Source organism: Ictalurus furcatus, chromosome 16 (assembly GCF_023375685.1).
Source record: "Ictalurus furcatus strain D&B chromosome 16, Billie_1.0, whole genome shotgun sequence".
Lineage (NCBI taxonomy): Eukaryota > Metazoa > Chordata > Actinopteri > Siluriformes > Ictaluridae > Ictalurus > Ictalurus furcatus.
Genome location: NC_071270.1, coordinates 20,954,947 through 21,099,125, shown reverse-complemented (window position 1 = coordinate 21,099,125; position 144,179 = coordinate 20,954,947). Strand labels below are relative to the sequence as shown.

Genomic DNA, 144,179 nt, shown 5'->3' with positions numbered 1-144,179 from the left:
ACATTCTTACACCTGCTTATTCATGCAGTTATGCAATCAGCTTATCATGTGGCAGCAGCACAATGCATAAAATCATGCAGATACAGGTCAAGAACTTCAGGTAATTCATATTCAGGAAGGTAACTCAAATAACAATTCTTTACAACCATGGTGCGCATTGCTTGCTCATTTTCCGATGTTCAGCTGTCCAGTTTTTCTGTGTCTGTGCCCACTGTAGCCTCAGATTCCTCCTTTTGGCAGACACTTGTCTGGACATTCTCTTCTGACCTCTCTCATCAACAATGCAGAACTGATGCTTTTCTTGAGTATTGTGTGTGAAAATCCCAGGATTTTCTGAAATACTCAAACCAGCTCATCTGGCACCAACAACCATGCCACATTAACTGAAGCTCTTGACCTGCATCTGCATGATTTTATGCTTTGTGCTGCTGCCACATGATTGTCTGACTGGATAATTGCATGAATTCAATTCAATTCAATTCAGTTTTATTTGTATAGCACTTTTTACAATGGACATTGTCCCGAAGCAGCTTTACAGCAATATATACATTTCAGATCTAAATTTTAAATGGATGAATTTGTCCCTAATGAGCAAGCCAGAGGCGACGGTGGCAAGGAAAAAGTCCCTGAGATGATATGAGGAAGAAACCTTGAGAGACCAGACTCAAAAAGGGAACCCATCCTCATCTGGGTGACACCGGATAGTGTAATTAAAAATAAATCTCTTCCATATCTGTACGCTATACGATAAAATAGAGTGCAACTGTGAAATCAGGAGCTTCACCACCGATGGAGACCCGGGCGCAAAGTCTGTTTGTGCAAATGTAGTCTAAAACTGCAACCGTAGTCTCAAGACATCACACCAAAACTGCCCGCATCAATTGCAGTCCAGTGGCATCTCCAAGGCTTCCAACTGTCCCCAGGCTGTCCTTGAGGATGGGGTCATCCTCAGCAAAAGTGACTTACCTCCAAGCGACGAGAACTCCAGAAGCAGGGCACCAGGGCAGTCCTGGCTGGCCTGGAGAGCAGAATGGGTCGGGCCCACTGCTACCCCCGGAGAAACACGTATAGAGCTTATAAGTGTGATGATTAGATATTGGTATCATCCAGTGTTCGCAGGTGATGGCATCATCTGGAATCTTCGTAGAGGCTGGTTCTGAGCTGGAACTGGCACATTCACTGATCAGAAACAAATGGAGGAAGGGAAACAAATGGAGAAGGAGTAGTGTAGCTGCAGTTCATTGAATATCAGGCAGAGATGACCATGTGCATTTGTTAGTGTTTTATCATAGATGAGTGGAGTACCATTTTATGAGGTGCGTTATGTGAATTCTTGGTTAAAGAAATGTGTATGTAATCTGGATTTAAAGGGTGTGTCTGAACCCCGGACATGATCAGGAAGGCTATTCCAGAGTTTAGGAGCTAAACGTGAAAAAGCTCTACCTCCTTTAGTAGACTTTGATATCCTCTGTATTATCAAAACTCCAGAGTTTTTCGAACTTAAAGAGCGTGAAGGATTGTAGCGTGATAGAAGATTGGTTAAATACAAAGGAGCCTGGCCGTTTACAGGTGAATAGCAGTATTTTATAATCAATACGGAACTTAACAGGTAACCAGTGTAGAGATGATAACACTGGGTTAATATGTTCATATTTTGGTAATCTGGTAATCACTCCGTCAGCTGCATTTTGGACTAACTGTAGCTTATTTACTGAGGATGCAGGACAAATACCTAACAGTGCATTACAAGAATCTAGTCTTGAGGTCATGAATGCATGAACTAGTTTTTCTGCATCAGAAACAGATAACATGTTACATAGCTTGGCAATATTTCTAAGGTGTAAGAAGGCTGTTTTTGTTACCTGGGAAATACGATTTTCAACTGACAGGTTGCGCTCTAATATAACACCCAGGTCTTTAACTGTAGTGGTTGGAGTAACAGTACATCCTTCTAAATGCGCTTGTACTCTAAGAGCTTTTGTGTACAGATTTTTGGTCCAGTTAGCAGTATCTCTGTTTTATCAGAATTTAGTAAAAAAAAAAAAAAAAAAAAAAAGATCAATCATCCAGTTTTTAATGTCTTCTGCTAACACATTCTGTTAACGTGGATGAATGAGTAGGTGCAGGTGTTCTAATAAAGTGGCCAGTGAGTGTATATAGCCATAAAAACCAATTAATTAAATTAGGTTAATATTGGACAAACACCTTTCCATTGCAAATTCCATCCACTTATTATAGACCTAAATTTGTTTCTATTTCGATGCAAATAATTGAAATGTAAATGCATTTTGTCATTATTGGAAACAAAAGCTTTAATTTTATTTATATGTATCCATCCAATATTCATTTAAGATGAGTCATTTTTCACACTCTGGGTGGAAATGTGCTGACGTCGTATCTCCTCCGTGGAAATCAATATTCATCAGCTCTGCTGTCCTATGAGCTCTTTAAAAAAAAATACAACAGTTTTTTTTTTTCTCAGCAGATGTGCGTGAAAGTGACAGGTAATTTCAGACATGCTTGTGGTGCATTTGAAAACAGTAAACCTGTGGAGAGATGTCCTTTCTCTAAGTCTGATGTGTGCGTAGGCTGCGGCGTGTACAGAGATCTATCTATAAAGCTTGATCTAAATGACTAAAATAGTGAGTACCATATGAATGTGTCCGTCCTTTCAGTTTCTGTCTCACCTTTTCACTCAGATTTCTCCATCTTCTCTCCTCCACCTGGTGTAACATATCATGTGGGCTATCATCAGGAATAAAAGCACCTCAGAAATGTTATACAGTATATTCCGCCTCTGCTCAAAAACCTCTTGGGAACGATAGAGACATCAGTTTAAAGGCCAAGACTTCCATCTGCTGGCACAAACAGGATATTAAACATTTTCAAAGCAGTGTCTATTTCCACCAAGTAAAAAAAAACAAAAAACAAAACGATAGGAAATGATATGAAACGCGTGTTTTGCGTTCAGAGGCTTGTAAAATATTAGCCTATAATATTATATAAAATGTTAAGTCTGTACTTATTATTTTTCTGTTTTTTAAAAATCATTTTTTAGACATTTTTTGAGACACAAATATGGCCATGCACATTTGTTTTCTATGAATAAAACTTCATATCTTAATCTTCATATCTTAATCTAGGCTATGTTAAGCTGATGGAAAATATTGGATATTCACTCTCACTCATTTTCAGTAACCACTTCATCCTCGTCATGGTTGGAACCTAACCTGGGAATACCGGGTGCAAGGCGAGAATACACCCTGGATGGAACATCACTCCATTGCAGAGCATCATGCACACACACATTCACACACTTGTTCACACCTAGAAGCAATTTATCTTAGCCAATCCACCTAATCGCATAGCATAACTACCTACTTGCATGTTTTGGGAGGCAGGAGGAAATCGGTGAACCCGGGGGAAACTCCACACAGACAGTAACCCTGGTGCTGTGAGGTTCAGCGATACCTGTGAAGGGGCGGCTGTGGCTCAGGTGGTAGAGCGGGTTGTCCACTGATTGTAGGGTTGGTGGTTCGATTCACATGACTCCACATACCGAAGTGTCCTTGGGCAAGACATTGAACTCCAAGTTGCTCCTGATGTCAAGTTAGCACCTTGCATGGCAGCTCTGCTACCATTGGTGTGTGAATGGGTGAATGAGACACAGTGTAAAGCGCTTTGGATAAAAGTGCTATATAAGTGCAGACCGTTTACCATTTACATACAAATGCAAATTAATTCTCAGATAAATTGGTGCAGTCATTTGCATTGATTACATCTGGATTGCAAGCTAATTTAGGTGTTGGCCTGTTCACCTTGAATGTAAGGAAATTCCAGTTGCTGTATGTTTGTAACTGTGGTTTTATGAACACTAGCTGAAGGGTCAAACCCAGAGATGCAGATAATCTGACTACGGGTGCCCAAACTTTCCATCCATTTGGTATAACAGCTTCAAAGGGGAAGTTGGCAAGCCGCCACTGGTGAGAGCAGCAATGGAATGCACGGCTGTGCAGACTTCTTTGACCTGAATTTGCACTCTCTGGTCTGACTGCTGAATTCTGTGCACTGTGGGCTGAATCAGTGGTAGAGGCAGAAAGCGTACGGTAGATAGTCAGGCAATCTGTGAACAGTTATCTATTTGGGTTTGGGCACTCTGCCAGCGAAGCTTGGCAAGATGATATTAACTTTGTCATCTTTTCTGGTTTACATCTTCATGGAATTTTATCATACAAATAAAAACAATATAAGCTTTTTAAAATGGTGTAATGAGACAGCTTGCCTCTTACTGATACACCATTCAATGGTGAGTCCTCCAATCCTTCAGATGCATCAAATGATGTAAAACACCACTTTTTTGTAGTGTATCCACTTCTAACTTAATTACTCCTGTTTAATTGGAGTTCAAGTGAATGTATGAAGTGGAGGGGCCACTGGGATGTTCAATCACATCATAAGTGATTATAAGCTCACCCATTAAAAGTGTTCCTGCTTATACATCAGTCCTGTATGCTGAGTTTTTCACTATTCTATTGTTATTAGCCTAGAAACATAAAATGTTTTTTTAAGTTGCCATTATTTGCTGATGATCACATTACTTCACTAACAGCAAACTCCAAAACTTAAGAGATTACAAAGACGTCCTAGCCAGCATGTATAAACAATATTTTGGAATGCAAAAATCTGCAGAACTGCCACAGAGCTACAAACTAATGTAACTAACGTGTAATAAAGACTGGGCATGTATAAGTACCGAATATGCTACAATAGAAGTAAAAAGACAGTGTAGTAGGTTCGCATCAAACAGTATGCTTTTCCAAGCTCTTGTAAAGTCTCTGAAACAGACGTTTTATGGGCTTCGCTATTCTCACAGGAAATGGAAAAAAAGCATGTTAGAAAGCCCTTCCATGACTGCCTCTTAAAATAGTCAGTACTTGAAACAAGTATAGCATCAAATAAAAGATACAATCCTATTAAAAAGCCAAAGAAGGCCGGAAGATTCCTATATTTAAACCGTAATAGCTTAAGTTTTGTTTTACAACAGAGAGACCACAGCAAAAAGCATTGAAGGATTTCCTCTATAGTCAGTGTATGTAAATGACTGTCTCTCATATACATGCAAGCATAATTTTAAGAGTTCTCCTACACATGTAACAATCATTTAAATAGTTTGTGTTTAAAGAATAGGAATGTCTGTTAAACATGTTGCTGAAATGTAAGCAGAGTGTAATGTCTGGGAAACCAAGCAAAATGTATACAATTAAACAAAAATACAAATTATAATGTAAAAACAAATGATATTAAAATGTGAGACTCCAGATAAAGTGACACCTTTCACACATGTTATTTGTCCTGAATCATTATCAAAACCCCAAGCCTACAATATTTCACCATAATATAATCCCACATACATACTTCTGCATTTGTGACTCTCTGCTGCTGTAGATGGTCTCACATGGACACAATTAGGTTTTGAACTTCCCAAAAATGATTAATGTCCCGGACTCACCTTTGCTTCTATGGATAAAAACACCTGGATGCTATAGACTATGTAGAACTGGAGAACTGCTGCTATAATCATAAAGACTATACAGCTCATCTTGCACATCCTTTAGTACTTTGAGTACACAATTAGTGTAAAAGAGTAATGCTGAATCTCATGTGCAAAAGTAACTTCAGATCAAAACCAACATGGTGTATGGCAGTTCACAGGTTGAACATTTTTAATATTTATGAGTGGCCTGTGAATAGATCAAGGGGTTAAGATTAGATTTTACACACCACACAACACAGGATAACCTGTGAAGATATTTATTTAGATTCAACCTAAATTTGTTCAACCCAGGTTGAAGAGAGTGTCCCTCCTGCAGAGCGGAGTTTGGTTTCACTCATAAGCTTTAGTCCTAATCAAATTCTGCATCTGTGAAAATGACAGTTTTAAGGAAGGAGTCTATAGAGAATTTAATACTGGGAGTTTCCCCATCATGGAAAATTTCCATATTTACAACATAACATGTTTTCCTCGTTGCCTATTTGCCAATTTCTATGGAAACAAAAATCTGAGAACAAGGAAAATAATAAAATGTGCGTTTTAAGGGGAATCCTGCTTTGTAAAACACTGTGTTGGAGAGCGAAAGAAACAAAATACCAAACTGTGGGTTTCAGGGCCCAGTACTTTCAGAACACTGAATTCGAGAACATTGCCTTAGCACCAGGGTTTTATAATGACTATTTAATGTGGTTTCGATAATTGAAAAGGGCGTTTGGATAGACTCAACTTTAGAGCGTCAACAGTTCTTGAATGAAATGACTTTATTACATAATTAGATGGTCTGTCTGAAAAACAAGTTCTTGGTGTTATGATTCCTGTAAACATTATGCCTGTCCAATGTTTACAAAATGTTGGCTTGGCATTTGAAATGTTGGTCAACTGGAACCAAAAAGAGCTCTTGAACACCATATTTAAGTGCTCAACAGCTCTTCAATTTAGGAGTGGTTGTAAAGAACATGGGCAAATGCTGCCTGTTTTTCCAGCCCATTGAGAACATGGATTATGTAAGTGAAAGTGCGTTGCATATTTCCAAATAGGCGTTAGTGAATAAATAATGAGTGACATTCAAAAGCCTTGACAGAATGAGGGAGTCCTTGGACTTGATAGTGATAGTCCTTCCTACCCAGGTCTGGACAGGTCATGCACTGTGGGCATCAACCTGATCACGACCATGTAAGACTACTTCCTTCTTCCTGCTGTGCCTTCCTTCTCAGAGGGAAGGCACAACAGCTGTCAGTCATTCTGCTTTTTCCACTGCACTGTAATTATCTCTGCGGGGGAAGAGTCGCAAAACCAGCACTAGCGGTAACAAACCAACATCGAATCTAGGTCTCAGGAACTTCCTGTGACAGTTTAACCCACTCTAAGTGTAGTTAGACAAGTGCGTGGTCCACCATTTGTGGATAGTATATGACTCAGGAAACTGGGAAGACACTGTCATGTTTGTGAACCTATAGAAAGTATTTATCCTGCCCACATTTTGGTTTTCATATGACTTTCAGTCTGTGAATGAATACTCCAGTCTGACTAGCTGCATGTCTAAAACCTGTAAGGATAATGGAATATGCAACATTCTCCTGATATCCCATAATGCTCTACAAAAGGTTAGTATCCAAATGACGCAGACTAGGGGATGCAGAACACCCATAATGCACTCTATATTTTGTAGGAAATAGGCAAATCCGTTAGGACTCCATATGATTCATATTCCTGGTACATCATGTAGACATAATATGAACAAAACACTGCAGTAAAACAACAATTAAAAAAAAAAAGAAAGACCACATCCTGTGCTATGATTTAACAAACCTCCAACCATAATTTTTGCATTTCCGTGGTCAAGTGCTGTCTGGAGGGAAAATGTAATTTAATCAATACAAGGCCAAAAATAACTTTTCTGTGTTACCCAAAGTTTTCTTTTACATTACTATTACCAGCTTTAAATAACTGCATTATTTGTTACCAGAATTATTGCATGTGGTCATTCTTTATATGTTCTTTTGTAAAAATAAATAAATAAATAAATAAAAAAAAATTCTGGGCTAATTTAATAAACTGCAAATTTGACAAGCTGAAGGAGTAAAAAATGAATAAAATTAGATGATGAATGTTATCATCTATTGGACTTTAACAACAAAATACTAGGTATCTCATTTTACCTATGATCAACGAAGGGACAGAAATTATATTATCTCATACAAATTTAGGCTATTAAAAAAAAACAACAAAACGTTTAATTTAATTTCAAGACATATTCTATCTCAGCTATGATACCGGACATGAGAAAACAACTCAAAGCTGAAAACATGGTAAATGACGGCTGTTTTTCTGTCCATATCTTTGGTGCAACATGCAGACAATCCAAGTTTGCAGGTTTATGTACAAAGTGAAGTTCATAAACCAAACACTGTTCAAATTTCTGTAAGTGGTATAATTTTGTCTCCCTGTGGCGCTTTAAACAGACATAAACATGCTCTACACAGTGAAATCACTACTGTTAACTCTTCAAGTGCTGATTTAACTTTCACTGGAGTCAAAAGAACACTACATGAGTTCTTTCTACCCTGTGAGCAATGATTCAAGCTGTGCCACACGATGTCCATGAGAAATACAGTTTTCCACAGTTGCCCGGTGAGTGTGATTGTTAAACAGTGAGTTAATCACTTTGTCTGACACATAAAGTGCTAAAATACACAGAAGGTTAGATATAAGCCTTTCAGATGGAGCTAATGTGTGTGTGTGTGTGTGTGTGTGTGTGTGTGTGTGTGTGTGTTGTGGGATTAATACTGAGTTTTATTGGCTTTTTCTGTAGACTGAAGAAGCCTTCTCCAACACACTACAACCTAGACCACCATGATCCTTACACGCCATGATCCTTACACCTTACAGGGTTCAATTCCTGCCTCCGGCCTGTGTGCATGGAGTTTGCATAATTTGGAGGTTTCTTCCAGGTACTCTGAGCAGTGCCTGTAGGTCACTTCTGAATGTCTTTAATTTAATAGTGAAGATTAATTTATGGGGATATCAGTTGTAGTGATAACGTCATGATCCCAAATGGGCATCTTGAATACAAACAAAAAACACCACCATCTGCGGACTTGCTCTTTTCATGGTGGCTTTGTGGTTAGCGTGTTTGCCTCGCACCTCCAGTGTTGGAGGTTCAAATTTCGCCTCTGCCCTGTGGGCGTGGAGTTGGAATGTTCTCCCTGTGCTTCAGGGTTTTGCTCCCACCAGTCCAAAAAACATGCATTGTAGGCGGATAGGCATTTTCCAAATTGTCTGTAGTGTGTGAATGGGTGTGTGAATGTGGGTGTGATTGTACCCTGCAATGGGTTGACACCTCGTCCAGGGTGTCCCCTGTCTTGTGCACTGAATTCCCTGGCTCCCCTGCAACCCTCTGTAGGATAAACAATACAGCAAATAGATGGATGGATGGATGGATAGATGGATGTTTTCCGAGTAAAGCACACTCTGAGAGTGCGGGGCCAATTAGCATATTAACGACCAATTTATTTCAACATTTAAGATTTTTATTTAAGATTTAGATCTCAACATATAACATTCGTATTTACGATTTAGATTTACACTTTAGATTTAACATTTAGATTTATTTTTATTATTTACACTGAAACCTAAAACTGCTATTTGACATAAGTCACTATTGTTGTGACCTTGAAGAAATAACATTATTAATCTCATTGTAATATTATTATTTTATTTCTTTTTTTCACAAAGTCATCTCAGTCTGCAAACTCCACGTCCCAGCAAACACTGCGGCCTACAGACATGGCCGCCGCAGACTACACTCCCCAGAACACACATTCACTGCTCCGCTCACAATCACCAAGCTTCCGATTGAACACATCTGTGTTCAATCAACCACACACACTCACTGACCCTTTAAAAGAGACTCTCATTCACAACATGAACGCAAAGCATATGCGCAAAGTATTGTCTTTGTGTGTCTGATGTTACCAAGTCTTATACCTCTGTTTGTTTATCTAGTTATGCTCCTGCTCTAGTTTATTCGTTCACATTTCTGCTTAGCCTGATTTAGTCTCTTTGTCAATTGCCTGACTATTGTCTGTTTATTGACACTGAACTTGACTCTCATTTTGGATTTGTTTACCTGTGTCTCAATAAAACTGGTTTACCTGCAACTGCATCTGTCTCCATTCCCCTGTACATGACACTATTATGTAAAGGGGAGGGATAATAAGCAAATAGCCAATGAAAAAAGAGAGAGGATGTGTACTCTGCATTTGCACTGTAAAAAAAAAGATTTGTTGTTCAAGTTTAGCCTCAAATTTGTTACAGAAAGCAAAGGAAACTGGGGAAAATAGACAGACAAAAACTCAAATGGTTGTCATCGTCCTGATACTTTCAGAGTGTGCAACACTATCTAAATGTAACAGAATGGCCTCAAATGTTCCAGAAAGGCCAGAGAGAACAGAGTATTCTCTATGTTTTACGTTGTGTGTGTGTGTGTGTGTGTGCGTGTGTGTGTGTGTGTATATATATATATATATATATATATATATATATATATATATATATATATATATATATATATATATAATGCAGTATTTCAGATATTTCAGAGCAAATATTCTCTTCTTTCATAACATTTTCATATATCAAGCATCGTGAAACAAACAAACAAACAAAAAAAAACAGCTTTGTTACATCCTTCAATGAATTACATGGAAAACATAAAATGGACATATATTGCTTTCAAGGGCACATTCTCTAATTTGTTTTGCAACAACCTGTGAGGTTCAGCAACAGAAAAATTTAGCTTGAAGATACATTTTTACAAGAGTATAAGGTTCCATGCATCTCTGTTTACAAGTATCTAAAATATCTTTTGGAAATAAGGAGCCCTGCACAGCTTCTGAAACAAAGCATTGTTAAATAATAATTTCACGGATGTTTTTGCTTGTGGCACGATTTCATGTCACTTCTGGAAGGAGCATACCCCACACATCTGTTTTCTCTGTTAGAAAGTGTGTTAATGAGTGACATGAAAAGAGCAAGTTAAGTTTACTTGCAGCAGTTGGATGGTGACCTTTAAGCGTGCCCACACATTGAAATTAGAACAGCGTGCACATCTGCAGAAGCTGACTGAATCTGCAGGATGGCTTCTTTCCATCATCAGTGTGCCGGGAAACAGTTGACGAAGAAAGTGCAGGTACTCAGTGGTTTTATTAATCGTGGCAAACAGGAAAAAGACGGAATGCAGAAACATGGTTAAAAAAGAAGCAAGGGTCCGGCGATGTGCAAACAACATAAACAAGGGCAGGCAAGAGCAAAACAGAAATAACAAGATCAAACCAGGTAAGCAAACAATGAATCAGGGGTTGGTATCGACTGGCACAATGACACAGAGTGTATACTTCGCAATGATGAGTCTATTTGTACTGTGAAAATGGTAGTGATTGTGATTGAGTCCAAGTGTGTGTACTGTATTTAGTAATCTGTATTTAGTAATCTGCATGTTGTAGTTCACAGCAGCCATGTTTGTAGTTCTGGAAAAGTGTAGTTGGGTGCCAATTCAACATGATAGAACCCCCAGCCCGGAGCACTACCTCGGGGAGTGATTCTTCTCCTAGGCATCCCCCTAGGATGTGGACCTGGATGATTGGAGTGGTGTGCATGAAGGTCCCAACACAGTAGGGGGTTGAGTATATCATGGGCTGGCACCCAGGACTTTTCTTTGGGGCCATAGCCCTCCCAGTCAATCAGATACTGCAATTAACCATCTCAATGTCATTAATCCAGTATCTCTTTTATGGAGCAGGTTGGATCGCCTTCAATGTCCAGGGGTGCTGGGGGTGGAGGGGGATTGCCCTCTCCAAGGGGACCCGGAGTGACTGATTTGAGGGGGGAAACATGGAAGGATGGGGCTAGGCAACTGAGGCATGGTAATTCCATCTTGAAGATGAGGTTGTTTATTCTCTGTAGGACAGTACAGAGAATAAACAACAAATTCTCTGTAGACGAAGCCAGTGTATCGGTCTGTATCGGTTTTTGGCTTCCCACTGTGAGCCATAGGTCTCTGGATGAAAGCCAAACCTGGTCACCTGGTTCATAGCTGGATGTCTCTCCATACTGTCTATCTGCAAAGTTCTTGTTTGCTTGGGCCGCATGCTCTAGATGTTAGTGTGCCTGTTCTCACACCTGCTCACTCTGCTGGAACCAGCTGTCCGTGGTTGCTGGATCCGCAATGCTGCTGAAGCCCCTTCGAAGTTAGCAAATCCCAAGAATCTCTGTAGTTCCTTGATGTTGGTGGGGACAGACCAATTGCTTATAGCTGAAACCTTGTCCTGGTCCATAAGAACCCCTCTGGTCCTATGAAATAGCCTAGGAAGTGCACATGTGCATATGGAATTTACATTCCTTGAGTGTTTGAGTAACTGCGACAGGACTCTTTTGATGTGCTGGATGTGGGTGGTCTCATCAGGGGAATAGATCAGAATATCATCAATGTAGCATACTTCCCCAACTTTTGTCTCAGCATGTCATTAATGAGACACTGAAACACTGCTGGTGTCAAAATTATGGCATTACTCAGTACTAAAAATGACCAGAGGTGGTGCTAAAGGCCGTTTTCCACTCATCTCCCAGCCTGCTGCGCACAAGATTGTAGGTTATCCCACATGCCCATGTACATGTCCTCATGTGCCTCTGGGTTCTCCGATTTCCTCCCACATCCCAAAAACATGTCAATAGGTGGATTGGCTGTGATAAATTGCCCCTAGTTGTAACTGTGTGTGTGTGTGTGTGTGTGTGTGTGTGTGTGTGTGTGTGTGTGTCTGTGTGTGTGTGTATGCACGTGCACACATTCACACACTCAGGCTAAATCTGGAATGGGATGGTCAAAAAGCACATATGAGTGTGATGGTCAGGTGTCCACAAACCTTTGGCCATATAGTATATATTAATCAATGAACATACACAGTTTTCCATGAATACAAAGCATCTTTGTATATAACTAATACTTTATTAGTTATAATATGCAAAACTAATAAAACACCAGGCTTTGCTGCCATAGGAAAATTATTATTGACAGGGGTGTGTGATGCAACCCAACACAAAGCAGAATTACTGATACCACCCCAAAGTTTATTAAAGCATGTCCTGAAGTGTTTTATTTCTCTTAGACAACAGCAATTTGGCAACAATTACTATACAATTTCTATTTATTTAAGCAACATAGCAACAAAGCAACATAATTAAGAGACATATCACACTTTTTATTCATAAATAGTTTAGTATAACATTGTAGAACATCCATGAAAGAAGTTAGTTCTTGTTATCACATGTTTAGCAGCTACAAATAGTCGTTCTCTTTCCAGCTTCTCTTTTTTCTCTTACATGAAGTTAATAGGATAAAAAAAGCCCTTGTCATGTTACTGAGAAATCACAAACTCCACTTTCCTGTGGTGGAAAACCTAAAGAAAGCATTAGCCCTGATTGTTACAAAGGTCTGACACTGGAAACTCTGTCTGAAAGTGTTAAATAAACATATCCTCACAGAAAACTTCACCATATCAATGATTATAAATGTTTTCAATCTGTTTATGTGGATCATCCACCATATAACACATCAGAATGAGTACATTAACATAAACCTGAGATTTGAATTAAAGCTGCCAATATTGGTGGTATAGAAAAGAAACCAAAATGTTCTGACCAATCAGAATTGAACATACAGCAGAGCAGAGCTGTGGTATAAATTCTGATAAATAACAGATTGCAAATTAGGAAAGACTAAGAAGAATATTATTGTATGACAGGAAACCATTACCAGCTATAAATCAATCAAATTTGCTTATCCCTAAATCTACGCTTAACATTACTCAGTAATGCTAACGTACATTTTATATCAACTTTAATACAACATTTACATAACTTACAGTATGATTTTAGTCAGAAAACTTCGCTCCTAATATATCCCTTACTAAAGATTTTCCTACTTATATTTTCTGTGTGTTAATCAGCTGACCATAACTGTTTCATAAAATTTTCCTTTTATAATTTCTCTATTGTTCCATTGGCTGCTGATAGCCACCATATTATGACTTCTATTCCCAGTATTTTGCTTGGTGGTAAATTCATTACCCGGTATTTTCAATGATAATCATTTAACCTCAGTGAAAACCAACATGTTGTAGTTATGTTTAATTGGACTTTTACTGCCCAGCCTGATATGAACCGCATCCACTAAAACATTTATGTACAGTCATTTACAGTACAATATTATATAAAAAGTAGCCTAAAATGAGCATTGTCATGCATTTAAATTGGGAGTGCAAGCATTTATTGGCTGATATAAAAGGACTTAAATTTGAACACACTCAAAGCGTTGACCTCCCATGCTACCACAAATTTCCTGAATGGAAAATGTATGAATATGCACAGTCTGTGAATAGTTTTCTGGTAAGACCAGTGTGTCTGATGGCTTCCGAGCATCTGAGTAGCCCTGATATGGCCACAGCTGTGGAATTTCCCTCACACACTCCAGAACACAAAGTTAAGATTAGTCAGTTTCTTTGAAACATTGTAGTTGCATTGTCCATGAAACATTTAAACATTTCTTTATTCATGCTTTTGAGTATCACTGTGTGCAACCAGGTGTCACAATTTTTTTTACACACCTGTATTTAGCACTTTGTGCAACCTCCTTTTGCCAATATAACAGCACTGAGTCTTCTATAATGTGTGATTAGTTTGGGGAATTCAGAGAAAGGGTTCTGGGTCCCTTCTTGTCGACCCTCCTTTTGCTATTGTTCTTGCATTTGTTCCTTTGGCTGAGACTTTTATACAAAACAACAACTGAGACAGGATACAACTGAGCAGTTATGGGTTAAGGTTCTTGCTCAAGGAACCTACAGTGTCAGCTTGGCAGTATTGTGATTTAAACTCAAAACCACTTCCTCTTCATCTCACCGCAATGTTTTCATTGGGGGTTTAGGTCATGTCTGGAATGACCATGTCAAAATTTTGATGGAACCTTTTTTTTGTGTTGATTTGGATGTATGTCTTGGATCATTGTCCTCCTGAAAGATCCTGAAAGATCCAATCATAATCCAGTTGCAGAGGTAGCCAGATTTTCATTAAAAATCTCCTGATACTTCATGATGCCATGTATCTTAAAGGAAATCTTGGCATTATCTTCGAGGACAAACAGCCCCACAACATCACAGATCTGCCACCATACTTAACAGCGGGTCTTAGGTTAATTTTTTTTGTATAACCATCCTTCTTTTCATGCTAAATCCACCTTGAATATGTGTTGACAAAAAGCTTTGTTGTCTCATCTAACCATACAATCCTGTTCCAACTAAGTTAAGTTACAGTTAGTGAAATCCGAGTGCTTGTGTTTGTATTTAGATGAAAAAGAAAGGCTTTCTTGACTAGGCGGTGGTGTCTAATTGTTGATTTAGTGACTTGGTAACCCCAAAATGCAATGATCTTTTGTGAAATTTTTGCCTCTCTAACATACTTTCCCAATGTACATGGAGGGAAAGTGCACTTGTGTTCTTTTCCAGACTTTCATTACAGCTCTCACTTATTGCCCTAACAGTGAATGTGGGTGTTTCACACTACTTTTATAGCCATTGTATGATTTTAGACAACACTCTTTGGTCTTATTTGCTTTGTGTATTCTGTAATCTTCCTGATGTTAATGAAAGACTAAGGGAATTTGGCCTTTGTGTCACCTCATATTTATACCCCAGTGAAACATGAAGTCATGGTTGACCAGCATAGAGTTCACAAACACTCAGGTGAATTTAAATATCTATTCAAAAAAGTAAATATAATTGAGAACATTTAGTTACATTAGAGTTCCCATATTTGCTGTGTGTTTCTATCTGTTTCGATAGTTAGATTTACTTTTTGAAATGTGATCACACTTCTCCATAATCCTTTAATTTGGCTGCATTTCCTGAGCTGCGTCTGAGCAATTACTGTTTTAGGAAACAGCAGCTTTGCACTGTTTAAATAGTTAAGCCCATGCCTATTTTTGCTACCTGGTTACTGTTACACCCTTTCCATAGGCTCTTCCAGTAAACCTGAAGTAATCCTTATAATCAGATTTAATCTGGCAGTGGAGTCAGCAACATGATAAATTGTAAATCATGGTGGCTCTGTTTCGCTATATATCTATATCTAGCTTTAGATATTCAGGTGCTTACTGGTTTACACACTGTGTCGCCTATGGCAAATTTTTATGAGGCATCATAAGAGTTGTGCTGAAATGTATATGCTTGAATTCCTAAGGTTATACCTATAGTATCATTGCAGTTAATGGACAATTCATGAGAGAGGTAAAGTAGTAATTATTTGAATGTGTTGGGAATGTATAGCTGCAAGCTGTCTGGGGAAAACCTGGCATGGAGCTCTGGTGCGGCATCACTCTGACGCTTGAAGCTACATCTCTCTAATTGGGCTGAGACAAAGAAGAGGATAGTTGTGCAGAGCAAACAGTACATATGGGTTGAGGCTAAGATCTGTTTATATGTGCTAAGGTGTTGTCTAAAGGGAGTAAACTCCTGCTTTTTATAAAGACATCATGTTTTGCATGTATAAATCAACTATTTATATTGTATAAGACAATGCTAAACCATGATTTTGCTGGAACTTAAATAATTTTTAACTTCATATGTCTGGGCTTATAGGAAATAGGTGTAACAAGACTAATACAGTCATATTCATACCCTACTAATATCTAGTGTCTGGTGTTCCCTTTGTTATTGAGGTGTGTGGTGTCATTATGCCAAGATCCAAAGAGTTCTGTAAGGTCTTCAGAAAAAAATGGCTATGGATGTCTAGGAGTCTGGCAAGGGATTTAAAAAGATCTCCAAATTATTTGAAATACATCATTCCACTGTAAGGAAAGTAATCCACAAATAGCACAGATTTCAATTGACTGCCAATTTGAAAGGACTAGACGTCCCAGCAAATTCAGCACAACAGCAGACCATCTGATGCAAAAAGAAGTCTCCAAGAACCCCAAAATTTCATCACAGGATTTGCTAGTAAGTCTTGCAATTGTAGGTGTCAAAGTGCACGCGTCTACAATCAGAAAGAGATTGCACAAATTTGACCTGCATGGGAGGAGTGACAGGAAAAAGCCTTTGCAAGACTACAGTTTGCCAATGAGCATATAGGCAAAGACCAGGCCTTTTGTAGTAATACACTCTGGACAGACGAATCAAAGATAGAGTGTTTGGCCACAGTAACAGCAGACATGTTTGGCTCTGACCAAAGACAGCTTTTCAGGAGAAGCACCTCATACCAACTGTGAAGCACGGTGGTGGAAATGTTATGGTTTGGGGTTGCTTCACTGCCTCAGGGAATGGACAGCTTGCATTCATTGATTCAAATATGAATTCTGCATCATATCAAAGAATTCTTGAATATAATGTGAGGCCATCTGTCCGAAGTTTTAAGTGAAACCAAAAGTGGACCTTTCAACTAGATAATGATCCTAAGCACTCTAGCAAATCCACCAAGGAATGGCTCAGAAAGAAGAAAATGGAGGGTTATGGAATGGCCTAGTCAAAGCCTGGATTTGAATCCCATTGAAATGTTATGGGGGGATTTGAAACGTGTAGTACATGCAAGAAAACCCTCAAATATCTTCCAACTGAAAGAATATTGCATGGAAGAGTGGCCAAAAATTCCAGCAAGCCTGGTGGAGAATTATGCAAAACGCCTACAAGAAGTTATTTCTGCTAAAGGGGGCAATACTAGCTTCTGAGGCCAATGGAGTACTTACTTTTTCCACAGAAGAATGTCACATCTATTGATATTTCCGTTGAATATATGATTGAAAAAGCTCGTTTTCCTTGTGGTTTTGTTCAAGTATATCAACTTTATTAGCAGGCACTGTTTCAAAGATCAAATGTTTGCTTGTCCAAATATGTCAAAAAAGCCAACAATTTCCATGGGGTGTACTTATTTTTTCACATGCATTTTATATGAAATATAAAACTTAAAATAAATACACCCCAAAATAAATACATTTATTTATAAAATAATGAGTGCATATTTTTTTACACACGTCAAAACCAGAATTTTAACACTACCTTTAAACTCCAAGCCTCAATTTACAGTCTTACCTCAACAGAAAAATGTCAGAGGGAATTTAACGGCATCTTTTAACAGAAAGCTTGTTAAGGCTTAATATTTTGTAGGCCCTCCATATTACACCCACTAATCCCAAATCCAAAAACGTCTTTCTGCTGTCATCCACAGCTTCTAACAGGGGAAACTGTTAAATTTCATGTTGCATTTTATCTACATTCACACACAAATATGCACATAAAGCACAGCACAATTATGGACACAGCCAGTAATTTATAAAACTTACAATGGAGTCAATTAAGTTAACATTTTTGAAATGTATTTTGCCCAAGAAGAATTTTACACTGATTTGCAATGATGGACTAGTGATCTTCTGTATTAGGACAAGTCTTCAAGGCTGTATATTCCTTACAAACGTCTAATTTAACACCTTATTTAGACATTCATCACTTTCATGATTCTTTCAAGCTTTTGGCTTGGAGTGTACACATGAATTACGAAAAGAACTTCTAAATGTCCAAAATGTTATTTGGTCATCACAAACTAACCTTTTATGCATTAAAAAAACAAAGACTTCTATCTAAGTTTGGTCAGGAACACAGACAAAAAGAAGCACTCGTAGTAAGTAGTCATGAAATAGACATGAAGGAAACAGTTATTTACAGATGAAATAACTTGCTTTTATTACAATTAAATATATACAAGAGGAGAGTTTGGTCAGTGATTGGTCATTGGGAACAGTAGTAATAAGTGATTGGTTATTGGGAATGATAGTGGTCAGTGATTGGTCATTGGAATGATGGCGATTAGTGATTGCATGTTGGGAACGATGGTGATCAGTGATTGGCCATTGGGAACGATGATGATCAGTGATTTGTCACTGGGAATGATGGTGATTAGTAACTGCTAGTTGGGAACAATGGTGATCAGTGATATGTCAATCGGAATGATGGTGATCAGTGATTGGTCAATGGTAACAGTGGTGATCAGTGATTGACCATTGAGAATGATGGTGATCAGTGATTGGCCATTGGGAATGATGATGATCAGTGATTTGTCACTGGGAATGATGGTGATTAGTGATTGCTTTTTGGGAACAATGGTGATCAGTGATTGGCCATTGAAAACAATGGTGAAAAGTGATATGTCAATGGGAATGACGGTGATCAGTGATTGGTCATTGGGAACAATGGTGATCGGTGATTGGTTGATGGGAGCTGGTGGTGAGTCAAGCAAACCTGCTCTCTTAAATTGAATACAAGTCTCTAAATAAGTCTCTAGAGCTGCTGCTGATTTCTTTTTGGAATAAAGCTGCTAAAGAGATCTAAAATTGTAGTGAAAAGTCTCTAAGATGGCAACACTGACTGCTGCTCTTAATTGCTTTGAATGTGTTCATAGTCTGCCTTGACTCCCCTTTCTATGAAACTGTCTGCTGATCTCTACCACCACACACACACACACACACACACACACACACACACACACACACACAGAGACACAATTGAAGAACAACCTGCTAGCTGTAATCTTTGATGAAATATGGAAAATCTGATGGCAGACACCATTGGCGGCTGGCTCATAGTTTCCTCTACGGTATTTGTTTTTAAATGATGACACTATGGCTGACCACAAAATCCTGCTTCCTCTTCTGATGTGTGCAGAATGATGTGTTATGGCCTATGCCATACAACACTCAATCAAGCATTTGTTTCAGTGTCAGTGTTTATGCCATCCTGCTTCAAGGTTGACTGATTTTTTGTTGACTTCATCTTTGCCTAAATATTTCACTATACACCTCACTTCCCAGGCAATGAAAGAAAATGAGGTAACAAATGCTATACATGCTATACTTCAAGACCATTATACTGGTAACATGAAATCGCTAATCGCTAAACTTTACCTGAAGTGTTCAATGTAGTCTCAACTTCAGATACCCACAGGATACAGAGTGTCTGATATTTTGTGTACATGTTGTTGAAGGTTGGATTCTGATTGTGTTGTGTTGTATCGTATTTTATTCTAATGCATTGTATTCTATTCTTTTGGCTTTTTATATTCCCGTGTATATGCTTTTTTTTCTTTTGTACAACATGGCACAATGACAGCCACTGGATTAAAGGAATCCAGTCTTTAGAAATGATTCAAGGGTTTTTGATGAAATGAACAAATTACTCTTGTGTGTTTGGTTTGTGCTTGGGCATCAAATTTTTTCTTTCTTTGAATCACTAAGATGTGGAATATGTTTTACTTTCTTTTAAAATATTGCTAGAGTTGAGTAGGCAGTATTTTCTGTTGCCTTAGCACACGGTACTGTGAAAGTTTTACAAATTTGTTTGATAAAGTTTTTACATTAAGTAATGGGATATTTGGGACAGCAGCAGAGATTCAAGGCCATCTGGGACAGCTGCAGAGACTTGAACAACTGTAGCAAGTTCTTAAAGAAGCCTGGAACAACTTGCCAGCCCTTAGAAAACTACACAACAGTGTCCCTAACATAATACGTGCAGTTTGAAAGGCAAATTCTGGTTTGCTTTACAGGTTGCTTTTTAAACAGTACCTTACCCAGCCATCACCCAACCTTACCCAGCATTATAACAGATGAGCCTAGAAGATCAGTACAGCAGCACAATCATCAGTCAATTAGTCTAAATATAATTCAAGAAGATCTTTAAAGTCTGTTTAAAGGCCCCTATTTCCTCCAGTTTGTGAGCCAAACCATGACATAATCAGACGTGGGAGTCTACTAATGAACGGCATAAAATAATAACCGTGAAGGTTTTTTACAAGTTTTGCCTCCGGCTTTGAGAACCATCCAAAGGCAAATCCATCACTGTCTATACACGGTACAAAATATATCATTAATTAAATGCAATGCAACTAGAAAATTGTATTGCTTTTAGCTCTTATTCGGTTGGTTTAGCAGCTGAAAGAACATTGTGTTAGCATTAGCATGAGTAATGTAGCTCATACTCATTTTTTATTTGCAATTGATAGTTAAAGGCTTGTTTTCTATCCTTTAATTCAGTAATTTCTTCAGTAATAATCTTTCCAGCACTGTGTCTTATTGTAATGACAAACAAACTAATAATTTCAGTTGCTCACATTGTAGCAAGTAAATACCTTCATGGTCCTGATCTGTTCTTGGTTTCTGTCCAGTATTTCAGTGCTGGAATGGAATGGTATTGTCCTTCTGGTGACCACAGCTGACTTCCCTGATAGCATGTCTATAAAAGGACCTGTCTAAGTTTCATTGTTAAGCTCTTTAGGTTATTCAGCTAATATTTATTACAGGGATTGCTTCACAATTCGATGGTTATTATTGAATAACTTAGTTTTATAGCATGCTAGTAGTTAGGTACCGGGTTAGCTAGCTTTTTAGGTATTTATACTGCTGGCCCAAATTTAGCCTATTACCCAAAGACACTTAAAATTCAACATAGAAGCAAATACTCACATCTGTAAACCCAGTTGGAGTTAGAAAAAAGACACCAGCCGTGAGTGAGAAGAAGCAAAGGTCCAGATTTTATTTCCACCTCACGAGATCCACACCAATGAGAATTCTCAGAAGTGATCTGACACCTGGAGCTCAAGCTCCAGTATTTATACTGTATTTACACAGTAGATAACCAATATATTTTAGAAAGACTATGATTTCAATACCAATAGGGTTAAAAAGAGCTCATCTCAATTACCATGATGTTTAAAAAAAGGTTTATCAAATTTACCATGATGTTTTGAAAGAGGCTTATCAAATTTAGCATGATGTTTTGAAAGAGGACTTTCTGACTACCATTAGGATTGAAAGTGAGAGAGAGAGAAAACAATTATAGAGAGACCTTAGTGTCATGTTGTTATCTCATAATGTTATGTGTGTGCGTTGGGCCTTTGTGTGTGTTATGTCTGCACGCCTGCCCTTGACTGTACGAGAGTGTGTGTGTTTCTCAGCCTGCCCTCCTCAGCTCTTATATTTCTCTGTGACTAATAAACCATAGTGTGTTACTCTTAAAGATCTTAAAGTGTGAATCCAACCAGTCCTGTGAATTTTCAATAAAATTACATATTACTCATACTAGGTCTCCCTCCTGTTTATTTCATGTCATTTTTATCCACAACAATACCCAATTAATAAGACAACCTTTTACTGTAATTCTAGCTAGCTATACTTAGTCATTTTATGGTGCTAATCAGCAGTGAGCCCCTCACTGCAATGTTAGGTAGCTAATGTAACATTAAGACACTGCTAGTTTGTTACATTTACTAGGCAGTTACAAATTATTTATTATTAAAAAGCATATGTTCAATTATTTTAATCTGTCCTTCTTGGGTATTTTTAGCCAACAAACCTTGAACCATGAACCATCACAGTCACTAACCTACATTTTTTATAATATAAAAGCATGGTTCAAAATGAACTACTGCCATCTTGTTAATGAAAAAAAAAACAACAACAACAAAAAAAACACTGTCCTTTTACAACTCACCCTGAATCTGTTTGGTTCCATGAACAAATTACTGTTGGCCTGGATACAGGAACCAGCTGACTGAGGGCTTGCCAAGACAACATCAACACTTTAAATGTGGCCTATCAACTACCTTGATGTCTCTCTGTCTTGGCTTGAGGCAGTTTTCAAAGGCAGCATACCAATTCCAAAAAAGTTGGGACGCTGTGTAAAATGTAAATAAAAACAGAATGCAGATTGCAAATCTCAAAACCCATATGTTATTCACAACAGAACATAGAAAACACATCAAATGTTTAAACTGAGTAAATGTACAATTTTAAGAAAAAAATAAGGTAATTTTCAATTTGATGGCCGCAACACGTCTAAAAAAAAGTTGGGACGGGGCAACAAAAGGCTGGAAACGTAAGTGTTACTAAAAAGAAACAGCTGGAGGTTAATTTCCAACAGGTCAGTAACATGATTGGGGATAAAAAGAGTATCGTAGAGAGGCAGAGTCTCTCAGAAGTAAAGATGGACAGAGGTTCACCAATCTGTGAAAAACTGCATCTACAATTTGTGGAACAATTTCAGAATAATGTTCCTCAATGTAAAATTATGAATACTATGAATGTCTCATCATCTACAGTACATAATATCATTAGAAGATTCAGAGACTCTGGAGAAATCTCTGTGCGCAAGGGACAAGGGTGAAAATCAATATTGCGTGCCCGTGATCAGCGGGCTCTCAGGTGGCACTGCATTAAAAACAGGCATGACTCTGTAATGGAAATCACTGCATGGGCTCAGAAACACCTCCGGAACTCATTGTCTATGAACACAGTTCACTGTGCCATCCACAAATGCTAGTTAAAGCTCTATCATGCAAAGAAGAAGCCGTATGTGAACATGATCCAGAAACGCTGCCATCTTCTCTGGGCCAAAGCTCATTTAAAATGGACTGAGGCAAAGTGGAAAACTGTTCTGTGGTCAGACGATTCAAAATTCTTTTTGGAAACCATGGACACCGCATCCTCTAAACTAAAGAGGAGAGGGACCATCCGGCTTTTTTTTTTTTTTTTTTATCAGCGCTCAGTTCAAAAGACTGCATCTCTGATGGTATGGAGGTGCAGTAGTGCCCTATGGAATGGGCAGCTTGCACATCTGGAAAGGCACCATCAATGCTGAAAGGTATATACAGGTTTTAGAGCAACATATGCTTCCATCCAGATTCCATCCCATCTTTACTTCTGAGAGTCTCTGCATCTCTAGGATACTATTTCTATATCATGTTACTGACCTGCTGCCAATTAACCTAATTATATATATATATTTATACTATATTTAATCTAAAAAAAAGTTCATGGTTAGAAATGATTAAGTTTTGGGTTTGTCAGTGTAATGTAGTGTAGCAGTATAACAATCATATGACATTATTCCCTCAAAATCTCTGCTCTAAATACCAGAGACAACCTGCACACTATCATTCCTAGCAATTCTAAATCAGATAAAGTTGATATCTTTGTAGACAAGGTTATGAACAAACTTCTCTTTAAACATGTGTTGTAAGCCTTACAGTTACCCTTACATCCTTACACGTAACCCTCTGATGAGGAACACAAGGTTTGTTCAGCACAGTGACTCAGAGGACAGTGAAGACAGGTCTGAGAGACAGGAAGCATGGTGGTCCAGTCATTGAGGAAAGCGGGGGTGGAAGCCAAAAATACATCAGACTGCATCATAACAGTGAACACACACATATAAACAGCGATTTTAGAAGTTTCTTGTGAAGTCTTTCTCCAGTGCAAAATGAACCGCACTGTACATGGTTTATTTTCTGAAGGTTTTTAGGCTGAAATTATGTTACAGTAAACAATGCAACACTGACACACCTTTCAGTATCTACCTTTTAGGTTGTCCATCAGTAAAAGCATTAAAAAAAAATTAACCAAATAAAAAATGCTGCAATTGTAAGGCCTAATTTCACTACTTCAACAACAGAGACTAGATCAATTTAATAGTCACTTGGTTAGGAAAGTCAGACAGCCATGGCACCATTTTTGCTTCTCTTGACTGGAGCTTTAATACATTAATACACCAAAAAAGAGCAGATCATTGGCCACGTTGTCAACACAAAAGTTGGTGGTTGTGCAACATGGCTTGAAAAGGTCATAAATATTTGTGGCTATTCTCTAAACCAAACACAACCATGTCACAATAAAGTATTAATATCTTTTAAATGGACACATTTTCCAAACAAACAGCATTCATTTAGAAAGTGTCTCATTAATTCTTGAACTGTTGTTCAAACATCTGCTTAAGCTTTTTGTAGTCAAAACGGGGCAAAAATTGTTTTCTCGAAGGCTGAGATGTCCCGTTTTGTTTTAAGAGTTTTTCCACAAGATTAACTTTATTGTTCTTATTTGGGCTGCTGTTGGACTTGAACAGTGTTTTGTTCAAAATACAAGTGAAGACAGAACATTCAACTTTGTAAAACAACAAATAAATCATAACATTTCCTTTGTGTGTACCAAATGCATTTCTTGCATCTGGTTACTTAAATAAACAGAGCGATCTGTATGAAGTGTTACACATATGGATTCCCACACACAGCCATGCACGTGGAAGTGTTGCTTTTTCCAGACCTACTGGAAAATATGAACAAATGTCATACACGAAAAACATGCAATGCTGGACTAAATATATCAAGCAAATGAAATGTGGCATTATAAGGGCTTTTGCACTTACCTATCCCATCATGCACCACAGAACAAAAGGCTTGTTCCAGATAATAGACAGAACCAACATGGCAGGCAGTTGAATACTGTATACATCTGAGGCACTGTCTTAAAAAGGTGACTATTAATAACCCTTGCATCAAAATGAAAAATACATGCTGTACAGCAAACATTGTTGCTTAATCCAATGCGCAAACATGACATAGCACTGAACACACACTGGCACTTACATTTTTTCTACATTAACCACAAAATCATTTCTGTTTGTATTTATACCACACTACTGTTGAATTCTTGAATCTGATTAGTCCAAACATGTTGATTAACTTTTTATAACAGTAGCTCAGATACTAGTTCTGGCTGCAAGGTTTCTATTAATGCACTTACTTAATGAAATATTGTAGTACTGATACATTATCTGTCTATTGTAACAACACAAGGACTTGTGTGGTGGACACACCACGTAAACAGATTTTGTGTGATTACTAATATGATGAAGTTTTCTGCAAGGAGAAGTTTATTTAACATGTTTGGAAGGAGTCTCCAGTGTCAACAATAACAGTTTATCTCTTAAGGAAAGTGGTGCTTTGTGGTTTCTCAGGAACATGACAAGCTGCATTTTTTTTTTTGCCTTATTACCTTGAGAGAGATGCCATTCTTTCATTATTAATACACTCATTAATAAAATGCAATCATTGGCAGATTATTGTGGTAGAAGAGGAATAAAACACTTCAGGATGTGCTGTTATTGAAAAAACTTTATTGTGTTGATACACTGCAAAAAAGGGACATCTTAGCGAGTGGAAATACCTTGAATATAGTCTAATTTATCTAGTATTTTTTATTATAAGATTACAATAAACCAAATATAAGATTATTAAACTTATTTAATGCCATTTGTACTCATTTCAAGCTAGAAATACTGTAGTTTTTTTTTTTTTTGTAGATAATTTTGCTCATTTTAAACATTTATTTGTATAAGGAAGCAAAATTATCTGCCAACAGAATGAGAAAACTACAAGCTTGAAATGCACAATAATGTCCAGAAATAGGTTTAATGACCTCATATTTGGTTTACTGTAATCTTATAATAAGAAATGCTAGATAAATTTGGCTATTTTCAAGATATTTTCACATGCTGAGATTACTTTTGTTTTTTGCAGATTACTAACTCTGCGTTGCATTCGGCCGCACCGCACTACCCTGTCATTAATTATATTCCTGTAACAGCACATTCTGAAGCTTTTATTTCTTACTGAATGATAATGAGTCTTTAATTATCACATATGCATATTTATACATATGCACAGTGAAATTCTTTTCCTCGCTTACCCCAGCATGTTAGGAAGCTGGGGTCAGAGCGGAGCGTCAGCCATGATACAGCACCCCTTAATCCAGAGAGTTTTAAGGGCCTTGCTCAAGGGCCCAACAGTGGCAGCTTGGCAGTACTGGGGCTTGAACCACCGACCTTCCGATCAGTAACCCAGAGCCTTAACCACCAAGCCACCACTGCCCGAATGAACATTTACAAGTAGGGCTGTAGTCAAGACCACCATTGTCAAGTCCAAGACCAGGACTAGCAGAGTCCTGACCGAGTCAAGACCGAGTCTTAAGGGGCTTAAGTCAAGATCGAGGTCAAATGAAACTAAGAATGAATCAAGATTGAGACCAAAAATCACCAAATCCTTTTCAAGGCCAAATCTTTTAAGCCTTCAACTATTTGACTTCTTTCATGCATTGCACCAATTACTAGGCTATGTTTTCTAGACAAATTAAGCACTTCTTTTCAAACTTTATGCATGCAAAGAAATGATTTTTACAAGCTTTCGTATGAGATCAAGAACCTATTTAGTGAGAGCAATGCCAAAAACCTAGATAAGTCCAAATGCAAATGACAATAACACAAAGACAAGTCCAAGTCAATGTAGAAAACATTTCATGAGAGACTCATGTCTTACAGCCCTATTTACTAGTATGTTCATGCAACTGCATATAATTGTCATACTTTTACTTTATAACAAATGGCTTAGTTTGCTAGAAATTATGCTTGGAAACATATGTAAACTAATCCTTTTACTCAGAGATAACAGGCAGCAATTTCGCTTTGCTGTTCAAATCCTGTTTTTCTTTCTGTTTTGCTCATAAGGAATCCCTATAAACTGTTCTTAATGTGAATTTACAATAGACGATCTATTTCCTGGCTATGGATTGGACTTAATGAGGTAAAGCCCAACAAGGCAACATGTCTCTCAGGCATTTTGGTTAAAAACCTACCACTTTAAACCACTCATAAAAATCCCAGAGCTTTCAGGAATACCCTTTATGGTCCACATTGGACAACTCCATTTTATGCCTTTAGACCCACTAACACACTACTACACACATGTAAACTTCATGTGCAGCTGATCGCTATATTAGAGAGGGTTAAGAGGTTTATATTCATGGTGGGTTCCTGTCTTTCCCACCTTCAATTCCTCAACAGAGTTATTCTACTCTTTAATGATTAATATGACACAATGCTATTCCCCTTTATAAAAAAAAGTCTAATCTAGACCACGTAATTTTTCCAACCATTTATTAATACTCTCATATACTGTTTAATGGTGCAGGACCTAATAGTTTATTTCAATGATCTTTTAAAAAACATGTGTGGCTAAGCAAAAACCTTGTATGCCCGTAACATTTCCAAACAAACTGACCACAGAGATTGGTGGCTTGAGTCGCATTTTATGGTGCAGAACCTGTAGCAATATGAGTTTCACTCTTATAAAAGGTGACATCAGCTTCATAAACCAATGCTGTGGGACCAGGGCTCGGTTAAAGCCATGTGTATTATTTCTTGATTTTCCACAAGAGTCAAATGGCAAAATAGGGGCCAGTGATCGGGCATACGGGAAATACGTTCCTTGATATTTTCCATGGACTCTCTACTAGTAAGGCCTACATGGTTTTCACCTGATTCAACTTGTGTGAAACGTTACAAAGCTTCAGTTTAGAGTAAGTGACTACATTTCTATGAAATACCAAATGCTGATGCTAAGGCCAGAATGAGCACTATGGCACTGTAGTTGCATTTCAGCCTTTATTGATTAACCAAGATTCGTAAATGGTATAGTCTCTAATCAGAAAAGAATTTGCTTATATTGAGAACTATTTGACAAGTTATTGCTATGCCATAATGGGTTTTTTGCAGTAACCTCTCAAAATGGCTTTTATAGTGTCACACTTTTATTGAACAACTGATAGATAAATAAAATGAGCAATAGATAAGGAATAAATGGATAAATTGAGCAATATAAAAGGAATTAAACTCGTTAGACAGTGCTGTTATAGGAAAATAACCAACGATGGGGTGGTGTGATAGAGTATATTACCACCATAAAGTTAATTCTGTTCCTATAAGAGTGCTTTCAGAAGTGTTATATTTCTCTTATATCACAGCAATTTGCCAACAATTACAAATTTTTATTTTTAAAAAATGACAGGTCTTACTTTTTTGTTGATCTGTTCCTTGTTATGTTCGATGCTGTGGAATGTCCACAAAATAAGTTAGCTCGTGTTATCATTCATGTTAGTTAGTTAGTTAGTTTACTTTATTATCCACGTTGTGGAAAATTGTCTCTGGCTTCACTGTACAATACATCACAAACAATATATAAATATGCATCAAAAACATACAAGACAAGACAAACATCACCAGTCACTTGCATTTAAAATTTGAACAGCATTAGGCACAAAAGATAACTGTTAAACATTCTTCATTGCACGTGGTTGCCTATAAGGCCTCCCTGATGGCAACAGGTGAAACTCACCATGAAGAGGGTGAGACACATCTATCTACTATCACTAAAGCCTTTTGCTTGACTTTACATGTGTATAGATTATTCAGATGTCTCTGTGTCATGCAGATTATCTTACTGGCTTCATTTACAATCTTGGACAGCTTGACCCTGTTTTTAACGCTCAAAAGTTCCATACCACGAGGTCATGTTAAAAGTTTAAATACTTTCAACAAGATTTTTATAGACCATTTCACTTATGTTCTTACTCACACCAAAGTGATTGAACCTCGTGATCAAATACAGCCTTTGTTGAGCTTTTTGTAAATGCTGACACTGGAGACTCCTTCCAAAAATGAGAAACAATAACGTCTAAGCCTATTATAATATAAACCTGTGATTTGCCTTGCGATCTCGAACTACTGACTTTAAATCAAATTTTAAGTTTAAAAAATAAGCATTTTAAGAATCACATTGTACAATGCAATGACCTTGAGATCTTGAGTTCATGAGCTCTGCTGAATGTGTAGACAGCAGGTTATTTGCTGCAAAGCTCACTTGTGTGATTATTGCAGAAAGTGGGAAAGTTTCTGTAATCTTGTGGTAATGTGGTGGTGTCGTTGTGTTAATCCGTCTGGGAACCACGGGCAGCTTGGCAGCCAATACGGTACAGCGAGATGCTTATTTTAACATTTGAAAATTCCAGACACAAACTATAGACTTCTCGCCTGTGCCAAGAACCCGAGTGAAGAAAAACATTGCGCTTCTTCTCTCCTCAGTCCAACAGCACTTCAGTGTAACATGTTTTGATGCATCTAAATCTTTCTAGGTTACAACCTAGGATTAGAGTGTCTGATGAAGTTCTTTCTCTGTGATGTTTTTTAGTCAACACCCTGCACAGACTCTATAACTCACCTTTACATGAGGCATCATACAGTTGAAGACCTCACATGCTGTAAATCACTCTATCAATCTCTCATGGAGAATGCATTATCATTGCCTTGAGGTGCAGCTCATGACAGGTCGACAAATCATGAACCCTAATAAACATTTAGATGTTCTATTTAATCAAACATGATGACAATCATGATGTACAGCTCTGGAATGTCCCACTGTCTGGAATTTTCTTTCATCAGCTTAAATTGTTCAAAATGAACAATAGTACCACATATCATATTTGTTTTTTGTATAAAAGAGGGATTCATTTGAAGTAGCCCAGAAGCTGTATCTCCTGGTGACAAGACCAGAACCTTTCAGTAAATCTGATGTTGTGCTTGACAGAGAGAACATTTTAGTCAAATTTCAAGGCAAAACAAAGAAATACTACAGTTTAGACAGGCAGAAGAGTCACTAGTGAAATTGACAAACCCTAAATGGAGGGGCCTTTTAGGGACATGATGCATTTCAAAAATAGTAGACGTAGCCCAAATTCATATCAGTCTCCATATACAGATATAAGGTGCTTAGTGCAATGCTGAACTTACACAAAAAATGCACTAAAAACCTGAATGCCAGATCTCATCTATCTATCTATCTATCTATCATGTATCATCTATCTGTTCTATCTATCTATCATCTATCTATCATCTATCTATCTATCTGTCATGCAATACATTTAAGAAAATCGATTTAAGGTCAAAATGAATAAATAAACATACTAAGTTAACAATATGTATTTCATGTGCATGTATTTAATATATAAAGAAATTAGGAAATTAAAGACAGGTTCAATTAATTAAGATCATTTTTGCACAAAAAAAAACAACAGTAAAAAAACCCCAAAATAACTTAATATGCACTGTTAAATATAGCAATAGATTAGACTATTTAATCTATTGGACTATGCTGTAGTCCTTCTTATAGAAACCAAATATTAGTTGTGAGTGTGCTGTTCATTTTGCATGTTATATGTTTAATATATGGTATTTTTTGTTCCGTTTTTATGAAGGGTGACAATAATTCTGGAGATCACTGAATAAGAGTGCTGCATTTATGGAATACTGAGTTTCAACAATTTCCACTGTATGTGTCATGCCTTGGTGTTAATTCAGGCTTGGTCTTGTTCGTCTCCATTACTCACGATTAGTCTAGAACAAGCTGAATTTTTCAGAGCCAGTTAGATAAAATCTTTTATATTTTTGCATGGCATTGTCTCCGATGTTAAAGTAAGCACAATTTTAACACTTTACAAATATGACAATTTACAATCACACATAATAGCAAATTAGCAGTGGTGTAAAGAGTGCATGAGTAATAATGTAAAGGAGTGAAGTTACTGATACTGTAGTATGTATTTACTTGAGTAAAAAAAAACATACTGATCAAGCAAATTACTCTAGTAAGACTTAATAAGTTGTCTGGAGAAAAAATACTTCAGTAATTACTTTACATGTAAATAACAGTAATTTTGTAAATTACATGTAAATTTACAGTAATAACACTTTTACATGTCTACAAATCATGACTGAATATATATATATATATATATATATATATATATATATATATATATATATATATATCTATATATATATATATGTACGTGTGTGTGTGTAAATATATTATATATATATATATATATATATATATATATATGTGTGTGTGTGTGTGTGTGTGTGTGTGTGTGTGTAAATATATATATATATACATACATATATATATATATCTATATATATATATATATATATATATATATATATATATGTGTGTGTGTGTGTGTGTGTGTGTGTGTGTGCGTGTAAAATATTTATATATAAAATATCTATATCAGAGTAATGCATTTTTTAAAACAATTATGTGAACTAAGCAAGTGAGCTATGCTGAAGTGAACACCATCTCCATTATCAACAGTATACGAAGAGAGATTATGTTAGCTAGATAGCTAACTTAGCTAAATGCTGTTGGGTTTCATTAGCTAGCTAGCTCCTGGTAATTCATAATACATGTTTCTAACGACATAGTTAGCTATCTAGCACTGATGCTCTTTGTTACCTATGGGCTGTAACAGCACTTAGATATATTATATACATAACACATAATCACTACAAACATTGAAGTGTCATATTAAGTTTAGAAGTCTCCGCACTCACTCGGATAGTTAATGGTTTACTTGCAGAAGTTTGTGCAGGGTATATGTTGATTTGTGAAATGCTGATATCTCCACAGGTTTTCGCTTACACTATATCAGGCATTGCTGCTGCTGATTAAACATTTGGTGCCTGAAATGTAGATTTTCAGAAACTGCTTTATTTTGATAGAGTCTTTAAAATACACATACACGTACTGTCTTTTATTTGGCTTACAGTCTTCAAGGGTTGTATTATTATTATTATTCACTCTGTAATGGTGCTCAACAATAAATGTAGTGAAGTTGATTTTTTTTAACTTAACTAAAATGAACATAATTCAATTATAGTCATTTATAAAAAACAAAAAATGTAACGTTACAGTGAAACATTTACTCATGTACTGTAAGGAATACATGTAGTTCCTTATGTTCCACCCCTGCTAATTAATGTGGATTTATCCTATTAACAAAGTACAAAAGACTGACTGTCATTGCAATATATGCCTGTACAATAGATACTATGGCTGCCAACAAATGTGGCATTGCACAAACAGTCTGAAAATGTCTGTAACATTGAAAACAATCCAAGACATGTTCTTTTTTTCTACCTCACTATGCCTGGTGCTGAATGTTTGCATTGGCTAGCCACAGAACCCACAGGAAGAGTGGGAGTAGAAAAGGTGGGACAGCAGCGGTAAAACTCGTGACATCACAGAATGCACTTTGATTGGCTGAATCCAGAGGCAGCAGGGTTTAAAAGCCAAGCAGCTGTGAGCATCAAAACAAAACAAGATCTCAAGCAAGAGACTTGGAAAGTAGTGGTGGATCCTCTACCACACAGCAGCAAGAAGGTTAGATTCACAGCAGCTGAGGAACAGGTAAGAGACGACTTTTATGCTTCATACTGTACTTTTACACATTTTGATTTTGTGAGGTCGTGATTGATTGGTGGTTGAATGTATTTGTTGAATTAAGGACACTTTATATCGTAAAGGGCATCTATAGATTTTCTATAGAACATTTCAGCCAGGGTTGTTTGAGTTTATAGCTTATGCAAGCTAAAAGTTTTTAAAACTTTTCTCTCTCTCTCTCTCTCTCTCTCTCTCTCTCTCTAAATGTCAATCTGTGAAATAAACTGAGGAATCAAATTCGTGAAATCTTAAACGTTGTCCATTGTATTAAAAATGACAGAACTAATCTAAATGATTGAAGTGCAGTTTATTGAGGAAAAATGTGAATAACAGAAGAGGAAGTTATATTGGTCAGCTGACTCATTTATTTCAGTTACAAAAACCACCCAATTATAGCCTCATACCAAAGACTAATAATAACACCACCAGTTAACTGAAAAACCTCTGAAGTAGCCGGCACGATGTTCCTTACGGCCTTCAGTATTTTACATTGTGTTTCATGTTTCCATCAAAGACACAAAATGTCTTGCCATAGTAAAGTCCCTAATGAGAAACATTTACTAAAATATAATGTTGTAGTTCTAGTGGCTGGCAGCTGTCTACAAATAACTTGAAGAATTACACACTGGAAGGATATTATTATAGCATAGCTAAACACTCACCACTCCAGTTTAATGCTGATGTAGTGTTATCGTGGCTAAAAAGGAAAACAAAAAAAAGGGTTGTTTCATGGTGAAAGCTGGATGCAGTTAGAAGGGAAACTGTTCCCCGTCTGCCAAAAATGTAGTGGCCGACTTGATTTAGGCACACTTCCTTGTGGAAAAATGTACAAGCCCAAAAAGCTAATTGAGACAGTTTATAGTTTAACCATTATGAAGATTATATTGAGGCAATCCCCTCAGTGTGTTGACATACTGATATGGAAGGAAAGAATGCTTTTATGACATGCATTCCTCAAATCTTATTAATTTGTGTATGATTAATCAGGTTGGAATGATCAGAAGCTAATATGTAACCTTTCTACTTTTCTAGAACACACCAAGGAAAATGAAGGCTGTCATTGTTTTCGTGCTCCTTTTCGCAGCGGTCTATTGTCACCCTGTAAGTTCAGAGCAAACAACATTACTTCTAAACTAACCTTTGCATTATTGTATGGAGGTCTGTTGTGCTCTCTGTAAGACATTTCAAATCTAACCGTATCCGAGACATTACTTTAGGAAGGAATATTTCAATAAGCTGGCAGGAAAATTCCTTCGTGTCACAGAATTCCCGTCGGATGAGTCTCTGTTTTGTGGTTAACTTACAGGTGAAACGTTCAGCCAGCAGCTCAGAGAGCGCTGACGTGCAGCCTGTTGATACTCAGGTGAGCATTTTGGACATTACATATGTTTTGCACGCACCTCTGTACGGCTTTGGGGTTCGTTTTTAACCTCTCAGAGCATCAATGGAAAAAGAATCACAGTAGCCATATTCACAAAGCCTACCTAATTTCAAGTGTTTTATAATTACTACTCGGCACATACTGTATCTTAAAGTGAGTGCATCTTCTTTTTTCACTCTGGTGTTTTTGTTTCAGGTATTGAAAGTCACTGCGGTTGCTGATGTTAGCTCTGAAGAGGTAAAAGAAACTCATCCCATCTGCCGACCTTATGAGACACTCTTTCCACATAAAAGAGATCAGACGAAAAAAATCATTTTATAATAGTTTAAATATGTTGCATGTGCCAGGGTTATGAGTCTTACTGTGTCTTCACTGTGCATGCTGTTATAAAAAAAAAACAACAATTTTTACACGTACAGCACTCAATTATTTCAAAACTCATGTTATTGTCTAGGACTATTATATCCCGGGAATTGTGAGACTAAAATAAATAATGATTTATGATAAATAAGAACATTCACATGTATTCACAAGGATAAGAAATGTATTAGGTTCCACAGACGGGCTTCATTTTCTTTGCTGTTTCTTCAGGATGATGATGATGATGATGACAGTGACAGCGATGAGTCTGATGAGAATGGCGAGCCCACCAGTTCTCCTCCTATCGTAGAGACCACTCTGATCCCTGTTATTAATGGCCGTGGGGACAGCATTGGCTTCCAGAGTGACTACAAGAAACCCGTTTATTATGTGGATGGCAACAACATTGAGAAAGGACCTTCTTCTCATAAATCCTATGGATCTGACAAGACCAAGTATGATGGTGTGGATCTGAAAGTGTACAAGGTAAATAGGAAGCATTCAAATTCATTCAGGTCGCTACATTAGGGGTGAGAATAGTACTTTATATCCTGATGCATGCCAAACTAAACAATCCAGAAGGAATATCTCAAAGGAAACATTATACTGAAAAAAAAAATAGCATTACAATATCTGAGACTCAGTGAGTTCCTCTTGTTTCTCAGGCTCTGCAGGTGCACAATGTTGGGCTGGACCAGGGAGTGGACGCCTCCAGTGGCACGGACAGTGATGACGCGAGCCAGCAAGAGCAGAAGGCAGCTTCCTCTTCCAGTGCTAGTGATGCCGTTCCCAGTCAGGAGAGTGAGGAGGACAGCCAGAGCAGTGAGGAGAACACAACCGCGACTACCACGACCGACAGCAACTCCTCTGAGAGCGATGAGAGTGAGGAGACCAACGCAGCGGATCAGCCTGCATTGCTCAAGAACGAGAACCCTGAAGTCCTCATCGCTTAAATACACCCCAAACCTGCTGGTGACAAGTGACTCACTTCACTTCATGTGATAAGTAGCAGAACACAATAATACAGCTCAGACAAACCCGGTATAGAACCGAGGCTGCATTTTGTTACCTGTCAAAAATCTGTTTCTTTTAAACAAATCTACATTTGCACAATCATTTATGATAAGTTTATGTAATATATTTTATTCTCCCCTGTATCAAGTTATCCTTTATGAATAAAATCATTTTTTTCCTTTTTCAAAAAACAAAAATGACTGGTTGTTCATTTATAATCTTTTTTTTTATTATGCTTTCTTCATTCTTATTTTCAAATGTATAAATGCATCTAAGTACACCTTAGCACAAATGAACACTGTAAGTGTTAGTACACTACCAAAACAGTTGTGCCGAATGAAACTGATGGAACTGGCAATAACACACAGTTCCCTGCATCCTTTGTCCTATGGTTAGTCTTCAAAACCAATTCTTTATTTTAGATTAGAAGACTGTTTAGAATCAAATTATTCAAAAGAAGACATAAACCTAATTTCATCATAATCAGACTTTATTATTTCAGATTTTTCACCACAACACTTCACTGATCAGCCATAACATTAAATCCACCTGCCTAATATTGTGTAGGTTCCCCTTGTGCTACCAAAACAACTCTGAGCCTTCATGGCATGGACTCTACAAGACCTCTGAAAGTGTGATGTGGTATCTGGCACCAAGACGTTAGCTGCAGATCCTTTAAGTCCTGTAAGTTGTGAGGAGGGGCCTCCATGGATCACACTTGTTTGTTCAGGACATCCTACAGATGCTCGATCAGATTGAGATCTGGAGAATTTGGAGGCCGAGTCAACACCTTGAACTCTTTGTCATGCTCTGACCGGTCTGTGGCTACAAAGCCCAATATGCAGCAATCTGCAATGCGCTGTGTGTTCTGACACCTTTCTATCATAGCCTTAATTTTTTCAGCAGTTTGTGCTACTGTAGCTCTTTTGTGGGATCCGACCAGATGGTCTAGCCTTCGCTCACCATGCGCATCAATGAACCTTGGCGCCCAGGACCCTGTGGCCGGTTCACCGGTTGTCCTTCCTTGGACCACTTTTGGTAGGAACTAACCACTGCATAGCACAAACACCCCAGAAGACCTGCTGTTTTGGAGATGCTCTGACCCAATCGTCTAGTCATCACAATTTGGCCCTTGTCAAAGTCGCTCAGATCCTTACGCTTGCCCATTTTTCCTGCTTCCAACACATCAACTTTGAGAACTGACTGTTCACTTGCTGTCTAATATATCCCACCCCTTCACAGGTGCCACTGTAATGAGAATCACTGTTATTCACTTCACCTGGTTTTAATGTTATGGCTGATCAGGGTGTATATGAAAACAAAATCGATCCTATTGAATACTCAATGAAACATCAATAAACACCAGTAATAAAAATACAAAGCATAAAAACCCAACATTTTTAAAAATGTGTATCCATCATCGCCAACTAGATAGCAAATGAGCACTGCTGTCTAAAAAGTCCTAATATTTAAATTAGACACATTTGCAAACTGAAAGATTGTGCATGTTGTGTAGGATCTAACCAAGCTGTTAATATATGCAGTAAACAGAAGTCTGAACAAACATTTATATAAAATTAAATCGCTTTAATATCCACCATAGCAAACAGCCTAGCTACTATATAACTAGCTTTACTAATATTTCAAATATGCACAAATGTGTACATTGTGTAGGATATTATTTCCAAGCTGTAAAAAAAAAAGACTATAAACAGAAGCGTGAACAAATTTCACAGTATGTCTATAATAATGGAATTAGAAGATAAATTTCAAACATTCATGAAACCATAATAAAAAAAAAACTTTGTGAAATATTAAAGTGACCAGACCACAAGAGGGCGCTGTAATCTTTATAGACGTCCATAACAATCATGAATGGTCTATTGATGAAGTGCTTTAGAGACTTTCCCCTTATTTATGAGAAAATTTGTAGCTTGGAGTTTCCACAAGTGTAGTTAAATTATGAATAACATGATTAAACATCACTCTAAAAAGTGAAAATTCAGTAGCTAGGAGTACTCTTGATATAAGTATTTGTATAAAGGACAAATACTAATGTACTAAGTATCAAAAGTAAAAGTAAATGCTTACAATTTCTGTTTACTGTTTACCATCTGTCTACTATCAACAGTATCCAGAGGTGGTAAAAGTACTCATCTAATTAAATCTTCTAGTAAAAGTTGACGTAGGTTCAAGTTCATCATTAAAGTTAAAATAGAAAAGCATAAATAATACCTAAAGTGTAATAACTAAAAGTGCAAAAAAAAAAAAAAAATTCACACAAGAAAAAAACAACATCTTCCTCAATTTCAAAGCACATACTTTTAGTTCCTGATGCACCTCTTTCACAAGGAACCAAGGAACATGGAAAAACACAAGCCAGGGCTAACTAGGGCTAGCTTTATCCCTAATATCTCTCGCTAGCATGACAGTAACACTGACCATATCAATTTGCTGTATGGTAATAGCTAGCTGTCACAGTACAAACTGATTTGATTACAGTGATGGGAATTAGGTCTCATTCTAGCTCTCACATCTGTTAAAGTTTAGATTTGTTAATAAATTAGTTCCATTCCTTGAATCTGTCTGATACTAAAAAGTCACCTTATGAATTTACAAAAACATACATGATTATAGAGAGATGTAGGGATTATTATTTTTTAAATAGTGAGGAGAAAGTAGAGCTGTTTCATGTGAAATGTGGTAAAAGTTAAAAGCCTTCAAACTCAAATGCAGATACTTATAAACCACACTTAAGTATAATAACAAAGTAATTGTAATTTGCTACTTCACACCTCTGACTGTCTATTTAATTTGGAACTGGTGTAAGAGCCCTGATGGAAAAACAAAACAATACCCAACAACAATAGAAACCATCACCAAAATTCTAATAGTTTCCCCTGCAAATACCATTACCAACCATCAGCTAATCATTACCATTATTGTTCCTTAATGGTATCCAGTAGACATAACATGTCACCAACAGAAGGCAACAAACTACCAGTAGAGACCCACAGGGACCATTACAGTTTACATTAAAACCAATACAATTCCCATTATAACCATTAAAACCATTACAAATTCTATGATGGTTTCTATTGTTTTTTTCAGCAGGGCATTCGGCACAAAAACACCAACATGCATACACATATGTAGTTAAGGATCTAATATAACAATAATTATTAATTATTCATTTATTCAATTATTAATAATTCCTCCAGACTTTAAAACTTATTAGAAGGTTTAACATGTAGCTAGTGGAGTCACCCATATGATGTGTTTTCATGGACCACAGCAGAAAATTCAAAGACAAGTACAAATGCAAAAAATGATATTTACACACTCAGTAAAGAACCGATCCAAAGAGGAATTGACGTACTCTCATTCAGTTTCTTAAAAACTACACTAAACATATCAAATAGATATGTGCCACATATGCCAGAACAGCCACCAGTAATGAGTAGTGTATAGCAGTCACAAGTCAAGACCTACATTAATTCTGAATAGTACAGAATACCTGCATCAAGACTTCTCGTTGCCATTTGAAATGATTAAAACAAATGTTTACTTGTGTTGAAAATGACCAGCCAGATTTATTACGCATGAAACTGACTGTGTGTATGTTTTTTAAATTTTTTTTTTCATCAACCTCAGTTTAGCTCTAGAACCATATGCAGGGCACATTTGTCAGATAAGTTGGCATTTAAGCGCATATTGAACAGAACATTTGACTCTCGTCACTAATGGTAAATGGTTTCACAATTTTATTTAATGTAACATAACAGATCAAAGGTGCACTGTAAATATTTGATTCTACCACTCATGCGTAGTGTAGAATACTCAGAATATATATTACCTTTGGTATAATACTGCTATGTAAAATCAGTATATAAAAGTCAGTAAGGTGCAATGAACCAAAGAAAAATCTAAATAAAATGAAATAAAATCAAAAGTGTCTCATATATGCATTTATAGGACATTCAGGAACATTTCTTTTAGAAATTTAAACTGCCTGATAGGACCAGCAAATCACTAAATGGTAAAAACGAAATATTCACTTGACTATGTTAAGCTTTAAGGTACAGCAACTAAAAGTTGTCTCCTCTAGGCTCAGTTTCCAGGTGTAGAGTAAAACAGGTGACGTGTCCTTGTGTGGGCAATGGTGGTAGTACAGTTATACTGCTCGTGATCTCTGGTTCAGCAGTGGTGAGAAAATTCTCTTCCGACAATGCAGACTCATTGGATTCAGAGTGGCTAGTATCCAAACCACTAGATTCACTGGATTTAGACGTATCAGATTCAGAAGATGAATTTGAATCATCCGAGTCTGAGCTGTTGCTTGATTCGTTTGATTCCACGGAGTCAGAGTCCTGAAATGCCCTGTTTATTGCCAGACGTCTATTTCCATTCCATGGATAAAACTGGAAACAGAGTCAAATATGTAAGTGAAATACTAAGCCTTGCTGTGTAATCCTGGCGTTACTGAAAATGTCGTATATATTTGGTTTACTTTAGAAAACTAGCAAAAGCACTGACAGTTAAGTAACTGATTGTTAAATAAACTTACTGGTTTGGAAAAAACAAATGCTAAGAGGGACACCAGCAGTGCTGTTCTCAACGTCCACATCCTTCAGGTAAAGATAAAGGTAAACGTTACCGTAACAAATGTTACTAAACCTCTTGGTTATACTGTGTTACAGTTTTGAAATAAACACAACATCCACAGAATTACAATAGTTCTTAAACCAAATGTTACCTTGCTTCAGTGCTCGGTCCACTTATTCCAGTATCTCTGCTTCTGGGTTCCTACAGTTTATATACTCATCAGCTGTAAGATCAGGGTGGGTTCAGTCACCAATACAGTCATCCAGAATGATGAATGAGTGATACTCCGCAAGCTTTGAGCAATATCCGCTGACATCTGGTTCTCGTCAGTGGCCTTACTTAATCTGTATAATTACAGTCTGGAAATCCAAACATTAGTTTGAATCACTCACTCACTGGGTTTTAGCTTGGTTTGGAACAAGACAAAAGCCATTTACAACAACTGAAAGAAAACAGCCTGGAACTGTTCCCACTTTCTAAAGAACTTTAATGTAAAGTGATTTGAGAAGATAATTTGCTTAGCAACAGCACAGAATATCTAACAGATATGGTTACGTTTATTATCAATCAAGAATTATCATCATATCATCTCAAATAAACTGCATCACACCATCTCACTTTCCAACTGAATGCAGTTTATTGTGTTTTATTTATTTATTTATTTATTTATTTTAAATCTACTGCATTTCTCCAAATTATTTTTTATACCATGCATTCTTAATAACCTAAACTGAGGAATGTGTGACGGGCAATCATCTGTTTGAGTTTATTTTAGAAGGTGAACATGACTAAAGTGTTTAAATAAAAAACTACTGTCTTTCTCACTTATGAATAAATGATATTTACAGTGAAGGGACCAATAAAGCTTATCATGTCCACACTATTTGTTAAAAAGGGCTCCTCAGAGATTCTTTGTAAAACTAAAGGGTTCTTAGGTTCCTAATCTAGTTCTACATAGAACCCTATTTGAAAGGAAACCCGTATCTATTCATCTTCAGCAACCACTTTATCAAGATCAGGAGTAGAGCCTGGATGGGACACCAGTCCATTTCATGGCACCATGATCACACTCATTTACATCTAGGAGCAGTTCATAGATGTAGGGTTGTACATACTGTATAACTTGTACAGCATAACATTTCCCCTATAGAACATGTGAAAAATGACTGATCTCAGTCATTAGAAGCTACTATTAGAAATGAAATGTACTTTAATGACAGGTTTGCTTTGTGGTGAATATTAGTACAGAGGTGTATTGCATTGGAGATTGCAGTAGAAATGATGGCACCTTTGGTAAGTGGGCCAGTCCATTCCCTGTGCATAGGGGAAATGAATATCACCATAGACCTTATGTTCCCACACTAACAGCAACCTCTGTGCCAGAGCAGACTTGTGTTTAGTCCCACCCCAAAAGCCAGGCTCTAAATCATCAGGAAAAATTCCACTGTCGTCAGAGCTCACCACAGGTTTCTGTGTCTCTCAGTCTGAAATTGTCATCCATCATTGCTCATATGTTTGGATAATTGTTTACGGTCTGTGACATCAAATAACAGTAAATCTGTTATTATTTTACCAAATTCTACATTATGGTGAGCCAAAATTACTAGTGTGTGATGCATTAAGTAACAAGGTAATGCTCATGAATGGTGGTCATTTGAACTTGAACTATCCATCCATTTTCTGTACTGCTTATCCTACACAGGGTCACAGAGAGCCTGGAGGCTATCACTAGGGACTCAGGGCAGAAGGCGTGGAACACCATGGACGGGGTGAACCTGAAATATTTAATAACTATTTAAATACCTAAGCAGGTAGCAAAAATTGCACTATTATAAAAAGTACTATTATACACCAACTGTTCAGTGAAGAAATTGACTGATTTCTGGTGTAAAGCAATTATCATGGTATGATAAACATTTGAGAATTTACAGAAGGGTGACAAATTAAAAGAATGCATTGGCCACCACAGGAAGCTTCACTGAAGCTTTGCACATATTCTACAAGTCTCTGGAACTGTACTGGAAGGATGAAAATCTTTTCTTCCAAAAGATATTCCCAATCAGGAATAGTGATGGGGAGATCTGGTGGCCACATTACAAGTTTTACATGATTTTCACACTCATCAAACCTTTCAAGGAGTCCGTGTACTCTTTGGATGGGGCGGGTTCATCTGGGAAGAGACCCCGTCCATCAGAATAGAAATATTTCATCACAGGATAAAGGTGATCTTTGTATTGATTTACAGTTCCCAATAAGGAGGCAAATAGACACAAAAGCATGTACGCAAACCAAGCCGACAACATAACAGAGCCTTTGGTTTTTGCATATGAGATCATAACCGTTCAGCCATACTAGTAGGAATACTGTCTTCATAAGGTGCTTGAAGAAACAGAAATGTTTAAGAATAATCCATTTTTTTTCAAGGTAATTATTTTCTAACTGATAGTCATGGGTGCATTCTTACAAGACCAAAAAAGGAACTAATACAGACTAATGTCTAACTGAAGTCTACAGTGGTGCTTGAAAGTTTGTGAACCCTTTAGAATTTTCTATATATCTGCATAAATATGTCCTAAAACATCATCAGATTTTCAAGCAAGTCCTAAAAGGAGATAAAGAAAACCCAATTAAAAAAATGAGACAAAAATATATTACTTCGTCATTTATTTATTGTGGAAAATGATCCAGTTTTACATATCTGTGAATGGCAAAAATATGTGAACCTTTGCTTTCAGTATCTGGTGTGATCCCCTTGTGCAGCAATAACTGCAGCTAAACATTTCCAGTAACTGTTGATCAGTCCTGCACATCGGCTTGGAGGAATTTTAGCCCGTTCCTCAGAACAGAACAGCTTCAACTCTGTGATGTTGGTGGGTTTCCTCACATGAACTGCTTTTTTCAGGTCCTTCCACAACATTTCTATTGAATTAAGGTCAGGACTTTGACTTGTGTGTTTAGGGCCGTTGTCTTGCTGCATGACCCACTTTCTCTTGAGATTCAGTTCATGGACAGATGTTTTGACATTTTCCCTTTAGAATTCTCTGGTATAATTCAGAATTCATTGTTCCATCAATGATGACAAACCGTCTTGGCCCAGACGCAGTAAAAGAGGCCCAAACTATGATACTACCACCACCATGTTTCACAGATGGGATAAGGTTCTTCTGCTTGAATGCAGTGTTTTCCTTTCTCCTAAGATAACCCTTCTCATATAAACCAAAAAGTTCTATTTTTGTCTCATCTATCCACAAAACATTTTTTCAACAGCCTTATGGCTTGTGATCTTTAGCAACCTGCAGAAGGGCAGCAATGTTCTTTTTGGAGAGCAGTGGTTTTTTCCTTGCAACCCTGCCATGCACACCATTATTGTTCAGTGTTCTCCTGATGGTGGACTCATGAAAATTATCAGTAGCCAATGTGAGAGAGGCCTTTAGTTACTTAGAAGTTACTCTGGTTTCCTTTGTGACCTTGTGGACTATTACACGTCTTACTCTTGGAGTGATCTTTATTGGTCTACCAATCCTGGGGAGGGTAACAATAGTCTGGAATTTCCTCCATTTGTACACAATCTGTCTGACTGTGGATTGGTGGAGTCCAAACTCTTTAGAGATGGTTTTGTAAACTTTTCCAGCCTGATGAGCATCAACAACTCATTTTCTGAGGTCCTCAGAAATCTCCTTTATTCATTCGATTATACACTTCCACAAATAAAATCAGACTTGGATAGATCCATGTTCTTTAAATAAAACAGAGTGCTCACTCACACCTCATTGTCATCCCATTGATTGAAAACACAATTAGAAAAGTCTAATTTCACCTTCAAATAAACTGCTAATCCTAGAGGTTCACATACTTTTGCCACTCATGGATATGCAATATTGGATCATTTTCCACAGTAAATAAATGATCAAGTATATTTTTGTCTCATTTGTATAATTGGGTTCCCTTTGTCTACTTTTAGAACTTGTATGAAAATCTGATTATGTTTTAGATCATATTTATGTAGATATATAGAAAATTCACAATAAAAGGTTCACAAAGGCACCACTGTAAGTGCCGTTACTGCTTACTGTGCATCTTTGTAAATGTTGTGTCTTCTTCTGCACAGCCAGTCAAATGAACCTTTCATCTCATGCCTTTATTTATGATTCTGCTACAACAGCATCTTATTTCACTTTCAGAGTTCAGTAGTTAGTGTTACAGAACTGCCCTGTAATAAGTCTAACAAAAACAACCATAAGTATCAGTGTTTATTATTTAAAAGTGATTTCACAAGGTGCTTCCCAATTTAATGGCCGCTGTCATTGTGCTTAATGGGGTTTGTGTTTTGATTAAGTCTAGACTGGATTACATACACCATTAGTGTGTTTTCAGCAAGTAAGGTGATCAGAGGGTATTAGTGGTTCAGTTGCTTGCAAATGTGATTTCATTTGATCTAAAAGAGTAGTTAAAGCCAGATTACTGCTGTATATTACACCATCATTTCCACCTCATGAGGTAAAAGCTCTGATTTGATCCTGAGCTTGGGTTACTGCCTGTGCAGAGTTTTGCATGTTCTTCCACATTGGTTTCCTCTTGGTTTTGTGGTTTCCTTCCATCTCCCAAAAACATGCTTATTGGTGGAGAGCTTGATATACTGATATCATAGTATCCTGATATCTTCTTCTCTTTAATTATCCCCATTAGTACCCATTTCTACCAATTTCTACCCATATGGTAATGTTTCAACACTACCACCTATTGTAACCAGCCTGCTAGTGAAAACCACTACCCCAGTATTGACTCCTAGCATACAGCTACAGCAGGCCATAAGCAGTGCAGCCTGTTTAGATTAAAGATTGTTATGATTTCTGGTGTGTTAGTGATCTTTTATCATCTATCACTGCAGTGTGATAACAGATACACAATAATACACAATAAAAAAAGACAATTATTTTGCTCAGTACAGAATTATTCATACAACTCACTGCATTTTATCATTTTGTCTTTTTAAATGACTAGCAAAACAATTTTAGGCCTTTAGCTAAACAAAATTGTTCATAGAAGCCTTAATTGATGGTTCATTTTAGATGCAAAACAGAAGCAAAATTAAAGTCTAAGTAAATACAGTGGGCATGTTGAATCTTTGAATCATTTTTTTTTTATTTAAATATCTCTTTGTTGTCCATGATGCTGTTTGTTTAGGTATGATCTCTAACAAATTCTAGGGCCAGGTGTATTTATACTGGGAACATGTGACAGTTTAATTGTACACCGGTGAACTCAATTAAACTAATTATATGACATCTGATGATCACTACACAAATGTGATCCAAAATGACAGAGCAGTAGCACGCACCGGTCACTTCGGGTCCAGAAATATGGTGCTTGCTGCTATACTTATTGCAGCTACGCTAGTCAATATTTTACATTTATAGCCCATGCTCTATGTTTTTATTGTCTTGTGTATTTACTGCCCTGTGTAATTATTGTTCTGTATGTTTTTTTTTGGTTTTTTTTGTCCTGCAGTCATCTCACACTGTTGTGTATTTGCACTTTATATAGTCTTGTGTATTGTTTCATGTGCTGGAGAAATTACTTTTCATTCCAATGTATACAAACTATATAGAGGAATGACAATAAAAACCAATTTGACTTGACTTGACTTGATTTTGTTGCAACAGAACTAAATGAGGTGGGGAGGATATTTATTATTTATGAGCGCACCACTTTTTTTTTTATTTCTAAACCATTTTTTCAAGCTATATTGATCTCCCCAGTGAGCTATGTTGTGACATATAATTCCAATTAATTTCCAGGTTGTAATACTATAAAATATGGAAAGGTGCAAGGGGTAAATACTTATGCAAGGCAGTATAAATATGCCACTGCAGTATACATCTAAATAGACAGGTAAAAAATATTGATATGTTGCTCCCCTTTTCTAATATGCTAATAATGTTCTCGTATTTAGGCAAGCCTATTAAAGTTGTAGTATCTCCCACACTGGACATTATAGGCTATTTTCCACCAAGATGAAATGCTGCAAAGTGTGTCTTTGCATTGCATGGTTTTGAAAGGTAGGTTTTCTAGACAGGTCAGTCATCAAGTAAGCCTAGATATTCAATAATTTTACCATATCATTTAGTCCTAAGCTATCTTTAACCTATATGCATTTAAAAATTATTATAAAATTATCACGTATATGAAGCTGACTGAAGATGGATCTCTTCCGAATCTTCTGTGAATGTTTAAAATATACTACTTCATATTCACACACAACCTCTAATGAGTAGCCTTCAGATTGGCATTTCTGTTAGTAGATGATGTTGAGCAGAAGAGGAACCACAAACTCACTTAAAAAGGAACTACTGACATCTCTTGGTTAAACTAGGTTACTGACTTTACTGGAAGTGAAACTGATTTTTGGTTATGCTGCACAGTGTACATAGTGTATTTCTTCACATTTTCTCTTTTTACAAAGATTTTGCTGAGATGCTCCATATTGCTTCTTATTTACAATGACCTAAAGTCAAACAGGATATTTTCTTGTATAATTATCCTTTCGGTTATCTTCTTAAATCAGTGCCATCCTTGTCATCGTTTACCACACACACTGTTAGAGGAGTAGCAGCATGAGCAGCAATGTTACAGGAAGAACAACCAAGTGTGTCATCATTATGGTTATCAGGGCCTTTCTCTTCAGCACCCACTCATTAGCTCTTACCCACTTCAGCATCCTTTCATTAGCTCTTTGTGTGAGCAGCAAAAGCAAACAAGAGCCCTTTAACAACGTCATGCACCTTTCAGTGGGCGACATTCGATGATCAGGAAAACAAACCTGTTATAGAGAAAAACTACATTTAAAACACAAAACGCCTACAGTGTGGCAAGGAATTCATCCGTTTTCAGTAATTATCCTGAATAGGGTTGCGGTGGATCCGGAGTTTATCCTAGAACATGGTGTGCAAGGTACGAACACACATTGAATGCGATGCCAGTCCATCACAGGGCTCCATGTGCACACACACATTTACAGTACACACAAATTCACATCTAGAAGCTGAGAGGAACCCCACATAGACACATGGAGAACCTGCACAGAAAGTCACACGTATAGAAACTGGAAATGTGAGGCGGCCTGCTGCACCTCCAAACGGCCCACATCCTGTGTTTCATACAGGAAATGCATGGCACAATTAACTTTCATTTAGCTCAAACAGATTTACAGTTCTAATGAATTGCTTTATGGTCCAATGCCCCAACTGCTGTTTAGAACAGATCAGAATAATAATACATATGGCAGCCTTGGAAAACCCGTCATATGCTGCTGAATTTTCACAAACAGCCAAAGATGATTTAAAAAAAAACTAAACAAAACAGGTTTTGGCTAAAATTGCATTTTATATTTCACCAAAGAGATTTTAACCTTTTGTTAGGCATCTGCCCACAAAGATCATGTTGTTTAAGGAGCTAGTTAAACAAACATGGTAGTAAAACCTTGCTATAGCTAAGTGTTATTTACTCACACAGTGAATGTCAGGCTTTGATCCAATTTGCTGGAGACCTACAGTACATGTCATAGTGAAACAGACATACAGCTAAGCAGTTCTGTTTGTAATCAGATGCTAGCTGTCACTATGTCTATGATGCTCCTGTGCTGCAGTCTCCATTTTCCCTTTTGGGTGGAGCCAGAATTTAAAATGCTAAAACTTTACTTGTGGTTGATTCAGGAAAGTGCATAACTATATATAGTAGAAAATGTCAACATTTTACCATGTGAAGGGTTTTCTCAGGGCATCACAAATATATTGTCACATTCTACACGACATATTGCCTAAGCTACAAGGACCTGTTGACAAAATATTGTGGTCTAATGCGGAGAGCAAAATGAGGTCAAAAACAGAAGCAGGAAGTAGATTTGGCATGAATCAGGAAACACTACAGTCTAGTTTTAGTGGTGAGTGGAACACGATCACCAGACACTTTCATCTCAGCTAAAATAATTGTTCTCTCACACTACTAAGCTAATGCAGTAATATAACAACCAACATCATGTCAATCAAGCAGCCAGATGTTGTAACTCAATCTCCTCCTCTGGTTTAGCTCTTTATTTTGGGCTCTAATTACACCCTTGGTCATTTCCATATGTAATTGCATGCTACCCGTTAATACCTATTATTATTATCTTGACAAGCGAATAAAACTCTGATCTGTTCGTTATTTTAAAGGCGTAAAATGATTCTCGAATGCTGAGTAACACAGGCAACAGACTGCTGAATGTTCGGCGGGAAAATATAAGGTAAAGCTATGATTATGAGCAAGTTGAGAAAAGAACAATGAGAGGTAGCTGTTCTAGTTGGATTTCAGAGAGAAAGGTTGAGGAAATGAGGTTTAATTAATAAGGTACAGAAAATGTATTCAAAGTAACATATCAGAGATATACAAACATTAAAACACAGATAATATAATGATTGTAGATGGACAATATGGCCACACAATCATACTTGAAATCAAGTGTATCACATTATTTTGTTTCTCTTTTTTTGTTTGCCACCAGCAAAACAGTGGTTCCAAAGTAAAATACAATTTTAACATTTACAAAAATGTAATAGTTATCAAGAGGTCAGATGGACAAAGCAAACTATAATTCAACTGGTGAAAAGGTTTTGTTACTATAACTGTGACATTGGCCAGTGGTGTAGAAGTATTTACATCTGGGATACTTATACTGTATCATAACAATTTATTGCGATATCAATATAATATCATCCAACACTGACATTCTTGCTATCAATTAAAAGACTATTACCATAAGTCTTAAGTCAGTATTCAAAAGACTCTTCTGCTGCACTACTAGAAACCAAAACAATTCCTCATAGAAGACTTAAACCATGTTTGTAAATGTCCAAAATTATCTATAAATTAATATTAAAGTTATAAGAGAAACAATATTCCTCATTTCACTGAACTGTCATATACCTAAAGTTAAACAATAAAGACTTCCTTCTTTGTTCATATTTACCAAGGGTGCCAGTATTGTTGGAGGGCACTGTATATCTATCTACGATTTAATATTTAATACCTCAACTACCTTTAATCATATGTCACATAAAATTACTCATTTATAACAACATCACATTAACAGTGTTGCAGGCCTATGTAACTTGCTCAGATTATCAGATCATGAGTTCACTGAAAGCGCTTACGTTGATCATCAGGTTAGTCACTGTCTATTTGTTCAAAGCCACATCAGGCCAATCGTTCAAATCCTGCCCTCTGAAAAGGATCAATACTAGAACATCTTACATAGCAATTAGCCATCAAATATGGGGTTGAAGAAATTGCCCACTTGTTCTGTGTCATCCAGGAGACGGCCATAGGAAGGACGCCTGTCACACACACATAGGCACCACAGGTTAATCATTGACTTCATAACCCAGTTATTCCTTGTTCTCTAGCTATATATAGTACCAAGTCTTGATTTTATGACTTGCAAATGAATGCATAAAAATGTAATCAAAACTACACTACAGTAATAACAGGAACAAGTCAATACTACATTACATTATACCTAAACTTTCAATTATATGACCATTCAGGTTGAAACCACTTTATTTACTTACTTTATTTTGAAGTAATATGCTCCGCCCAGTAAAAATATCACAAGGACAATGAACCCAATGACGATGGCGGCGATGCTCACTGTGGAGGAAGCACAGTCTCTTAAATGGTCAACATTACTCCCAGTAGTACACACTGGTCAGTTACCAGGTTACACTTTTTAATTCATTAATTACAATACAAACACATAACTGGAGGATATTTGTTTCTTTTTTTGATATGGGTTTTACTCATTTTATATCACTCAAATCTGATTGGTCAGATTTTGTTGATTAATTTTCTGTAACAGCAGCTCTGACTATAGTGTTAACTGTAAGGCTAATTACAGGTTGATGATTATGATGATGATTATTATTACTACTACTACTACTACTAATAATAATAATAATAATAATAATAATAACAATAATAATAATAGCTCATTCTAATAAATTTACATCGCTTCTAATGTAAAAGTTAATTCATAGGGGCTTGTAGAGTGGACACTCCATGTAATTTAAGCCTAATAATAAACAGGTTTTTAAAAAACAATGTTATTTAGGAAAAATGCATAATTGTTACTCTGGTGAAGCTTTCCCTGAGAAAATGTTTGTTTAACATTTATGGAAGGAGTCTTTGTAACAGTCTTCAGGAACTTTTGGTTTCTCTGTAACATTAGAATCTGCATTTTTTTTTCTTAGCTTCAAGAGAGAAAAAAAGACAGGTGACACAACGACTGTTTATAGCCGCTATAACGTAAGTGTTAGCATGTGACATGCTGTTATTGGAAAATAATCAACTTTGGGTATCACATCAGGTCTTCGTTGATTAATTTCCTGTAACAGGATGCTTTCTCACTTGCAATATTTTCTTGTGAAAAATATTGAATGAGGACGTTGACACAAAAAGAGCACAAAGTACCAGTACTGTATATTGTTGTTGCAAAAAGGACTGTGACCTTTTATATTTAGGGCAAGGGTTAAAGAGTGAGGAATAATTTTTACACACTGTAAAAGTTGGACTTTGCACTTTTGAATGTTGGAAATGGATGAGTAAGTCTCCTATTTATTTTCCTATTTATTTACTTTTAAACTACAATAGAATTGTTCTAATTAGGTTGTTTAAACATTTGGGTTGTAAACAGAGGGAACATTTGGCAGTACAGCAAAGGGTTGATGTATAATATTTTACACAATCTATCATGAAGGCTGATCCAGTGTGACATACTGCAGCTATATTGAATCTGACCAGTAACAGTTATGGGATCTGTATTCTTCTTTTCATGGTCAGGTGAGTAAAGAAGTCAGTTTGATGTTTCCCTATATATATATATATATATATATATATATATAGAGAGAGAGAGAGAGAGAGAGAGAGAGAGAGATAAACATGATATTTTGTTCATAAAATTCACAAAAATACTCTGCTCTCATGGATATCAAACAATTGCAAATAAAACACAGGTTTATAAAATATATATATATATATCTTTGTGAACTATAGGTGTGCAATAATTATTGGCTATGAATTCATGTGAGAAAAATATATTTGAAGTATATTCCCACTGATATTTAAAAAAAATATATATATTACACCTGGGTGACTATGAACAGGAAACTCAACCATGACTTCCTGTTTCACAGGGGTATAAATATGAAGTAACACATAGGCCAAATCCCCTTAGTCATTCATAACAATGGGTAAGACCAAGTTGAGGAATGTGGACATTAGACACTAGATGCTTATTAACTTCCTTTTACTTAATGCTGACAAGACAGAAGTACTTCTACTAGGACCACATGTAACTAAAGGTAAGCTTTCTGATTACATAGTAACTCTGGATGGCCTTTCTGTTTCATCATGTTCAGCACTAAAAGAAATTGGTGTGATTATTGACTCCAGTCTTTCATTTGATGCTCATGTTGATAATATTACTAGGATAGCCTTCTTTCATCTCAGAAATGTTGCTAAGATAAGAAATATAATGTCACTACATGAAAATTAGTTCATGCTTTCGTCACCTCTAGTTTGGATTATTGTAATGCCTTACTGTCTGAATGTTCCAGTAGGAGCATAAACAAGCTCCAGTTAGTCCAGAATGCAGCTGCAAGAGTCCTCACTAGAACTAGAAGATATGACCACATCACCCCTATCGTATCCACAATGCATTGGCTCCCAGTAAAATTTTGCACTGATTATAGAATACTACTACTGACCTATAAAGCACTGAATGGTCTCGCACCACAGTACCTGAGCAAACTTTTGGTCTTTTATGATCTGCCACGCCTACTTAGATCAAAAGGTGCAGGCTATTTGTTGGTACCTCGAATAGTGAAGGCTACAGCAGGGGGAAGATCTTTCTCTTACAAAGCCCCACAGTTATGGAACTGCCTTCCAATTAGTGTTCGGGACTAAGACACAGTCTCAGTGTTTAAGTCCAGGCTGAAAACATATTTTTTAGCCAAACTTTTTGTGAATAGTTTTTTTTTCTTAGATAAGGGAGCAGATCTAGAGGGCTCATAGGCATAGAGTGTGGTGGTGAACTGGGATTTTTGAATGCTGTCGCCCCCATTTTCACACGTTCACCCTGGTTTGTTGACGGTGAAGTGGCTTTATGTCCCAGGGTGCCCTCATTTCTGTCTTGCGTTCTGGCTCTCCCTTTTAGTTATGCTGTCATAGCTAGTCTTGCCGGAGTCCCTGCTTGCACTCACACAAAGTACATTATCCTTAACCATTGCGGGACAATAAGCATACCTAATAATCTCTCCCTCTCTTTCCCTCTCCCGCTCTCCTTCTGTCGAGCTACACATGATACTCCTGAGATACCAGTGATCCTGACCCCTTCTGCTCTCCAGACCTGCCTGATCCATCCTGATGCCCTACTTCTGGTTGGAGTTCTCATCAGTTGGAAGTCACATGCTGCTGCTGAGGATGACCCCACATGCTGTAGCCTAAAGATAGATAAAGATCACTGGGATTGCTGAGGATGGTACCACTTGAAGACCATGGGGATGGCTTTGGACCTCAATTCATGTGAACAGTTATGCTTATGATGGCCAGGACTACAAATTGCTATTATACCCTCAGCACTGCAATTGCCACAAACAGTTTTGCACTGAAGTCTCCATCAGTGAACAGTGGAGTAGTTCAAAAAAACCGACTTCATGTAAAAACTGTAATGAATTTTCTTGGTTACACAACTGCAATATCTGAGCATGTCGTATTAGGACATTTATAGAAGGGATTTATTTATTTATAATTGCACTATCTTGTGTCACCCAGATGAGTCTGGTTCCTTTCAAGGTTTCTTCCTTATATCGTCTCGGGAGTTCTTCCTTGCCACCGTAGCTTCCGGCTTGCTTATTAGGGACAATTTCATAAATTTAAAATTTATATTCTGAATTCATATATTTCTGTAAAGTTGCTTTGAGACAATGTAAATTGTTAAAAGTGCTATACTTATAAAATTGTATGGAATTGAATTGAATGTGTGGCAAAAGGTTGTTGAGCTTCACAAAATGGGAAGTGGCTATAAGAAGATAACAGAAGCATTGAAAATGGCCATTTCCACCATCAGGGCAATAATTAAGAAGTTCCAGCCAACTGGAAATGTTATGAATCAACCTGGAATTGGACGTGTGTCTATATCGTCTCAACACACTGTGAAGACGATGGTTCGAGTGCCCAAAAAATCTCCAATTATCACAGCTGGAGAATTGCAGAAGTTAGTTGCGTCTTGGGGTCAGAAAGTCTCCGAAACTACAATCCGAAGCCATGTACATCACCACAAGTTGTTTAGAAGGGTTTCAAGAGAAAAGCCTCTACTCTTATCCAAAAACAAACTCAAGTGTCTTCAGTTTGACAGACACTACTGGAACCTCAAATGGGATCGGGTTCTATGGTCAGATGAAACCAAAATAGAGCTTTTTGGCAATAAACACCAGAGGTGGTTTTAGCGTACACAGAGCTATATGGAAAAGTACCTCATGCCCACGGTTAAATATGGTGGTGGCTATTTAATGTTTTGGGGCTGTTTTTCTGCCAGTGGACCTGGACATTTTGTTAGGATACATGGCATCATGAACTCTATCAAATATCAGAAGATATTAAATGAAAACCTGACTGCCTCTGTCAGAAAGCTTAAAATGGGCCGTGGTTGGATCTTCCAGCAGGACAATGATCCAAAACATACATCAAAATCAACACAATGGTTTACTGACCACAAAATCAAGGTCCTGCCATGGCCATCCCAGTCCTCTGACCTGAACCCCATAGAAAACCTGTGGGGTGAACTGAAGAGGAGAGTCCACCAGTTTGGACCTCGAAATTTGAAGGATCTGGAGAGATCCGGTATGGAGGAATGGTCTCAGATCCCTTGCCATGTATTCTCCAACTTCATCAGGCATTATAGGAGAAGACTCAGAGCTGTTATCTTGGCAAAGGGCAGTAACACAAAGTATTGACTAAAAGGGTGCCAATAATTGTTGCACACCTATATTTAACAAATATTTTTTTATAAACCTGTGTGTTGTTTGTAATTGTTTGATATCCATTAGAGTGGAGTATTTATTGTGAATTTTCTTAACAAATGATCAAATGGTTAAACAATAAAGACAATTTTTCACAGCCGTCTTTGCTCACATTTATTATATACGTAATAAATTCATCTCATTCGACCTTTGAGATCATAAGTTCTGACTGATTAAACTCATGAACTGATTGGTTAAATCATATCACACAGTTATCTGTGAAATATCAAAGTTACATGTAAAATAGCTTTTCCGTCTATAATCTTATTTTATTGCTATGACAAAAAAATTTCTGCCAATTCATCAAAGTACATGCACCAGATATGAAGCTGAGCAATTTAAAATATGTTTTACCTGAACTCAGGGCTTTGATGGGATTGGCAATGTTTGAGACTTTTGATGTACTGGTCTGCACTGTGGATGATATCGGTTTTCCTGTTGCATCTGATAGTGTTGTCCTCTGAATGGTTGGAGTGGGGGACGGCGGTTTCACTGAAGAAGTGATGGATGTTGAACTAGAACTGACTTTTGTTGAAGTTGAAGAAACAGCTGATGTTGACTGAAAGGTAAGGCTTTCTGTTGTCGTAATGGAGGTGGCATTGGTGGTGGTGTTGGTGGTATTGTTGCTGATGGTGATGGTGGAGTCCTGGTCGGTGGTGGTGCTGGCGTCTGTGGTGTTGTTGGTGGTGGTGTTGGTGATGGTGGTAGTGTTGCTGTTGGTGGTGGTGTTGCTGATGGTGGTAGTGGGGCTGTTGGTGGTGGTGGTGCTGGCGGCTGTGTTGGTGTTGGTGATAATGGGGCTGTTGGTGGTGGTCACATTTTCAGTTGTTTTGGTGGACGTTTCTGTCGACGTGCTTGGACTTATAGCCTGCGTGGTGTTTGATTCAACAGTTGTCGCCTTAGTGGTGTAGTTATTCGTGGTAGATGCTGAATCATTTGTGGTTTGAGTAGGGATGGAAGTAGAAGTTGTAATTGCAATAGAGGTTGCAGTGGATGCTTTTGTTGAGGTAGATGGTGTAAATGAGATTGTACTGGAAGTTGGTGGTAGATTTGTTACACATCCTACACTTAGCACCAGACCTTAATAGATGGAGATCATTAGAGTTACAGGAAATTATTTTGGATTGTGCAATTACAGTGACCTTTTTAAGATTAGTATATGTCATCCTGTATGAGATAATCCCAATAAAACTTTGGCCAAATTCAAACAGACTGTGATATGATGTGCACTACATGACAGATTATGTGTGAAGATTCTCTAATTAAAGACATGCAAGTAAATAAATATACTGCTGTACATTCTGCTTTTCTCATCAATCAACACGATCATGGGGTTTTCCCAGAAAATGTCAACAGTAACATTTTCAAAGTGAGCTTCATGTATAATAAGGATCTTTTTCTGTCCATCATCATGTTTCATTTACTGTATGTATCACCACTGCCACTACCGTATCTATAGCTGTCCTGTGAGTTTCGCATCATCCTATGCCCTTGTTGGATTGGTATCTTTGTATGATGTAACATGACAAGGCCCCTGTGCGCCAAACGAGCTCCATGAAGACATGGTTTGTCAAGGTTGGAGTGGAGGAACTGCACAGAGACCTGCACAGAGCTCTGACCTCAACCGCACAACTGTCCGTGACATAAAATAGAATTTACTCTATATTTTCATAATCGATTAATCAGCCGATTTTTTTTTTCAATTAATCGATTATATAGTACTTATAAGTATTTATGCATAATTTTTTTTTTATGGATGCACAAAAAAGCACTGATAATTAAACTACAGTCCTAAATAAATAATAAAATCTCCCTTTCACTGCACCTTATGGTTTCTGTTACTCACAACCTTTAGGCATCTTGTTAGGCATATTGCAAATATTATATATATATATATATATATATATATATATATATATATATATATATATATATATATATATATAATGCTCTTGTGGCTGAATGGTGGAATCCCCACAGCCACACTCCAAAATCTAGTGGAAAGCCTTTCCAGAAGAGTGGAGGTTATAACATGCTCAATGGGATGGGACGCTCAAAAAGCACGTATGAGTGTTACGGTCCATAAGGTGCACAGGTGTCCATAAATGTCTGGCCATATAGAGTATATCTACAAAAGCAAAGCTGTGCCAAACATTGTACAGAATAGTCTAAACCTGGCTTAACACCACAAAAAATATACTGTTCCAGCTCTATAGTTCTCAAAGTGGGGTGTGGGGACCCCAAAGGGTCTGTGAAACAGCCTGGTGTGATCCCAAAGAAGCACTTTTTAGTGCTTCAAACCAAGTATCAGGTTATAGTTGTAAGAATAATTAACTGTTAAATTGAACAGGTTTGGTCATAAACTCAATAACTTATAAACTAGTATAAGTAATATCAACATGAATTGAACTGCAATTTTAATAAAAAATAGAAAGCGCACTGATACAAAAGTTTCATATCTGCATTCTAACACTGTGTAACTTGTTTGGGTTTTGTAGGTTTAAATTTCAGGAATAATTCCAAAATGGCTCCAATATATATATATATATATATATATATATATATATATATATATATATATATATATATATATATATATATATAATGGTGCATTATTTTCCGAATGTGTCAGATATTTGAATAGCTGGATTACGTTAATACATTTAGGGTGAATATTGGTAAAGTTAAGAACACTTAAGCTTGATCCTGAGTGATGGAAATTTCTGACTGAGTTCATCCTTGTGAGTTAAGAGGGTTTTTTTTTTTTTCTTCAAACAAATTATGTCTATGCATTAATGTTTTGTTTTATATTAAGGTCTTTTACAAGCCAAATAAATCCTTATTAAATATGTGCATTAAATGATTGGCATCGGTCCTGATTTTTTTGCAGTAAAGAAACTGTTATAAAGGTTTTTCCAGTTGAACAGAATGACTTTTAAGCTTCTTATAAAGGCTTTCTGATAGATTACTAGTGGGGTGCTAGTAAACAGTGACAGGGGAAAAGTAGTATTTTCAACAGTCACACTTTAGCAATATTCAATGTAAACTGTTCTTGTTTAAACTGTTCTTATTTGCATTTTTTATTTATTTATTTATTTATTTTTTGAATCTATAATCACAAACTTATTAGTCAGTGAAAAAAGCCAATGCAATACCTTTTACCCAGAGTTCACTTTGAGTATTAATACTGTAGGCCTATAAATTGAGTCTAACATTTTACTATTCAATAAGCTCCAGACTGAAAGGTTCTCAGGGACAACTTTATACCCCAATGTTTTCCTTCTATAATAACTAATATCTTGTCGTTATTAAGGAAAACGCTCGCTTACCTGCTAAGAGACCAAACGAGAAGCGCATTTTTTCTGCTTTCGTTCTCGCGAGCTTGTGAACGCGTTGAGCTCGTGCGGTTTACTGAAGCCCGCGCGCACACATGAAGGAGGAAACCGTTACTGACGCACACAAGTCGTGGTTCCTGTTAACGCCGTAATCGACTGTTTTCCCTTTCTGACACGCCTTTCATCATGTAACTCTCCCCTTATCTACTGCACAGCACCATCTAATTATCTATAAAACCAGGTCACATACGTACATTCTCAGAACAAGGGAAGTAAACGGTAACATTCCCTGTCAGTGGGCTGGTCGCCTCAAGTGTACACATTTAGCACCATTAGTATCTTTTACTTTTAAAGCTTGACTTTTTTTTTTAAAATGCTTTTCTCTGAATTATGATCTATTTACGTATTTTTAAATCATTTTAAATACACAGAGATACAAGATACAAAAGTACCATCCGACTGACATGTAATTGTATAGTATAGTGTAGTAAAATATTTAGAACATGTTATTATATTATATAGGCTATATCTTGGTGCTGAAGGCTCTATACTTGACCAGCTATCAGCTGCCAAAACACGGCCCCACCTGGTTAAAAAAGGTAGTCCATAGGTCTATGGGCCTGGACTGGCCTGATAATGTTTTTAGCTTCTGTGTTTTAAAATTATATAGAGCAATACAATCAGGGCCATACTGACAACATGTGCCAGTGATATGTAATTCTTCATCCATCCATTTTCTATACCGCTTATCATACAGAGTCATGGGGAACCTGGAGCCTATCCTAGGAAGCATTGGGAACAATGCAGGGTACACCCTGGACAGGGTGCTAATCCATTGCAGAGCATAATCACATACACATACCCATTAATACACTATGGACACTTTGGACATGCCAATCAGCCTACCATGCATGTCTTTGGACTGTCGGAGGAAACCGAAGTACCCAGAGGAATCCCACGCAGAGAACATGCAAACTTCACACACACAGGGCAGCAGCAGGAATCATACCCCCAACCCTGGAGGTTTGAGGCCAACGTGCTAACCACAAAGCCACCATACGCCCATGTAATTCTTCATTAGAACTAAATTTCACAGGAATGGGATGAATACTTGCAATCACACCTTTTTAGTTTGTTATTTGAACACCTTTGGGATGAACTGGAACGCTGACTGCGCCCCAGGCCTCCTCGCCCAACATCAATACCCGACCTCACTAATGCTCTTGTGGCTGAATCTAGTTTAAAGCCTTCCCAGAATGGTGGAAGTTATTCTAATAGCAAAGGGGAACTAAATCTGGAATGAACAAGCACATACAGTATGAGCGTTATGGTCAGGTGTCCACATACTTTCGACCATATAGTATAATGTGCAGATAAATGCAGATAAATGATAATCACATTTAAGTGGAGTTCTGGATGTGTTATTGTCTGCTAAACTGATTTTATTTTGTCCCACTTAACATTAGATTAAGTGTAATGTGGCCTGACCCCTTAGATGAGTTTGACACAGATGGTGTACAGAGGCCCCAGTTTAGGATTAATATAATCAGTTTATAAGGAATCTGCAATCAGACCGAATTTATTTGGATTTGTTGAAAATCTTTATATGCAGACAGAAACAATCTACAAATGTGTTTTGCACACTGAGTATATGATCAATCATAAAACTTTGGGAAAATAAAACTTTTCAAAACATTTCTAGGGCTAATTTTTGCTGATTTATTTTTCCTTAAATTCCTAAAATATCAATGATCATCAAAACACACACTACACATTTTAATATATGATAAGTATGAACATGTCTAAATCACCTTTGGGTCTTAAGCAATTGTAGAACAAACAACTGATTGTCAGATACAATAACTTAAATGCTGTGAATACAATTAATGTGTTGTGGTACTGTGTTATGTTACTTCAGTCACCACAAGATGGAGGCAAAACAAAGTGTTTGACCAGGAACTTCAGTGCTGTGCATTTAGTATCAGTGCAGTATTCAGTTCTTCATCAGATATCAGTTTACCCTAAAAAGAAATTGCAAAAATGAAAGAAAGAAAAAAAAGTTGTTTCAAATGACAACATGCCAAGTATACCGTTGGCTTAGACATAATTGCTGACAGGTTAATCAAGCTTATTTAGTTGTCAGAGACTTCATATACCAAGGCGTTCATGTTAAATTGCAGCATGTGTTGTCAGAAATACTGCTCTGGCCTGACCTGCTTAGCGAGGTAATAAAAACAGCATCTACAACTCTACTGGAAACAGCAGCAAACATAAGGTTTATTTCCTGCATTATTATTATTTTTTTTAACTCTATAAGAACCAATAAGAGAGTTTACTTTTATTACTGATTTTGACAAATATGTACCTATTGATTAGTAGGTTGACAATTTGACAACTGAACCTGTTAATGTATAAGTGTAAGGAAGTAAATAAAAGAAAGTCAGAAGTCACTACTACTAAGGATACATTTATCAAACCACAGTTAAGAATAGAACAGTGCTTAATTCATTGTTTAAAAATGCACACGTTTGATGCACATATTTTAATTTTTAGTTTAAAGACTGAACCTAGGACGTCAACTTTGCTTAAAAGTAGGTTTGATGATAAGAACTTTCTCTTTTCTTTTTGTAGACAACAATAACTATGTAGACTTATTTCTGTGTAGCACAACAGTGTTATCTGTAAGATAAGGAATCCTGATGAAATGATAGGAATGTCTGGTGGTTTCGAGACACCTAGGCATTACACAACATTCCTCGGTACTGTGATTATGTCCTCAAGCATTCATATAATGAATCATAAAACTGCAAAATACATTTTATATTTCATAAAACTGCAAAAACAATTTTATATAATAATATAAAAACATTTTATAGTATAAAATATTCAGCAGTATATGCTGAAAATGTCAAAATTTTCCTTGATTTTGTTCTTCAGCATTATCCTCAGCTGTGTACTTTTTCTTGACATGACAGGAAATGGACAGAAGATTTTGAAAAAAGAAAGTGTTTTTGTAATAACATTTCAAAGAATCTAACAGACATTTGGCTTTTCTTTGTAGGTCACTGTAACACTGTAAAAGAAAAAGAATTATATGGTAGTGGTAAATCTCCCTAAAGACGAACATGCGCTGAATGGAAGATACATTTATACCTTAATTCAACACTGTAGATGTTCATTCAGAACAGATTTTGATTTATGTTTACAGAATTTAGCACGCATATGTACAGTATCTCACAAAAATAAGTACACCCCTCACATTCTTGTAAATATTTGATTATATCTTTTCAAGTGACAACACTGAAGAAATGACACTTTGCTACAATGTAAAGTAGTGAATGTACAGCTTGTGTAACAGTGTAAATTTGCTGTCCCCTCAAAATAACTCAACACACAGCCATTAATGTCTAAACCGCTGGCAACAAAAGTGAGTACACCCCTAAGTGAAAATGTCCAAATTGGGCCCAATTAGCCATTTTCCCTCCCTGGTGTCATGTGACTTGTTATTGTTACAAGGTTTCAGGTGTGAATGGGGAGCAGTTGTGTTAAATTTGGTGTCGTCTCTCTCACACTCCCTCATACTGGTCACTGGAAGTTCAACATGGCACCTCATGGCAAAGAACTCTCTGAGGATCTGAAAAAAGAATTGTTGCTCTACATAAAGATGGCCTAGGCTATAAGAAGATTGCCAAGACCCTGACACTGAGCTGCAGCACGGTGGCCAAGACCATACAGCGGTTTAACAGGACAGGTTCCACTCAGAACAGGCCTCGCCATGGTCGACCAAAGAAGTTGAGTGCACGTGCTCAGCGTCATATCCAGAGGTTGTGTTTGGGAAATAGATGTATGAGTGCTGCCAACATTGCTGCAGAGGTTGAAGGGGTGGGGGGTCAGCGTATCAGTGCTCAGACCATACGCCGCACACTGCATCAAATTGGTCTGCATGGCTGTCGTCCCAGAAGGAAGCCTCTTCTATAGATGATGCACAAGAAAGCCCACAAACAGTTTGCTGAAGACAAGCAGACTAAGGACATGGATTACAGGAACCATGTCCTGTGGTCTGATGAGACCAAGATAAACTTATTTGGTTCAAGTGTGTGTGGCAGCAACCAGGTGAGGAGTACAAAGACAAGTGTGTCTTGCCTACAGTCAAGCATGGTGGTGGGACTGTCATGGTCTGGGGCTGCATGAGTGCTGCCGGCACTGGGGAGCTACAGTTCATTGAGGGAACCATGAATGCCAACATGTACTGTGACATACTGAAGCAGAGCATGATCCCCTCCCTTTTTCCAGCATGATAACGACCCCAAACACACCTCCAAGACGACCACTACCTTGCTAAAGAAGCTGAGGGTGAAGGTGATGGACTGGCCAAGCATGTCTCCAGACCTAAACCCTATTGAGCATCTGTGGGGCATCCTCAAACGGAAGGTGGAGGAGCACAAGGTCTCTAACATCCACCAGCTCCATGATGTCGTCATGGAGGAGTGTAAGAGGACTCCAGTGGCAACCTGTGAAGCTCTGGTGAACTCCATGCCCAAGAGGGTTAAGGCAGTGCTGGAAAATAATGGTGGCCACACAAAATATTGACACTTTGGGCCTAATTTGGACATTTTCACTTAGGGGTGTATTCATTTTTGTTGCCAGCGGTTTAGACATTAACGGCTGTGTGTTGAGTTATTTTGAGGGGACAGCAAATTTACGCTGTTACACAAGCTGTACACTCACTACTTTACATTGTAGCAAAGTGTAATTTCTTCAGTGTTGTCACATGAAAAGATATAATCAAATATTTACAAAAATGTGAGGGGTGTACTCACTTTTGTGAGATACTGTGTGTGTGTATATATATATATATATCTATATATATATATATAGATATATATATATATATATATATATATATATATATATATGTGTGTGTGTGTGTGTGTGTGTGTGTGTGTGTGTGTGTATAGCTGAAATGTGAAGAGGTGGACCTTCTGCCTTTTTTCCACCCAAAGACAGCCAGAGACTTAGCTACTCTTAGAAAGAAGGGATAAAATCAAGAACCCTAAATAGTTAGTCAGTTTGTCTCTAAAGTTTCTAAGTAGAGTCTTATAGCTTCTTACGAGCATGGGTTACAATGAATGTCCCTTTAAGAAGCAAATAACCTTCAACAATGCAAAGAATCCAAGAAGAATCTTTATTTGGGTAGCTAATGAACAGGTGTCATGGAAACCACCGAGCTATTTTGAAGCCCAGGAATGATTTCATATTGAAATAATGTTGCACATGCTACTCATGTTCATATAAGGCAAAGTTTTATTACATCACATGGTCAGAAGGATGTGTGCAGCTGACCATAACACCTGCATGTGGACTTTGTTTTCACAAATTATGCCTTTGCAAGTTGTAGCATTAAGATTTCCCTTTTCCGGACCTTAGGGGTCTAGACAAAACTTGTTCCAGCATTACAATGCCCCTGCGCACAAAGCGAGGTCCATGAGGTTTGCCAAAGTTGGAGTGGAAGAACGTGAGTGGCCTGAACTCAGAGACCTGAACCCAACCCCACTGAACACCTTTGAGACGATTTGGACTATCAGTTTCTGACCTCATTAAAGGTTTTGTGTTTGTGAATGAGCACAAATCCCCACAACCACATTCCCAAATCTAGTGGAAAGCCAACTTAGAAGAAGGCTCTTAGAGCAGGAAAGGCAGGACCAGCTTGATATTAATGCCCATGGTTTTGGAATGAGGTAATCAAAGAGCACATAGCTGTGGTGTTCAGGTGTCCACATACCTTTGGCTTAATAGTGTATGTTACTAAATTATTGTATATTATTATTATATACAACTAAATGATTTTAGAATTAAATAATGTTGCACATGCTACATAAAAAGGCAAAGTTTTAGGATGTTGTTAACTTTTAAACGGATTCAGCACCAGGTCCTGCAATGCAGGTGAAACCAAACAAGCAGAGCTTACGAAACCACCCGATCAGAGCTCTACACTCTTCCGTCAGGCATGAATGGAGGGATCCACCCCTAGTTTCACTCTCGCGTGTTTATAAGGCAAAGGGCGATGGTCTGGAGCTGAAGTTGGGCGACAGACAGCGAGTCGAGAACCATCGCGTCTTTCCGACTCAACGATGAGGACACCAGGGATTTTGATCATCGGACTGGTGCTTGCGCCCTGCGGATGGATCCTGGACCTGACCAGCACGGTTGCGCCCAACTGGCGCCAGCTCTATAGCATCGCCAGCCAGCCCTCCGACACGGTGATCAACCAAGGCATCTGGGACATCTGTCAGAGCAGCAGCACAACCACTTATGTAATCTGCAACCTGCGAGGCAACGATCAATTATATTTTAAGAACCAGATCATTCCCATCGCACAGGGCATGATGATCGCGTCGTTGATCGTGACTGCAATCGGACTGGTTGTGCTCACGCCTGCTGTGCGCTGCTGGACCGACAGACCTCCGCGATGGACCATCGCTGGAATCGGCGGCCTGCTCATTTTCTGCTCAGGGGTGCTCACTATCATCCCTATCGGGTGGTATACGCATATCCTGACCAGCCTCAATACAACTACCACGTTTATCAACCCGCAAAGCCCGGACATCCGCGTGGGCTACTGCATAGTTCTGGGTTACATCGGTGGGATCATGGAAGTGCTTGGCGGTTTGAGCATATGCGTGGGCTTCTGTCGATGCTGCGGAGGACGGAATCGCGGAGAGAACCCGCAACCAGTGCGCGCGCCCCGGACCACCACTCGTGCGCCTAATCCGATCCCATATCCGCGCACCAACTTGCCGAGGAGCGTCACGCCCAGCAGCTCGAGCGTGCCGTATTCCCGAGACTCTCTGGACGAAGACCTAGATTACCCGAGAGCCAAAAATCAGAAGAGAGGCACGGTTAATCCTTCCTACAGAGGAAGACCGTACGACGCGGATTTGTGATGCAGGACATGCAGGACTTGAACTTTTAAACCCTCCTTTAACGCTTCCATCTGGAGCGCTCATAGGCTATTGGTCTGGTTTACTGGCGTATCGGTCATACCGAGCTATACATTTAAAGGTTTGAATAATTATTTCAAATCATACCAAGCTTAAGCGTCTGTATTAGCTATAGATAAATGCAACTATGCAAGATTTTATATAAATCTTATAGCCTGAGTTTACCTCTTTCAAAATGCAAATGCCACAGAGCTGTAAAATGATCTCACAATGCAGATGGACAGTGTCACTGGATTATAGGAAGGAGTATAAACTTCTACTAGTTTTCATCTCAGATCCAGTGTTTTCACTTGAAGTTTACCCAGGCTCTTGAAGAAAGAACTGCCTCATGAAGGATTAAACTGCATTTACTGTGAATAAAAATCTGTATTGTTTATAAGAGCACCTCAAATATCACATCACTAAAATATGCTTCTCAATAGAGTGTAGCCTATAATCCAGAATATATTATCACTATATTAACACTATTGCTGTGGGGAACTGTGATTTTACTTCATATGTTTACTTTGTTTATGTGCCTGATTGAATGGGAACATCTGTCAGACTTGGCTCTGGGGTTTTTTGTTTGTTTGTTTGTTTGTTTGTTTGTTTTTTAAGTTATAGAAAAGTTTGCTGAGAAAATCTTTTACCTGTCATGTGTTAGAGGTAATCGGTCATTTGTGTAAGATATGATGACACAGGTGAACACTTACGGTAGTATTGCCACGCTTGAAGCTTTAACTGTGTAAATATTGTACTTTTTTTTTTTTTTTTGTATTTGGAACCTGAGCACTGTGGACTAATAAACGAGTATCAGTTATTAATTTAAATGTCTGATGATGTCGATGAACTGTCATTTGAGACTGTTTTGTTACTAGTTTGCATTGTGGTTTCAGGGATCAGTATACGTAAGAAAAAAGCTGAAGTAAAAGTATTTCTAGGTCTTGAATCAAGTGGGACTGGTCTATCTGGTCTTGGTGCAACTCCACCTTCAAGACTGAAGCAAGTGTGTTTATAGGGGACAGGAGAACAATTTTTGTTTTGTTTTGTTTTGTTCCATGCCCTTCAGCATCGATTTGTTATGATACAAAATCTTTGAGTAAAATGATCACACATCATGTTTACTGTTCTATCCTCTTTCAGTTAATGATCCATGGATGTCTCAATAAATACTTTTATCATTGTAGACTGCATACATAATTAGTGCAGATTAAAATGTTGATATAAACAGAGTAAACAAGTTTTTGAAGATGTGTTTAGGCTCTAAGCAAGTTTCCTGTCTAATGTTATGCTGCAATGAAAGAATGAATAGTTCATGTTCAGTTTTTTTTTTAAATTATTATTATTATTAATGGGTGCATGGTTTATATCCTCATATCATACACAGTGGGATGTGCTGTTATAGGAAAATAATCAAAGATGGGGTTGTTATTTTTACATGATTTTTGATTTTGATTTTTTATAATTGAATGTTCCAAAGTGTTCTATTCCTCTTATAGCGTGGCAAATTGCCAATGCTAACATTTTTATTTATCAAAGCAGATCTAACTGGTGAATATAACAAAGCAAATGTAGGATTTTTACTTGACTTTGGAATTCATCTTTGGTCGCTGAGATTAGTGATATTTAATACTCATAGACTGAATATAACTTGGCATGAGGCACAGAGAGCAAAATGATTTTATTTTTATGTGAAAATTTATCAGTAAATTACAAACAGATTTTAAAAAGCGTTCATAAAACAATTAAGGAACATAAAATCCCCCGAGTGATTTCCAGGCCATATTTAGAGGATAAATCAGCACATGTGAACACAGTGGACCATCTAATTCTACTGCTCTTTCTCAAGACTCAACGGCACTGAAATGTGTTAATCTGTCTCAAATATACAAGAGTTTCCCCAAACCACCCTATACAGAGCACATAATTCTTGAAGCCAATCTAAATGCCACATGGTTTGAAGTGACCAGTTAGATCTGAAGCTATACAAACACAAGCACAACACATTACTGAAATACTTGATATTTTAAGCACGTAAAATACTGCATAGTTATTGCCTCAGTCCCACCAGATTGAGAGTAAAATGAGATTATCAGTATCGGTGACATTTCATGTTTCCAACACAAGGCATTTAAAATGCTTTTGCGCTGAGAAAATACATTGAGAAAAACATTGGCCTAAACAGCTAGACACAGAAAATATCAGTCATTAGCATTTAGCAACCAGAGCCTTTGAGCATTCAAGGAGCACCCAAGCACAAGACACGCATCGTCTCCATTCCTTTAAAAGTAGAAATGTGGAATTTGTATGAAGTATAAAAGTTCCCAAACTTTTAAGGCATGCTTCCAAGCAAACAATGCAGATGAGTATTCGTTCTTGTCGAAGTGGAAATACTTTATACATACAAAAATCCCCTTTTTCCTGTGGTGAGAAAAAACACAAAGCGATTAGAGAGTAAGCACTTACTAAAACTTGCTTACTACAACAATACACAAAGACTACATCATAACTTGGGGTCAAACTGTGATAATTCCATCCTTTATAGGTGCTTTTTGAAGACTTTATTTGTGCCTAAATAAGCAGCGTGGGTGGTTTTCAGGAAATATAACCCCCACCCTTTTTTCAAAGTACTTACAGGTGGTCTGATTTTAAGAGATTTTGCCTATTTCATTGGAAAGCATTTTTGACCACTTCTACACTGTTCTTACTGCACGTACATACAAAACACTTCTAGATGCATGTGTAGTCTCGAAATGGTGAATGCTTTGGGAAAAGTCCCTGAAATAATTACATGCTACAAGCCATACAGTATCACTTTGTTTTGCCCAAGTTGATTAAATAGAATGCGACAAACCCTGCAAATGTTAGTGCACATTATTGATGGGTGAAATGACAAACATATCACCATGCTTGAAGATATACAATACAAAACATAATAAAAAAAAATAATAAATAAACCTTTAAAATTTTATTGTGATTATAATTTTATTTCATGTCTACAAAAATAAAGCATTTAACAATGAGGAAAATAAAATAAATAAAAACGTTCCCGTTTTACAATTTAAGATTCGGAACAAAAATGTAACATCAGATCTGTATCCATGGTTTGTAATTGTTATTTTTTTAAATATATATATATAAAAAATGTTTTAAAAAAACAAATGATATCTTATAAAGGTGGCTTAGCAGTTAGTACGTTCGCCTCACATCACCAGGGTTGGGGGTTCGATTCCCACCGTGGCCCTGTGTGTAAGGATATTGCATGTTCTCCCTGTGCTTCAGTTTGTAATTGTTTTTAAATATTAATTATTATTTTAAAAATATTTTTAAATTGTGTTGCAGGGGTTTCTTCCCGTTACTCTGGTTTCATCCCCCACTTCCAAAGACTTGCACGGCCGGCTGGTTGGTGTGTCCAAAGTGTCCGTAGTGCATGAATGGGTGTGAGTGTGTATGTGATTGTGCCCTGCGATGGATTGGCACCCCGTCCAGGGTGTCCCCTGCCTTGTGCCTGATGCGCCCTGGGATAGATTCCAGGTTCCCTGTGACCCTGAAGGATAAGCGGTATAGAAATGGATGATATCTCATTAAACTGTATTATGAAAATTTATCACAATATCGATATAATATCAAATAGTCTAGCCCTGCAACACCACAGGAGCGTCTATGCGTTCACCCGATCGTCAAGAAATTGAGTTCAATCCCAGCTATACAAAACCATCTATGGAATTCAAGAGAGCATAATTTGCCCTGCTCTCCAGGTGGGAAGGATCTCCTACTGTCTTTACTGCCAATTATGGGGGGGGGGGGGGGGTCCAAACAAAAAGAATATTAGGCTATTACAATGACCTCTACATAATTTATATTGGCATATACATAAGCCAATAATGAGTGCAATGACTCCATGCTATGTGCGAGTCTAACATCTAGGCCTGTAGGAAAATAAACCTGAAGACTCACTCATTCTGTTCACTCCTAGCTGTCCAGATGCAAGTTTTGTCAAAGAAGAAATATGCAAATTGTTTGTTACAGACATCATTCCAATAAAAATAAAAAAAAATACCTTTTATTGGGGTTTTGTCTTGTGTTGCAGTGAAGTGGTCACAAACCTATTTTTGTGTGAGAAAAATCACCGTTCTTTTTCAATTGCTCCCTTTTCTCGTTGGTTTTTTCCCTAGGAGCACAGTTAAAAGTGAGAATTAAACCCAATACAATTCCTGTCATTGATCTTACACACCTTAAAATGTAGGTAAAAAAAAAAAAGTTCAAATTTATTCGAGATGTGTGGTGACACAAAGCAAGAGAAAGGCAGTGCCAAGTTCATACCATAAACGTTCTCTCCTCCTTTGCTGGACAAATGCTAGAACAAATGCCAGGGCAATGAAGCCAACGATGAAGCCCAAGACTCCCAGAGTGAGTGGGGCGGCTAATCCGTCATTGACCGTTTCTTGGCATGAGTGTCCTCTGTAGCCCAGCAAACATTTACAAACCTGCAATCCGTCCTGAATCACGCAATCACCCACATTATTACAGTTCTGAGCCCTGCAGTTCAGCAAGCCCTGACTCAGAACTCCATCATCCAGTGGGTTGTTGGCAACGTTAGGCATTGTGCAGTTCTGCAGAGACAAACTCACGTCATTTTATTAAACAAACTCTCACATCACTTTTTATATTTTGATCGATTATCTGAAGCTTTTTTTTTGTGCATCAGATTGACGTGTTAATTACATTGCACTTCTCTTTTCAGTGACACACACACACACACACACACACACACAAGCACTAGATTAAGGGGAAAAAAGGCACTCCTGACAGGCAAAATGTCTCAGTTTTCTGTTCAGCTCATACAACTACAATAACATTTAGGTGTTCACAATATTAAAGCCACATACTTACCTACATACCAACACACAGTCGGTGTATCTTTTTGATAATGTTTGAACTTATTAGGAGAAAAAAAAAAAGTTCAAACTTTACTAGACTGTAACTTTAAAGAACTTTTTAAGAGAAGTTTGGTTCTCTCAGCTGGTCAGTCAGGTTCAGCCAGCTTGTCACAAACTGACCGGCTAAGTTGCTAAGTTAAAAACACCATAAACATAATTAAGCTACATACTCACCGCTTCTCAAGTTATATCCTTTTTTATTATTATTGTTATTATTATCCAATGATGTCCAGGAATGAGTTTTAAAGGCAAGCTAATTGTTAAATATCCGGGAATAACTGCGAACAGGATGAACGAATTGTTGCCCCACCCTGTTCCAGTGTCGTGTTAAAACCTGCAATCACAGGTGAGAACACACACATACACATACACACACACACACACTGTGGGTGGGGGAAACTATGCGTACACAATGAGAACTATGAGAACTAGTGAACACAAACACGAAGTAGTACATGACGTGGCTGAAATGCAGTATGCTGATAAAAATGTCTATTTTATGTGAAATTAGATAAACATGTGCACTGTTGAATGAGCGTGTCAGAAGTAATGACATGTCATAGTGCAGCACGTGCCTTTTGCCACGTCAAATAATTAGCAGGTTAGCAAACACCTGTTTAGCCTCTGTTTGAGGAGTTAAATAACTATAATGTAGGTGAAGTTCTGTATCCGCCAAACAAACGGTGTGAATATATATATATATATATATTAAAATGTATTAAAATGTTCTAATATTCTCAAACAGTTTTGACCCAGTATGTCTAAGTCACCTCAAAACAATCCTAATAGCAAAACAAAACACAACTATTTACTCTACAGTTTTATTTGACCCTATTCATCAACTTTACACCCATCAACAGCTCACAGCCTGACGTATTTTATTGTATTTTGCAGTCCACAGCACAATTGGCTCCTACCTATTATGGATGTAGGAGCCATATGTTCTATTTGATTATCTCTTCCTAGCATGTGTGTACTTCACAGATTATTTATTTGTGCTTATATTCAATGAATAAATGAATTCAATGAATAAAATCACAACTTTTGTGGAATGGATCAAAATTGACCCATACTATATGGCCAAAAGTATGTGGACTCAATATGTGCATGTTGAGCATCCCATTCCAGATTTAGTCCCTGTTTGCTGTTAGAATATCCTCCACTCTTCTGGGAAGGCTTTCAAATAGTTTTTGGAGGGTGGCTGTGGGGATTTGTGATCATTCAGGGACAAGAGCATTAGTGGGGTCAGGCACTGATGTTGGGCGAGGAGGACTGGGATGCAGTCAGTGTTCCAGTTTATCCCAAAGGTGTTCAGTGGGGTTGAGGTCAGGGCTGTGTACAGGACATGCGAGTTCTTCCACTCCAGCCTTGGCTCTTCATGGAATTCACTTTGTGCATAGGGGCATTGTCATGCTGGAACATGTTTGGGCCTCTTAATTCCAGTGAAGAATTGTGACAATTGTGTACTTCCAAATGTGTGGCAACAGTTTGGGGAAGACCCACATGCCATTCTCAACAAGGACTATTTGGGCATATTTAATCCCTGTAGACCAGGGGTGTCCAATCTTATCCGTAAAGGGCCGGTGTGGCTGCAGGTTTTCATTCCAACCAAGCAGGAGTCACACCTGATTCCACCCATTTAATCAGTTGATCTTGGCTTTCAATAGACTCAGGTGTGGATTCTGCTTGGTTGGAATGAAAACCTGCACCCACACCGGCCCTTTCCGGATAAAATTGGACACCCATGCTGTAGACAGTATGTCTCTGTGTGTGTGTGTGTGTGTGTGTGTGTGAGTGAGTGAGAGAGAGAGAGAGAGAGAGAGAGAGAGAGACAGAGAGCGAGCAAGTGAGCAAAAAAATCTTACAGGTTATAATAGAGAAAAATATTTAGTTTGCATGGATAGTGTGCCTGTACGTTTGAAAGAAACACTGCACACATCCATCCACATCCAAGGAAGGGACATAAACTGTGTGTGTGTCTTCATTTTTACATACTCATCATCACTGTTGAAGTCATCAAGTTTCGTGGAAAAATTCTAAAGTGCAATTTAGATGGCATTTCAAAAGACACTGAAACTGGAGAACCCTGAGGAAACCTATGCAGACACATGAACATGTGAAAATCCACAAAGACAGCAATCCGAGCTCAGGGTCAAAAAGAGACCCTGGAGCTATGAGGTGACAATGCTACTGTGTTGCCCTCAGTCCCATTTTTACATGAGTATAAATAGTGAAAATAATGTAATTTTAAGTGATTAAGAAATATAACTCTCAGACTCCGGAATCAATCATAGCTCAACAGTTAAGATTTTTAATACAGTGCCTCTGAACTCTGCAAGCGGATTAGAAATACTAGCTCAAATGTTGATTTAAAATATAGGCAAAGAATGAATCCATGATCCCCAAGAAGTGCACCTTTATCTAAAGAGAAGATCTTTAGAATGCCTGACTAAATAAGTAGATTTTCAGCCAAACTTAAAGACTGAATCCCAAACATTAAGTTTTCCTAGTTTAGATGAAAGAAGGCAGCCTTTGTAGTTGTATAAGTAAGACATGGTGGTGTGATGCAGTGTCCTGAGGTGATTTATTTCTTATAACACAGCAATGCTAATGCTAACACTTTTTATTTAGTATATAATGCATTGTCATACTTTTATTCATTTATAGTTATATTTAATGTTGTGGAACATCCACAAAGTTCCTGTTATTACTTTCATTATAGCAGCTATAAACGGTCAATTCCCTCACCAGCCTGTCGTTTTGAAATTAATGACAGAAAAAATTGTAGCTTATGTTACTGAGGAAAAAAAGGCCTTCATCCTGAAGACATTCCCATGTCAGAAAACGTATAGAACAGCTTTAGTTCAGACTGTTACAAAGCACTAACACTCGTGACTCCTTCCATAAATGCTAAATAATACCATCCTGCATTATGTTCAGGCAGTTTCCCAGACAGGGATTAAGCCTAGTAACAGATTAAAATCCCCCTTTAAAAAGGACCAACTCTAAATCACTTTTTGGTCAGGGATAAAAAAAAAAAAATGGTTCCAGATTTAGTCTGATCTACAGGGCGTCCTAAAAGTCTCCATACTTAGGGGAAATTAATACTTTTTAAGCAAAATGTGTGCCAAAATTTCCATACTTAGTTTATGATTATTTTATATATATCTCCAGATAGCCAGATAGTACTGAGCATGCTGTGAATCTCCTGTTATACCACATCCCAAAAGTGATCTGTGGATTCATCTGTGGTAAAGTATACTGAACTCAATCATTTACATGGAACCAGATATGGTGACATGGTGCATTATCATGCTGGAGGTAGCCATTGTAAGATGGATAAATTGTAGGCATAAATTGCACATTGTCAGCCACAACACTCAGATTTTGTGGCATTCAAACGATGGCATTAGGCCACTTAATACCAGTCACACCACAATCAGCAGCTGTTGAAACAAAGCATGGAGGATCAACGTTATATGTTAATGTTAAAATATTGACCTTACTGTCTGCATGTTGGGGCAGAAATTGAGATTCATAAGACCAAATATTTTCTAAATAAATCTTCAACTGACCAGTTTCAGTAAGCCCTTGTCCACTGTAGCCTCACATTCCTGTTCTTGGCAGACAGGAGTGGTAGACCATGTGGTCTTCTGCTGTTGAAACTGTACATTGAGATGCTTTTCAGCTCACCATGATTGTAAAGAGTGGTTATTGGAGTTACCAATGCCTGCCCTTCACCTTGGACCACTCCTGCAATTCTGTGTAAACTCTAGAAACTGAAAATCCCAGCTAATCAGCAGCTACTCAAATCAGCATGTTGGACACCAACTAAAATGCCAAAAGTGGTCAGTGAATGCACCTAAGGAAGTCCCATCCCCTGGTCCATTTTTAACTCAGATATACATTCTTATTTCTCCCTTTTGTTGGGCTTATTTTCTTTACATTTTTACATGAAATTTTCAGCCATGGTATGGTTGTACTTGTAATCCAAATATTATGGCTGTAAGTAATACAGGAATCTCACACAGACACACACAGCTGGCTACAGTTTTCAGATGTGCCACTCCTGTACCAGACTAACAAAAGCAAGTCTTACTTTGCATGACTACACAAAAACAGGTCGTATGTGAAACTGCAGTATGCTGGACAGGACAAACAAGATCCTGTAGAGGAATTTAAAGTTATAGACCCAGATATGATGAATGAAGACCAGGAATCAAGAGATGCAGTCAAATGGAAATTTACCAAAGAATAGTTCACAGTTTCATCATCAGAAGTCAGCTCACACTCAGCAAGGAGTTCGTAGACCGCTCTGCCTCGACCCTCATTAGATCAACAACTATACTCTCACACAATCACCAAGCTAGTCATTACATCAGGTTGAATGATTTGGATTGGTAAAGGCATAGATAAATTTAGAAAAATTTCCACATATGGGTGAATGTCAGAGAAACATCTCCATTGATGATCTGGATGTTGCATCCTGGTTTAGGCACACAGCTCCTTCAAGGTTGGATTTGGTTGAGCTATAGCTCTGACCAGGACACTCTCCCAACACAGTGATCAGATACTCTCTCTCTGTAAGAAGTTGACTTTGTTATTGTGTAGTGATTGAAGATGAAAAGCAAGTAAATGCTTTAACCAAGAACAGCAAGTCTCAAGCTTAAAGAAACCATTCAAATCATGTCATTAAAAAAAATAAAAAATAAAATTAAAAAAGTACAAAAGACATGAGTTTTCAGCTTAATACTTTTATTTAAATATAATCCATCATGCAACAGGTGTTGTATGCTCCTGAGAGAGAGAAAAAAAATATTGTAATACAGAGACTGAATATAGCTACACTTATTACAGAGTCCAATTCTTATTTGGTTACCCTGAACATGTTAAACAACTTGAATGAAAAAGAACAAGAATGTTTTATATAGTTTTAAAGCTAAAGATAAAAATAGCTTCTAAAAGTTACCCACCATCTATACACTTATGCTAGGTCAAGGTCCATGAAATCAAAAAGTGCAATTTGGTCCTGCCCTCCCTTGTTAGTAAACTAGACTAAATAGGATATCATAGGATGACAAGTAGGAGTCAATTTCCATGGTCATATTCTCTGACTTCACTTCCAGATCTGTTAAAATTGTGGTTATGACCTTAATAGAATTATTAGTTAGCTAGCAAGCATAGCACAAATCCTGCAGCAAAAAAAAAAAAAAAAAAAAAAAAAAAAAAAAAAAAAAAAGTTATCCTCCAATTTGTACAACAGACATGGGTTCCAAGCTGAGCTAGTACCCAATGCTATCATGGGAAAAAAATTGTTTTAAATTTAACAAAATTTGATCCAATCCATCAGTCAGAGTCACAAAGTTTAATATCAGGAGTTTACATTACTATTAAATTTAAAGTTGAACTTACATTTGCTACTTCCTCCACTGGGTTGTAGAGTTCATTGGAAAAGTTTTCAGGGAATGCCTCCTGTTCCTCCATGTCCTTCATGAGATTTTCTTTATCTATGGGCTGCTCTCGTCCTGCTTTCCATCTTCTACAAAGAAGGGCAATGAACAGCATTCAGACTAGCCAACCACCACAGACAGAAAAAACCTCCAGTAACCAGACAAGCATTCTAGGCTAGGGGTTAATTTTTTTAAATAATTAAATAATGAGCACATGAGTGAAATGGTAAATATGAATAAGCTTTAATACAGAGCACATACCTCCATTTTAGAAATGCAGCTGCCGCAATAACTAAGCAGACAATAAAGAGGACTGTAAGGACGACAGGAACACTGCTGGATGCCTGATCCTGACAGAAATACCCACTGTAACCCTGCACACACTCGCAGACTGGTTTCCCTTTTTGCACCATACAGCGCCCTCTGCCATTACAGAGCTCAGAACTGCAGGACTGGCCACTCATTGTGTGGACCAACACCTCATTTTCCTTAGCATGGCAGCCCTCTTCATCAGAGCCATCTTGGCAATCTGGGATTTGGTCACAAAACCGGGTAGAAGAGAGACACTTGTACCCGTCTCTGCAAGGCATAGAGCCTGCTGGACACTTTAGGCCAGGTACACACTGGATGTCATTTACAGCAATGTAGCCTTGTGTACAGCGGCATGTATGCCCTCCTGGGTATGCCAGGCACAAGTGACTACAGCCACCATTATCCTCCGCACACAGGTTGGTTCCTGAATCAAAGAGAGGACGACTGATTAGATCATGCACGTGATGAGAAACTGGGTCAGATATTTTTTCTATTTAGAGAACTAAAAGCTAATGTTTACATATGTCAGATGTGTCAACAAACGAGATGCAAAGCATGCATATAGTTGTTGGACTAGTTCTACAGCTCTGTGGGCATGAGTAAGAGGCGTGGTAAAAAGGAGAGGCCTGAACTGTGGCCTTGAACTAGTTCTACAGGCTAGCAAGGATCACATGACACGTCTATTCAAGTTTCACCCAGAGGACTCTAGTGGAACAACAGAGGGAAGGAAAGAAAGGAAGCAGCAGTAGAGATAAGAGTGATAGGACTAGTAGTGTGAGAAATGCACAACAAAAATACCTTTCTGGCTGTTTGCACTGTATGCCTTCACTGCTATAATGTTTGTTTGAACTTCAAACCACAACTGTTTAGGCTGGATGCCATCACTGTACCATACAGTCGTTGTACCTGCAAGGAATTACAAATAGTGAGTAAGGGAGAAATAGAAAAATGAGAACTACCAAATACCACAGATATACCACAGAAATACCACAATCAGTTACAGCCCAAATATGCAGCAACAGTTTCCAAGATGCCATAATGCCATCTGCTGGTATGAACAGAATTCACCCAACATGAATGACCGCAAAAGGTGCCGGAGTCTTTACCATTGTACCGGGTGATCCAGAAGAAGATATTGTCACTTCGGGTTAAAGACGCAATTAAAGGAGATCCAGTTCCAGTTTTATATTCCCGGTAATTTGATCCATCGATGTTCACAGAGCAAATAACTTCAGTGGCTGGAAGAGGGAGAGAGGTGGTGGACTAGTTAACAAAAGGAGGTAAGCACAGCAGTAAATCATTCTGAAACACCAATACTGAGGAGTGGTTGGAATGAATGTTAACTTTTATAAATCGATTTATTCATTTGTGTCAACCAGCACAAACTGCATGCCCAACACAAGAAATTAACTGCAGCCCAGGTTATAATTTTAATTACTTAATGCATCATTTCAAAAACTGACTATTCCTGACTCTTACAAATTAGCGTTAAGATACTTCCACCCTTTGTGGCTGAATTACAAAAAAATAAAAATAAATAGTATGGCAAAAAATAAGTGGCATATGGCACACTATATGGGGTATAACCAACCTATATGGCATAGATAAGTGTACAAACATTATAAAGAGACAGACACTAATTTCAATTATAAGAGGAATGACAGCCTAGCTAATCTGCTCACAGGAAAGGTCCAAGTTCTGAACAGACTAATGATCCAAGACACTGAACATGATGCATAAAAAACAAGACTACTAAAATCAATGATGGGTGTCAAACTCTGGTCTTCTGGGCAATACAGTAAATTCTTGTGAAGTAGTTTATGAATTGATTCATGTGTTGAAAGTGCAGTGCTGCAGTCCTCCATGTCAAACTTACCAATATCTGCCCAGTAAACTGTTGTGCCTTGGCTTGAAAAAGTCAAAAAATTGGGAAGCTGTGTTTTCTTCCAAAGCAACATTTGATTCCGGCCATCCATGGCAGCACAGTCTACCTGGGGCAAAGCAACATTCCCTGATAACCCTATGGCTGTGAAGCACATCCTGCCTGTGGGTGGGTGTAGTGCAATAGAGGTAGTGTCCTGAAGCCCAGCCTGCAGAACAAGGCTGGTGAACTTTCCATCTGCTGACGTGACGTAGATCTGAGGCTTCTTGCTGCTGCTCCAATACAAGTTGTGTGTGATCCAGTCCACAGCCAGCGCAGTCAACGTATCCCCTGGTAAATTCAACACCTGGCCCTCAGGCATCAATGTGGAGTCACCCACTTTAATCCGAGCCACAGAGTTCTGTCCGACATCTGCCACATAGAGTGTGTTGTCACCAAGAACCAAGTCTAGATCTGAGGCCTCATTTATGCCAGGAAGAGACTGGGCATGGTGGGCAGGCCACTGATTTAATCCAACCTGACCACGCAAGCTTCTAGTGAAAACCTACACAGAGCAGAAATAGTCATTTCAAGATGTTCTGAGAACTATTATTGGTAAACAGTGTACAACTCTAAGTCCATCATACTCCAAGAATACTCTCTGAAGCAATCCCCTTGCTTTTATACCTTCGTGAGTCTAGTAGGAGAGAGCAGCAGTAGGAAGGAAGTAGAGGAGTTCTCAGGTGGGATACAGGTAAATCCATCCTCAGCCAACAGCAGTCCTGCAGGGCAACGACATAATGCATGGAGCCCTGGGGCTAGTACACACACGTGAGAACATTGGAGTTTCTCACAGGGGTTAGGCACCTTATACTGGATAAGGGGGTGTACAGCCTGGATAAAGGAGAGAGAACATTTGACACAGATCATTTAATTTAAACGCCTTTCCATTAATGGAATTATAACTCAATATGGAGGGGAGACAAATGCTTACCTTGAGCCCAAAAGGTTGACCAGGTCTTTTGAGAATAACTTTCTGGTTCTTGCCAGTTATTTTGTTAGCCCCATGGATGGCCTTTCTCTGGGTGTCAGACCAGTACACCATGTCATTAAACACCGCCACAGAGAAAGGGCTTGACATCTCAGTCAACTGTAGCAGCTTCATATAGGAAATTGGGGGGGGGTGAGAGAAGAGAGCATTGTTTACTTTCTACCTGATCTAAACTACAGCATGGGGTACAGATCGAAAAAAAAAAAAAAAAAAAAAAAAAAAAAAAAAAAAAGAGGTTTAGGTTAATATACACAGGCCTTCTTTCAGCAAGTTTTCCCAAAACCACTACAGGCTTTGGATAGAGTTTTCAGTGAAGGATAAACCTACACTTACCTTGATATCTTCACCGTTCATTGTGGCTGAACCAATGCACTTGAGCTTCTCATCTACCCAGAAGATTCTGTCAGACACAATATCCACAGCTAAGGCTACAGGCCAGTTTAAGCCATGGCTGAGTAGCACCTTCCTCTCTGAACCGTCCATGCCAGCACACTCGATCTGGGGCTCCTTGCCAATCTCTGACCACAGCATTATCCTGTAAAGATTTGAATGAAATTGTTGAAGGAATCAGGTCCTATTCTTAATTAATAATAATGATAAACAGGAGAAAACTATCTACTACCCTTAGGCTTGTGAGATCTGAATCAAGGATGAGAATTTAGCTACATGTTAACCAAGTAGACTATGAATTACTTGTTCACTTCATTAGCGAGTTTTAATATCCTTGATCAAATACAGCCAATTAAAGAAAATCATAGGCAGAAGCATTATTAAGAAGAGTCATGCCAAAAGGGGTTCTTGCTCACCCTTTCTGAGGCAAAAGCACGAGAGAATGAGGCTGCTCCAGGTCTTCATCCACAATCACAGTGAAGTTTTGTCGCTTCACTACACGGTCACTAATCCTTACAGCTAAAATCTGGCCAGCTACTCCATCCACCCAGTACAGGTTTCCTGCAACCCAGTCTACAGCAATCGAGTCCGATTTCACACCTGTGTTATGTATTTTTTTTTACGTCGGGCAGTAAGAAGAGAGAGGACATTGTGCACTTTAAAGAACAAAAAAAAAAAAAAAAAAAAAAACAACCCCCCAAAAAAACCAGTTTTAATCATAAGTCCACAAGATTAACTGAATATATTTAATGCCAAGAGCAGTGTTCAAGAATCATCCCCCCCCGCATTTGTGTACTCATTTTTGGCACACCATCACTAAAAACAAACAAAAGTTAGTTTGAATCAGATTTCAAACCTTTAACAAGTGTCTTGATATTGCCCTTTTCTCCATGCAGCACATATTTGATGCTTTCCTCCTGTAGACAGACCCAGAACAGCCACTGTTCCTTCCAGTCATAGTCCAGAGAGAAGATGGGCTTCTGGCCTGGGGGAAGAAGCATCTGCATGTTGCTGCTCCGGAGGCCCATAAACAGCACCTCATACTGCACTGATGCCAAAAGACCAGGTTCCTCTGCAAGGAAGGCATAGAAGGAAGCTGGATGTAGTACTAGTAAGTGAAGTACCATCATTAGGCTTAGCCTTGAACAAATTAAAGGACCCAGAAAACTGAAAAAGACCAGGTATACATAGCACGTGAAGGTTTGATTAGACTAATTTTATGCACTAGATACATTTATATGCATGTAGATTACAAGAACACTAGATAGACACTGAATCCAGATTATACAACTAAAGTCCAAATGGACATACTTTCTGTCTTACAGCTGCTGCCATCTGGCTCCAGTATAAAACCCGGAGGACACTGGCACACGTACGAGCCATGAGTGTTCACGCATCCGTGGCTACACACAGGAGGCTGAATCTCCATACACTCATCTACATCTGCACAGTATAAACCGTCTGCCTGGACCTTGAAGCCTGTTCGACACCCACACCTCTGAGAGTTGAAAAAGACATTAATAAGGACCATCAAAATAGGAAGTATTTCCAAGGGTACAGCTAACAATTTACTTTCTAATCCAAACAACTTCCTTAGCTGAGGAGTGCCTGCTTCATCATACTAGTTATAATAAGTTAAGGTTAACTAACTTAATATTATTACCAGTAATATTGAGTGTGCTAGGCAACAAAGAACAGTTGGTTAACAGTTGTGATGAGATTCTGGATATTTTGAGAATTCGGTTTTAAAAGCCACTGAAGTGACATTGCAGATAGAAAACTTCCCAGGACTGCCTCCAGTAATTTTAAACCTGAAATAAACCTACCCCCATACAACAGGCTAGCTAAAGCCCTTATATCCAAAACAAATTAAATAGTCCTAAGTAACCGTGGGGTAATTAGAATGACTAACCGCTCCATGGGGAGTGTTGACACAGTAGTGCTCGCATTGTGGTGGGTGTGGGCTGGAGCAGTTATTGCTGAGACACCCTGGACCCTCATCAGATTCATCCAGACAGTTAGCAATGCCATTACACACCAGCTGGGAATCCAAGCACTCCTCACTGCCACACTTGAACATGTACATGGGGCATTTCACCGGGCCACCTGAATCCAAATGGCAAATGCGATGTTAATTTCACTTGTGACAGGTCAGTGTTAAAATTGTGAACAACCATTTGTAGAACTAGAAATCAACCATGCAAGTCCACCTTCTAAAATATAAATTAGAGGAAGACCAAGTACATTAAACTTTTCAGCTATATAACCTGCAAGTGAAGGTGACATTTTAGCACCGTTGGAAAAAATAATTCAACAAATGAATTCGTTTACACGTTCATGGGTGCCACATTACATGAAGCTTTATTGGTATTAAGAGTTGTGCTCACATCCAGCTTCATCACTCTGGTCTTTACAGTCCTTAACTCCGTCACACCTCCAAAACGTGGGAATGCACTGATCTTTAGATGCACAAGACCACTGGAAAGTTCCACATTGCATAGGAGAGGCATTGCAGTTCTGAAAGATTAGAAAAATCTATTGAGGCAACCAACAGTATGATTTATTGTTCTGCTCATTTCTGAATCGGCTAACTACACTGCCACTATTTGCACTACACATTATGTAAATTAGGAGTTCAAATGCTTTTCTTCAGGACCAATGCAAACTGACAAATTGTTTAAAACCCAGGTAACAAAAATGAAGGTTGTCAGCACAAAGCAAAAAAGACGTTCACACCTGTTCGTCAGACCCATCAATGCAGTCTTTGTCTCCATCGCAAAACCACTCTTTCAACAGGCACACATGGCTGTTAGGGCAGCGCTGCTCCAGGGGGCAGTGTGGAGGTTTACGACAGTTCTTCTCATCAGACTGATCGTGGCAATCTGCATGACCATCACAACGGACACTTGTGGAGACACATTGTCCACTGGCACACTGAAATTGCCCTCGTAAACATGGCTCCTTCGCTGAAAGATCATAAGAGACACCAATCTTTAAACACTTTCCCCCCCAGTGTAGTACCAATATACCTGCTTATTAAAAAAAATCTCATTAAAAAAACAAAACAAAAAAAAGCCACACACCACCACCCTCACTACAGTCGGTCTCATCTGTGCCATCTAAACAGTCTCGCTCTCCATCACAAAGGAAAGTTTGAGGAATGCAGTGGCTTCTGTTATCACAGTGATGGCTGCAGGACTCAGACAGTTTAAAACAGTTCATTTCATCGGAGCGATCTTGACATTGAGGGGTCCCATCACACACATGCTTCATGTCTATACACATCTTCCCATGGGCACACTGGAACTGGCCTACAAGGATTACAAAAGCATGAGTTACTCAGGCTAATCCAGTTAAAGGAATAGTAGACCAACACATCGTTATGGGACAGAAGGGAACCTCTAGATTTCAGTAAATATTAAAATGCTACAATATAACAAAGATAAAGCTTGTTTTACAATAGAATAAAATTTTACATTCTATAATGCATAGTTAATCATGATTAGCTGCATATCAAAATCAACAGAACTGGATTACTACCAAGTCACAAACTGTTCTAAAGTCCTACTTTTTTTACACTGTCGTTCACAGTCCTTCTCATCTGACCCATCCTTGCAATCTTTCTCTCCATCGCACACATGACTGTAGAGGACACACTCACTACCATCCCTGCATGGCTTGAAGCCCAGAGGGCATTTCAGGGATGAAGCTCCTGCAGCATTTTTGTCACCCTTATCTGTAAAATACATTCAGAAGTATTGCAGCATGTTGCACAACACAGCAATACATCTTCCCTGCTGAAATGCTAGTTATACTGCAACAAAGAACATACGGCATTTCTTCTCATCAAAGCCATCTTTACAATCCATTCGTCCATCACAGAACTGCTGGCTGGTCAGGCACACCGTCCCCTCATCACAGTGCAGAGGACACGTAGGACAACGCAACTCATCTGAACCATCAGAACAGTCAGAGCGACCATCACACACCAGGGCTTGTTCAATACACCTCGCCTTGTTCATACACAGGAAGTGGGCTACACAAGGAAGGAGGAAGTAGTTAGAAGTTTGAATGGTAATCAATTTCAGAGATGTGGTTGCATTCACACATTACCAGGATCTGAGCAGGCATGTAAACAGTGGAGCTCATCAAACCCATCAGGACAATCCAACATCCCATCACACAGCTGAGACTGACTGATGCACAATGTTGTGCCTGGACACATTACAGAGGGACTTTTACAGGCTGGTTCTGGAGTGGTTCCAACTGTAGGAGCTACAGGGACAGCTGGGTTGGGGGACAAAAAAAAAAAAAAAAAAATTAAAATGACTGATTCAGAACGAAAGTATCTAGATCTTATTTTGAAAGGAGCTGATTACTACATTTGCGCCTACAGTCCTCCTCATCAGACCCGTCCTTACAGTCCTTTTCTCCATCACACACGTGACTGTAGAGGATACACTCACTTCCATCACTGCATGGTTTGAAGCCCACTGCACATTTCAGGGATGAAGTTCCTGAAGATTTATCACTCTTACCTGTAAAATTATCGAAAAACTTAAATTATTTAATGTGCAACTTAAAAAAATCTAAGTTATTAGTTACATTATAAATTAAAGTAGTCTAACCAAACTTCATCACATTTTATATACATTCAATAGAGAATAGGGATGCAATACGTTAATGCCACATAAAAGCCTTTCCGAGTTAACCACAGCTCCACAAGACATACTGGTTGTTATCTGCTTTAAAATAAATAATTGATTTTGTATTATAGTTTCAAAGCAGACAGTACCATCTTCACTTTGGTAGTTCAGGCATCCAACGGCCACCACATCACCAGATCTAAATATCATTACTTTTAATGGAAAGTAAAGACATACTATCCACATGGCCAAAAGTTTGTGGACACCAGACACCAATCATGCTTTTTGAGCACCCCAGTCCAGATTTAATACCCCTCTGCTGTTATAACCACCATACTTCTGGGAAGGCTTTCCATTAGACTTGAGCACTGCTGGAATTTCAGCCCATTTAACCATAAGAGCATGGTCATGTGAGGAGGTCTGGGGTTCCATAAGCGTTCCGATTAATCCCAAAGATTATCAGTGGGGATGAGGCTATGTACAGGCCATTTGAGCTCTTCTGCTCCAACCTTGGCAAATCATATCCTTATGAATCTCCCTTGTTGTGCACAGGGGCATAGTCATGCTGGAACAGGGTTGGGCCACTTAATTCCAGTGAAAGGAAATTGTAAATGCTACAGCTTACAAAGACTTCTAAACAATTGTGCAACCAACCTTGTGGCAGTTTGGGGAAGGCCCACATACGGTTGTACACAGCATTATTTATTTAAAAATATTTGTTCTTGAACCACCCAACATCTCCACACTTCAGGACAACGCCATAAAGCAAAGGAATTACCCTATTCAATGGGAGAAAATAGGTAGCTAACGAATATAAGCAACATTGTTATTTTAGGAAACCCTCGACAAATGGCACTTACTACAGTCTGCTTCATCAGTGCCATCTACACAGTCTCTCTCCCCATCACACAGGAAGTTATCTGGGACACAGCGGGTCTTATTGTCACAGCGATGGCTGCAGCTTTTGGTACGTGTAAAGCAGTCCATTTCATCAGAGCGATCCTGACACTGAGGAGTCCCATCACACACCAGCTTCTTCTCTATGCACATTCTTCCATGAGCACACTGAAATTGGTCTGGGGAGGGGGAAGGAAAAAAAAATTTAATTGTTAAAGGCAAGATAAACATGTTAATGACCCAATACGAGTTAACAGCTGTTTACATACTTTACCTGGTCTACACTGATATTGACAGTCATCTTCATCAGAGCCATCTTTACAGTCGACCTCTCCATCACATAGGTGACTGTAGAGCACACACTCGCTTCGGTCCTTACAAGGTTTCCAGCCCAAACGGCACTTTAATGGACCTGCTATATTTGGCTTTATAGAAACCATGGGACATCTCTCCTCATCAGAGCCATCAGTGCAGTCAGAACGGCCATCACAAACCAAACCTCGTGCAACACACTTTCTCCTGTCCTTACACATAAAGTCACCTATATTTAATAAAGACATACAATTCAATCAATTCCCAGGAAAACCCATTAAAACTTATATAGCCCTACTTTTCTTATAACAAATTAAAGGGGAATGAACGAATAAATAAATATTTAAACTAGTTAAAATCTCAACCATTCCAGGACCTGTTTTTGGACATCTTTTGATGCAAGATTCTTCATCAAAACCATCTGGACAGTCACGCTTTCCATCACACAGTTTAGTGTTAGAAATGCACAGTTTTCCCCCTCGACACAACACTGAAGGGGCACTACAGCTTCTCAGCTGGGAAGGGTAGCCTATAGAATGACATCAAGAAGTAAACAACCAATTTTATTAACAAACAGAACCCAAACAATTTTTTTTTTAAAAACCCCAACATGAGGCTACCTACATAGATTGGTTTACCACATACAATAATGGCTGCATTACCATGCACTGAGTAACTTTCAGGGGAAAGGAATTGTGATAATTGTTTTACCAGTCTGACTTGGTAATGAATAAAGTCAGTTTTTTCCTGATCAGGCATGGAGATCACTGAAGCTAAGGGAGTTTGCAAGTAATCATTAATAAAACATGATCTGGAGATGGTTGTGAATTTGTTTAGTGACTTGTTTCACCCCATTTTGCTATTACTCACTAGCTAATTCTCCCCTCATCTTTTATGCCACCTGGAAGCAGTTGTGTATTTTAAGGTGTTTGACCTGTAACAACTGACCATAGATGAATTAAAATGCTTAAACTGGTTCTCGTCTTACTCCAGAATACCCATATGCTACACATTTAGCAGAAGTAAATTAAAGGTGCCGACACCGAGTTGTCGCAGATTGACAGTTAATCAGAAACTACTGTAGGCAGGTACAAATTCAAAGTCTGAAACATGCAGTTTCCTAGCCACTTATGGCTAAAGCCTAATTTATGTGCCTGCAATAAGAATTGTAAGTACAATTTAAGAAGGTTTTACCACAGTCTGCTTCATCAGTGCCATCAACACAGTCTCTCTCCCCATCACACAGGAAGTTATCAGGGATGCAGCGGGTCTTATTGTCACAGCGATGGCTGCAACTCTTGGTGCGTGTAAAGCAGTCCATTTCATCAGAGCGATCCTGACAATGTGGCTTACCGTCACACACAAGGTTTGCATCAATGCACCTCCTTCCATGAGCACACTGAAACTGCCCTAGAGGTTATTTAAGAAGAGAAAACTATTCAGATCAGAACCAGAGAGCAAGGAGATGATTTTTCTTCACGTTTTCTCACCTGCTTTGCAAGTAACATCACATCCCTCTTCATCAGAGCCATCTTTGCAATCAACCTCTCCATCACACACATGACTGTACAGGATACAGTCACTGCCATCCTTACAGGGCGTCAAACCCAAACGGCACTTCACAGGAGCAGCTTCAACGGTATAAACAGCCGCAGTTGGACAGTCCACCTCATCGGAAGCATCAGTGCAGTGCAGACGTCCATCACAGACCAGATTCCTGTCGATACACCTTCTCCTATCTTTACACAGGAAGTCATCTAGAAGAGAACACATTTAGAAGTATTGGGTGTTTTCAGAAATGTTGTGACTAATTCTGGGGGGGAAAAAACAAAACCCTCACCATCATAAGGACATTTCTGAAGGCATGGTCTTTCATCAGAACCATCGGCACAGTCCTTCCTGCCATCACAGAGCTGCCTCTGGGAGATGCACTTTGAAGTTGCCAGGCATGGTATAGACGGACTTTTGCAATGGGAATGCGGCCCAGGGTTGCCTGATCAAAAATTAAACTCACTGAAAAATCTCATACTTATCAGGGTCAAGAGAAGAGATAATGGTGTAACATTTCACAGACTTATGCCTATGGGTTTTAGAAAACATTTGGAAAAATGCTCTTGCCCTATATGCATTTTAGTTCTTTGTGTCAGGCTCATATTGTATCACCACTAATTTTGAATACTCAAAGGATTTGAGCAAATGCCTACAACAGTATTATAATAGTATATAATCTGCTAGATTATCCAATTTAGCAGAAAATGCATAGCAGTACTAAACCTCCCAGAAGAGGACCATTCAAGAGAGATAGTTGCCACCTTGTTACACCCATGTGGCCACACACCCTTACCACCATCTCTACTAGATCGGTCCCAGTAGTGGACTTCTATAGCAAATAGTTTGCCCTTAGCACGGGAAAGGCTGATCAAGTTCAGAAAGTAGGCTTACCGCAGTCAGTTTCATCTGATCCATCCCAGCAGTCCCTGATCCCATTGCAGATAAAAACTTCCGGAATACAGAGACTGTTTTGATCGCAGCGCAGTGCACAGCTTCTTGTTGGCGTCCAGCATGTTGATTCATCAGAGTTATCTGGACACTGAGGAACCCCGTCACACACCTGCTTGTTGTCTATGCACTTTCTGCCATAACTACACTGAAACTGACCTGGGAGTAAAATGTTCAACATTGAAATAAAAATAAGCACAGATTCTAATAAACTTGAGTGGGCTGAGCAAAGTCAGTTGCATGGGATAATTCTGATCACAAAAAACATACATTTTCTAAATTGACCAAGATAAGAAGCAGTCAGCAGAAAAAGTGAGCTGAACACCTACACTTTTGCAACAAACCAACAAAACCCCACACCAACTCTTAGATAGAATAGATTCTGTTAAATGTGCAAATTGTAAGAGCCTTCATCTTTACAAACCCTTGCTTGTAAACAGGTGTTGCATAAACAGCTCATAACAGAGCCACATGTTCAGTAACAGGCTTCACAAACTACAAATTTACAGCATCCTCAAATAGCAGCTCACCCTGTTTCATAAAAGAATGTAGCAAAACTGAAGGGACAATTATGATCAGTCTGCTGTTGAACTCCCCAAAATGATTTGATCAAAAAAAAGCATTTAAAGATTAGAGAGATCAAGAAATTGATGAACAATAATAAACCTAAATGGCAATTTCAGTCATTTTTTAAATGTCACTTTCAAACAAGCAAGCAACAGTTTATAGCTAGGTCTTCAAGGGATAAAATATTGACATGAATCTTTATTAAAAAGACATGCAAGTGCATAGAGGCACTTAAACCTACACTGGATTACCCTAAATAAATGTAATATTTGTTACATCTGACCTGGATTACACTGAAGGTCACATCCCTCTTCATCAGACCCATCCTTACAGTCTACCTCTCCATCACACACATGGGTGTGCATCACACAGTCACTGCCATCCTTACAGAGTTTTGAACCCAAACGGCAGTTTAAGGCAGCTGCGGTTTTTGGCACTGCAGCAGCAGGACAGTCTGTCTCGTCAGATCCATCAGTGCAGTCTGAGAGTCCATCACACACCAGAATTCGCTCAATACACTTCCTCCTGTCCTTACAGCGGAAGTCACCTTGAAAAGTACCGTAAAGTTACTCACACAGTCTGCTTCTAGGACAAGTAAACCAATTTTAGACACGCATGCACGTTACCCATCTTCTGACATGAATCTATACAGGAGAGCTCATCAGAACCATCAGGACAGTCCAACTTCCCATCACAGAGTTGAACCAGGGACATACATAATGCTGTGCTTTCACAAAACACTGAGGGGCTTCTACAGTCTGGACTCTGAGCTGAAAAAACTATCGAAGCCTCTTCAGAAGCCTTACTGTTGACTGTATCTCCATTATCAGTAGCTGTAAAGATAAAAGATTTTGCTTCAGTGGATAAGGTCACCTGGATAGTATAAATCATAACGAGAGTCCTGTGCTCATCCTAAAACTCATTCACAATACACTCACCGTTTGCCTTCACTTTTTTACTGCTGTATACAGTGAAAGATGGACAACATCCACACTACAATCTCTCAATAAATCAGATTAAATTAAAAAAACAAAACAAACCTCAAATACCTAGCTTGAAAAATACCATCTCTACAACCTATGATTTCATAATACATCTAAAACTCACAGCAGTCTGCTTCATCAGTGCCATCAACACAGTCTCTCTCTCCATCACACAGGAAGTTATCAGGGATGCAGCGGGTCTTATTGTCACAGTGATGGCTGCAGCTCTTGGTACGTGTAAAGCAGTCCATTTCATCAGAGCGATCCTGACACTGAGGAGTCCCATCACACACCAGCTTCTTGTCTATGCACATCCTTCCATGAGCACACTGAAACTGCCCTGGTGTATTACAAGGGATGGAAATGGACAACATTTTATTGCAAACATGACATGGTGAAAAGCTAATAAATAGTGGGTAGTACTAAATACTGATCGTGTGGCCAAGACAGCTAGTTAAGTTGACAACTTGGAACTTGACTGGTTAGCTGACAGAACCATATAATACACAAAAGTAGAACCAATTTGTCAAGCATGCCATATAGTGTAATGATCAGCCCCCCCCCCAAAAAAAAAAAAAAAATAAATAAACCACAAACAACAAACACAAACCCTCTACCTTTTTTACATTGCCGTTCACAGTCCTTCTCATCTGACCAGTCCTTGCAGTCCTTTTCTCCATCGCACACGTGACTGTAGAGAACACACTCGCTTCCATCTCTGCATGCTTTGAAGCCTACAGCACATTTCAGGGATGAAGCTTCAGCAGCCTTTTTGCCAGACTTATCTACAAAAAAAAAAATATGCATTTAGAAAAAAAAAATTAAAATAAATTAAAAAAAAAATTTTAAACAGCTTTTCATTACAGCAGAACATACAGCAGTTCCTCTCATCAAAGCCATCTTTACAATCCACGCGTCCATCACAGAACTGCTGGTTGATCAGGCACACCATCCCCTCATCACAGTGCAGAGGACATGTAGGACAACGTAACTCATCTGAACCATCAGAGCAGTCAGAGCGACCATCACACACCAGGGCCTGTTCAATACACTTCCCCTTGTTCTTACACAGGAAGTGGCCTGCACAAGGACAGCAGGAAGCAGTTAGAAGTTGTATTTGCAGTAAAGGGAATGTTTCAGGGATGTACTGTATTCACACATTACCTGGATCTGAGCATGCATGTAAACAGTGGAGCTCATCAAACCCATCAGGACAATCCAACATTCCATCACACAGCTGAGACTGACTGATGCACAGTGCTGTGCCTTGACACATTACAGAGGGACTTTTACAGATTGGTTCTGGAGTGGTTTCAACTTTAGGAGTAACAGTGACAGCTGGAAAAGAGCAACAAGTCAAACAGATGTAATGCAATACAAAATATCTGCATCTTATTGTGAGAACTGATCTCTACATTTGCCACCACAGTCCTTCTCATCTGACCCATCCTTGCAGTCCTTTTCTCCATCACACACGTGACTGTAGAGGATACACTCACTTCCATCCCTGCATGGTTTGAAGCCTACAGCACATTTCAGGGATGAAGCTTCTGTAGCCTTTTTGCCAGTCTGATCTACAAAATGCATTTCGAAAAAATCAGCCCTGATCACATGCTCCGTTAAATTTTCAAACAACTTTTCATTACAGCAGAACATACAGCAGTTCCGCTCATCAAAGCCATCGTTACAGTCCATGCGTCCATCACAGAACTGCTGGCTGGTCAGGCACACCGTCCCCTCATCACAGTGCAGAGGACACGTAGGACAACGTAACTCATCTGAACCATCAGTACAGTCAGAGTGACCATCACACACCAGGGCTTGTTCAATACACTTCCTCTTGTTCTTACACAGGAAGTGGCCTGCACAAGGACAGCAGGAAGCAATTAGAAATTGTATTTGAAGTAGAGCTACAACAACTAATTGATAATCGATTATGAAAATCATTGTCAACGAGTCTCATTGTCAAGTAGTTGGTCTGCACGCTGCACAGAGTGCGTTTACTCATGTTACTCCTGTTCCGAAAACACGCCTTGGAGAGTAAATACTAAAGTTGTCTCCCAAATGAAGTACTGTACACTTACACCATGCACTATTAATCTACTGTCTAGCGTGTGAATTTTAGAAAGCCAATCTCTCAAATAAAACACTAGCGGGTTTTTTTACTAACCGGAAGTATAAGCCACTTCTAGGCGACGGCACATGACATCATACGCACGCTAGCATTAGCAGACACCCAGAGTAACCGACAAGGAGTTTCTTCAGTTTACTGTTTATGTCAGCGTTAACTTTCATTCCCAACACGACCTCAGTCACCATCAGACAGAGCCGAAGTCACCACGTGACTGAGGAAGAAAGTCCTCTAAGGCAGGGGGGGCATTTTAAATTAAACACCACGGAGATCAAACAGTGCTGTATAAAGCACAAAGTTATGTTTATATCCAAAATGCTCCACACTGTGTGTAAGGGGCAGGGGAAACTGTTGCAAGTGGCTTAAAAGGTTTGATTTAATTCCAGTTTGCCGTCATTATCTGCTGTATTTGCACGCTTGTAATGTAAATTCTGTTGTTTATTATAAGGGAAGTGATGCATTAGTAATGAGGCCGTGTTGCTGATCATGCGCAGTGTAGACGCAGTGATTCACAGCGGGAGCAAGATCTGTAATGTCCAACACACTGATCAAAAGTAAACAAGTAAAATATTCCTAAAAGCAGTGAGTAACAAACCACAAGGTGCAGTGAAAGTGAGTTTTATTAATTTAGAACTGTAGTTTAATTCAGTGCTTTTTGTGCATCCATAAAAAGTAATGCATAAATACTATATAATACATTTTATTTATCTTAGTTTATATTACACAAATATTTTCTCATTGTTTTTTGTGGATGCACAAAAGCCCTGAATTAAACAGTTCTAAATTAATATATTCTGGTGTGTGTGCATTGGGTTGTTTTCTGTTTTGGATATGACAGTTGTGTAAAGTTTTAGTCTGAAGTTTATATTTGTAACACTCAGTTTGTGGGTTGTATTTTAAATAAACAAAAATGGCACTGAAGGTTTGCCCCGGCCCATCCGATAAATCGAAAAATAAATAGGCCAACTAATCCATTATGAAAATCATTAGTTGCAGCCCTAATTTGAAGGGAACATTTCAGAGATGTACTGTATTCACACATTACCTGGATCTGAGCATGCATGCAAACAGTGGAGCTCATCAAACCCATCAGGACAATCCAACATCCCATCACACAGCTGAGACTGACTGATGCACAGTGACGTGCTTGGACACATTACTGAGGGACTTTTACAGATTGGTTCTGGAGTGGTTTCAACTTTAGGAGCGACAGTGACTGCTGCAAAAGAGCAACAACAATTCAAACATGTAATATAATACAAAAATAATCTACATATTATTGAGAAAAGAACTGATCTCTACATTTGACTCCACAGTCCTCCTCGTCTGACCCGTCCTTACAGTCCTTTTCTCCATCACACACGTGACTGTAGAGGATACACTCACTTCCATCCCTGCATGGCTTGAAGCCCACAGCACATTTTAGGGCTCCTTTATCTTTGTCACTATTGTCTTTTTTTTAAAAAAAAAAAAAAAAAAAAAAAAAAAAAGAAATTGACAAAGATTTACATTGGTTAATATGTACTGAAGTTTTACTTTAAAATAAACTTGATTAAATTCTATTTATTTAAAAAAAAAAAAAAAAAAAAAAAAGGGACATACAGCAGTTCCTCTCATCAAAGCCATCTTTACAATCCATTCCTCCATCACAGAACTGCTGGCTGGTCAGGCACACCGTCCCCTCATCACAGTGCAGAGGACACGTAGGACAACGTAACTCATCTGAACCATCAGAACAGTCAGAGCGACCATCACACACCAGGGCCTGTTCAATACACTTCCTCTTGTTCTTACACAGGAAGTGGCCTAACCAGGGAAGAAAGGAAGCAATTAGAAGTTGTATTTGAAGCAGTAGCAATGTTTCACAAATACTGTATTCACACATTACCAGGATCTGAGCAGGTATGTAAACAGTGGAGTTCATCAAACCCATCAGGACAATCTAATAACCCATCACAGAGCTGAGACTGACTGATGCATAATGACGTGCCTTCACACATTACAGAGGGACTTTTACAGGGTGGTTCTGGAGTGGTTTCAACTTTAGGAGTCACCGCAACAGAAGCTTAAAAGAAAAAAAGAAATTAAAACATTAAAATGGACAAAATACTGCATATACACAATAAATCTCACTGTGACAAGAACTGATGACCATTACAACGCTCATGACAGTCTGCTTCATCAGTGCCATCAACACAGTCTCTCTCTCCATCACACAGGAAGTTATCAGGGATGCAGCGGGTCTTATTGTCACAGCGATGGCTGCAGCTCTTGGTACGTGTAAAGCAGTCCATTTCATCAGAGCGATCCTGACACTGAGGAGTCCCATCACACACCAGCTTCTTGTCTATGCACATCCTTCCATGAGCACACTGAAACTGGCCTGGTGTATTACAAGGGGGGGGGGGAATGGACAACATTTTATTGCAAACATGACATGGTGAAAAGAATAAATAGTGGGTAGTACTAAATACTGATCGTGTGGCCAAGACAGCTAGTTAAGTTGACAACTTGGAACTTGACTGGTTAGCTGACAGAACCATATAATACACAAAAGTAGAACCAATTTGACAAGCATGCCATATAGTGTAATGATCAGGCACCCCCCCCAAAAAAAAGAAAAACCCTCTACCTTTTTTACATTGCCGTTCACAGTCCTTCTCATCTGACCCGTCCTTGCAGTCCTTTTCTCCATCGCACACGTGACTGTAGAGGACACACTCGCTTCCATCTCTGCATGCTTTGAAGCCTACAGCACATTTCAGGGATGAAGATTTTGCTGACTTTTTGGCAGTCTTATCTATTTAAAAAAAAAACAAAACAAACAAAAAAAAACCACACCATTTAGAAAGTCAGTCGTGATAACACTCCATTAATATATTTTAAACAGCTTTTCATTACAGCAGAACATACAGCAGTTCCTCTCATCAAAGCCATCTTTACAATCCACGCGTCCATCACAGAACTGCTGGTTGATCAGGCACACTGTCCCCTCATCACAGTGCAGAGGACACGTAGGACAACGTAACTCATCTGAATCATCAGAGCAGTCAGAGCGACCATCACACACCAGGGCCTGTTCAATACACTTCCTCTTGTTCTTACACAGGAAGTGGCCTGCACAAGGACAGCAGGAAGCAGTTAGAAGTTGTATTTGCAGTGAAGGGAATGTTCCAGAGATGCATTTTATTCACACATTACCTGGATCTGAGCATGCATGTAAACAGTGGAGCTCATCAAACCCATCAGGACAATCCAACATCCCATCACACAGCTGAGACTGACTGATGCACAGTGCTGTGCCTTGACACATTACAGAGGGACTTTTACAGATTGGTTCTGGAGTGGTTTCAACTTTAGGAGTCACAGCAATGGAAGCTGAAAGAAATTAAAACATTAAATGGACAAAATAGCATATATACACAATAAATCTCACTGTAACAAGAACTGATGTTCATTACAACTCTCGCGACAGTCTGCTTCATCAGTGCCATCTACACAGTCTTTCTCTCCATCACACAGGAAGTTATCTGGGATGCAGCGGGTCTTATTGTCACAGCGATGGCTGCAGCTCTTGGTACGTGTGAAGCAGTCCATTTCATCAGAGCGATCCTGACACTGAGGTGTGCCATCACACACCAGCTTCTTGTCTATGCACATTCTTCCATGAGCACACTGAAATTGGTCTAAAGAAACAGCATCCATTACTTCATACCCTGTACCAGAGACTGGATGTGGTAAAGCACCAAAGTTAAATAATTACCTGCTTTGCACAAATATTCACATCCCTCTTCATCAGATCCATCCTTACAGTCTAGCTCTCCATCACACACATGGCTGTACAGGACACAGTCACTGCCATCCTTACAAAGTTTTAATCCTAGACGGCACTTTAAGGGGGCCGCATTTTTGATGGCTGTTTTAGCAGGACAGCCCACCTCATCAGAGCCATCAGTACAGTCAGGGCGCCCATCACACACCAGAGATCGCACAACACACTTCCTCCTATCCTTACACTGGAAGTCACCTAGAAAATATTTTTAATAGTTTAATAAAAAAATAAAAAAACCCTCACAACACCACCACAATAAAACACCTGAGACAGTATGGTGTTAAATATAAAATCGTTCCATCAGCAACAAATACCTCTTTTTGAACACGGCTCTACACAAGCAGCTTCATCTGATCCATCAGGACAGTCTTGTGTTCCATCACATAGCCGAGTCTGTGATATGCATAACAACGTCCCTTCACACAAGATAGAGGGTCTTATACAGTTCACTCGTGGAGAGGACACAAGTGCATCTGAGGAAAGAAGTACATTGGCAAAAAGAAAAATTTAAGTAGCACTACACAGATCAACTTCTGCAGAGCACAACAAATTTAATGTGTCCAAAAGGAACAAACTGGTATGAATTAAGTCATAACCAAATTAGTAACAGTGTCAAGAGGTACTGTGAGTAACATTAGTACACTCAAGATATGGTACCAAGAGGAACTGACAGGAAGCGCCAATACTGCTAACAAGAAAGCAGCAGAACTTTGCCACAAACACCCAAGCATATATCTTTGGTTGGAAGCCTCTTCTCTAGGTTTATAATTCACAGGTCAAATTTCAACTAGACTGGTCAACCATACAAATGGAACAATATAATTAGTTTTATTGCCCCAACATAGCATCACTGTATAGAGAAAAAAATAAAAAATAAACCAAGAGAATTACAGACCTTGCTGCATTTCCTTCAGAGCTACGATTACACCAACAATGCCACTTTCCAGAGTGACTGCCTTCACACGTGTCCCATCTTGCCGCTTCCACAGCGTGATGACATCATTGAGCAGAGTCACCATGTACGGCTCATAGGCAGCTGCAATCAAGCCTGGAAAAGTCCATCCTTCACCAGCAGAGTATTTTCTCATCTTCAGAAGACTCATTACTTGCAGTTCTGTAAGGGTGTTAGAAATGCTGTTGGTGCCAAGTCCGTGAAAAGACCTGCATGTTTAAGTCATTATCTTTAAAAACAAAATAGCCAAACAGTACAGACCATTTTGCAAGCTCCAAAGGAAGCAGTTTGCTTTCCTGTCGAATACAATATTGCTGATGCTTTTGTCCTCAGAGCTGTAGATGGTCTTTGCTTTTCCACCCAACAGGCCGAGCTTCATGTTAATGATCTGACCATCCTCTAGCCAGTACAACTGACCTCGTTGCCAATCCACAAACAAGTCGTTGATCTCACCACTTGCCTGGTACAACTGGTTTGAAGTGCTCTGATCAGGGAGTATAATATGGGTGGCACCAACAGAAAGTCCATCACAGGACACCCAATACACATTTCCAGTCTTCTGGTCGACTCGGACAGTGCACACTTTAGAGAACAAAAACCCAGTTCAGATTTTCAATAATGAGATCACCAATAACAAATACAAGTAGTGCCACATACCAGGCTTTAGAGTTGGTATATATTCAGAGCGGCCCTCTCTGAGCAATCGAGCCTTCACATGGCCTGTAAGGTTGGTCCAAATCACCAATCCTCTTTTCCAATCCATGTCAAAAGTCTGAATATCCTCGTCAGAGAAGATTATAGATTTTACAGGACCATCTGTTGTAAATTCCAGTGTGTTTATGCTTGTTGGTGACGCATAGGCAAGTTTAAAACCTACCACATAAGAGAAAGGTTTAAAAATAAATTTTTTTTTTTTTTAAATACAAAAAGAAGTTCACCAATTTGTGTGGACAATCGTCGTCATCATTTTCATTATACATGGATGAGAGCACAAGCTAATGGATTAAGAGTCAATTTTATACTCAACATATTGAATATTTAAGAATAGTTTAGCTGCAGTGGATAATGCACACAGTTCCCCATAACATACGTTCACATGAACCATCCTGCACAGGAAGCTTTCCCTCAGAGCACGAGCAGGTGAAACCAGTAGGGCTGGTTAGAGAGGGCATGCAGAGCAGACAGCCTGACTTTCTACATGGAGAAAGACCTGTTGTGCACAAACACATTTACACAACAGTATTTCACGCATTCAGATCAAGTAAAACCAAATGTACCGGTGAAGTAGACCTACCTCGAGGTTGCTGGAGTTCATGATAGACCATCATGGTTGTTAGTTCTCCCTTCAGAACAAAACTCTTTTGACTAGGCTGGTTTTCAGGGGCTTGCCACAAACGCCTGTCATCAGCCCAGTAGAACCAGCCATTGAACACAGCCAGATTCTGAGCGGTCCGTCCTTTAAAGAACTCACGAAAGGTGTACCGTCCTGTACCATCCACCTTTACTGTCTCAACTGACTGCAATGGTATTTGAAAATATTAAAACACCAAATATGATGTCACCAGATTGTCTTTAAAACATACTTTAAAAGAGACTAGTTCGTAAACACTGGAGTTCATATAAATAAATTATATTATATAATGTGTACACAGATTCCTTATCTTCGTGTATCCTCATATTACTAAGAGATACAATAATAGAATGGAATTAACCAAGTAAAAAGCACCTACCTTTTTAAAATCACTTAGCCAATACAACCTTCGGGCTGCCACATCTAATGTAAGGCCTCTCGGTGACTGTGCAGTGACTGCAACCAGTGAGGTCCTCAAGAAGCCATCCATCCCAGCTTTCTCAATAGTCATTAGGATTTTTGGTCCTTTATTAATCCAAAACATGGTGCTATAAAGAAATAGGAATAGTTGTAGAGGTCTCAGCATATCTAGCCAATAAATGAAATCACAAACATGCACACCTTTCAGTGGGAAGTAGGACCAAATCTGCTGGATCAGTATCTTTGGACATGACTAGGTCAACAGCACTACCATCAGATGCTCCAGTATAAATGCCTTTTAGCTCAGAGCTTGTCCAGTAAAGTTGCCCACTGAGCCAGTCAACAGCTAGAAACCTAATGCCAGTCTGACCTAAACAGAAAATAATTTAGAAGAGACATTAAAAGTGCAGCTCAGCCATCCTGCAAACATGGTCATTTCAGACAAAATTAAAATGTTTCACTGAATTATTAAAAGGGATACTCAAATATCTCGACATTCCCCACATGCACACAAAATGATACATATGCCACTAAACTTTAAGCCTTTACCCACTGCAATGTGTGTGGCTGTGCCTAGGCAGTATAAACCAAACTGAGTGACACTAAACTCATTACAGCCAGTGCAAGCAACCGCATTCCACTTTCAAGTTAATATAATTTCACAACATCCAATAGAGAGAGTTAATTATCTTATGATTAACTAGTCAATTTATCCATCACAACTAACCAGTTACTTGGCTGCATTAAATGAGCAACAAAAATCCTTTTGTACTAATCCAGTGTTTTCCTACGGATACAGCAATCCTGCTTTAGATTTTACACGTTATAATCGGTCATTAAAACTTAAATTGAACCTTGTTTGCTGCTTAATTTTCAAATCTCAACCACCCAAATTGACATACGAGAAAAACTTTTGCAGCACAGAATCATTTACATTGCATGTGAAACTGTTAAAAATACTGCAACCATGGTAGACAACTCTTGTGATTAATCATCAGCCGTCTGATTTTAGAAGTACATTTCCATAGCAAAACCATCAACATATACTCCCAACAGCACAGACTGGGTCCAACTAACCTGAATAAATGACTTTGTTCTTCTGATCCTCTGTTTTATAAATGTTTCCATTCCCATCAGCCCAAAAAACAAGGTTCCTTGCAAGGTCAAAAGTCAGAGCCACTGGATTACTGTTAATCACACTGAGAGTCTTGAATGTTCGGTCCTTTACAGCAATCAAGCCAATAAGTCGCTTCTTGGTGGAAAGTAGTTTTGTGCCATTTCCTTAGAAAAAAAAGAAAAAGGAAAAAAAAGAAAGTAAACTAAGACATGACCATCAGTAGCTTATTGATGAATATTGAATATATGATTACTTGACAGTACCTTGTGCTTGGCACACATTACCACCTTGTAGTTGGAAACCTGGGTGACATGCACACTGAAAGGATCCTTTTGTATTAATGCATGTGTGCATGCAGGGTCCATAGGGCTGGGCACATTCGTCAATATCTACAGAGCAGGAAAGTCATCCACAGCACAAATGCATTAAAACATTACAACTGGGGCAATCACCACACTTTCAAGTGACTGTTAAAGCTGACTGGAAAGTAACACACCTTCACACTTGGCTCCTTTTGCGGATAGCTTCATTCCACTGGGACAAGAGCACGCTGCCCCCCAAAGCTGGTCAGTGCATGTGTGGCTACAGCCACCATTTTTATCTCTACACAGCTTACCTGAAATGTGTTTCAACAAGAATGTTTAAAGATGATTGGACAGGAGGTGTTTACTCTCCCTGCATCAAGTTCAAACAGAGGTCTTAGCTTTTCAGTCTGTGGGACTAATCAAATAAAGGTGAAGTGCCAGTGTGGAAGTACGAGTCTATAGATGCCTTTATAGCCATGAATAATCCCTAAAGGTTGTCACCCGTCATCATGTTAGCTTCTTTTCCAAACCTTTCTTCAATGGAATTTTGATACATCTGAACAAGTGAAATGCATTTTCTGATTTATTGCACATGTTAAAAGCAGAGTTGGGTGCATGGTGGAAAATAAACAAATCAGGCAGTCATACCACATGTAACAGGCTCATCTCTTCCATCAGAACACTGGGCAACTCCATCACATCTCTCTCTCAGAGAGAGACACGTTCCATTTGGACAGCGCACATTCAGATCTCCACAATGTCCTGGCACACAAGTTTTCACACCAGTTTTAGTATTAGCTATAAAAAGGCACACAAATAAAAATGGTGCATGTAAATAATTAAATCACTGAAAGAACACTGAAGCTCACCACAGCCTTCTTCATCAGAGCTGTCTCCACAATCATCAAATCCATTGCACTGGAGGCTCACTGGGATGCAAATGCTGTTCTTGCATGTCCAGTCACCCGAGAGGCAGCCCACAAATCGGCTGCAGTTTAGTTCGTCAGACCCGTCTGGACACTGGGCTTGGCCGTCACACACTACTGACCCCTTCACACACAATGTGCCATCGAAACACTCAAATTCCTCTGGGGGGCAGGCTATAAAATATACATTTTAAAACAAAGAGTTAATTTTAGGTACACCTACACCACTGGGGGAGTTTAGTAGTACAGTGAAATGAATAGGACTGTCTGAAATACATCAATTTGATAAAACTGATTGTCTAGAAAGGGGGCACTGTGGCTTAGTGGTTAGCATATTTGCCAAGCACCTCCTTGGTTGCAAGCAGTACTGAAAATCACATTATAATGAATTTTAGTTTGATTTTAAACAGCAAGCCTGGTCCTACAGTAGTCTCTTTCCACGGATGGACAAGGGTAGAACAGAGCCAATTAATAATAATCACAATTTTTAAAAGCAGCTACATAGTAGGTTCACCTGAAAAATCCAGCTATAAGCTGGTCTACACCATTTTTGGCAGTTTGTAAGTTATTTAGCAGAATTCTTCCCTTATTACCTATTAAAATTGATGGATAAACATTTGAAAACTTCTAACTGTCTTACTCTTTAAAAAAAAAAAAAAAAAAAAAAAAAAAAAAACCCACCTTAAAAGCATTGGTACCAGTAATACACAAACTTTCCTTTTTACCAGATAGTAAGGATGGTTTACCATTTTTACCAGCTTGGAATCTGGTAGCTGGTTAGACCGAGCTGATCCCCCCAGCAGGTGATCAATTGCAAGCAGATTATTTGAGAAGTTGCCATAAATTCCAACCAATAAATAAATAAATAAATAAATAAATAAATAAACAAACCACATACAGCAGTCCATCTCATCAGATCCATCCAGGCAGTCACCTGCTCCATCACATCTCCATGAGCGGAGAATACAGGCACCATCATCACACTGCCAGTGATTATTGCCACATCTTCCAGCAAACCCTGGAAAATTTTTAAAAAAAAAACAAAACAAAAAAAAAAACAAACAAAAAAACACCAGTCAGAACCACAGTGTAGAGGTCACAATATTAAATACACAACAGTGAAAATGTTAGACAGGCCTTGGCCCACCTGTGAACCTTTTTTGGCGCCAAAGTGCAAGTTCACGCGCACATTATATGGCCTCATTAGCATTTGTGGTAATAAAAAATAAAGAGCATACCAATATGCCGGTTAATCAAAAACTCAATTAGAGGCACTGTTCATTAGACGATTTTACGCCAAGTTGAAATAAAATACCTAAGCAAGTCATGTAACGTTGTAAGGCTCTCCAAACAAATTCAACGTAGAGTAAACAATCTTAATTTACAACACGGCCTTCCCCTTTTATATCTTCTCAAACTCTTCACGCTTTCTGGTATCTCTGTTACATATTAAGAAAACGCTGCAACATTTGTTACGTATTAACAGGAAGCTGTGAATAAATCATTATAATTATTATTTATTATTTTTTACCTGTAATTAAAATTACACTGAAAACAGCGGCCAGTGCAGAGCGGTGCAGCAAGCCCATCCCTGAGCCCTTGAGGTCAAACTCACCCAAACTAATGAGGAACCGCCTTTATGGGTTCATTACGATGGAAGCAACCAAGCCAAGACATGATGGGGGGGGGTCAGTACAACAGGCAGTCGGTATAATGGTATTGCCCATGATTTATTTCCTTTATTGTCATCATGGATTAATGGATTTATGCAAAATCTTGATAGATAAATAGATAGATAGATAGTGGATGAAGTTCAAGTTGATTCTAGTAGCCACTTTTCTTTAGAAACTTGGTTTACTCCACTTAACTTTTACTACATCCACTATCTGTATTGAAGTGTATTGCTGTCCCTTCCTAGCTAGCTAGCTAGATAGATAGATATTCATGGAGTTCACAGACTACAAATATCTGACTAATTCCTCAGACAGACAGACAGACAGATAAATATTTACTTGATTCCCTGGATGGAAATAAAACAAGATCTAATAACACAAATGCCATACATTATAATGATTTTCATATTTGCATTATAATGCAATTATAATGAAGTTGCATATTGTTGTAAACGTGCTACATTTATGTTGTTTATTGGCTGACAATAGTACAGTTTTGGTCACTTATGAAGCAGTCTCTCCTGGTCGATCAGAGGGAGCAGATAGGTCAGTAGGGAAATAAAGTTATACAATATTTTGATTTCTCAAAGAGATCTTTTGGTAAATACAATAACAGAATAACACTAACTCGATTTTCTCTATTTTATACCATACAAACTATATTTCATAACACATCACTTTGGCTTGGCCTTATTATTATAATTTTTTTAATCAATGATCCACACAATGTGCCACTTTTATTCCAATGGTGAATGGTCGAATGTCTCTTTTTGTTTTTCAGCTGGTGAAAGTTAATTTTAGGTCACTTCAGGTTATGAAGCAGAGTTTACAGGGCGTTGACTGAAGGCTGATGCATGGACCCGAGCACTCTGAACAGCTGGAGATCGGATGGCTTCATGAGACTCCTGCATGCCCACAGAGTGTTTAGGAGTTTGCTAAAAGGAGGAAGCACATAATTAGAGGTAGACTATGAATTTAGAGCAAACCATTGGTTATTATTAAGCTTTAGAGCATCTTAGAAGCTGTTGTCTGGGTGTGCTCTGCCTTTACGTATAATAATTTTCACTTATGATAATTGTCTGCAAAGGATGCAATGAAATCACCTATGAATATGGCTCACAATGGACTAGCACAGTAGATGTATTTGTAATATTTTACAAGCATTACTCTTTCATTTCTGGAAAACTGATGGAGGTTTTGACTATTATGCCACCACAGTGGGACAACTCTGCCCCCTTCAGGACATTTCCAACAATGCAAAAGGACACAATGGAATTAGAGATTTTTTTGGCATTCATTCATTCATTCATTCATTCATTTAAATGAACTGCTTTATCCTTGGCAGGCTTGCATTGGATCCAGAGCCTATCACGGGAACATGCTATGAAGTGGGAATACACCCTGGATGAGATGCCAGTCCATGGTAAGGCACGACACATGAAAATCCACACTAACTATAACCCGAGTTTAGGACTCAACCTGGTGATGTACAGCAGCAGCACTACCCGCTGTATCACTGTGATGCACCATATACATCAGTATATGTTAAAATGTACTTACTACAAGTATGTTATTGTCACAGAGCCAAACATCTTAGCCAAACTAAAGAAATATTATATGCATTTTCAAAAAACTACACAATATATCATTGAGGTGTAAGACACATACCACAGGGGGGTATTGGTAGATCCCAGCGTTGTTGACGGTGATTGGAACAGAGCTCTGAATCTCAGCATCTCTTGTGTTAAAGATTCTCAGGTACAGTTCTGCATTGTCCAGCTACAGTGAAAATAAGTACAATGATGAGAAAGGGTCTTTTTCCACCACTGTTGAAAATCAAAAAATATATTATGTTACATTTGAATTATGTCTAAGAAATATAAAAATGTGAACAAAATAAAAGTATTTGTGAAAAAAACACTGTATCTTTAGTGTATTTACCACATTACCTGTAAACTCATTTATAATAAAAGACTTAAGTTATAATACAAAGGCAGTTGTTATATTCTATCAATAGGCATTTAAAAAGTACTACATACTGTAATACATAAAACTACATACTGTAGCCCAAATACATTTGTTACACTATGTGCTATTCACAAGGTTTTGTGGTCAGCCACACGTGTTTTGCCACTTCTTTTATAAGTGAATTTCGAGTAGACATACTTTCTTTTCTTTTTACATGAGGAAATGTTAATATTTAATGGTAATTGCCCGTATATCATTTCTTTACATTTGGTTAAAATTATGTTGGTCCTCGAACAGTTCATGGCTCATTTGCCAAGAATGTTATAACAGGTAATTATGTCATCAGTGCATTATATATATTTGAGATAATAACTAAATAACTAGAGCACAGAGTATTTGTGGCTGAATAAACCTGTGGAACAGCATTGACTTCTGCCGTGGTCATTGAGGGTTTGGCTGGAAGCAGACGAACGGGAACTTTCCATCTCCCACTAATCATACGATTGTGATGGTCGAAGATATGGAGCTTCAGCCAGCCTCGTGGTGCTAAGTGTGTCACTTCATGTCCATAGATATCATACCCTCCTGATGCCTGCACCTGCATCACTAGAGCGATTGATGAAGCAGGCTGGACCCTGGTCAAGGAAAGACAAGTTAACCATGCAGTTTGACTTGATTGTCAAGACTTTTGTCACATGCTAAATAATTTGTGTGGGTCATTCCTTTTTAGTGGTGTCTTCTCATGTTAAAACAATTACAAAATCCAAAACCTTACATGCAACCACATCACAAAAGCACTCTGGACTCCTTGCCCACAATCACCAAAGGTATGTTTAGAGAAAAAAAGCGCTGCATTTGATGAAAAGAACACCTTTTCAACTGTTAAGCATGAGGGTCGAACTATTATGCTTTGCGGTTGTGTGGCAGACAGTGGCACAGGAAACATTGCACAGAATGGTAGAATGGATTCCAGTGAATATCAGCAAATTCTGAAGCAAATGTGACACAGTCAGTCAAGAAACTAAGCTGAAAAGAGATATGTAGAGAATATGTACGTACTATAGTGCTTAAACATGCTGTGCATGCAAGACAGCCCAATAATATCTCAGAACTAGAATGTTTCTGAAAGGAAGAGTTGGTTAGAAGTCATTAAACAAGGATAGAAAGACTCCTAGCTGGTTATAAAACATGTTTGCCGTCTGTGATATATTCCAAGGGGGTGTCACTACAGTAAGTACTGACTTAGTAGGGTGTCCAAACTTTTGTCACCTTTTGTCAGTGTATATATGATTTGACCCTATGTACCTAGGTTGCACTTGCCAATTTATTCATTAAACCTCTATACTATACAGTATTTTAAAAAAATAATTAAATTGGGCCAATTGCCTACTTAAGACCTTATTTCTTCATCCCCACCTTTTACTTTCCACTCTGTTAGTTTTGCTAAAGGAATAAACCCTCTGTGTACTCTGTCATCACTAAAAATTTATCACATTTGGGTGGGTGTTTCAACTCAGTAATATGGCTAAGTCCTAAAACCCATTCACATTTGTCATCGTTTTAATGTTGTTGTTTTTTTCCACGACACTCCGCACGTTCAAATCTGTTAGGCAAACTTACACCGGGTTTCAAGGATATTTCAAAATGTTTAAATACGTGAGATTGCAATTTAAAATATGTTATAACAGGTCAACCATTATTTTCCCACAGTGACTAATGCTGCATGTGTCCCTAGTTCCACCTTGTTAGGCCAGTGCTTCTTCACCAAAATACACACCACATGTAAATATTCTTAAATTTGTGATTTGTTTTAAATAAAATGAGGCTAATTGCGCCATAAAAGTTTTAACAAAACGGTGTCACACTCATTATATGTAACAGGCCACATTACTCTTAGACTGGACAGTTTAGTGACCAATAACACATCAACCACCCCTCTTAAATGTGTTCATTTATCTGTAAGATACATTCCAAATGCACAATTTTATTGAACATAAACAGATAAACTGCAATTAGACTGCAATTACCAAAGAAAAATATATTTTCAAATAAAAAAACAAAAACAAAAAACCTATGGTTTACCATACATAAGTTTTCACCCCCCATGAACTTTTCCACAATTTATAGTGTTTCCACAACTCGGAACTGTAATGGACTTAATTGGGTTTATTTAACAAAATGTTAGATTTGTAAACTGGTCCTGGCCTGTGGACCGTATGTTTGACACCCCTGCATCCAAAAGGCACCGCATACAATAAATGAGCCATGTACTTACTCTGGTACTGCTTGCATGCTGGCGAGGATTGCCTTTTGTTCTACACTGTGCTGAAGAGCTCTGACAGGATCACAGTAAACTGGGGGTAATATGGAGGGGCTTCCCAAACATACGTCCCCACTGTATATCCCTACCATCAGCCGACAAACTCTGTATGATGGGCACAAGCCCAAGAGGAAATCATAAAACACCACAAAACCTGTCCTGCAACAGGAACACAGAAAATTGAAATAATGAAATACATTGAAATACATTCCTTTGCTTCAATACTAAGAGATGCTATTGTTTGATTGACAATAGACTAACATTGGATCATAGGGACTGGGATACAAGCCATCTGATTTTTCCATGAGGTGTTTGGTTAAAGGTAGTGATCTGGGTTCCTCCTATGAAGATGGAGGTAAACTTTGAAAATCACATGTAACAGTAATAAAAGTAAAACTGCATGCAATTAAATGCTGTATATATATATATAAATCATGCGTGTTTATTTATTATAATTATCTTTTACCAAAGGAGGGAAGGTCACTATGGAGGGTGCCATTTTTCTGCTCATAATTTGCTTTCTCAGATGATTAATCTCAATCTCATGTTTTAACAGGTCAATGTCCATCTTTGTAGCTCTTAGCTCTGCATGTTGCACTAAACAAAACAAGGTTGAAACTCTAAATATTTGCTATATGTACTGAATTTTTGAACATCATTTTAAAGAATCAGATCATTAGGGCTGGGCAATATGATGGTATAATATCAATACTGTGATAAATTATAGCACAATAACCTTCCTTTTCTGAGATATCAGGAATTGTAAGGATTTTTATAACAAGTACAAACTCTCAATCTAAACTAAAACATTTCAAAATAAATATCACTGAACTTAGTTTTTTTTTCACAGATTGTTAGCAAATTTAAATATCATGATACATATTGTGTATTGTAGAAACGTCTTCAATTATCATGATGCGATTTTGTTTTTGTCATATTGCCTGCTTCTAAGTCAGATATTACAGTGTGGAGTTGTTCTGGAAGTTCTCTTTCTGAACTCCAGTTTCATGATTTCCTCTTCCAAGCGCTGGTTTTCTAGCTCCGTGGACACAAGTTCTCTGCTCAAATATCTTCTATTGTCCCTTTGACCTGCATAACAGCAAAAAACACCTATTATCTTAAGCGACATGGTAGCATAATAGCAATATTATAAGTATGCAGGAGTGTTTGCTCTCACGTTTGGTCTTGGGCAGAGGTGCTTTCCCAGCCTGCGTTTCTAATTTGATGGCCGCGTCTAACAAATGCTGCAGGTGAGCCAGGATTTGAGGATCATTTCCTCCACTCTGGAGATAGGAGAGGCGGAGAGTACTGCGGAATAGATTATTGCATTACATTGATGGATACGTTAGATAAAGTTCCAGTTTGCTTCATGAATCAGTTCCACAATAATATGAGTCACATCAGTGTGGCTGAAACATAGATTTATGAGGAATCTTCAATTACCTGATTTCTGTAGAAAGCACTCCACAGCTACAAACAGGTATGTATTTTTCTATTACTCTCTCCTCAATATTAGCTACATGCTGGTTCGCATCATTGCTCTGATGAATGTCGTGCCTATGAGATAATATATAGTTTTGTTATTGATGTCACTGTTTTATCTATACAATATAGGAAAAAATCTGTAACGTAATTGTTCTGGAAATACTTCAAGGAAAAATCCACCCTGAACAACTTGCATATTAATCTTTATTATTGATTTTGAAATTAAATTCTGTTCAGTTCTGATGCTGTTCCCTATAAGGGAACTCACAAGCCATACATAACTTAAACAGAGTGTTTGGGATCAGGTTGAGGGGAAGGAGAAAGCAGCTTATCAAAGTTTTCATTGCCATTGTAGTTCACCTTCTAGGCAGTAGTTGGCTCTATATGTTACAAACTGCTTCTTGAAGTCAGGATGAGTTTCAAACCCTGATCAGTTCAGCGAACTAACCCATTCTGCTGTAGATGATCCATTAGCGTCTCCAGTAACTCTGTGTTTCTCTGCTCGTGCTCTTTCAGCTCTAACAGCATTCTCTCAAGTTCAGCCACTTTCCCATTTTGAGCAGCCAACTCTTGCAGCTTGTAATCAATCTCTGCAATCAATGCAGAAATAAATGTTGGTGCTTTGAAATAAAAGACAGATTTCTGTGTAGGCACATTCCCTGCTACACCCGATAAACATGCTTTTATGGGTCTTTAAAAATGTAGGGCTTATTATTCAGAATAAACACACACTTTGCCCTTTGCCAGGGCTGATTTTTAGTAGCACTCTGTATGATTTGTGTTTTTTTTCCTGTTCATTTTTAAAAGATATATAACAGTATGGAGAACTGTAATACCTTGTCTTTGCATGTCCAGTTGATTGTGCCCATCAGATAGCACTGCATTGCACTCATGAACTTCAGCCAGGTCTCCAGTGTAATGATCTTCTGATATGTCTGAGTGATCTGTCTGTTCAAACATGCACAGTGATTTATTTACCCATATCTATACTAAATTCACTGAAATTACAGTGAAACGTAAGAAAACACAATTGAAAACGGGAGGTTGTGAAACATTTGCGGGATTGTTTATGCGTAATTCTCACTGGTTTGTTGTAAGGTTTAGTTTTAAGGTCATGTTGAGTCATCTGTACGTTCTTAACTGCCTGAGTCTTGAGCATACTCTGGTGCTGCTGATGCCTCCTGATCTTTTCTCTTATCTTCTGACTCTGTATAAAGATTTTCCAGTCATTATCACAGCAACACTGGAACCAAATTGTTAAAAATCTAATATTTTGTCTGTTCTTTTGTAACATCTTAATGATCATATAAATGCTGACAGATGATGGTGTATGCCTTTGCCTTTTCTTTATATAAAAGTGAACACAGTGCAAAATATCTACCACAAACATAACGAGAAACTATGCCTAAAATACCATAAAGAGCAATCCAGTAGCTATAAAGTTTAAGGTTTTAACAGAGTTGTACCTCTGATTGAGAAACTGCTCCAATACAAAACTTCTCCTTATGTTTCACCAGAAAATGCATGGATCTGAAAGTCATATTACACTTTGTACAAATTAATGAATCCATAATGTGGGCAAACAAAGGAAATAATAAAAAAAAGAAGACGAGAAAGTATGTTGTGGAAGTTTCCAGGCACTTTGTGTGCTGAGCTGCTCCTGACAACCAGTAGCAGGGTTGCCATGTTCAACATATTCACACAAAATTTTTTGTTTCCTATCAAAGTTAATAAGACAGAATAACTGATAAACACTGTTACTGATAAACAGGAAAGTGCAAAGTTCTTAATTCTGACAGATAAACATCACTGATGCCTGGGACAACTGAAAACTTCACAAAACAATTTTTTAAACAAGTTTTTCTTAGTTAAATAACAGTGTTTTTGGGGAAAATGTTGACTTAGTGGTTGGCAGGTGTGCCTTGTACCTCCAGGGTTGAGGGTTCGAATTGTGCCTCTGCCCTGTGTGCGCAAAGATTGCATGTTCTCCCCTGCTTCAGGAGTTTCCTCCGAGTACTCTGGTTTCCTCCTCCGGGTACTCCAGTTTCCTCCCCAGGCCAAAGACATGTGTTGTTCCAAATTGTCTGTAGAATGTGAATGTATGTGCGATTGTGTGAAAATAATGGTGGCCACACAAAATATTGACACTTTGGGCCCAATTTGGACATTTTCACTTAGGGGTGTACTCACTTTTGTTGCCAGCGGTTTAGACATTAATGGCTGTGTGTTGAGTTATTTTGAGGGGACAGTAAATTTACACTGTTACACAAGCTGTACACTCACTACTTTACATTGTAGCAAAGTGTCATTTCTTCAGTGTTGTCACATGAAAAGATATAATCAAATATTTACAAAAATGTGAGGGGTGTACTCACTTTTGTGAGATACTGTAAATTCCAGCAAGAACTATTATAACTGCTGTTATAGAACATTAATCAATCACTTCTGACAAATCGGATTGGAAAACTCAGCAGTGATGTGGTACAATCTTTATAAACTTATGGATTTTTTTGTTGCTGTAGGTAAAATGTGGGATATATATATATATATATATATATATATATATATATATATATATATATATATATAGTTAGATGTATAATTTGTTAAGGAATTATAAAAATACCATTTTAAAAAATGGACACCATTGACACCATCAATACAATCCAGCAACCCAACATCATAACAGTCAGGGGCCATGTAGTATTTTGAATTGAAAGAATGAAATAGACAGTTTAATTGTATTGAAATTAATTTGTATAACTTTTATATTAATAAGTGAAGTCTTGTGATAACCGTTATTATTAACTGTATAAAAATTTTGCATCATTGCCACTGGTGCAAATTTATAGTTAAGAATCGTTTAAAAAAAACCAAACAAACTGCTTTCTATGGATATTAACACACTGAATGTAGACTGTTGGAATGGAAAAAAAAAGTTGCTTCATTAAAACCAAAATAAAACTAAGCCCTATTTATTCTCCTTTGTTGAATGGCGGACGAATACACACTCCCTTTTTGACGGGTCTAACCCACTTACACTTGCCCCACCCCTGTTCCTCTTAGTTCTATTATGAAGTCAGTAGATGGACAGCCACATTGACCAATCACAAGCGTCATACCACAATCTAAACATCACAAACGACGAGGTGAATCTGATTACCCAATAGGAATCACTAATACTTTGCATACGCGACGCTGTATTGGATTGACATTGCATTTAAACCAATCGTACAGGAGATATCCGTCTGTTATGTACAGCATAGGTTTCTATCTCAACCAATCAGAATCCGAGGGCGGGTTAGTGGGCGGGACAGTATCGCGTTGCGCGCAATAAGGTTAGGTTGGTTGTATGAGAGGCCGTCGTCTGCTGCTGTAATTTGGCTACAGGGGAAGGAAAATACAGTCTAAAATACGGTTTGTTTGGTTTTTTTTTTAAAAAAAAATATTTTTTTTTTTTTTACGTACTTAAGAATTTTTTTCTCCTCCTAGTTGATTGGACGGTTTGGAATTCGTATACGACTTGTTGTTAAGGTGAGTTAAAATGAAAAGGGGGGGAAAATAAATAAAAGAAGCTCACTATTTCCAGAAAGATAAACTGACTGCAAACACGTCTCTAACCTGTTTATTTTTCTGTCAAACAAAGTAGCAAAGCCCTGCTAGCGGTTTTCGGTGTTAATAAATGGCCAGGGCTTAGAGGAGGACGCCGAGTTGTTTAGCTACATCATTACCGAACAAACATCTCTCTAACAGCTTACCAATGCTGGTTGGTTGTTTTTGTGAATGTGTTATTTAAAACAAACAAACAAACAAACAAACACACACACACACAAACCCACAAACCCCTAGAACGTAGCAGTGGGCTGTGTTTAATCGCGTCCGGTTGTAGCTGCATTCATGCTCCGGGTTTGTTTCATTGTAGCTGCCGTAGCATCCTCAACGTTTGTGGGATCGATTTGCTCGAGAAAACCGGGGAGTGTTTCATGCAGCGCTCGGACACATCCATTCCCACTGAGTAAACATCTCCTAGAGGTAAGAAATGATCAGAGTTTGTTTGATTGATTAACATTAAATAAATAATAATAACTTGCCCGCTCGTTAGCGCTGCTTCAGCATCGGGCCTGTTTTCTCTTCATTGTTACATTTTGTTTCCCCTCTCTGCTGCTAATTACACCTAATTGAGGCAGTTAATCTGGTTGTTTATAGTCGGTAGATCGAGCGAAATGTTAACATGTATTCCAGGATGATATTGATTTTGTTGTTAGTGTAATGGTGGTTTCTGCAGGACTGTTCAGCCAGCACCATGAGTCTGCTGCACTGGTATCTGGCCATCGATTTTGTGGAGATATCCAACAAACGTTATAATAAACGCTCTTCTTCTGCTGCATTAGACACTATTACTACCTTATAGCATTCCTGGAGAACTATATATATATTTAATTAATTTATTTATTTATTTTTTACGGCAAACACACACCCAGTAACTAAGCAACAGACTTCATGTGCTGTCCTCAGGTTGTCTCTCTCTTTGGGATGAACTAGTTTGAATTCTAGCGCTTTCCTATCTTTGTGTACACCCACTCCTTTCATTTATTGCTCCTCATAGATTTATTCAGCTGTGTGCATTTTTAATCCAGGACTAGATAGTGACTGATTGGTAAGATAAAAGAAGGCTGGCATTTTGGGGGACAACAACAACAACAAAAAACCCCTTTACTTCCACTTCCCCATCTGTGTACGATTTCAGAGGGGCATGAGTAGCATGGAAGAAGGAAATCTCAGCTCTTCTTTTACTACAAGCATCTTCCTCCTTAAATGAGTCCTGAGCCCTTAAACTGGGAATGCTTGTACAGGAAAACCTTCCATGCCTTCTGCCACTGGAGTTTGTTTGTATGAGTTATGTCTGATTGTCAGTTCAGAGGTTGAATCTTACCTGGAGTTACTTCTGCACGTCAAACACTTTCTAAATACGACCGTATTCAGGCAAAAAGAAACACTCTGGGAATAATTACGTCGCCTCATCTAATATGTAAATAGACCCCAGTTCAATAAAGCTGACATTTTATTCCCTCCTTGTTGATGCTGTGGCTTTGTTGGGCGGTTATATTCGTTTGCAAAATGTCTCACTATCTTCAATTATTTCTGGTATTTTCATATTATGCTTCAGGGTCGTTATTATCGACACTTATATACGGATAAATAGGTTCAACTGGCATTTTAGTGTTCTTTGTAATGCTTGTGAAACTGTAACAATGTTTAACAATTGTTTTTTTTTTTTCCTCTCTTCTTCATGGGTTGTGCTGTGAAAACAGTATGTAGGTTCCTGGCTAATCCCTTTGAGCCTGTGTTTTTCGTCAGGTCTGTCATCAGTATTTTTTTGTTTTTTGACTTCTGTTTTTCTTCTCTCAGGTAACTCCTCAACCCCCCTCTTCCCTGTTCCAACTCCCAAGCGCCTCTCCCAACCCCTACACCCCAACTAACATTCCCTCAGGACCTCTAGGCCACTTTGGGCTGGTGGCCTTCTTTCCCAAAGCCTTCTTGAGGAAGCGGGTTTGTGTCGTCCCGTTTTTTCCAAACCGACCTCGTCCCGTGTTTCACGGCTAAACCCAAACACACCCCCGAAGATGTCGTCCATCTTGCCGTTCACGCCGCCTGTGGTGAAGCGCCTGCTGGGCTGGAAGAAGTCTGCGAGCGGCTCGGGCGGAGCAGGCGGTGGAGAGCAGAATGGTCAGGAGGAGAAGTGGTGCGAGAAGGCTGTCAAGAGCCTGGTAAAGAAGCTAAAGAAGACAGGTCAGCTGGATGAGCTGGAGAAGGCCATCACCACGCAGAACTGCAACACCAAGTGTGTGACTATCCCCAGGTACGAAATGTTAAAGAACACGTCTGTATCTCTCTCCATGCCAAAGCCTTGCTTACTCTCTCTTTCAGCTTATCATGCAGTTTATGTTTGCTCGCAGCTGTCAACATGATTTTGGAAAGGAGACTTGCACAGTTTGTACAGGAAATGTGTTCAGAACAAGTATTTGAGTAAAGAGGGTGCACCTTTCCTAGAATTAGCATTGCTTTATTTTACTTCTTTGCATTATTTCTGTGCCATCGCGTCATGTTGACTTCAGTTCAAGTCTCAGTTGGAGTTAATTTTTTTTTTTAATAAATTTTTTTTTTTTTTTTTTAAACAAACATCAAACTTTCATTCCATCTCATTTGCACTTTGAAGCCCAGTCAAAGAGTCGAGCGTTAACCTTCTCGCTTTCACAATGATTGATATAAACCATCGGTGACTTCTATCAGTAATGTGGAGGAAAAAAAACAGTGGCTTCCAGCTTCTTAGACTCAACAAATTGAAACCTTGTGTTTTATGAAAACAGTGCTACTTCTCTGTTTTTATCACTGCTTTTTTTGTGGTATGTTATACGATGACGTTTTTACGATTGTGAAAGTCATCTAAAAAAAATCGCAATCCAGCAAACAGGCGAGTCAACGGTGTAGAAATTTGATATGTTAAGAAAATAATTTTTTTTATACCTTTTTAAAAAAAAATTAATTACTTTTTTATATTATTTAAATGAGCTCCTTGATTTATGAGGGCTGAATTGAATTTACACCAAATATGAAATCACATTTGGCAGAAATGAGAAATGGAAGAAGTCTTAAATCGTTCATCTGCTTCAAACTGATCTCAAACGGCGGAGCAAAGTTTAATATTAAATATGCACGTTTTAGTCCAACAGGTTAATTTACGTGCCGTTATTTCTAATAATCCTCATAACCAGCGCAGGAGACCCGGGTCAGAGCTTTGGGGTGCTTCGGGCTCGTTATTTTGTGTTCACGGTCTTTCCGGCTTTCGTTGAGAGTGTGTCTAGGGACGTTTCACAGGGTGGGAAAATGTGCTGCCGGTGCATGTTTTCTGTTCTAATCAGTCCTCTAACCTTGAAGATTGGTGGGAATGGCTGAAGACATTGTCTCCGTTGCTCTTGACTTTACAACCGAGACAGACTGCTCGCTTTAGTCACCGTTCGTTTAAAATAAAAATCCAAACTCGATTGTGAAAGTAGACGGTTTCTTTTTTTTTTTCTTCTTCTCTTCTCCACCATAAAATTTTTGAAGTAACACAAATTGTCTAATACGTTCAGTGTGCACTGACTCGTGGATTAAAAACGGTGACGCCGTCATCAAAACATTCAAAAAGATAGATGTATTTATTTATTTGTCAGAACACTCGTTCCTGGGACTCGTATCTGATTGGTTTGATTCATAGAGTCTGTGGTGTGCTAAACGGTTATTTTTAACCGCTTCTATATAACACATGCATGATTAATCCTCTCGATTTGCACTTCTTGAAGCATTTAAGGAGCTGTGGAGATGTATTCAGCTGTTACATGCTGATGGAAGTAGGAAGTGTGGAGGTGGATTGGCAGTGACTGTTTTTCCCTGTAGGTTTGATATGTTGATTAGGCCTTGTTTATCAGTTTGAGAGCATGGACAATTAATCTTTAAATCTTTTAACAGCAGCTGCTTGCCATGTGTTTTATTAGTTATTTCAAACACTAATGGATTGTGTTCGATCTCGGCTTTTATTTTATTTTTTTGTGTTTGGTTTTGTTTGTTTGCTCTATTTCGAGGAAAACAAACCCTTATCTGCGATAACGTGATTTCCGGCCAGAGGTTCTGGCAGTCCTGACTATCAGCGCAGGTCCTCAGAGAAGCAGCACAGATAATGTATCTGCAGCCGTGCCTCTCCAGTGAGTGCAGGGATGCAAAAGAGAGCGCTTTTCTTCCGCAAGCGCCCCTCGCCAGAGTGATGGGGTTGCATTTCTAAAGCCTATCGATTGTAACGCGATCACTCTGCTGTCTGGCTGCCTCTGTGTGCTGGTATTAAGGCCCCGTTTTCGTCCCCTTTAATAAATCTGCTGAGGAAGCAGACTGCATGGGCACATAATTCCATCAATTACTGGTGAAGGAGGGAGGAACGGAGTTCAGGTCAGTATTTATACAGAGCAGATGACACTATCTTCTGAGCAGGCAGGATATCGCATCACTCCTCTAAGGGGATCGAGCAACAGTGACCAAAAGCAGGATACCAACACATTGACTTCTGTCTCGAGATGGCCGGCAGGTCGTTTTCAAAATTCGGCTTTGAATATTGAAATCTGAATGATTTAAGCACATTGAGGTTGGGTGCTTTTTTAAGTACCTTTTGTCGGGGGGGGGGGGGACTAACAAAAAAAAAAACCCTCTGTTCTAATAATGACATCCAAGGCATGGCCTAGATTTACTTATGAATTATGACGCTTAATTTTACTCAGCTCAAGTGCATGGGGTTTTTTGGGTTGCGAGTGTTTTCAAGAGGAAAAAGTTCAATATTGGCATAGTTCTATTTTGTGCGAAAGGGATTTCAGGGTTAGTTGATCAAAATAGGATCACTGCTTGACATTTTGGCTTTCATTCGCTAAAGTGTACAATACAGACCCTTGCTGAAATGATAGGTTTGGCCGTACCTTTTACAGGATTAACAAGACGACTGCTTGGCATACGTTCAGAGGACGCAACCCGAGTAGGAGACTTATCGGCAGCGTTGCTCAATTTCAACCATCATAAGTGAAGATTATAGACTCGGAGCGTACTGTTCTGTCGTTCATCACACCGCCCCTGCTATTTTAATCAGATCCTGGATCAGTTTTGAGACCGGGGATTGTTCAGACCTAGCAAAACATTGTCGTCTCCATGTAGCATTGTGTAGATAAGTTGGCCTGTCCGCTGATAAGACGGCTTCTTGGTTTTATCCTGGCTCTGATAAGCGTGTAGAGAGACGTTTCGAGTGGTTTTAGCCTCTGGAATGCCAGCGGATGAAATCTCTGGGTCACCTGGACACTACGGGACTGGTGATTACAAGTCTTTCTAATGATGAGAGTATTTTTGGGGAAAAATTATTACATCTCCACACCCTGATGTGTAATACTGATGTTTATAGCAGGGTTGTCACGGTATCCCGTTTCTCATCGGCTACCCCGGTGTCCGTTTAAAAAAATTATTTTTTTAATCTCTGATCAGCCGTCCTTATGTTCCCTCGAATATAAAACCTACAAAAAAAGAAACATGGCTTAAAGCCTTGAAGTCCAGTCAGTTCATGTCATCCCGCTGCACACATGTGGTGTTGATCGCTTGTTATTGGAGGAGGTACTCGGCCTGAGCAGGAAGTATATGGCTAAAATGAAAAATGTTAGTTTTTCTAAAATCTTCTTTCACTTTGTAGCTTGTTTAAACTGTATGTTTGTGATGTACACCAAAACACTAATTTCAGAATAGTAAGTCGCTGTTAATTTTCCAACTTGTAGGACAGATTATATATTTCTATATCAGTACCGTTAGCCTTTTTTTGTGCTAGCTGTTTAAAATGACGACGCCTCTCTGGTTTCCAAAATAAGTGATGCCCTCATCTGTCAAGGATTGTGTTCGACGGTATCCGGTTGCATCATCCTATCGCTTAGCCCTGTCAAAAAGTGTCCACTATTCTGAAAAGTAGTGACGCCATGACCGTGGTGTAACAGTAGCTCTGCTTTTGCATCAGGAATTCGACTCTATGTCTTCTGCAGGTCGTGTTTCTAGAGATACAGACTTTATAGTAGGACAGGCTTTGAGTAACGTGTGCAGGATAAAAATTTGATTAGGAATAAGGTTAGTGTGTAAACCTGAAAACCTAATAACGATGTGTAATGCGCACCTCAAGAGCTCGCTAGTTGAGAAGCTACTGTAGAGGCTTGGTGTCGGTGATGCAGTACGTCCGCTTCAGTGTAACCGACTGATGCGTTTTAATGGAGAGAGAGATCTGTTTTCATATGACGCCTTCCTTCCTCTTGCAATGTTCTTTCAAAATATGAAAGTTGCGAGAATCTGGAACTGCTGCTGGTTTCATAAATGACTACTGAGTGTGTGATAAGTGTCCGCTGTTCTTTTGGTGGTCACAGTTTGACACCCTGTTCTTAGAGAGTCAAGAAAATGACTTTGAATCTGGTTTTTGGGTTTACTTGTCAATTTTCGTTATAATACTGCTTTATTTAACAATTTTTGGTTTCTGAGTTTAGGGTTGTGTTTATTGTGTGTGTATTTAGGCATTGCATTAATTACTGTAGTTAATTATCATTTAGTCAGTGGAAGGTCACACAAATTTGTTTGTGGTGTGTCTTTGAATGCTCTCCAGCGCCACTTCCCTGATTCAACACACGTCAGTGTGAACATGGGTACTTTCACTTCCTTTTTGTTAAATTTTTTTTCCCTCCTTTTTATTTTTAGTTTTGCTTTTTGCCGTCATTGCCCCATTTTCTCTTTGCCATGCAAACTACAGCAGTAAAACATAAGCATGAAATGATCTAAACGGGCTAAAAAAGCTTTTAATCTGGATGCTATGCTTAAAAAGCGAAGTACAATTTAAAAAAAAAAAGAAGAATCTTTCATTCTTTCACTTTTTTTGCAGTAATCATTTTTGCTTCCGTGTCATTATTTGCTGCTGATGCAAATTGGCGTATGCTCTGTGGTCTGTGGGTTAAAAATGTGCTGGGGTTTAGTCAGGTTTGTATGTTGAGATTAACAGGGAAGAGTAAAATTGCTTACCCTTTGCCTAGTACATGATGAGTTAATATCTTGAACGGAGGGGACGTGTTCTACCCAGTACTAAAGGTACTACGTGGTTTCCTCTGCTCCGTTCCTGTCGTATGACCTTGGCTTCTATAAACTAATTTTACTGGCCAATGTGTAACTCGGTTCTGAGAGACAGGAAAAAGATTTTCAGAGAAGAGTAATCACTGGATGTTTAGCAGTTGAGGGAAAATGCCTGTGGTTTTTACAAGCCTTTTCTCAGAGTTTTCTAGAAAGCAAGCTAGAAATGATATTCACAATGGGATATAATACTGTCTCAGTTGTGCTGCTATTATTATTATTATTATTATTATTATTATTATTATTATTATTTTTTATTTATTTTATTTTTTTTGCCTAATCCTGCAGACTAAGGTTATACAAATCCATGTATGAAGTGGGGAAAAAAAAAACCCCAACAAAAAACAAGGAGCAGAATGATGGTTACAGTACATGATTTCCCCCATCATGCTTGTTCTCTTGGGGTGTGTGGGGGTGGGGAGTGGGATGAGTTAAACACACACAAACCTGATCATCTCAAAATTCCCAATTTCATTCCAAGTCTTTATATAGTGTTACCCAGTAATTTTGTGTGTATCTACTGCCTGATAATATTGGTATGAAATGAATGTTTTACATTTCATAGAAAGAGATCATATTGTTTTCCAACTCATTTTTGTCCTGTGCTGCATGTTTAAATGTCAGTCTAATCAAACTCGCCATGAAAACCGACTTATTACCGTTTCCTCAATCTGCCGTAACACAATTATATACCGCAGCGCTGCCGAGTTCTCGGTTCTGATTGGTCAGAAGGTGTTAATTTTTCCTCTAACCTGGCAGTAGTGCTGGCTGTGATTCGGGTAACAAGTTTATTTTAACGAGCTTGTTCTAATAAAAATCCTCCAGATGGTGGGGTTTTTTATAAGGAGACGTTTATTTAGCGTTCATGGAAGGAGTCTCCAGTTTCAGCACTTTTGTACTGATTAGAAACAGGAAGGGCTTCGTGGTTGCTTGGTAACATGACCACCTACATTTTGTCTCATTAGTTACAAAGAGGCTGTTGATGGAACAGCTTATAGCAGCTATAAACAGGCGATAACAGGAACTGACTTGTTTCACGAACGTTCTGTTATTAAGTGCAACACTAAATGGATGGTGTCGTTCATTAAGAAGTAAATTGAATTAGCTCGCAGATTGCTGCAGTATAAGAGGAATAAAGCCCTTCTGGACTGTTATTTGAAATGAATCAATATTGGGTAGTTGATTTATTTTCTTATAACAGCATGCCCTGATGTGTTTCATTCCTCACACAGTGAACGAACGCTGTAATAAGAATCCATTTGTCCTGTTTTGTTCTCCATTTCACTGTTTGTATGTGGTTTCACCATTTGAGTGGCTTCTTTTATTTGAGGTGAACTGCGTTTCTCCAGACGCAGAACATCTCCAATAAAAGAATGGACGCCCATATCTTTCCCATGCTATGTCATCTTGGTATTTTTGAATGAATCATGCCCCATGTTTATCATTTTTTTTTGTTTGTGTTTTGTGTTCTTTTTGTTTTTTTGTTTGTTTTACTTTTTTTGTGCACAGCAATTGCTCTGAAATTTGGGGACTGAGTACTCCAAATACGATAGAACAGTGGGATACCTCAGGCCTATACAGCTACCCTGACCAAACCAGGTGACTATCCTCTCCTGTCACTGTGCTGCAATCACCCGGGCCGCGCGCCGTTTCCCCGTCGGCTCGGAGAGAGAGGGCGCAGAAGGCTTCCTCCTCTTCTCCAGGGGCTGTGTATTTCACTTTAACTTCTCCGGCCTTTCACGATGATTTAATCTAGTCTAAATAGATCTAGTGTACAATGCTAAGCTAGTATTAATTAAACTTGTGCACTTAATGTTTTTTTTCTCATTCATACACTCACATCCTCTTAGAGAAGCTGTAAAAGTAGATTAGTTTATATAAATAAAATGAGGATTCTGATCTGCTGTGGTACTTGATGGCAAGCCAAATTGAGGTCTAAACCAGCTCTCTTCCCTCTCTCCATCCATGTTCTCCTTCCTCTGACCATTTGGCACGTTCCCTGTCTTCCTCTGCTCTTTCTCTCCTCCTCTCTGTCCTCTCCTTTCCTGTGTTTCTGTGCCTGGGTTAGATCTCTGGATGGACGCCTGCAGGTGTCTCACCGCAAAGGGCTGCCTCACGTCATCTACTGCCGCCTGTGGCGATGGCCCGACCTGCACAGCCACCATGAGCTGCGCGCCATCGACACGTGCGAGTTCGCCTTCAACCTTAAGAAGGACGAGGTGTGCGTCAACCCCTACCACTACCAGCGGGTCGAGACACCAGGTGCACAAGTGCATGCTTTTATCTGTCCAGTAGCGTATTATCGGAAGTGCTAACCGGTTATTGGGTCCAGGCTGTAAATATATAATCTTGATTAGAGGTCAACCGAAAATCGTGGATTTTACCGATAACCAAGTTGGGCAGAACCTGCCGATAACCGATTAACCAACTGATTAGTTTTTAAAATTGATACTGAATGAAAACCGAACACACAAAGTAAAATATTGCACTGAACTTTATTACAAACAATAAACATTACTTTGTTAATGGGAAAAAGTTATCTAACGATCACACCCAGTACTGTCCAAAAGTTTGAGTCACATGCAAGAAATCGCGTAGAGCAAAGATGCCTTGAAATTAATGAAATTGAATGTTTCTACGTAATAATAAATAAAAAAAAAAAAGCCGTAAACAGTAATAAATGAGTGTCAATATTTTGGTGTGACAAAAATAAAAATAGTCTCTGGTACAGTTTGCACATTTTTATTAGATAATGAGTTGGTATTTCTTGAGCATCTTGCAGAACCTGGAGGCTTTGACAGTCGCACTCGCATCTTATTTTTGCAGCAAAATCCAGCAGCCTTCGTTGAGTTTTATTATTTTTATTTATTTATTGTTCTGGTCTGAAAAGTCTCTTACGTAATATGCTGCTTTCTTTACTGACATACAAACGTTTTTCTGTAACATTTAATTTTGTAATAGAAAACGAATGTATGGGAATCTAAAATGTTTTTTGTACTGATTCGATGATGTAGAAGTCATAAAAACTGTTGCACATTACTCTTTCTTTTTTATATATATATATATATATATATATAATGTATGTGTATATATATATATATATATATATGTATGTGTGTGTGTGTGTGTGTATATATATATATATATATATATATATATATATATATATATATATATATATATATATATATATATATATATATTTATTATGTATGTATATAAAAGCAAGTTTTAAAGTAAGTAAAAGATGTGCATCCAAACTGAACCAAAAAGTAACACTCCAAATAATTGGTTATTTGAAGTGTTTCTCGATTCATTTTGGCTGTCTTTATTTATTTATTTCGCCTCTAGAGGTTCTTCTCGTACTGTATAATGACAACGGACCCTTCTCAGCCTCTCCCGCAACGGAACGCAACCAGGAAAGTTCTAGCAACTGGTCATCCGTGCCGATTAATTGACACCACTGATCCATCAGTCGATCTCTAATATTGATATTTGGATAAAGTGTTGTAGCGACAGCTGTAAAAACAAACAAAAAAACACATTCACATTAATATGCTTGTTCTAATACTTTAAATTTTCTGTAACTTCTTTTCCCTCTATTTTCCTGACTGTTAAATATACCCATGCTTGTTCTTTTCCCATGTAGCTCACCGTTTGTATCATTGTAGTCGTACACACACATACACACACTTGTTTCTTCTTGGGTGTCCTAATATACTGATACTAAATGTGTTTATTTTTCCTTACTTTCTTTTTTTTCCCCTTTGTAGTCTTACCACCTGTCCTAGTGCCAAGACACACAGAGATTCTGACTGAACTGCCTCCTCTGGATGACTACACCCATTCCATACCTGAAAACACCAACTTTCCTGGTGGGATTGAACCCCCCAACAACTACATACCAGGTTAGGAGTGTGAGTTTTTTTGTGTGATTCTTCGATAATGGATGTGTTAAATAGTATCACTCCCGTCTTTATTTCCTTCATACATTGTGCATTAGCTATATTAAGTGTGTTTTTGATGTGTTTCTGTAGAAACTCCTCCACCAGGCTACATCAGTGAGGATGGAGAGACCAGTGACCAGCATATGAATCAAAGTATGGACACAGGTACATTCCCACAGTGGCCAACACTACATGGGAATGTGTGGTCTTTTTGATTTGTTAACAAGCAAAAAAAAACCTCATACAATCAAAATGATTCAATCCCCATCGCAAATCAGGTTTATTGTCAAAATTTAGTCTTTCAGCTGTTTGCAATGAACAAATCAAACAAAAGCAATTGAAATAGTTCAACACAATGAATGCTTCAAGTGGTTCCCCCAAATTCATCTGAAAATGCAACTTATAATGACTTCTCCAGTCTCAAAATTATTCAACCCCCTGAATAGAATCCCTCACAGCAGCACAAATACACAAAACAGGTGTTGTCTCAAGCACATCTGATGAAACTAATCAAGGTCTTCATTAGTTGCACCAGGTGTGCTTGAGCTGGAACACATGAAATACCTGAACTGGTTAGGGGCAGACAATTTTTGAAATACCTGGACGGGGCAGAAAAAGGAAGCTATCAACAGATGCAAGCAGATTTCTGAGAAGGCAGGTTGTGAAAAACCCTCGAGTGACCTCAAAAGACCTGCAATGAGACTTGGTGGCAACAGGCACTGAGGTTTCAGTGAGCACAGTAAGGCATGTACTAAACGCAGAAGATTTCCATGCCAGAACTCCAAGACGTACACCACTACTGACCCAAAAGCACAAGAAAACTCAATCATATAAATAAGCCACAGAAGTTTTGGGATTCTGTGCTGTGGAGCGATAAACTGGAACTTTTTGGCACGATGAATCAACGGTATCTCTGGAGGAAGAAGAATGAAGAACGAACACTCTGTCCCACAGTCAAGCATGGTGGTGGCTCGGTGATGCTCTGGGGCTGCTTTGCATCCTCTGGCACTGGAAAGCTGCAGTGTGTGGAAGGCAAGATGGATTCATTGACATCAGGAAATCCTAAGAGAAAAACGTCATGCTGTCTTTGAGGAAGCTGAAACTGGGGTGTCATTGGACCTTTCAACAGGACAATGATCCCAGGCGTTACCTCAAATTCCACCAAGGCTTGGCCCAGTAGAATCTTCCAGACGTCTTCAACCATTAGGCATACATTGATCAGTTATAACATTTTAAAACCACTGACATGTGAAGCGAACAACATTGATAATCTCGTTACAACGGCACCTGTCAAGGGGCGGGATATATTCAGCGTCAAGTAAACAGTCAGTTCTCGAAGTTGATGTGCTGGAAGCAGGAAAAATGGGCAAGTGTAAGGATCAGAGCAACTTGGACAAGAGCCAAATTGTGATGGCTAGACAACTGGGTCAGAGCATCTCCAAAACAGCAGGTCTTGTGGGGTGTTTTTTCTATGGAGTGGTTAGAACCTACCAAAAGTTGTCCAAGGAAGGACAACCGGTGAACCGGCCACAGGGTCATGGGTCTGACAGGACTAGAACCTGATGTGGCGCTCTGCTGTTGTAGCCAATCCGCCTCAAATTTTCACACCTTCTGAGGATGCTTTTCTGTTCATCACAGTTGTAATGAGTTGGAGATACCGTAGCCTGCCGGTCAACTCAAACAGGTCTGCCCATATAGAGCTAGCATCATTCTAAACTCAAGAGTTTAAATCCCAGATCAGCAGTTTCTGAAATACTCTCATGAACCTGTATGGCCCCCCCCCGATGTTTGATGTGAACATTACCTGACGCTCATGACCTGCATCTGCATGATTTAATGCATTGCACAGCTGCTTCATAATTGGCTGACTGGATGATTGCATCAGTGACTATGTTTACATGGACAGCATTAATCTAATTATTGACCTTAATCGGAGTAAGGTAATAATGTGATTAAGGTGTTTACATGAGTCGCTTTTAGAATACTCCTGTCATGTACCTGTTTTACATGTTATTGATCATAATTAGATTAAGAGCCCGCGTCATTACGTCACCGTGCCACGCCGTCCGACGTCCCTCCAGAATTTCACGTATCAACATACAGTTCGTCTTCGTTATGGTACCGTATACAGTTTTGGGTGTTTTTATTTAATTTTTTTACGAACGCTTCAAGTGCGGTTAATTATTAGTCATGCTATACGTGCAAATAGACGACTGCTTGAAGCTGTGGGTTGCGTCTCAAATCGCATACTTACTTACTGTATAGTAGCCGAGATGCATGTATTTTTACCAACTACAGGCCTATAGTAGGCAAGTATGCAGTTTGGGACATAGCCGAACTCTCTTGTTCGCCGTAAAACTGCCGTGTGTGATCGTGTCCTGTCGCAAAATGCGGTGAAAACGCTCACACGACGTTCATAATGTGATTAAGGTGTTTACATGTCTTTAATGCACATCCATAATACGATTAAAACAGGAGTAATCTACCTGTCTTAATTTGATTAGAGCTTAATTAGATTATGACCATAATTAGATTAAGGTTGCTGTTTACATGGTAGTTTCTTAATCAAATTATGGTCTTAATTAGATTAAGAGTGGATTATTGTTGTCCATGTAAACGCAGTCAATGTTAGTCTACAGGTGTTCCTAATTAAAAGGTCCTGTGTCAGTGTGTTGTACAGATTTGGAACAAGTATCTTGCTGTAACATCCGTGTTTATACACATCATATGCTACAGAGCTACATCGGTGGGAAAATATTGAAAAATTCCTGTATGTTACACCCTTGTGGTTTGTTGCATCAACATGAAGCACATCCTGTGTAAACATGCATGTCAAATAAAAACACTTGTTTTTTTATGAAGTCCAAAGACCACCATTATTTTTTTTTAACGTACTCCTGGTTACCCAATTGTCCTCTGGGTAACTTATGCATCGGTATTCTACTGCTTTTCCTGCAGTTCCCAGATGAGAGAGAGGAATGACTGAATTTAAGCCACTCAATTTAAACCACTGTGTTTGTGGAAGCAAACTTTTTCAAGCAAAATTAAATGTACCGAAATTTTCCTGTCCTATATTATAGGTGAGATATTATATTATATTATATATATATATATATATATTAACAAACAATGAATTTGAATTGAGCTTTGGAAGGTGAATATTGATTATTCAATTTTTAATAATGTGTATGCCCTGAAAATACACTACATTAAAATTCAAGTACAGTTAATACAATGCTTTATTTTATTTTATTTCTTTTTTTTTTTTTCTTTTCCCTTCAATGCAATTCAGCATGCTTTTTTGTTTCAAAGACATATGTCATTATTTTACTTCCCTAGATGTGGCTAAATTAAATAAGTTTTTGTTCTCCACCCCCATAGGCTCTCCTGCAGAACTGTCGCCAAGCACACTCTCGCCTGTCAACCATGGCATGGGTAAGGGCAGCTTGTTACATCATTATCTCCCTCTGCTGCTCTAAAACGCTTTCACAATGTTGCATTCGTTGTGTAAGGGCTTTGACTAACTACACTTTTAGTACCACATTTTGTATATATGGGGTGTGTGTGTGTGTGTGTGTGTGTGTGTGTGTGTGTGTGTGTGTGTGTGTGTGTGTGTTGTAGACCTGCAACCGGTGACCTACTCTGAGCCTGCGTTCTGGTGCTCCATAGCCTACTATGAGCTGAACCAGCGGGTCGGGGAGACCTTTCACGCCTCGCAGCCTTCCCTCACTGTGGACGGATTCACAGATCCTTCCAACTCCGAACGTTTCTGCTTGGGCCTGCTGTCCAATGTCAACCGCAATGCCACCGTGGAGATGACTCGTAGACACATAGGTATGCACACGATCAACAGGAGAAACTGGATGGAGTAGTTAAAGTCCAGCAGTGGGTGCATGCACACATTAACAGAACACACATTAACAGAACACACATTTGCCTAGTTTTTAGACACAGAACTAGGCAAATGGACTAAAAGGTGTACAGAGTGCAATCTTCTTACTGTTATAACCGAGGAGCCATTTATCACTCACTTAAACAGTAGGGAGGTGTGGATTATCAGTCACACCCTACATTAACGTTCATTTCGTCCTCATGGTTGAGCATTAAATGGTATAAACGTTACATGACGTACTGGAAACGTGTATCAATACCAGTGTCTATATTGACCTATTTTTAGTGTGCTGCAAGTGATTCTGTTGATTCAAAAAAAAAATCGTAACTAAAATGGACCGTTTTGTCCATATAGAAATTATATACTACTTCTGTTTATACTATGCTTTGTTCCTGAGCCAAACAATGTCTTTTGAGGTGCGTGTGTGTGATTTAGTCATGCACAATGCTAAACTGTTAGCGGTAAGCCTTCCTCTCTTGTTTTCTGCATTAGCCTTGTAGTACTTTTGGACATCAAGCATGTTTTCACCGATTGAATACACTTTGAGGGGAGTATAAAATTGTGAAAATGTAACTTGCCAACAATTTGGCTAAACTGTTCCTTTGACGGCCCCAGGTAGATCTCAGTTTTTATTGGTTGCCATAATCATTTCTGTACTTCAGGGAAGTTTGGTATGTAGTGGGTGTTTGTCAGTTTTAATTCCGTCTCTTAATCATCAGGTCTGTTTCCATGCTACATTTGATCAGTCTACAACTTATTTCTAATCTTGAACATCACGTTTATTTATTAATTAATTTTTTTTTAAAGAGAAATTGTACATGCCTAGATAAATAAATTTTGATGGATGTTGAAAATTTTAGTATTTGGACTGGAATTGACCTGATGTAACTAGTTCGTGGGGTTTATTTCTTTGTATGTCCTGGCCCAATATTAATTAAACAGCATCAAATATTAAGAAATGAGTAGCCATAAACCTGTCCCATTAACCCATAAATCCCCCATTGTCTTGCAGTGAATGTGTCTTGAGTACGTTTTTTTGAGAGAAGTTTACGGTTCTCACGTGATAACGTTTGGTGTTGTGAGCAGGCCGGGGCGTCAGGCTGTATTATATCGGAGGAGAAGTGTTTGCCGAGTGTCTAAGCGACAGCGCCATCTTTGTTCAAAGCCCCAACTGTAACCAGCGGTATGGCTGGCACCCTGCAACCGTCTGTAAAATCCCCCCAGGCAAGTCTTCTGTCCCTTAATTACAGACTGTATCCAAGGTTATACATTCAAACACTGAATTAAAATATTACTGGCATCATGTTTTACTCTTCTTAGGCTGTAACCTGAAGATCTTCAACAACCAGGAGTTTGCAGCGCTCTTGGCTCAGTCGGTCAATCAGGGCTTCGAGGCCGTCTATCAGCTCACCAGAATGTGCACCATCCGCATGAGCTTCGTCAAAGGCTGGGGGGCCGAGTACAGGTACCATGAAATCCTCAAGTCTTAAATTCTTTTGTCACTTTAAAAGCACTAACCAAGCATAGATTTAAGAAGTATATTGTAACCGTAGTAGTATAAGGTTCTGAGAGAAGAGCCGTTTTGAGACCTCAGCGTTTTGACATTGCAGCTGGTAAAATGCTGAGGTACTAAACTTTTAAATTTGCAGCTCGATTTCCGTTTTTACTTTAAATTTACACTAATGTATTTCAAAAACTATTAGAAAGCGAGTTTTTGAATTGTGATTGAACAAACTGATGGATTATTCTGCAAGCTCAAATACTATTGTTTTTATAAACGTCTAACAGTTTCGTATTGAGGTTCTTAACCTCATTAAATAATTCATAAATGGTAATGAACTCAGCAGATGAACTCGGATATTTTGAGCCTGTTGTGACCACCTTATGAAGTATATGCTTCTCAGTATGATTTTATATTTGTGTATTCTTGAAGATCTAAAATACAAATTCACTTTTTAAAATCCTCCTAAACTTTTTTTTTGTGGTCCTTTGAAAATTAATTGTAAAACATTAAAAATGCAGTCAGTAATACGGTACATGTTTCTCTGTAACCACACAAACGTGACTTTCTTGTCCCTCCACGAGTTCACGATGTTGCAATCGCAGAAACAAAGGCAAAATCAAGCTCCACAGTATTCTGAGGAACTTGCGGTTTTTCAAAATTACCACCGATTTCCCATAGGTTTGGTCCAGGATGTGTCATGTGACCTCATCACAACGCGCGTTCTTCGATGCATGTGTGTCGAACATGAGTACAGCTAAAAGGTCTCATGTACCAACAAACATCACTAAAAGACCGTGCAAAACAATTTCGTACAGTTGCAATTTCGCCAGTTCAGGTAGTTTTCCCGCAATAAAGCACAAACTCTAACTTTCATCGCAAATTTTGAAAAAAGCTCCAGCACAGTCGAGCGTTTTTGGCCGCAGCGGTCACAAACAAACTCTGCGAAGTCCTGTACGGACTGACTTTCAGGTCTGCGAATTGATCTTCATTCCCTGGAAAGTTCAGGCTCAGTAAGCACATGGCACGTAGCTAGTTAATCTCAGTAATATTTAATGCTAATGCTGTCTGATGTTATCCTTTTATCTAACATTTTATATATTGTAAAACCAGAGAGTGCAGTGGACAGCTCACCATACTGAGACTTCCTCTCTGTTCATTTCTATTAGAGTGTAAATAGAACATGGATATTGATTGGCTGTCTATGTTGCTGTCGTTCATCCTGGATGATGATGATGATGATGATGATGATTATGATTGGCTGACTGATAGAACCTTACAAAACATGTTTGGAGATGGAACGTTCGTTTAATTTATTTAAATATTACACAATCTTTTGCCAAAAAAAAAAAAACCTTACAGGAGCATGATGTAATCTTTTTGGTGACGTTTGTGGTTAAATCCTTTTCAACCAAACTTCCATATCGAACATTTATAATACTGAGGACACGCTGTATATCCTCACTGATGTCCCATGTTCCACCAGGTCAGAACTGCGAGTGTGTCTGATCACCCAGGCAGCTGGTAGGAAGGAGAGAGTGGTATGCGTTCTGAGAGTCTGAGTCACAGAGACGTGCTTTGTTACATACAAGATCCTGAGGCTGAAAGCAATAATTCTTTTGCATTAAACGATAAGTTTCTTACAACATGGGGACTTGAAGGGCAGAACACCTGAATTTAAAAACTAAAATCGGTCGGCCACGTCCTCTTTAAAACAATGCTTTAAGAAAGAGAAATGAATGAACCGCTTAAATCTACATCGAATAGAATCTTTCCACAAGTATGCAACATGTACGACCTCCCTTGTGGTTACGGGGAAAGGCCAGAGATAAAAATAACCCAAGATTGATGAGTTTGTGTGTGGGGTACACAAGAGGGGGAGCGGTATTGTTTCACTCGCTTACGAGTCTTTTCTAAAAAGTCTTTGAGAGTGGAGAAATGCTTAGTGGGCTGATTGTTAGGGAAAGGAATAAGATGCTTAAAATGTGTCTGTCTGTCTGTGTGTCTGTCTGTGTGTCTGTCTGTGTGTCTGTCTGTGTGTCTGTCTGTGTGTCTGTCTGTGTGTCTGTCTGTGTGTCTGTCTGTGTGTCTGTCTGTGTGTCAGACGGCAGACTGTGACGAGCACTCCATGCTGGATCGAGCTGCACTTGAACGGACCATTGCAGTGGCTGGATAAGGTTCTGACCCAGATGGGTTCTCCCACCGCCCGCTGTTCCAGTATGTCCTAATCGCCATGACGACGATGCCCACAACCCTTCCCCTGAAATCTGCAAAGTCCACAATCACAAGAAACGACAAGTAGAACAACAGACATGCTATAATCCCTGACGCTCTCTCTCTCTCTCTCTCTCTCTCTCTCTCTCTCTCTCTCTCTCTCTCTCTCTCTCTCTCTCATAGTACTTCTCTCTCTTTCTTTCTCTCTCTCCTTCCTGATGTTCTCACTTTTCGGAACTGAACATGGCACTTGCTGTCACATCAGCTTCATGCACCTTTAATTCGCTCTTTTTCCCTCCTCATAAATCCTCAATATTAAATGTATTAGTGGTAGAATTTGAAATGTGTATATATATATTTTTTTTTTCCTTTTCTTATAAAGACCGGGAGAGTGTGTGTGTGTGTGTGTGTGTGTGTGAGTGAGTGAGAGAGAAACAGGGAAGTAATAGAAGGCAGTTAATAACTTGGCAGAGATGTTTCAGTAAAGCATTCCTTACCCCTTGAAGTGATCGCGTAAACTAAATGTTTTTGATTTTGTTCTTTGCTTAACCAAGAGCTTACCTTACGCCATATTGTTTAAGCTTGATCTCTTTGCTGAGACTAATCAACAAAAAGTATTACTGCATTTTATTAGCCCTTCCCACCCACCAAAACCTTCGTTCTTAAAGTAACGCCAAAAGACACCTTATTCACTTCCTGTTCCCGATCGCCGTGCCCAACCACTATGAAAGAATGATGCCTTATATGTTCAGGGTGCTGTCTTATGGCATGCTTGTTCTGAAATCTAATGTGGGCAGTTAGGAATGTGTTAGCAACAAATGAAATGAATAAAATAAGGGAACCGTGGAAGGGAGAAAAAAGAAAAGAAACAGCAACCCGGACCAATATTTTCTTCATCCCGGTCTCTATCGCCCCTCGTTAGGTGAAATACTCACTAGATCACTCTGGAGCGCTTTGAGTCGTGTTGAGGAAAATCTTTTATGAAGAAAATTGACCAAAAAAAAAAAGTTTTAAAAATGAGTACACAATCCATATCTTTGGGGAAAAAAAATTAAAAATAAATCCAACCTTTTAAGCTTTAAATGTTAATAACGTAGGTTATTCTTCACAATCGAAAGATTTCTCTCCTCCCCCCGCCCCCCCCCCCCCCCCCTTTATCTTTCTTTTAGCTACTTTTTGTATTTTCATGTATTTTTATATATAAATATATTTAAAATCTTTAATGCTCTCTTCCTTTTTATTAGAACTGAGTATTTTTTTAGATCATGCCCTCTTTTTAACGGAACATGGCTTCATAATGAAAACGTCCTGTCACAAAAAGTTGTTAGTCGAAATCTTTCACAATCCGTGTCTTTATATTCTCCTCCTCTGTGTTTCCGATAGAAGCTGTTGCACCAAACATTCAGCTCCTCCTCATCTTTCGGCATGTTTAAGTTGGTTTGTTCAAGAAAAACAAAGAATCTTTAACGTACGTGTGTGTATATACATTTTTTTGTTTATGGGTTTTTTCTTTTCTTTTTTTTTTTTTTTAGTTGCTTTTCTGCCCTGGATGATTTTCCATGACCTATGGTTCTTTTAAACAGGGGGAAAACATCTACCTATTGTCAAATGTTGCAGAAACACGACAGTGTTCTGTTCACCCGCAATCGGGGAAAAGAAAGAAGGAATTTAAAAAAAAAAAAAAAAAAAAAAAGAAAAAGATCAGTGTCTTACGAGATGAATTGTGCAACTTTTAGTGTGTGTTCTTGTTGTACAACTTAACTAATGACTGTGATCTAGCTGTCTGCCTTCCTTTACTTGTTGTGATGGTGGCAAGATGTTTGAAATCTTCATTCCCCTCCTGCCACCTCTGTCTCTCTTTAGTTTTGTTGATCTTATTACACTTGCGATTGTATTTTAATTGCAGCGAGTGTGGAGAAAACAAAGAGGTTGTGGCCTGTTTGAAACCGTTCAGACACTGGGAACTTTCTGCTTGCCAGTTTTGACTTGGTGTGGAAAGAAAACCAAATAGAACTGTTAAGTGGCCCAGACATATATGCATATACAGTATGTGTGTATATATATATAATTTTATTTTACTTTGATTTTTTTTTTTTTTTTTTTTTTTTTTTTTTTTTGCAAAGCATTTAACAGTTGGTGAGCTTATTTTACCATTAGAGAGATGTATTGGTGGGACGTGAACGTTATCAGGAGATAAGCTTTTCAACCGTGTTGCATATGCAGACTTCATAAATACACTAATAAAAAGTTTTAATTCTCATGAGCTTGCTTGATTGACCCTCTTTTTTTTTTTTATCATTTATTTTTATTTATTTTTTTTTTTTTGTAGTGGTTAAATAAAGGAGGGGAAATGTGCACTTGAGCTCTGCCCTTAATGTCGGCGTTTGGGTTATTGAGTGGGCTCTGGGTGGTGGAAAAGACTGTGGTTATTGTAAACGTGAAATACAAAGCAGTGAAATGTGTGCACTAGCATAACTGGGGTTTCATAAACAGTGAGGTTCTTTAAACTTTGAGCTCTGTGAATTTTTAATTCCTTTTAGAGCAGGCGTTTCTCCTACTTTTAATATCAGATGCGACGACTTTGTTTTATTATTATTTATTTTTGACAATTTCTTTTTAAAAAAAGCATTTGTAAACGTGCGTGTGTGCATATATATAAAAAAAATTTTTGTTCTTTACTTTAAGGCAGGAGTTTTCCCACTTTAATATCTGATGTGACATTTAAAATGTTTTACGTACGTTTTATTTCCTTAATGCGATTCTCACTTCATTATCTGATTTGACTGTTTTTGTACATTTCTTATTATGTTGAGGAAAAAACAAACACCTTTTTAGATGGGTTTTTTTTAAATTGCGAAAAGGAAAAAAAAAAAATCTGATCTGAGCTGTAAATCATGACTCCAGGTCACAGCAGCTGCAGCAGCAATGCCATCCTGCTACACATGTTCATCTAGAAATTTCCTCCTACAGCCAGAGAATTCCACTACTGTCTGTGGTCAAAACGTACCTGAGTGAATACAAATCGTTTTGGAATCTCGGTTTAAAGTTATGGCTCTGCTTTCCTGTGATTGCTTCGGCAACAAGTGTAGAGGGTTTGTGAATGTCTGGGTGCTTGGCCCTGGAAAATGCTGCTTGTAGCATTATTATTATTATTATTATTATTATTATTATTATTAATCTGATGTGTCGCCTCTAACTTTATTTCTTTGTTTTTATTTCACTTGAAGCTTTATTTTCACCACTTCAGCTTATGTGACGCTCTTTAAAAATGTATACATTCACTTAAAGGTTGTGCTGTCCCCACTTCAATATCCAATATGACACACTTTTTATTGTTTAATTTTGCTTCATTATTTTATTTAAAGCAGAAGTTATCCCTACTTCAATATCTCTCTGTCTTAATCTATTTATCTTATTTGATTCACTTAAAGGAGGACTTTTCCTTTCACTTCAACATCTGATCTGAGAATGTTTTGTTTATTTATCCACTTAAAGCAGTAGTTTCCCTTAATTCAATACCCATCTCTGATCTCCATGACAAGATATAGGGCATGAGCCAAAAGTTTGTATACCCCAGATCAGTGTTTCTCAGTTGCTCTGGACTGAGAAGCCCTGCATATTTTTATTTTCTGTTTCTTACTCGCCAGATACAACTCCTCCGCTCATTGTGAAACCTGTGCAGGGTGGGGGTATTCCAGGTCCAGTATTGGAACAAATTTTCTCAGAGTGTACTCTATTTTCAATACAGCCATAAATTTCACAGCTCATCCTGGTGAACAGTCCAGTTCACTTTCCCCATCAGGGGGTGCCAAAAGCTCAGAAATGAAAGGAAGCAGCACTTTTTGTGGATGCTGGCCTAATTATAGGTTTAAGTAAATGTGTAATGAGTTATTTTATTCAGTAAGTGGTTTATCAAATCTAGTTTATTTAAAGCTTGTTTCCCAGCCAATTGAGTTTTTTTTATTATTTTTTTAAATTTTTTTTTAAGTAAACCTTTTATTAACAACATCCAGAACTTACAAAAAGTCCCACATGTACATAACTGATTCGTCAGTTTTGATGATCATTAACTGACTGAAAACTAAATGTCACCATACACAGTTACTATGTTACATAGGAACCCGTTAGGCTTTCTGCTCTTCTTCAATCAGACGCTTCCATGTTGCTTTTATATTGCTGTATGTAACACACATTCTAAATGTTTTAATCATGGACATCTTGGCACAAGGTACAAACCAATTTCTTAATGTTGCTGCACATTATGCGGTGACTGTTTAGCTAAAAGCGCACTAACTGCAGTATCGTTAAACATCTCTCACACATTAAACTCATTCTCAGTGGCCTGGTACTTTGTGGTTTCTCCACATCACACCATTATATAGTAAAGTGAGCTTACATAATTTATGTGGCATTTAGCCTTTGGGTTAGGCAGCGTTTCACGTTTGTCCCCCTCATGGCCCGTTAACATGGAGCACAACGTTTTCCCAAAACAAATGAACATTTATTGTAGGTTACAGAATTACTGGAATTATAATCAAGCTGCTTTTTGTAGCTTTCTTGGAAGTGTAAGGGGGAAAAAAAACCCCCAATGGATAGCTTTCAATTAAAATCTACCCCTGTTACATAATGTTTTATAAGTTATGCGTTTACTTGTGAGTGCGTGGGCCTAAATATGATCTTGCTCTCTGCTTTGAACTTTCAAAATGTAGCTGGAAGATTTCTTTACATTTTACCCCTCTTGGGCTCAGACAATGGCCTCTGTCCTCACTTTTGTCCTGGCTGAAGTGCTTGAGAGAAACCTATTGTATGTTTTTGGCCATAAGGAAGACCCATCATGTATAAGTCATGGTACCTAATTAAAACATGGCCCTAACCTATACTTGACCCCACTCTGTTTCACAATGGCTTCCCCGGATTGCTTTGTGCGATACCCTCTGACTTGTCCAGTGTGAAGTGTTGGATGTCTTTTGGAGACCTTTTCCTAGTTCTTTGGCAAAGGTCTGGAGCGGTAACTGGAGTCCTGGGTTGCTGCAAGAAATTAATTAGGCCCAAATGAGTTTTCCACTCACTGTAAGCACTGACAATGACCAGTACCCATGCAGGACGTTTCAGGGACAGGTGATGACGCGAGCGGTAACCCTGGCCTGAGAAGCTCTGGATTTTCTACAGGACTTGTTTGTTTCTCCACAAGTGTTAATATATTAAACAATTACATGTAAATATTCAACATATGCTTTTGGGGTGTAGCATTACTGTGTTACAGCCTCAAAGTCCCTGGTACAACCCATAGCTCAGATCACTGAATGACTGGAGTTTCCCCAGGATTTCCTGGTTTCCTCACAGAAGCATGCCAGTAGTTGGGTTGACTATGCTAAATTTCCCCTAAGTGTGAAGGTGTATGCATCGTAATTCGTCCAGTGTTCCTGGGATTGACACCAGCTCCACCACAACTCCCTATGTACGATGAATCTTACCGAAGGTGGATAAATGGAAGGTTTTTTTTTTTGACTGGTTTTCACGCAGATGCATAACATGGGAAGCTTGAGCTGTTCTGTTCATCAGGCTGTAGTAGCTGTAAGTGCCACTAGGTGGCAACACATCAGGAGAAAAGAGCTGCTAGGGGCAACAGCTGTGCCGATGGGCTGTGATTCTGTAGTACTCTTCATTGGCATGGTAATTAAAGCAATTAAACCGATTATTACCGCTTTCCTAATGAAAGCTTTTGTCTGACATTAAGAGTGGCTTTTATTATAAGCATTACTGTGTTAGTGATTTTGACTGTATTAGGATGTGACCTTAGCATTAGGAGATGATCAGATTTATCATTTATTTCACTTTGACATGCTGGGGCATCAGGGATGGACCGGTGGAAGTTTAGGTTGCCAGATTGATGTTAAGAAAAGACTTGAACGAAAGCAGTCAGCATGAGTGAGAGGAAGAACCTGTGTTCACTGTGACCTTTTCCTGACATGGACGTAGTGACACTCCAGAGAAGTAAGTGGCCATTTAACTGCTGTTCTTGGTTTGACCTTTGGGGTGAGGTGCTAGGGGGTCAGCCTGTGAGATCAGAAACTCGTCCTTTCCTTTTTAGAAGTTGATTGAGTATGCTGATGCACAAAGAAGAGAAAAGTACTAGATGTGTGGTAGACATTGAGATGTGACTAAACTTTTTTGGGGGCATGTTTTATCTTGAGACAAAGTGACCATGCTTTTTTGGTGAAAACATATTTGACTATCTGCTTAAAAAAACCCTTGTGGTTTTTTTAATATATGGGTTGCCATATTTCGCCAGAATTGTACACCTATTAGACTTGTGACTTATGTTTTTTTTCCAGGTGTTCTTTATATATTTGACCTTGGCACCATCAGCGGTGGTCTGTTCTTTAAAACAAGCTCATAGAAGCCTGAGAATTCAATCACGTGCAGATTTCTGCCTTGACAAGACTTCACAAAATGTGACAAACAAACTGACCAACATTTTTATTTCACTTCTTTCTTTCTTCCCTCCAATTTGGGAGAAATTAGGGGAAAAATGTAAACTGACAGTTAACACTGGACAAAGGGACTATCCTGGTGAAAACTGGACAGGTGGCAACCCTTCTTGGGTGCCATCTTTCTCAGTTTCAGTATTAGTTTTGCTACTCTCTTGGTTTGCGTTTTTAGAGCAGTGTGTTTCTCTGGATAACTTTGTATTTATGATTTAGGCCACATGTATGGTATGAGTGCCACTACATGAGATTTACGGGACTCTATTTGCACACCAGACACATTTTATATCTTAACTCTGAATTTTCAGAAAAATCAAAAGCTGGACAGTTCATACCACAGGACTAGTGTGTTGTCAAACTCCCCTGTCTTACCATAACACTTTCAAGAAATGTGCCACAGTTCCAAACTGCATCAACTGAAGAAGACGTCATGCTAATAGTCTGTCTCTGGCAGCATCTGATGATGGGACCGACAGATTTGGGGCCCTCATTTTGTAGCCAGTTTTCAGAAGCACCACCCTCTCAATTCAGCGCACCCCTCTCCTACCTAAAGAATTACGCACCGGGGTGGGGGGGGAGTTATAAAAAACTGTTTCGCTTAATAATTGATGTGCTGCATTTCAATCAATTTTACCACGGCGCTAGGCTAATTAAGGGTTGCCTCCCATTCCCAGGGGTAATTTAAAGACGGCACGCAGAAAAGAGTTGATTCTCTCTCTCTCTCTCTCTCTCTCTCTCTCTCTCTCTCTCTCTCTCTCTCTCTCAAAATACATGGGAATTTGCTATTTCAGGAAAGCAGAGATGGCAGAGTGACCCGTCCTCCATGTACGTCTCCTGGGGCGTCAGTCTAAATGCAATTAATACAGCCGCTGCGTCGACTGCTAATTATTAAATGACAAAAAGAGATTATTTTACACCAGACTAATTTAAAGTTCATAGATGCTCGTTTTTAATTAATTAAATAAGGGGGGGGAAAAAGTACACTTTAAGCATGACTAACGGCATTCGCACGTGAAGGTAATAATTAGCCACGCCGATGGTTCTTACCTAGTCAGGCTACTTGGAGGGGAGGCTTATTAATGAGAGCAGCTTAAAAAGCGTTTTCTTTGAGTATTTAACAGTAAAATTAATAACGCAGGGGCTCAATTAAGGGAAAGGGGGAGTCCTCTGATCCTTAAATATGCAAATGCACCTCCTCCCTCCAAAATCCACGTGCAAGTCATAAGATGGCCCTGTTTCGAGACTGTTATCAGCAGGTCTTTTTACAGTTTGAAACAGATCAATGACATCACATATGATGGCCACTTACAGAAACGACAAGCTACAACAGAGTGAGTTTTTCACTACAGTAGGAAGATAATCGACTTTCCTTCCTACTATATACATCATATCCTGGAATATGGTTTGATCAGCACTCCTGAGTAGACAGAATCTCTGACTCTGAAACTGAATTGGGGGGCCTCGAAGTGTTTTATATTTTTAAATGAGGTCTTTTGGAACAGGGTGGAATGCTGGTGCAGCAGGTAGTGTTGCTACCTCAAAGCTTCAGGATTCACGGTCCAATCCTGACCTCGGATTACGGTCTGTGTAGAATCTTTAGTGGCTTTCCTCTGGGTTCTCTGGTTTCCTCCCACCTCGGAAGAAATACCGGATTTTGGTTTGGTGACTCCGATCTGCCCCATGTGTGAATGTGTGTGCTTGAAGCCGTGGGATGGTGTCAGGGTTTATTCTCACCTCACTCCCAGTGACCCTGCGATAGGGTCTGGATCCACAGTGACCCTGACCAGGATAAAGCTGTTACCGAAGATGAAAGAATGATCCTAGAAATGATTTAATAGTTTTTGCAAAGGAATTCATTAGATTGCTGTGCTTTTTGGGAAAAAGTTCCTGAATCAAGGTTCAAGTCTATAATTATGCTGCCAGTGATTTTTATTTATTTAAAAAAAAATTTTCATTATTTTTATTTTAGAAACACTGTCACTAAATTTTACTGCAGAAAGGAAAAAAACAGAAAAGATGCAAAATAAGTTAATATGTAACTATTTACCCAATTTTAAGTTGGTAGAATATTTAGTTTAATGTTCTGGTTTTGAGAGAAATTTTGCTTTCTAAAAAGTATAATCTGTCTATTTCGTTGAACGTTTTTTTATTTTATTAATTTTTTAAAAATAAATAGTTCCCCAGTGTTGCTTTATGCTAAGAACCTAAGAACACTATGAAGCCAAACCTTATTTAGTTAGATGTTGCAGAAATGTTATTTTTCTGCTGTTGGAGAAACGTTTCTTACAGTTAACACATTCTCTAATATAGTGATCAAGCAGGATCTAAACTTTTTGCAGTTAAATACAAACAGTCATCAGATCGCTTCTACCAATTCACCATCGTAGTAATAATCACCAACAACAGCAATAATAAATTATTATATAGCCCCTTTTAAAAGGCCTTCCAAAGGCCCTTTACATAAGAGTATATAGGCATGTCTAAAGAAAACCAGTTAATAATAAAATTGTTTAAATTATTAATAACAATAATAGTAGTTATAATTAAATAACAGTCATAAAGTAAAAGTAATCATAAAGAAATGAGTTTTAAGAGAAGATTTAAATACATTAAAAGACTGGGCTTCTATAAGATCAGATTGTAGTGAGTTCCACAGTTTTGGAGCAGAAGAAGAAAAGGCCTTATCACCCATAGTACAGAAATGAGTCTAAGGGACAGTTAAGAGATCAGAATTGGAGCGGAGACAATGTTTTGTGGTGTAATGGGTTAAAAGCTCAGCTAAATACTGGCAAATACTTTTTATGTAGTGGATTTAACAGTCCATACAGGATTTTGCTGATTTAAAAAAAATAAAAAATAAAAAAAATTCCGGAAAACTATTTGATTTGGCAATATTGCAATGGCACGCAATTGCTTTGCATGGCTTGGATGAATGTGCATTGTGATGTGTCTTGGCCTAAATCTGCATAAAATCATCTGTGGTATTTCTAAAAAAAAAAAAAATTAAAACGCTCTGCTGAATATTGCGGCGTTTCCTTGATTTTGCGTTAATTTCTGAGATTGCAAAATCTCGAAATCCCAGAGGGAATTTTCACTTTAATTGAGCCTAAAAGTGGGTGTGGAAAAAATTTGACTGGCAGTGTATGTTGTCTCGATGCTTCAGCACCTATGGACCTTTTTCTTGACCTGATAGTCAACCCATGGAGCAAATGCTAATGTGGAGACGGGGATCACCCAAGGGCAAAGGGCGAGGCCCAGTGAAAATCGGTATTGAAGTGGAGCTGCATTGACCAGGCTGGATTGACCAGTGGTCGTTTACGGCGCTGTTCATGTCTGATTGATTTTCTGTCGATATGTCGAGACTAGTTTAGTCAAAGCTTAAAGTGTGCTTGTGGATATATTTCACAGTGAGGTGATTGGGTGTTGAACTGCAGTGTTTTCAAGGCACAATCTCAACATTATCTACGTACAACGGTACCCTGGAATTATCTTACCTTCTCTGTGTTGTATTCCTTAATGTCTAAACCTTAGCATTGCAACCCAGCTGGCAATCTAAATGAAAGGTAAGACAGAGGATGGAAGTGACCTCTATCTGAAGGGGTTTGAAGCAGGACCCGTGCCACTGATCCAAAGCGAGAAAGAGAACAGAACAGAGAGGATGAGATGACTGGAGTGTTGATTTTCTGTGTGCGTGGCTATAGCTATTGAGAAGATGAAAAGAGAGCCATGTGCTCCTGTATTAAGCATTGCCTCAGGAAGCTTTGTATTTGTTTGTTTAATCCTCTGTCCTCTTTCTGTTGTCTGGAGAAGAGGCGTCCCTTCAGCAAATGGGGAAGAGGAGCTATTGGAGAATTGAAAAAGATATGAAAGAAAGGAAGGCTAGAGCTGAAGGAGAGAGGGAGATAGAGAAAGTATAGAATGTAGTGACTGGAACCGTAGGCCTTGAGAGTGCGATGGTCTCAGGTGTTGAAGGATTCTCCTATTACTTGGGGAGCAGTTTGAGGTAGGCTTACTGTCACAGCTTTCCCCCACCATCTCACACCTTTTGTGATAATAGCTCTTTTCATGACACCGCTTAATTACCCAGTTTGCATGATTGCAAAGGTTTATGTTGTGTGTTCACATGGGCTCATGTTTTGCTAATTAATCTCTGTCGTAGCCTTTATTACTAAAAAGAGAGATGCATAATTGGCTGTGCGGGTGTAATATCTGGACAAACCTGTTATGTAAGGAATAAAACATGATGAGGCATGCATCCATCCATCCATTTTCCATACCGCTTATCCTACACAGCATTACAGGGCGCCTGGGGCCTATCCCAGGGAACTCTGGGTACAAAGCCCGAGAGACCCTGGATGGGGTTCCAGCCCATCATAAGGCACATTCGCGCACACATTCACAGACAATTTGGAAATGCTAATCAACCTACAATGTATGTCTTTGCACTGTGGGAGGAAACCGGAGAACCCAGAGGAGACCCACCAAAGCACAAGGAGAACATGCACACTCCGTGCACGTAGGGCAGAGATGGGATTCGCAGGTGTGAGGCAAAGCACCAAGCCACTGTTGATGAGGCATGCAGTTAATGGAAGTTAATCAACAATGAGGTTGCACAAGCATTATTCCAAACATTAAAAGCAGAACACAGGGTATAAAAATGATTTCAAACTGACAAGTTAACTGGAGGAAGACATTCTGCCTTGGCTGTCTCGAAGTAACTTCGGCTAGTTCAGAATCCTTTCCAGGAGAAGAAAATTAGCCAATCACACCTCCCCAGTCTTATTCGACATACTTTGGCTGCTTATGAATACAAAATCCTACTTCTAACGTATACAGTTCAAAATGGTTTATAAACATATCTTGCTGATCTCCTGAAGCAATACAGCCCGGCCCGAGCACTTCACTGAATTAAGACACATCTGCTGTTAATCCCAAGGATTATTCACAGTTCAGCTGGTGGAAGATGTTTTTCTTACATCGCCCTTAAACTCTGCAGCAGTGTTTAAGACAACGTTTTGAATGTTAATGCTGTAGGTGCTTTTGAATACAGATTAAAGCATACTGGTTTAGTGTGGCTTGTATTTAATGTCTTTTAAGGGTGAACAAGATTCCCAAAAGGTAGTGGCACAGTGGGTAAGATTGCCACCTCGTTGCTCTGGTTACAGATTGGGTTACTGTCTGTATAGTTTTACATACTCTGCAAGAGTGTTAATTCTCAAAAGAATTTCCAGAACTTGGTCAGAGTATTTTGTGATATATTGTCATAATTGAGGTTTTGGACTCAAAATTAGATTATTATTATTATTATTATTATTATTAATAATAATAATAATAATACCAGTGCACAAATCCATATAACATTTATGAATTTATTTTTAATCTTGATCAAGCATCAAGATTTATTGCCTGATAAGTGTCTTTAACCTCAGATTAAAAATGTACATGTTTAAAAGCCTGTTTCTCATTCTTTGGGTCTTTTAACTTGTTAAATATAATTTCCATGATTTGTATTAGTTCTAGTGATTGTAGGATGATTAATGTGCCTGTACTATAAATACCGTCATAATCTTTTACATATGCAGCACTTTGAGATTTTGAACTCAAAATGAAAATTGCAATATAAATAAACATTTTGTTATTATTATTATTATTATTATTATTATTAATAAGAAGAATGAAGCCTAGACTAAATTTCTAGATATATTGACAACTCGATTTACATGCTAAACCGTCTATAGCACCCAACCAACTACAATAACACTATTATATAGTTTTCCTCTTACTAATGGGTGTAAAATATATTGTTGATGCATTTTTCTAAAGTGATATTCAGAGGAAAAACTCAGTTACATCTGTGTGTGTTCTCATGGGGTGATCTTGTACTCGAACCCAAAACTGAATGTGACCTGAAGATGATGTGTAGGCTGATAGGAAGCTGGGGGCACTGTGAGGTATAGCTCCTGGCCTGTGGGAGGGGAAGAGCTTTATTTTCTTCAGGCAATGCCAGGCTTTGGACAACAGCCATGGGTCATTACATTCAATTAGTGATGCAGGGCCTACTGTGCTGAGCCTTGCACTGTGGATGTATAGCATTAGTAATGTTATCAAGATATGATATGGTATGTTAAGTATTTGAATTGAGGACCTCCTCCTCCTCTGAGTACTATAGATATAGTATAGATAAAAAAAAAATCTACATTTTTGAAACATGTAGAAGCATTTGTTAAAGTGCCCATTTAACGTTATACCATGCATCAAAAGGCTGTAGAGTATATAATGGACGCATGTAGTGCTCTGTGATATATATGTGTGTTGTATGATGATATGAGTGGCGAGGCAGAACCTCGGACTGTCCCATCATGCCCTGGCTGGTCGAAGGAGACCGGTGACCTCAGGCGGGGTTGGGGTGATGACGGATGGGCGGGCTGTAATGGTGGGGGCGCGCAGCGGGAGCCCTCGGGGCAAAAACGGGCCCTCTCCTGTCCTCCCGAACGGCCGGCCGCCTGCGTTATTGATGCACCCGCCCCAGGGGGAGGGGAGGAGAGGGAAGAAGGGGGAGGTAGAATTGTGGGAAATGGATGCACGTAGGCAACTCGGCGTTCTGTCATCAAACAATGGGCTTGTGAAGGATGGCCAGCGCTCAGTATGATCAGTCATCTGTTGATCAAGATGTAATGTGGCTCCGTCTCGTCTCTCACTCTCTCTCTGCCTCTTTGGAGCTCCTGGAGTTTTTAAACCATGCAGTCCCTTTTTGTCTTTTATCATGTCTTTGCTTTGACTTCTTTTTTTTTTTCTTTTTTTGTCTGGTTGTGTGTGAGTGTAGGAAGTATCGTATTTGTTATTTCTTTACCATGTGACTGAATACACCACACACACACTCCTCCCCTACCACTCAGCCTTGTATCATATGGCTGTGGCTAGTGGAGATGTAATGCACTCAAACAGGCAGTATTCATGCGGTGAGTGAGAAATGCATTTGCTCTGAGTGAGGGGCCTGAACGGGTCTTGCGGCCTGACCACAGTGCCTTTGTTTAGTTCCCGCAAAATACATAATGCAGCAGCTCTAACCACTGCCAAAGTATTTATGCTCCTCCGCTGACCGCACTTAAAATGGCCCTCAGCTTTAAGCGTTCTCGATCCGTTAATGCCGAGGAGCCTCGATTAGCTAACGAGACAGCTCTGGTCTCGGGTGACGTGAGAATGAGGCCTGCATGAGACGCCTGACAACTTTATGATCATCATTATGGCTGTGGCACTGCTGCATGAACCCGTCTATGATTGCTGTGACTACTAACATCATGGCAGCTGACAACATAGACAGGGACTGGCTCGGAGACTCTACAACATCTTACTGTCATTGTTAGCACTACTCTCTCACTCCTGGAGATACTTAGATACTTCAGGGCAGCTAAGTAGGTGTATTATCCTGATGGCTGTCACTGCTGGTGGGGCAATATTTGCTTTTATTTTTTTGGTCCTGTAACGTTATCCGGCTCTTTAGAGCAGGGGCTCGTGCCTCTGGCTGACCCCTCTGTCTGACCCTAGTGTAAACACCATGTCATGTTTAGCCCTCTTAAATAGGCCTGGCTCTCATCAATGTTTTATGCTGGGGTAAATATCATATGCTCTTCACTTATTTACATCCGCCCAAGGAGCTCTGAAATCCTTGTCCGCATGAAATATTCATTATCGTTTTAGCAAATGCATGTCTTTGTCAATACTGCTGGGTTTGGGTGCCCACCCTATCCCACTCTCCGGAGCTCGGATCAGAGCTTTATGGCTTCATAGATGTGGCAACAGGGAGGTTACGATGAATTACATTAGTCGAGGTATCCTTCGCGTCTTGCTGGCGCAAAACTTGATCCTACTTTTATGGAGCATTCGTTTCATCACTATTTTATTTTTGTCAGGAATCAATGGGATTGCGGAGACGAAATGGCACATTAATTTGATTTCTGGTTATAACTGTAACAGTCTTATAAATATAGTGTTGGGGGGGGGCTGGTTAATATCGTGGAGCAGGCTTAAAATGGAGTTAAAGCACATACACTGGACAGTGCTCTTGAATATAGTTTGTGTTCAGGATATGGAAGTTGTATACAATGTAGAATTTTGATGATGTATTCATATATGCAGTTTATAATGAAAGCCTAAATAAGAAGCCTGTACTGTGGTATTTAGTCTCTTCTTACTAAATCAGATCCATGGCCTCAGGTGTGAGATTGGTGCAGATGAATACATTCTAGTTAACATTCAATCAGTTTTAACATCCAGCTCCTTCTTCTTTTTCATCTTTGTCCTTTCATGTGAGAACACTCTTTCCTTTAGCCCTGTTCACCGTATCAGACCTGCACGCTCTCTGTGCTTTGATTTTAAATCTCAATATGCAATTTAATTTTTTTGTCTTCTTCAAGTAGGAAACATTTTCAACCCACGACTTCGTGTCATGTCCTATATTTTTCTTCATTAGAATAAGATCAGAAGAAAGAAATCACCATGACTAATGTTCGATGGAGAAATAAGGGTAACACTTAATAATAACAGTAAATGAATGAATAATCATGCACTAATACTTGAATTAATATTTACTTAAATATGAACTAATCACAAACTGATGAAGAGCTAGCCTACTAACTACGACGTGATACTTAGGAATTCATACATGAATA

General features: G+C 38.6%; 7 protein-coding genes and 1 long non-coding RNA gene across 12 annotated transcripts; 3 read left to right on the top strand and 5 right to left on the bottom strand.

Annotated features, from left to right (window-relative positions):
• The first annotated feature begins 27,567 nt into the window (after window positions 1-27,567).
• On the top strand, window positions 27,568-35,570 carry spp1 (secreted phosphoprotein 1). Of its 2 annotated transcripts, XM_053645563.1 has the most exons (7): window positions 27,568-27,821; window positions 32,316-32,548; window positions 33,614-33,682; window positions 33,888-33,944; window positions 34,158-34,199; window positions 34,554-34,808; window positions 34,988-35,570. In XM_053645563.1, the coding sequence occupies exons 2-7, from the start codon at window positions 32,387-32,389 to the stop codon at window positions 35,273-35,275; spliced, it is 873 nt and encodes a 290-aa protein (XP_053501538.1). In that variant the 5' UTR covers window positions 27,568-27,821; window positions 32,316-32,386; the 3' UTR covers window positions 35,276-35,570. The 2 variants fall into 2 exon arrangements, with proteins under 2 accessions (XP_053501538.1, XP_053501539.1); XM_053645564.1 differs by lacking the exon at window positions 27,568-27,821 and having other exon boundaries at window positions 32,266-32,548.
• Window positions 35,571-39,052: 3,482 nt separating this feature from the next.
• Window positions 39,053-40,590, bottom strand: LOC128620509 (uncharacterized). Its single transcript, XR_008388157.1, has 3 exons — window positions 40,093-40,590; window positions 39,904-39,964; window positions 39,053-39,757 (listed from the first exon to the last, which is right to left on the bottom strand). It is a non-coding gene; the product is annotated as an uncharacterized LOC128620509 (long non-coding RNA).
• A 7,711-nt stretch (window positions 40,591-48,301) lies between these two features.
• On the bottom strand, window positions 48,302-57,489 carry parm1 (prostate androgen-regulated mucin-like protein 1). The gene is made up of 4 exons (XM_053645562.1): window positions 57,382-57,489; window positions 54,407-55,132; window positions 49,547-49,625; window positions 48,302-49,312 (listed from the first exon to the last, which is right to left on the bottom strand). The coding sequence occupies exons 1-4, from the start codon at window positions 57,407-57,409 to the stop codon at window positions 49,237-49,239; spliced, it is 909 nt and encodes a 302-aa protein (XP_053501537.1). The 5' UTR covers window positions 57,410-57,489; the 3' UTR covers window positions 48,302-49,236.
• A 5,677-nt stretch (window positions 57,490-63,166) lies between these two features.
• LOC128620505 (claudin-23-like) lies at window positions 63,167-65,197 on the top strand. Its single transcript, XM_053645565.1, has one exon. It carries the CDS (start codon window positions 63,519-63,521, stop codon window positions 64,329-64,331), a length of 813 nt encoding a protein of 270 aa, XP_053501540.1. The 5' UTR covers window positions 63,167-63,518; the 3' UTR covers window positions 64,332-65,197.
• An 829-nt stretch (window positions 65,198-66,026) lies between these two features.
• Window positions 66,027-69,645, bottom strand: LOC128620506 (uncharacterized). 3 transcript variants are annotated; one of them, XR_008388155.1, is made up of 4 exons: window positions 69,482-69,643; window positions 68,691-68,980; window positions 68,428-68,538; window positions 66,027-66,788 (listed from the first exon to the last, which is right to left on the bottom strand). XR_008388155.1 is itself a non-coding variant. In XM_053645566.1 (4 exons), exons 2-4 carry the CDS (start codon window positions 68,969-68,971, stop codon window positions 66,763-66,765), a joined length of 372 nt encoding a protein of 123 aa, XP_053501541.1. In that variant the 5' UTR covers window positions 68,972-68,980; window positions 69,482-69,645; the 3' UTR covers window positions 66,027-66,762. The 3 variants fall into 3 exon arrangements, 1 of the variants encoding a protein (XP_053501541.1); XM_053645566.1 differs by having other exon boundaries at window positions 68,474-68,538; window positions 69,482-69,645; XR_008388156.1 differs by lacking the exon at window positions 66,027-66,788 and adding an exon at window positions 67,896-67,914 and having other exon boundaries at window positions 68,474-68,538; window positions 69,482-69,645.
• A 3,622-nt stretch (window positions 69,646-73,267) lies between these two features.
• si:dkey-88l16.3 (low-density lipoprotein receptor-related protein 2) lies at window positions 73,268-94,289 on the bottom strand. Its single transcript, XM_053645552.1, has 43 exons — window positions 93,868-94,289; window positions 93,608-93,784; window positions 93,320-93,523; window positions 93,039-93,206; window positions 92,565-92,789; window positions 92,295-92,471; window positions 92,009-92,212; window positions 91,709-91,858; window positions 91,452-91,625; window positions 89,691-90,137; window positions 89,440-89,613; window positions 89,152-89,355; window positions 88,893-89,060; window positions 88,400-88,615; window positions 87,919-88,125; window positions 87,576-87,839; window positions 86,669-86,884; window positions 86,067-86,219; window positions 85,717-85,983; window positions 85,421-85,636; window positions 84,603-84,755; window positions 84,189-84,455; window positions 83,878-84,093; window positions 82,754-82,909; window positions 82,485-82,658; window positions 82,204-82,407; window positions 81,940-82,107; window positions 81,455-81,682; window positions 81,108-81,337; window positions 80,759-80,888; window positions 80,284-80,477; window positions 79,683-79,869; window positions 79,228-79,443; window positions 78,788-78,971; window positions 78,315-78,516; window positions 77,925-78,089; window positions 77,618-77,824; window positions 76,946-77,495; window positions 76,176-76,307; window positions 75,868-75,975; window positions 75,019-75,493; window positions 74,720-74,846; window positions 73,268-74,104 (listed from the first exon to the last, which is right to left on the bottom strand). The coding sequence occupies exons 1-43, from the start codon at window positions 94,109-94,111 to the stop codon at window positions 74,081-74,083; spliced, it is 8,952 nt and encodes a 2,983-aa protein (XP_053501527.1). The 5' UTR covers window positions 94,112-94,289; the 3' UTR covers window positions 73,268-74,080.
• A 10,262-nt stretch (window positions 94,290-104,551) lies between these two features.
• On the bottom strand, window positions 104,552-106,061 carry LOC128620851 (coiled-coil domain-containing protein 17-like). Its single transcript, XM_053646189.1, has 3 exons — window positions 105,737-106,061; window positions 105,532-105,611; window positions 104,552-105,429 (listed from the first exon to the last, which is right to left on the bottom strand). Exons 1-3 carry the CDS (start codon window positions 105,836-105,838, stop codon window positions 105,222-105,224), a joined length of 390 nt encoding a protein of 129 aa, XP_053502164.1. The 5' UTR covers window positions 105,839-106,061; the 3' UTR covers window positions 104,552-105,221.
• A 3,765-nt stretch (window positions 106,062-109,826) lies between these two features.
• On the top strand, window positions 109,827-130,721 carry smad2 (SMAD family member 2). 2 transcript variants are annotated; one of them, XM_053645215.1, is made up of 13 exons: window positions 109,827-110,172; window positions 110,248-110,289; window positions 110,678-110,787; window positions 112,165-112,615; window positions 118,978-119,067; window positions 119,537-119,730; window positions 121,242-121,376; window positions 121,506-121,568; window positions 124,797-124,850; window positions 125,037-125,249; window positions 126,394-126,531; window positions 126,628-126,772; window positions 128,913-130,721. In XM_053645215.1, the coding sequence occupies exons 4-13, from the start codon at window positions 112,380-112,382 to the stop codon at window positions 129,034-129,036; spliced, it is 1,392 nt and encodes a 463-aa protein (XP_053501190.1). In that variant the 5' UTR covers window positions 109,827-110,172; window positions 110,248-110,289; window positions 110,678-110,787; window positions 112,165-112,379; the 3' UTR covers window positions 129,037-130,721. The 2 variants fall into 2 exon arrangements, with proteins under 2 accessions (XP_053501190.1, XP_053501189.1); XM_053645214.1 differs by having other exon boundaries at window positions 109,830-110,172; window positions 121,506-121,580.
• Window positions 130,722-144,179: the final 13,458 nt, after the last annotated feature.

Bases quoted from the DNA above. Each gene is read 5' to 3' on its own strand.
- spp1 (XM_053645563.1), top strand. From the start codon at position 32,387: ATGCACTTTGATTGGCTGAATCCAGAGGCAGCAGGGTTTAAAAGCCAA. The intron at 34,200-34,553 runs GTAAAAGAAACT...CTGTTTCTTCAG, and splicing joins CTGATGTTAGCTCTGAAGAG to GATGATGATGATGATGATGA. The intron at 34,809-34,987 runs GTAAATAGGAAG...CTTGTTTCTCAG, and splicing joins TGGATCTGAAAGTGTACAAG to GCTCTGCAGGTGCACAATGT.
- parm1 (XM_053645562.1), bottom strand. From the start codon at position 57,409: ATGCGCTTCTCGTTTGGTCTCTTAGCAG. The intron at 55,133-57,381 runs GTAAGCGAGCGT...CCATCTATTAAG, and splicing joins CTCGTTTGGTCTCTTAGCAG to GTCTGGTGCTAAGTGTAGGA. The intron at 49,626-54,406 runs GTAAAACATATT...CTTCCTCCACAG, and splicing joins CATCAAAGCCCTGAGTTCAG to TGAGCATCGCCGCCATCGTC.
- LOC128620505 (XM_053645565.1), top strand. From the start codon at position 63,519: ATGAGGACACCAGGGATTTTGATCATCGGACTGGTGCTTGCGCCCTGC.
- LOC128620506 (XM_053645566.1), bottom strand. From the start codon at position 68,971: ATGCCTAACGTTGCCAACAACCCACTGGATGATGGAGTTCTGAGTCAG. The intron at 68,539-68,690 runs GTATGAACTTGG...CTGTGCTCCTAG, and splicing joins AGGAGGAGAGAACGTTTATG to GGAAAAAACCAACGAGAAAA. The intron at 66,789-68,473 runs GTTTGTGACCAC...TTCTCACCACAG, and splicing joins TTTTTCTCACACAAAAATAG to GAAAAAGGGGATTTTTGTAT.
- si:dkey-88l16.3 (XM_053645552.1), bottom strand. From the start codon at position 94,111: ATGGATGCTGTTTCTTTAGACCAATTTCAGTGTGCTCATGGAAGAATG. The intron at 84,094-84,188 runs GTAAAGTATGTA...CCCCCTCCCCAG, and splicing joins TCAATATCAGTGTAGACCAG to ACCAATTTCAGTGTGCTCAT. The intron at 82,108-82,203 runs GTATGTTCTTTG...TGTATTTTACAG, and splicing joins CTTTGATGAGAAGAAATGCC to ATAAGGGTGACAAAAATGCT.
- LOC128620851 (XM_053646189.1), bottom strand. From the start codon at position 105,838: ATGGACATTGACCTGTTAAAACATGAGATTGAGATTAATCATCTGAGA. The intron at 105,612-105,736 runs GTAAAAGATAAT...CCATCTTCATAG, and splicing joins TAGTGACCTTCCCTCCTTTG to GAGGAACCCAGATCACTACC. The intron at 105,430-105,531 runs GTTAGTCTATTG...TTCCTGTTGCAG, and splicing joins CCCAGTCCCTATGATCCAAT to GACAGGTTTTGTGGTGTTTT.
- smad2 (XM_053645214.1), top strand. From the start codon at position 112,380: ATGTCGTCCATCTTGCCGTTCACGCCGCCTGTGGTGAAGCGCCTGCTG. The intron at 112,616-118,977 runs GTACGAAATGTT...TTTTGTGCACAG, and splicing joins AAGTGTGTGACTATCCCCAG to CAATTGCTCTGAAATTTGGG. The intron at 124,851-125,036 runs GTAAGGGCAGCT...TGTGTGTTGTAG, and splicing joins GCCTGTCAACCATGGCATGG to ACCTGCAACCGGTGACCTAC.